General features: G+C 49.5%; 4 protein-coding genes across 16 annotated transcripts; 3 read left to right on the top strand and 1 right to left on the bottom strand.

Moving 5' to 3' along the window:
- Positions 1-1,819: 1,819 nt before the first annotated feature.
- Positions 1,820-3,939, top strand: SELENOM (selenoprotein M). 2 transcript variants are annotated; one of them, XR_010615516.1, is made up of 6 exons: positions 1,820-2,411; positions 2,489-2,524; positions 2,616-2,650; positions 3,079-3,157; positions 3,249-3,513; positions 3,707-3,939. XR_010615516.1 is itself a non-coding variant. In XM_065692409.1 (5 exons), exons 1-5 carry the CDS (start codon positions 2,172-2,174, stop codon positions 3,459-3,461), a joined length of 603 nt encoding a protein of 200 aa, XP_065548481.1. In that variant the 5' UTR covers positions 1,823-2,171; the 3' UTR covers positions 3,462-3,939. The 2 variants fall into 2 exon arrangements, 1 of the variants encoding a protein (XP_065548481.1); XM_065692409.1 differs by having other exon boundaries at positions 1,823-2,411; positions 3,249-3,939.
- Positions 3,940-4,445: 506 nt separating this feature from the next.
- On the bottom strand, positions 4,446-27,383 carry SMTN (smoothelin). 6 transcript variants are annotated; one of them, XM_065692402.1, is made up of 22 exons: positions 27,214-27,380; positions 22,171-22,331; positions 21,837-21,930; positions 21,661-21,739; positions 21,230-21,567; positions 19,520-19,622; positions 18,587-18,837; positions 18,413-18,476; positions 16,984-17,082; positions 16,144-16,497; positions 15,058-15,152; positions 12,885-13,001; positions 11,675-11,833; positions 11,509-11,584; positions 11,076-11,240; positions 10,466-10,528; positions 10,266-10,329; positions 9,772-9,942; positions 9,573-9,696; positions 9,349-9,500; positions 7,886-8,058; positions 5,240-5,330 (listed from the first exon to the last, which is right to left on the bottom strand). In XM_065692402.1, exons 1-21 carry the CDS (start codon positions 27,262-27,264, stop codon positions 7,914-7,916), a joined length of 2,925 nt encoding a protein of 974 aa, XP_065548474.1. In that variant the 5' UTR covers positions 27,265-27,380; the 3' UTR covers positions 5,240-5,330; positions 7,886-7,913. The 6 variants fall into 6 exon arrangements, with proteins under 6 accessions (XP_065548473.1, XP_065548477.1, XP_065548478.1 ...); XM_065692401.1 differs by lacking the exon at positions 7,886-8,058 and having other exon boundaries at positions 4,446-5,330; positions 27,214-27,381; XM_065692405.1 differs by lacking the exons at positions 7,886-8,058; positions 11,076-11,240 and having other exon boundaries at positions 4,446-5,330; positions 27,214-27,383.
- A 16,436-nt stretch (positions 27,384-43,819) lies between these two features.
- Positions 43,820-83,008, top strand: MORC2 (MORC family CW-type zinc finger 2). 4 transcript variants are annotated; one of them, XM_065692327.1, is made up of 26 exons: positions 43,820-44,119; positions 50,315-50,368; positions 52,365-52,399; positions 53,625-53,693; positions 60,357-60,447; positions 61,999-62,107; positions 63,367-63,526; positions 63,608-63,719; positions 65,420-65,545; positions 67,949-68,028; positions 69,783-69,865; positions 70,719-70,804; positions 72,881-73,021; positions 73,547-73,701; positions 73,842-73,970; positions 75,882-75,987; positions 76,253-76,385; positions 76,721-76,795; positions 76,940-77,326; positions 77,713-77,853; positions 77,945-77,999; positions 78,758-78,899; positions 79,244-79,435; positions 79,532-79,625; positions 80,847-81,035; positions 82,591-83,008. In XM_065692327.1, exons 1-26 carry the CDS (start codon positions 44,052-44,054, stop codon positions 82,675-82,677), a joined length of 3,099 nt encoding a protein of 1,032 aa, XP_065548399.1. In that variant the 5' UTR covers positions 43,820-44,051; the 3' UTR covers positions 82,678-83,008. The 4 variants fall into 4 exon arrangements, with proteins under 4 accessions (XP_065548399.1, XP_065548400.1, XP_065548401.1 ...); XM_065692328.1 differs by lacking the exon at positions 82,591-83,008 and adding an exon at positions 81,653-81,954 and having other exon boundaries at positions 43,822-44,119; XM_065692329.1 differs by lacking the exons at positions 79,532-79,625; positions 80,847-81,035; positions 82,591-83,008 and having other exon boundaries at positions 43,963-44,119; positions 78,758-78,852; positions 79,244-79,360.
- Positions 83,009-86,593: 3,585 nt separating this feature from the next.
- On the top strand, positions 86,594-108,153 carry MAJIN (membrane anchored junction protein). 4 transcript variants are annotated; one of them, XM_065692858.1, is made up of 11 exons: positions 86,594-86,846; positions 87,003-87,123; positions 92,600-92,645; positions 93,892-93,967; positions 94,964-95,089; positions 96,373-96,404; positions 97,204-97,313; positions 103,052-103,106; positions 105,883-105,964; positions 106,870-107,014; positions 107,861-108,153. In XM_065692858.1, the coding sequence occupies exons 2-11, from the start codon at positions 87,023-87,025 to the stop codon at positions 107,904-107,906; spliced, it is 819 nt and encodes a 272-aa protein (XP_065548930.1). In that variant the 5' UTR covers positions 86,594-86,846; positions 87,003-87,022; the 3' UTR covers positions 107,907-108,153. The 4 variants fall into 4 exon arrangements, with proteins under 4 accessions (XP_065548930.1, XP_065548933.1, XP_065548932.1 ...); XM_065692861.1 differs by having other exon boundaries at positions 105,904-105,964; XM_065692860.1 differs by lacking the exon at positions 105,883-105,964 and adding an exon at positions 106,393-106,465.
- The last annotated feature ends 13,708 nt before the right edge of the window (positions 108,154-121,861 follow it).

Here is a 121,861-nt window from a genome sequence, read left to right on the forward strand (position 1 = left end):
ACTTCCATACCATCAATACCAGCCTTCCGGAGCCACAAAGCCTGGGAAAGACCGGGGCACCATGTGGAAGAGGATATTGCTGGAGGACATGTCCCTGAGCCCTAGTGGGATGGACCCATGAGTGCTGAGGGAACTGGCTCCTGTCATTGCGAGGCCACTCTCAATAACCTGTGATCAACTGTGGCAACTGGGATAGGGCTGGAGGAAAACAAATGTCACTTCTGTCTTCAGGAAGGGCACAAAAAAGGACAAGGGAACTAGAGCCCAGTCAGCCTCATCTCCATTTCTGGAAAGGTGGTGGAACAGCAAGTTCTGGGAACCACTTCCAGGCACCTGGAGGAGTCAGAACGGCCTCACTGAAGGGATGTTCTGCTTGACTAACCTGCCCACCTTCTGTGATGAAGTGAGTGGCCCTGCAGATGAAGGGAAAGCAGTGGACATTGTCTACCCAGACTTCAGGAAGGTGTTTGACACTATCTTCCATCAGATCTTCCTAGAGAAGCTGTTGATGTACAGGCTGGATGAGCAAAGGTTGAGGTGGATTGAAAACTGGCTTGGTGGCTGGATGCAGAGGGTGGTGGTCAGCAGCACATGGTCTAGTTGGAGGCCAGTTAAGTAGTAATGCACCCCTGGGATCAGTACTGGGTCCAGTCCTGTTAAACATCTTCATTACCAGCCTGTATGGTGGAACAGAATGCACCCTCAGCAAGTCTGCAGATGACACCAGACTGGGAGGTTCATAAATGAGGGGATCATGCATCCATGCAGAGAGACCTGGACAAGCTGGAGAAATGGGCTGGCAGAAACCTTAAGAAGTTCAGCAAATGAGAGTGCAAAGTCGGGCCTCTGAGGAGGAACAACCCCAGGCACCAGGACATGCTGGGGGCCACCTGCCTGGAAACCAGTTCTGCAGAAAAGGCTTTGGAAAGATTATGTGGTGGAGACCACACTGACAATGAGTTCAGTGTGTTCTTGAGGCAAAGAAGGTGAATGATGGCTTCCTGGGCTGCATCAGGGGTGTTGTCAGCAGGTCAAGGGAGGTTGAGGAGGCACTGGTGAAGCCACCCCTGGAGTGCCGAGTCCACTGCTGGGCGACCAAGAGAAAGTCCAAGATACATGAGCATACTGGAGGGAGTCTAATGAAGGCCTTCAAAGATAATGAACTGGAGCAGTTATCACATGAGGAGAGGCTGGGAGACCTGAGACCGTCTGGCCTGGAGCAGAGAAAGCTCTAGGGAATCTCATCAATCTACATAAATACCTGAAGGCAAGAGGATGGAGCCTGGCTCTTCTCAGTGGTGCCCAGTGGCAGGACCAGAGGCACTGGCTTCAAACTAGACCATAGGAGGTTCCCTCTGCAGGTCAGGAAACACTTTTTTCCTGTGAGGTGACCAAGCCCTGGCACCTGCTGCTGAGGCAAGCTGTACAGTCTCCATCCCTGCAGAAACTCAACAGCCAACTGGTGACTGCCCTGCAGAAACTCAACAGCCAACTGGTGACTGCCCAACTGCCCAAGTGACCTTGGGCAACCAGCCTTGGGTGGGCTTGCTTGAGCAGAGGCTTGGACCCCAACAGCCTCCAACCTCAAGCAGCCACAGTAGGTGTGTGTGCATGCAGCTGGGTGTGTGTGTAGAGCTTCGGGTGCATGCACATGCTGCTACATTTGTGACTGCATGTGCTGGTGTGTTTCTGCCTGTTTGCAGCTGCATGTGCAGCTGCATCTATGTGCTGGTGGGTGGACTGTGTGTAGCTGTACATAGCTGTGCATGCAGCTGTGCATGTGTGCTCCCAGCTGTGTGTGCACAGCTGTGCGTATGTGTGCATACACAGCCAGCCATGCATGCACACCCCTTTGTGCTGCACATTGTGTGTCTGCAATTTCTGCATGTGCATACTGTGTTTGCACTCTATGTGTTGGGGTGCAGCTGTGCGTGCATCGAGAGTTTTTGATGTGCCTTTGTGGTGTGCAATGTGCACGTGTGCACATGGGTGTGTGGCTGCAGTGTGCACATCCAAGGTGCGGGTGTGTTTGTGATGTTGGGTGTGTGTAGGAGGTAGGGGTGTGCACAGTGTGGGTGTTTAGGAGGTGTTCGGGCGTATTTAGGGGGTGATGAGGAGCGTTTCCACGTGTTTAAGGTGTGTGTACCCGCGAGTATCCGCGCTGCGCATGCATGGTGCGCAGTTCCTCTCCGCCCGTGCAGCGCGTTGTCGTACTGCGGCTACTCGACGTGCGCGTGCTCGAGTCCGTCAGGGTGGGACCCCCCGTGCGCGCGGAGGCCTTGACGTGGCGCTGCAGGATGCTGCAGGCGCTGCGGCTGCTGCTGGTGTCGGTGCTGGCGGCGGGGCTCGGCCCAGGACCCCCCCGGCACCGAGGGGCTGAGCTGCGGGACTTGGCCCGGGGCAAGGTGGAGGTAAGCGCAGGGCTGGGCGGAGGGTGTGGGGACACCGTGGGACGCCGGCGGCGGTTACGGAGTGTCTCGTTCTCCAGACCTGCGGCGGGTGACGGCTGAATCGCCTGAGGGAGGTAGGTGCCGCCGGGCGGGGCTGGGGGATGGGGATGGGGTCCAGAGCCGCCCCACCGCTGAGCCGGGCCGTGCCGCCCTCTGTGCCCGCAGGTGAAGGCGTTCGTCACCCAGGACATTCCCCTCTAGTACCCGCCAGCCGAGCCGAGCAGCGATCGGTGCGGCTGCTGCCCGAAGCGGGCCTCTGCTGGCATGGGCGCTCCCATGGGATGGAGTGGGGTGGGACGGGATGGGATGGGGGTAAAGGATAGAACAGGACTAGACTGAGTGGGACAGACTGGAGGACAGGATGGGACGCAGTGGAGGACAGAATGAGGGGTGGGAAGGGGTGGGATGGAGGATGGGATTGTATAAGGGGTGGAGGGACAGGATGGTTAGGCAATGGGATGAGATACAATGGGACAGAATGGGGTGGGATGCAGTGGAGAATGTGATGGGATGGAATGGAAGATGGGATGTGAGGGAATAGGATGTGATGGAAAGCAGGATGGGATGGGGGGGCAGGAGGGCTGCATGGACCTGCCCAGTACTGTTGGCTCCTTAACATACCATCCAGCCATAACCTGGAGATGAAGCATCTGCCTGGTGCTGACCCTGAGCTTGTGCTCCTCAGCCACCGATACAAAGAGCTGGAGGTTAGTGGGCAGTGTGACACTTGCTGCCACAGCAGGGTTTGGGTGGATGGTGCCCCACAGGCACTGGGCTGCAACCCCTGCGTGTGTGCAGAGAATCCCCCTAAGCGACATGACCCGGGAGGAGATCAATCAGCTGGTGCAGGAGCTCGGCTTCTACCGCAAGGAGACACCTGATGCCCCTGTGCCTGAGGAGTTTCGGTTTGCACCTGCCAGGCCTCTGCCCACACTACCACCTCCCCCAGCTCCCACTGCTGATGGCAAGGCCCCACTCAAGCACAATGAGGGCGAACACCCAGACCTCTAGTGAAGGGTGCTGCAGCTGGGAGAAGTTCCTGCAGCCAGTCCCCAGTGTGCAGGTATAAGGACATCACTGCAGCTAGGGATGGTTCTGCAGGGTGGCAGAGGTGCTCCTGTTGTTACTTGGTGCTGTGTAGCCTCTGCGCCAAGGACTCCCTGGGCTGGCTGCCCCAGCCTTAATCAGGGGTTTCATGGGCACTGTGGCTCTCTCAGGGGTCCTGTGTACCTGTTGCTGCCCTCCTTCCCCTGCAGCCCAGCATTCCCAGACAGGCCCTCTCAGTGCCATGAGGTTTAGCTGACTCCTGGTGTTGGGCAGCGATATCCTACCTGCGTGGGACAGAATGAAACCCTCAGCAGAAAGTCCCAGGTGCTGAGGGTCGATGTGCTGAGTCCTGGAGGTGGAAAGCTGTCCCCAGTGAGGTTATGGCTTTATGTCCCAGCAAGGCTGTCTTGTATAGAGCCCCCAGTAAAGCCTTTGTGTACAATTGCCTGCACTGTGTCATCTTTCTAGGGAGGGCTCAGTGGGGTGCATCTTGCAGTGCTCTGTACTAGGTGCCAGGAGCTGGGTGCCCTGGAGGAAGGAGGGGGCAGCAGTGTCAGAGCAGTTTGCCGCTGGCAAGCTGACAAACCAACAAACCATCCAGTGGAATAGCCTTGCTGTTGCTGTGCCACTCCCTCCTCAGTGTGATGTATGGATGGGGCTTGGGATGAGCTGTTTTCATGCAGCACAGGGGAACAGGTACAAGCCCATGAGTGGATCCTGCAGTGCTGGAAACCAGCAGCTCTTGGTCAGGGTGGGATGCTGATGGTGTCACTGGGCTCTGGGCATCATCCCTGAGCAGGAGGGGTAGCATGTGCTCCCTGGGCTAGGTGAACAGGGGCCCCACGGGCAAAGAGTTCTGTTGCAGCAGGCTGCTGCAGCAGGCAGCAGTTTCGTGGTGGCACGAAACAGCAGTGTGGCTGCTAACAAGGACCCGAGGAAGAGGTGTCATCCTATAGAATAAACCTTTATTGCCTGGCTGGTTTTGGAAGGTGTCAACACAGGTGTAGAGACAGTGATGGAAGGGCGAGCAGTGCTGAGCACATGGTGCCCTGAGCTGGGGAGGAAAGCAAGGGCTGCTGTTCTGGCTTGCTCCTTGGGCTGCTTGCTCCCCTGGGACCCCTCAACCCCCCTGCCCACGCCCCAGCACATGGGTACTGCAGCCCCCCAGTGTAGAAGCATCCCAGGGTGCACGTGCATGGTGGGAAGCAGGGTTTCAGCACAGGGCCATGGAGCTGGCCACAGCAAGGTGGCACCAGGCAGGGCCTATGGTGGACAGAGGAACTTCCTCACAGGGGGCCAAGGAGAACCACTCTCAGCTGCGCTGTCTGCAGGATACACCGAGGTCAGGCCGTGCAGCCACTGATCACTGCCAGCCCCAAGCCTGAGGGTGCAGGAGTGCCTGAGCCTCCCTGGAGGCCCCAGGGGTGCTGCCCACAGGACAAACAATTCCTTGAGAACAAATAACTTAACACACTGGTGTGTGGGAAGCAAGCCAAGCTGCAGAGCATCCTGGCAGTGCCTGCCTTGCCCTGCCCACATGGTCAGCACACAGCTGCACAGGGCAGAGGGGGCTCTGGCAAGGCAGAGGCATAGGGGTGCCCTGTGGCAGAGCCCCTCCCCCCCACAGGCCTTCCTGGGGCAGGCAGATCCTTGAGAGCAGGGGGTGTCAGGCAGGACAGGCTCTAGCACTCTTTCTGCCGCATGCGCAACTCGTGGCGACGCAGGTGGTTGTAGAGGGACTGCACATAGGTGAAGACACACTTAGCATCCGGCTTCTTCCCCATGATCATCATGTCTTCCACATCCACCAGGGGCACGCAGTCCACCAGTGTCCTGTGGAAGTGCAGCACTCAGCATGGCTCTGGGTGGGCTGCCCCACAGCAGGGCCTGGAACAGGTGACCCACACCCCAGGGGCTGCTGGTGCTGGGCACTGCTGCCCTCAGCCCCACTCAGCTCCTGTCCACCCCTCTGTACCCACACTTCTGCTGCACCTGGCATTTTAAAAAACAAGAGGGACTGCCTGTGTGCTTGCCTGCACCCCTTGCACTCCTGGTGCCCTCTGCCCTGGCTCTTGCTGCTGATGGTCACCCCCTGCTCAGTCTGTGCCCACCCTCTTCCTCCTCCAGCTGATACTGGTGCGTTGTAAGAAGAGACCTACCTGCTTGTCTGTGCTGCCCCCCACCCAAAATCCCACTGGCTGGTCCAGGGAAAGCAGGATGGAGTTTCATCACATGCTGCCCATTGCTCCTCCAAGCCCTGGCCTTGCTCTCCTCCATTGTTTCAGCTCTACCAGCTTGGTCCCTCCCCCATCCTGGACTGGAGCCTGAGGGGCTGCCTATCCCAGGCACAGAACACCACCACCAGTGGGATGGGTACTGCCCAGCTTCAACCAGCTCAGCACTGCTCTGTCTACCACTTCGCAGGCCAGATTCCTGTGCAGTGCTGGGGTCTGTGCAGAGCATCAGTCTGTGCAGAGCATCTATAGCTGCCTCCCAATCCCCACAGCATCGGTCTGTGCAGAGCATCTATAGCTGCCTCCCAGTCCCCACAGCCTCCAAGCTCTGCCACAGTCCATCAGTCAGATGATAATCCTGCCCTCACTCTTCCTGCCTCACCACCATGGGCTGCCAGTATAGCTGGGGTAGTCATGATGAACAGGCAGGCACGGCATGGCCCGGCCCAGAGGGGAACTGGCCACCTCTGTTTTCTCCTTTCTGCTGTGTGGGCAAAGCAGCAACCCCGTCACTGCTGCCACCACCGCGGCCCTGCACCTCTGACCAGGCAGCTGGGCAGGCACCAGCACCTACCTGGGCACAGGCTACTGGAGCACCCCAATGTGCTGCTACTGCAAACAGCTGACATAGCCAGGGGTGCCCATGGCAGAGGCTATGCTGGTGGCTGCTTTGTGCAAAGGGGGAGCACCTACTGCTGCTAAGGCTAGCTCAGTTGGTCTGGCCCTGGGACCACCCTCCAGTGGGGGTACTGGGCTCTAAACCCCACACTGCCACCCACCACCACCCCCCTACCCAGGCTACTGTACCACCTGGTGGAATCCTCAGTCCCTCAGCACAAAATAATCCAGCAGGCACAGCTGAGGAGGGAGCCCCAGATGGTGCCAGCACCCTGGGGAGCACCAAGGCCAAGGACAGTCCCCAGCCCAGGGCTCTACTAGGACCCTGCTGCTGTGCCCCACTGCCCCAGCTTTCCCACAGGACCTCTGTTGTGCTGGAGTTGATGGGCTCCAAGCCCACAGCTTGGCTAGCACTGGTCCTACCTCCTGATGTGGTCTCAGGGGAGAACGTATGGGGTTGCGTGCACAGGGCCTTGGAAAAGCCCCCACCTAAGCTCCAGTGGCCCCCCCTACCTCCAGCCCTGGCTCAGGGGCGACAGCAAAGCAACCGCAGTGCAAGGAGCACAGCTCTGCCCTTATAAAGCCATTGTTTGGGATGTGGTGCGCCAGTGCTGCACACAGCCCAGGGGAGCAGCTGCTCCAGCACAGCTGGGATGCCCCTGAACAGGCACAAACACTGCAAGACGAGGCAGGACCCACGCTTTGAGTCACACTTTCCAGGCTTCCCACTCTTGCCCATATATGAGCAAGCAGCAGTGTGCAGGCCGGGCATCATGGCCCATGCCTGGCCCTGCACCCATGGGGCAGTCCCTGCACATCCTGGGCGGGTGGAAGGAGTCAGCATGTGGTAGCAGCAATGCTGGGGCACCTTGGTGGGGGTCTCCCACACCAGGCACCATTGATGCAGAGCACCCGGCCCGGCATCCCCAACAGCTAATGCCCTGCATCAGGCTTGGCCAGTGGGGAGGGAAGAGTCATGGTTAGAGTCAGGGGCAGTTTAGACTGGATATTAGGAACAATTTCTTCCCCAAGAGGGTGGTCAGGCATTGGAACAGGCTGCCCAGGGCAGTGCTAGAGGCACCATCCCTGGCAGTGTTCATAAACCATGTAGACGAGGCCCTTAATGATATTTAGTGGTGGCCTTGGCAGCACTGGGGTAAAGGTTGGACTCGATGATCTTAAAGGTCTTTTCCAACCTGGTTGAGTCTACAGCAGCTCTGTTCCCACTAGCACCCTCCCCATGGCTGGAGACCCAACAGGCCCCGAGGGTGACACGTGTCATGTTCTGTCCCATGTGTGTTCCCATCACCCTTTCCCCTCCCCAGTTCCCATGGGTGCTGTATTGTAGGGCTAGAGGCCAGCCAGCAGCCTCCATCCCTCTCTCCTGGCCAGAGTTTAGCTCTGCTGGCCAACACTGCCAGGACTTGCCCCTTGCCCATGGTCAGCCCCCAGCCTGTTCCCCAGCCCTGGTGGCCACTCCCTGGGCCAAGCCATGGCAGTGGGCGCAGGCAGGTATGTGGAGGGGAAGGTTCTCACCATCGCTCCCGGGGGGGGTGGAAATGGGCTACGACTTTTTGGTTTTTACCAGCCCCTTCTGGACCAGGCAGCGATAGAATTCCTGAATGTATGTGTACACACACTTCCAATCTGGCTCGCGCATCCGGACCATGTCCTCCACGTCCAGCAACTGTGGACAGTCCGCGTGCTTCCTGGGGGCAGGGAGAGAGAGGGGCAAGCCAGTGACCGCAGCCCAGTCGGGGAGGGGAGGGAGGAAGAGAGAAAACAAGAGACACAGATCAATGCAGTTCCCATCCCTCCCCCGGGCAGATGCTGCTCTGCTCCCACATGCTCTGGGGGTGCACAGTGCAGAGGCAGGAGGGCTCCAGGCACCGCTGCTCCAAGGCCATTCAGTGAGATTTGGGGGGGGGGGGTGGCACAAGCAAGGGATGGGGAAGGCAGGTGAGTGGCGTGGAGAGGCGTGAGGTCCAGAGATAAAGACAGATGGAGAAGAAGGAGGAGTGAGGTGTTCTGGTGCGCCAGGTGCTCGGGGAGCGGGTTCCAGAGCAGAGTGGCACTCTATATAGCCTCTATATAGTCATCCACTGGGAGGATGGGGGGGCAAGGCCAGCCCTCCTGTCCAGCTCCACTTGGAACCGCGCAGCACAGCCCTGGTGCAGGAAGCTCGGGAGAAGATGCTCACAAGAGCTGGAGGAGGAGGAAGGATGAGAGGCCACCTGGCTTCCAGGCTGGAGCAATCGATGGCTCTCTCAAGTCTACGCACTGGTTCCCCGATTAAGACAAAAAGTCTATTACCAGGAGCACTAAGAGTCAGGCACCTGGCCCTCTTCTCACTCCCCCGAATGGCATCATGGCACCCAAGGAGCTCACAGGAGGTCCCTCCCAGCTCACACCACAACGCCAGGCACTGGCCAGGATGGGACCCCCACCTGCCTGGCCCTGCCTCTGGGCAGGGTGCTGGAGTGGAGAAGTGGGTGGGAGAGAGACAGAAGGAAGGAGAGAGGGGCTGACTGCCAGCCCTTCAGCTGGACGAGCTCCCATCTCTCAGCACCCAGGAAAACCAGAAGCAAAAGTGGAAGGGAAGAGACTGGAGAAGCTGCAACAGTGTTTTGAGCCCCGATGACTGTGAAAGGAGGCACCTAGTATGGACAAACCCTGTTTTCCACTCCCCAGGGGCTGAGGTCCTACACTCAGCACCCTGGGATGGGATGTACTGCCTGTGGTTGGGTGGGCTGGGGGGACTGCTGCCCTGCTTTTGGGTGTTCTCTCCCACAGCCACTCTCACCATGCCAGACTGGGCTGTACTGACACTACTTTTCCCTCGGTGTCCAAACCTTGTTGCAGAACAAGGGGGAGCAATGCTAATGGGCACCCACCTCAAGCACCATCACGCCTGTCCACGTGCCCCCTCGCCCTGGGCAGCGAGCAGGAGCGCTGCCTGAGCCACCCCAAGCCCCCATGGTGGCACACAAGCTACATACTCTGCAGAGGAGAAGGCCACCTCAAAGTTGTGGCGACGGTTCTGGGGTGTCAGCTGACTGTAGTCAAATGCCTCAGGGAAGAAGTTGTGCACCAAGGCACAGAAGGCCATGCCATCACTCCAGCTGGATGAGAAGTTCTGGATGTCCACGTGCTGTGAGGGCAGGAGGGTTACTGAGGGGCAGAGTGACTAGCCCTGGAGATGGGGAGAGGAGGTGGTACTCACCTCATAGCCCCGGGTCTTGGCTCTGCACCAGTCCAGCAACATCTGCTTGATGCTGTTAGCATTCGGTACGCCAAAGCTGGAGGAGCGCTGCACCGCAGTGCGTCCCGCTATGGGGTTTGGTGAGCTGTGGTAGAAGATGCGGAGTGTTAACCACACAGTGCCCACCATCCTGGCCAGCCTGTCCCCTGCCCAGCCTCACCTCCCACCCTCCTTCTGCAGCTTCTCCATCATGGCCTTGCGAGCCTGTGAGGCTGATGTCTTGGGCAGACTCTGAGCTTTCATCAGCTCCTTCTTCTTCTCAGCCTGGCGCCGCTCCAGCGCAGCCAGGCTGCTCTGCCTGGAGGCACTCTCATCTTCACGGTCAAAGATGCTGGGGAAGAGATAGACGCAAAGATAAGGGGGCCACGGGCAGCCTGGGAAAGGGTAAATGGTGGCCCCAGCCCATTCCCAGCCCTGGTGCTTTGAAGGCCTCCACATCCCTGGGAAGGAAGAGGGGTGGCTCAAGGTCCACAGCTGGCAGACGCATCTCCATGTACATGGACCCATGGGGACCACTGGAGGAAGCAAGCATGCCCCAAGGACCAGGAAGCTTTGGGGGCACCCCAGCACAGGGACACTGCAAGCTTGACAGATAGGGTTTGTACAAGCAGACTGTTGACAGGGTCCACTTGGGGCTGAGACACTACCACTCACCTGCCAGTCTTCTTGGAAGAGGAGCTGTAGGATGACTTGGTTTGAACGAATGTGCTGTTGCCATCTGCAGAAAGAGAGAGGCCTTGGGCAAGAGCCAAGAGAAGCTCTGCATGCACCACAGGCAGGAATGGCTTGACAGCAGTAGCACCCATGGTTATACCCAGAGGATGCTGCAGGGAAAGGGCAGCAAAAGTTCTTACTATCCGATCTCTTCACGTAACTCGACTCCATGGTTGTGGTACGGGAGGTCTTGGTACCATCGCCTGCAAGAGAACAATGCAATGGTGAACCAGCTGGGGCCAGGTGCAGTGGCACCTACAGACACCCACTGCTGCCAAGCACCCTGGCATCCATGTAGTGCAACAGGGAGAAGTCTCAGGGGGCAAAGCCATGGCCAGGGCAAGTAAAGGAAGCACTGATGGCATATGCCCCCACAGGCAAAGCCCTGCAGCAACTGTTGGCTTGAGCCACTCAGGGACTGTGAGAGTAGATGTACAGGGTCCAGAAAACAGGTCTGAGATGCAGACAAGGCCCCTACCATGCTGACGGGCTGGAGGATTGGATAGGAAGTCACCAGAGCAGATTCCTTAAAGATCCCCAGGCAGCCAGAGCAAGCCAGAGGAGATGCAGTAAAACTCAGCCCTGACCCATAGTCCTGCTCCCAGTGCAGTCAAGGCAGACCCAGGACAAGCAGTGGGAGTGGCACACAGGAGCTGTGATGGCAGAGCACTAGACACTGCACAAGTCCCCAAGGGGCTGGCACACAGCGCTGGCTGTGCTGGGTGACCCCCACGCTCCCCCAGCCCGTACTAGACTGGACGAGCCGCTCGGTCTTCGTAACGGTGCTGCGTGCCGAGCCATCGGCTGACTGGGTGCTCTGCGTGGTGGTGGTCTCTGTGGTGTGCCCAGCCCTCCCTGCCATAGCCTGGCTCCTAGTCTCCTGCAGCCGCTGGTCCCGCTCCTTCTCTCGCTGGTCTGCAAATGCAGGTGGGAGATGGCATCAGCCACGAGAGGCAGGAGCACTGGGCACTGTCCCACCACACACCAGGGGTCCTGCTGGCCATTGCTGGTCCAGAACTGGCTTATGGGAAGGACAATGTCCTCAGCCTAGCTCAGCCAGGGGAGCAGCATAAGACCAAACATTCTCTCCTGCTTCACCACAGCCAGACAGCCCTGCACCAGGGTCCCGCCAGCTTCACCAGCAACGCCACCAACCCCTGTGGGAATCACCATCCCCATGTACCTCGCTTGCGCTGGCGCAGCTCCCGCATGGCATTTCGGATCAGTCGCCGCTCCTCAAAGTCTGTTGTCTGATCCAGCTGCAAAGGAGGTGGAGGTCAGCATCACCTCTCTGCCACCAGTTCAGGGTCTCCCCACCTTCCCCAGGAGCCCAGTGGTGGCAGAGGTACCATCTTATCCAGAACATCCTCATCCTCAATCCTGTTCAGTTCCTCAACGTTCAGTTTGCTTCTTCTCTCCAGCTCCCTCACTTGGGCCTTCTCCATGCCATTGGGCAGCTCTGACTCCAGCCTTGGTGCCTGGGGCTGCTCTACCATCTCTGGTTCCATCTGCAAGGACAGCACTGTGCAACTGAACCCCCGCAAGCTCGGTCACCCCCACTCCCTGCTGCTCAGGGTCCAAGTCCCTCATCACCCTGACACTCGCCCAGTGCCAAGGGCAGTGGGGACACTGGAGAAGACATGCCACATGCGGCGTACGAGCTCACAGCTGGTGGGATGCCGCAGCAGCCTGCGGTGACCAAGGCAGGCAGGAGAGCACAACACTGCTGACTGCAGCACCCCCTAGTCTGCGAGGGCCCAATCTGGCTGCCAAGACGTCTCCAAATATTCACCGTGCTCCATCACCACAGGCTGCCAGGGCCCTCCAGCCGACAGGGACTGCCTGGGTGCTCCAGGCTGGGCAGTGCCTGGTGCAGGCAAGGTGCTGGCAAGGCCAGTGTGGGCCATTAGCAGCACAAGGGATTTCCAGGGAATTAAAGGACTTAGCAGACAGAAAAGCTTTTGCAGAAGATCAAGAGCCTCCCCCGCATTCCTGCCTAGAATCTAGGACAGCCTGGCCCCCACCAGAGCAAAGCCAGAACGCCAAGTCCCTTTCAGCACGACCCCCTAGCAATGTGTGGCAGGCAGCAGGCCAGGCCCAGAATAGGGCATAGAGGCTGCAGAGAGGAGATGCCAGCATGGGGGGCTGAAGCAGCCCCAGCACTCACCTTGCCCCATCCTGCATCCTGCTGCCCCCGTCTGGCACCCAGCCCATGTCAAAGCCACTAGTGGGAAGTGACACTGGCTACACGCACCCATGCCACCACTTGTGCCCCGCCATTGCTGTGTGGGACAGAGCAAGACAGCTGCCTGCAGCCTGGCCGGAACGCTGACAATGCAGAGCAGGCAGATGCCATTTGTCCCCCACAGCAGCGAGCCCAAATGGTGGCAGGTCCCAGTGACATTACATTGCCTGTGCACCACAGCCACGGTCCCACCTTGTGCCAGGAGTGCTGCTTTGACTCCGTGCACCCACAGGGCTGCCGGAAGCCCTGTGGGCTGATGCCACTCCCCACCCCACCACTAGGCACTGCCATGGGGCAGGACTGCCCGCACTCACACCACTGTTGCTCCGGGAGAGATGCAGGGCTGATTGCTGGCGCGTGCTGGAGAAAGTGGGCGGATGGGCCACGGGGCCGCTGCGCTCCTCGGTGCCCTCAAAGTGGGTACAAGGGTCCTGTGCTTCCAGAAAGAGCATGCTGAGGTCCTCCCCAGGGGAATCCTGTGGCCCCAGCCACAGCACCAGCAGGTCGAGGCGGCAAGCCAGGCGCGCCAGCTCTGCCCACAGCTCCCAGTGCTCTTCCTCCAGTGACTGCAGCGCCAGCACCAGTGGCTGCACCCGCTGCAGCGCCTGCTCCAGCTGCCCCTCCACCACTCCCCGGAAAGCTCCCAGCTCCTGCCGCAGCTCAGCCAGCTCAGCCGCTCCAGCCTGCACCAGCCCCTCCAGGCTGACCCCCAGCATGGTAGCAGTGCTGGTGCTCAGCTGTCCTCTGCCCTTTATAGGGGCGCCAGGCGCTCCCCCCCAGCTGGAGGCTGGCCCGGCACAGCTCCGTGCCTGCTGGGCTATTCTTATCACGGCACCCAGGGGGTCCCGCGCAGGGGTGCTGAGGCAGGTGCCAGCACTTGGACATGCTTCCAGCCCTGAGACCAGGTGGTTTGGCAAGAGGGAATTTGACAAGTGCACTCCACCTGGGGCAGCTGCCAGGGCCCTTGACACCAGCCAGGGGTGGGGGGCTGTGGGGCACAACAAGTGGGGCAGAGCCCCCAGGCAGGGTCAACCCCAGACCATCATTCCGTTAGGTGCACTCCAGGGCCGTGGACCACCCATGCACCCTTCTGCCTGGGTGCCCTCCTACTCCTGGCCAGCATCACCCACAGAACAGTATCTCCAGTCCCAGGCTAGCACTGGTGACGGCCTTGGCTACCAACTGTGATGTCTGGGGACTTCCATCTCCTGTGCTGCCTGATGAACACCCCAGGAGGACCCCACCAGCGAATGGACATGCTGCAGCAGCACTGTCCCCAAATCCCCACAGCCCACCAGTCCCCTCCACCAAAACCCTACCTGGCAGGGCTGCCAGCACCGCTGTGGCTGCTGCCTCCACCTCCCTGCCCACTGGGAGCACACCTGTAGGCCGTGTCTCCTGCTGAGCAGCCAATGGGTCCCAAAGCCCCCACCCCACTGGGTAGCACAGCTAATACCTTAATGAGAAGTGACGGGCTGCTCAGGCCAAGCCTGTCCAAGCGCATTAGCACAGGCAGCCACCCATCCTGCAGGCAGCAGGACCCACTGGCTCATGCAGGCAGTACAAGACAGCAGCCCTGCCAGGTTACAGGCACTGCCTGCTTCACAGGGTGAGCCAGTTGTGCCATGGCCACCAGCAGTGCTGTGCCTGCAGAAGGAGCCAGCTGAGCTGGGTGCTCACAGGGCCAGCAGCAAGGTAGTGCTGCACTTGACATCCCAGCTCCTGCCAAGGCTGCGTGCACGAGTGCCTCGCATTACCCTAGATGGGCAGGAGCAGATAAAAGCACTTGAAGGGCTGTGTGTGCAGGGCTGCCTCCAGTGTGCACCCGGCTCCCCCCTCCCAGTACATGGGAAGAGGCCACATCCTGCTGTGCCCCAAATACAGAAGAGGGTTGGTTTGTTTTTTCCAGTCGCACCCAAGAATCCCTCCCAGGCCAGGGCTGCTGCTCCACTGTTGGGATTGCCAAGTTGGAGAAGGCAGGACCCCAGCCTGCAGCTCCAGGGTCGATCAGATACCCTTGGGAAGGCTTCACAGCCAAAGTCCATTTTCCAGAGGGAAGACAAGAAGGAAGGGTTGTGATGGGCTTTTCCCTGAGCTCCTGCACCGTAAAAGGTGTTTCAAATGGAAGGAGACCCACAAAAGGCCCCCATCCGACCTCCCCCACACCCTCAAGTGTTTGTACACACAGTGGCACAGTCCAGCATGCAGGGGGCTCCAATGCCGGGGGCTGGGCATCCACAGATTCCCAGCATCTCTTTGTTTAAAACAAAGAAAGAAAAAACAAATAGCAAAACCCCAACCTACACAAAACCCCACTTCCACCCCCTCCAAAAAATCCCACCCAAAGAAACAGCCAGAGGCTGCAGACTGCGCTGCCAGCACCAACCCACCTGCCCTGGTCATTGTTCCCCACCCCAGCCCAGGAGCCCCCAGGTCATGCCCAAGTGGGACATGGCCCCATGGCACTGAGCCCTTCTGGGCACTCACCTTGGTGACATTGCTGCTGACGTTGCAGATACTGCTGACACTGCTGGGGATGGTGGTGATGCGGATGGGGGTGCTCCGCAGCCCCAGGGTCACCTCTGCAAGGGGAGCAACAGGCACATGGGGTTTGCCCCAGCTTGGCAGGCTCAGCCCCGTATCCGAGAAGTGGCTCCAGCTGGACTGCTGGCCTGCTGCACGCATCCTGCCTCAATGATGGCACTGAGCTCTGCCAAAGGGGAAGGGCTCTGGGCACAGCCAAGGGATGGGGCAGCCAGAACCCCCTCAACACCCTGGCTCATCCCCCTCCCCAAGGGAGGGCACTTTCAGCAACATGCCATCTGGAGCCAAGACACCCCAGTGTGAGGGACTGCCCCAGGATAATTCTGAGCCAGTCACGTCTACAACCCGGCAGGGCTGGATCAGGGGCAGGGCATGAACAGTGCAGCACGGTGGGGATGGCGACTTGCAAGGCCAGATGGCTGCCCAGTACTGAGATAACATGAGCAGGCTGAGCATCCCTGCCAAGGGGTGCAGGCTGTCAAGCACACTTGTGCCACAGCCTCTGCTCTTCTGGCAGTGCTCATGCTCAGTCACCAGCACCCAAATGCCACTGTTGCTGCTGTTTTTCAGTGATCCCTAGCTAGTCCATCACTACCCACTCCTGCCCACCTGCATACTGTTTTCCACCTGCTCACTGGTGCCCACCACCCTGTCAGTGCCCATCTGCCCACTTGCATCCGTTTATTATCTGCACTGCCCAGCTGTGCACATCATGATGTCAGGAACACTCTCCCATGGTGCTCATGGCCCTGCCAACACCCACCTGCCTGCTGGTGCTCATTGCCCCCATGATGCCCGATCGGTGCCCACCTCTCCCAGTCCCACCTCCCTGAGTGATGCATACTTAGGCCCATCATCCTTACGGTACCAGTTTTCCCATCCCATCTTCACCACAGGTGCCCTCTGCCCCTGCCACCCATCTTCCACAGTCTTCTGACGGATGCCACACATCTGTGCTACCCATCATCCTCACCCCATCCCTGATGGCTGCCCCTGCCCTTGTCACCCAGCTTCCTGCACGATGCCCACCTGCCCGCTGGCTGCCAGGAGTGGCCAGGACGCGGGGTGTGAGGGGCTGCACACGCCCATCCTTGATCTCGATAGTGAAGTAGGTCTTCATGCCGTCGAGGCCGGGGCTGGGACCGGTGGTGACCGAGGCCGGGCACTGCTCTGCACCTCCTCCGCCGCAGCCCCGCGCGTTTTGAGAGGGCCCTGGCGTGGCCGTGCGGGGCCCCTGCTGCCATTGGCCGGGCCTGGCCCGTCCCCCCGCTCCCCCCGCCGCTACGGCGGCGCTGGGGGCCGGCCCCGCGCTGGCGGGGATGAAGCGCTGGGCGCGCTCCCGCACGGAGGCAGCCTGCAGCGGCGGCGCGGGGGGGGTTGGCTCTGCAGGGATGGGAGCGGGGGGTCACCGGGCGTGCAGCAACGCACGGGTGTCTCCACCACCCGTGATGCACTCTTCGACACCATGCACGTAAGCTGCCTGGGGCACCCTCCAGGAAACATGCGTACCCCTTGCCCTGGGGTGCCCCACCACCCCCCTCCGGTGCCCTGCCACGCACGAAGCACACAGTGCATGCTGCCCTCCAGAGACCCCACCACACATGCAACACTTTCGGATGCTGCCCCCCTGGGGTGGTTGCAGCCCCCTGAAGCTTCTGTGTCATCCTGTCCCCATCCACCCCCACTTCTGCTGGGGCCTGGCTGCTTGCGCACATGGGTGGGGAGGAATAAATGCTGGGCAGGGAGCAGGAAAGCACGAGAACAGTCATCCAGCATCCTGACACCATGAAGCTCTATGCCTGCCCAGGCTCCACGATGGACCTCCCACAACTGCGAAGCAAAGCAGAGGCAGCTGCTGTAGGAGCTTACCCGTGCGGCCAGGCAGGCGCAGGGAGGAGGATGTTTGCTCCCACTGGTGAGTGTTCAGCCGAGCTGGGGTCCCTGCCACATCCTGGGTTGGCACTGCCACTTTGGAAGGGACAAGCCAGATATGCAAGATTCAGGACAAGGGGAGCAGAGGGTGAACACAGGACAGGGTCCTCTTGCCATCCCTGCCTATCCCTCTGCCAAGTGCAGCACCCTGTGGATCCCTCCCTGTCACCCCGCACTCTCTGGAGCATAGTGCCGAACTCTGGCAGCACTCACAGGCTGCTGTGCACCCCAGGCAGCTGGCTGTGTGCTGCAGAACCAAGCCACACTGTGGAGCAGGGCAATCCAGAAACTGGGATACCCACACCCTATCAAGGGAGGAGTGGTACCTGGAGCCTTTGCCAAAACACTGCAATCACCCCTGCACCCACCAGGCACTGGCACAGCATAGCCAGCCCAGCCATCACTTCTGGAGAGTAGGAGTAGGTGGTATCCCAGTACCCACTGAGGAAGCCCCCGGGGTACAGGTAGGCACTGAACAGGCAGCACTCTGGCCTGTGATCAGAGTCACTGATGCCAAAGTCCTGCATAGGCAGGGACTCAGCCTTCCCCCAGCACCCAGGTTTGAGCCCCTAGTGAGGCAAAGGATGTCTGTGTCAGGTCCTGCAGGCTTCCCTCCACCCCAGGGCAGTGCCACACTGCAGCCCACCACCCCCAGCATCACCCCAGGGTTTTGCCTTCCCAGGAGCCAGCAGCTCCTTGCGGCTTCTTGGAGGAATAGGAACTCTGCCTGCAAGGGTGACTCTGAGGAGGATGACTGGACCCTGATCCTTGGGGGCAGAGAGCTGCTTTCTGGTTTTTTTTCCTGTTTCGTCCAGGCACAGCTCGGGGGAGTTTTCCCAGCAGTAGGGAGAGGGAAAGCTGCTGGCCCCATGACCTGTCAAGGCTGTGGGGAGGACCCAGATGGTGCTGGGTGTTGGCTGGACCAGTGAGTGCAGGCTTGGGGGGGGGGGGGGGAGGATTGTCAGGGCATGGCTCCTGGCCTTATTGGGTCAAAGAATGCAAAACGCTGGAGTTTGCTGCCAGCACAGATTCCCTTTCATGGCCCTGCTGCCGCCTGGCCTGGAGCTGGCGGACAGGTAAACAACCCATCCAGCAAACAGCCCGTCCAGCACCATGCTGGTGCAGGCACTGCCACTGCAAGCTGGGGGATAAACGACCCCTGGCTGCAGATTGCTCTTTGTTGGGCCACATACTGCCCTCACATTCCTGACCCAGACTGCATGGACTTAAGTCACATTCCCAGGGCTGACACCCTTCCTGGCTCCATTGGGATACATGTGCTGCAGGGCAGGGGGGCAAAGCACTGCCTAGCTGCAGGACTTAGGGCAGAACCCCAGTTCTCCCTTCCCCATGGGACTGCACTTACCCGATGACTGCTCCCTGCACCTCCCAGCTGGCCCTGGCACATGGCCATGCACCACGGTACCAAGCTGCAGGGAGAGAAACAGGCAGAGCAGTCAGCATACATCATCAAGCCTTCACCCACAGGACTGCTGGTCCCTGGCAGTGGTGGCCCCAGCCCGTGCTGCCGTGTCTGTACCTGACTGCCAGCACTGGGCTGGCTGGGGGGGAGCTGCTCCACCTGGTGGCTTTGCTGCTCACTGGGCTCCTGGGTAGTGGCAGGGCTGCCTGGGCTCCCGTCCTTCCAGGCTGCCTGGTGCCCATTGGGTTGGGCAGTGCCTGGGGAGCACAGCTGACCCCGCTTCAGGTCCTTGCCAGCATCTTTGATCTGTGGAACAGGCTCTGGGGCCAGCTGCAGCTCCAGGAGCACGAGGGTCCCCGAAACTGCAGCTGTGGGATACAGAAGAGGCTGTGCATGAGGGGAAGCCTGCCACTACCTGCAGAGCATTCCTGCTCCTTCAGCTACACCAGAGACCAGAGGAGGGCCACAAGGATGATCAGGGGACTGGAGCACCTCCCATATGAAGATAGGCTGAAGAAGTTGGGGCTGTTCAGCCTGGAGAAGAGAAGGCTGCATGGGGACCTAATAGCAGCCTACCAGTATCTGAAGGGGGCCTATAGGGATGCTGGGGAGGGACTCTTCGTCAGGGACTGTAGTGACAGTACAAGGGGTAATGGGTTTAAACTTAAACAGGGGAAGTTTAGATTGGATATAACGAGGAAATTCTTTCCTGTTAGGGTGGTGAGACACTGGAATGGGTTGCCCAGGGAGGTTGTGAGTGCTCCATCCCTGGCAGTGTTCAGGGCCAGGTTGGATGAAGCCTTGTGTGGGATGGTTTAGTGTGAGGTGTCCCTGCCCACAGCAGGGGGTTTAGAACTGGATGATCTTGAGGTTCTTTCCAACCCTGACTATTCTATGATTCTATGACCTGGCTTCCCGGCCTGCACCTTTGGGAGATGATGCGCCACCCTCTCCATCCTCCCACCCCTGCCCACGGCTCATCCTGGTGTTGCTCTGGCCCTGGACATGCACACAGATGGGGTTTTGCCACCAGCATTCATGGGAACTCACCCTGGGTGCTGGGTTTCTGAGAGTCTCCTGCCTGCCAGCTGCGTAGCTCCCGCATCCCAGCTGGGATGCATTCCTGGTTCACCATGTCATCTTGCTCACGGGCCTGGGGAGAGCAGAGGCTGAGAGCAGGGCCAGCCCCACTCCACTCTGACCAGATCATCCTATCCTATCCCTGCCACAGGCTGTGGCCTCTTCCCATGCTGTGCAGGCAGGGGCCTGGGTGCTGCCAGGGATGGACAAGCCATCTCCTGCACAGGGGTCACTGCAGGAGGCTGGCAGGAAGGCAAGCGTCCCCACGCCCTTCTGCCTCCACCAGGTAGGGAAGTGGATGCTGTGCCTACCAAAGGTGGGGGCCCAAACCCTGCACACCCTGGGGCTCCTAGCACTCCTCTGTGTGGGGCTGATGAGCACCAGGGCATGGAGCAAGGAGCTGGCTCTTGCGTCCCCCTGTGGCTCCTGCCAGAACTACACCAGTCTTGTCCAGCATGGATGCCAGGAGGTGGGAAAGAAAGGACAGCCCCTGCCCAGTACCCCCTGTCCCTTCCTGCCCTCAGCCCACACTCTGTGCGACAGGGAGCACGCAGTTTTACATCACCCTGTCTCTGCCTGCGGCACTGGCAGCGCTGGCAAACGACAGGATGCTCTTAGTGCAGGACCACACACAGGTTTACAAGGGTGTCCCTGACATACGCCTGAGCAGAGCCAGGGCATAGGGTGCCAGTCCTGCCCGTGGCAGAGCTTCTGGGATCCTTGTGGGCTCCAGGGAGGGGGTGGTGGAGAGGAACCCATACCCTGAGGGGGCACAGGGAAACCACAACCCCAACACAGGTGCCACCGCAGGGAAACGGCCTCAGGTTTGGAGTAATCAGCCAGCCAGAGGGACAACCATGCTGGCTGCTCAGGAGGTGTCCCAGCACAGCCAGACCTGGGGACAGCATGCCAGCACATCTGGATGGCAAGGCAGACAGTGCTGAAAGGTGGCACAGGCCCACATCCCCCATGCAGCCTTGTCCCACGGACGCATGGCAGGCAGAGCAGGAAGCTGGGCTCAACGGAGGCAGGTGCAGGGACCCATGGCTTCCCACTTGAATGTGGTTACATACACTGTTTCTCCCTTCACCACCCTCTCCCCTAAAGCGCAACACCGCATGACGTCTCTGCAGAGGCTTCCTACTGCCATGAGACCCGCAGACCCCTGAAGGGTCACCGCCACCATGCAGAAAACACAGGCTGCACCCATTACTTCCAGTCCTGCCTACCAGCTCATCCCTCCCCCATACAGAGAGCTCCACAATGGCTGGTGAGCCCCAGCCCAACAACGGCCAGTAGGAAAAACCCATATGGAAGGGTGCTGGGGGATCAAGGCTTCTGCCTGTGCCAGAAAACTCATGCAGGCAGGACGAGCAGTGCACCAGGCAGAGTATGGGTCCCCAGACCTCTTGCCTGCAGCACTTGTACCCAGGCTGCATCCTCAGGGAGGAGCCCAGGGGCACCCTATCACCAGCTCACCACTGCTGGGGGCACACTGACATAGCACAGCCCACCCGTGTCCCCATACCCCCAGAGACTCCACCTGCCCCAGTATTCCTGGGTGGGTGAACCCAGCATGCCCAGCAGCTTGTGTCCCAGGCAGGCTGACATAGGAACCCAAGGGATGGGCAGGCAGGTCTTCAGTGGTCCTGCTTCCCCAGCAGCACCATGCTCACTCACCGCTGAGCTGCTGGGCTCTTGGGCAGTGGGCTGCTCTGCAGCCCCTCCATGGGCACTCTCCTCCGGCCTGGCCAGCGCTGGTGGCTCTGCATCATCCTGCTGGCTGCTCTCCCTGCTCCTGGCTGTGTCCAAGGGCTCGGCACTGGCCTCACCACAGCTCTCCCCGCACCCTGCCAGGGCTGGCAGCTCGATGTCACCCCTCTGGCTGCTCTTCTCCCTCCCAGCCAGGGCTGCTGTTTCAGCATCATCCCTCCGACTGCTTTTCACATCCCCAGGCACAGTGCAGGACTCACTGCCGACCCTCTGGGTGCTCTGTGCTTTCCCAGCCAGGGTTGCAGCTGGGTAGCAGCAAAGGCAGTGTTTAGGAAGGAGCTGTCCATGTCATGGGCTTTCCAAGGTAGAGGCTCCATGACATGGGGATGATGCCTCACCTTCGATCTCCTCAGCCCGTAGCTTACGGATAGCAGCTCGGATCAGCTTGCGCTCCTCGTACTCACCTGCTGCCCGCAACTGCAGGAGGGAAAGACATGGGAGAGAAGTAGGGTCAGCCCCAGCACACACATGGACAGCCCTGGCACACGGATGCCCCCGACACACAGACACTCACCAGTTTTGTCAGCTCTTCCACATTGGTGATGGCTTCAAGCTGCCGGGACAAGGTGGCCAGGGCTGCCTGCTGCTCCTCCTCCAGGTGCCGGGACCTGTGTGGAATAACAGTGACTGGTGGGAGCAGCTGTGCATGTTCGAAGTAAGCCCCCTCACAGGCAGCCAGCAAACTGAGGCAGTGCCCCCCTGACACGCCAAGCCACTTAACACCGGCTGCTCCCACCCTAATGCCCATCCTAATCTGTCCAAACCACAGTGTCACTGGACACTGAAGCCACCATCCTCTGGGACAGAGGCAGGAGGCGAGTGGGAGCCTGGTCCCAGTCCAGACTCACCGTGGCCAGTTCTCCTTGTTGTCCTGCTGGTGGCTGCCACGCTCTGGGCGGAAGCGCTTCGATGCCAGAGCCTCTTCGTCGTGCTCCAGCTCCTGCCGCTGCAGTTCCCTGATGGCTGAGCGGATGCGGCGCCGCTCAGCCAGGTCCAGCGTTGCCTCCAGCTGGGTGTGACAGGTCCAGGCTCAGCACTGGCTCTCGCCGCCCTGGCTCAGCCATGGTGCCACCCACGCTGCCGCATCCATACAATGGGGCCATCTGTCTGGCTGGGCCCACACATGTGCTGCTGGCACTATTTGGCCCCAGGGGAAGTGGGGCAGGATGCTGGGACCGACTGTGGCAAGGAGGGGCTTCCAGGTGGGCATGTTAGGGGCAAGGAGACGGGGCATGTGGTGTAGATGCCCACTGGTAGTCCACACAGCCTCCGAGGGTGGGTTCTGTGCAGCCCTACCCCACATGCCACCAGCACAGGGACGAGCACTCCTATCCATGCCAGCCCCTCCAGCAGTAGGGGGAACACACAGCAGTCTGTTCCGCTCCCACTCCCGTGGCCCTCACAAGATGCTGGTTGGGGATGTCTTGGCACCGTACAGAGGAGGGGTTTCCCCGATCCCCCTACAGCCCTCTCCCCTACCCTCACTAGGGGATGGCAGGCAGCTCTTGGAGCCAAACCTGTGAGCAGAATCTGTCCCAAATCAAAGTCCAGTCCTTTGTACGTGGTAAGCATAGCCTCAACCTCACCACACCCCTTCCATGAAAATCTTATGCATGCTCCTTAGGCCACCAAAGACCACTCACCAGGACTTGGCAGGGGCACCCAGAGCCCCAGTCCTGCCACTGGCCCAAGTGCTTTGAGGGAGGCCATGCTGAAATGGGGGTGGAAGACTGGATCCACAAGGAAAGGCCAACCAGGGCAGGCACAGGCCCACTGTCCTCCCACTGTCCTGCTGTGAGACATCAGGACTGAGCCGGTGCCAAGAAACCAGGAGGCAATTTCCCTCAGAGCTCATTCAAAATAAACTCTGTGACCCACAGCAGCTGCTGCTGGGGTCAAGCCCTGGCATGCTGGGAGCAGCCATGGCTGCACCACAGGACAAGAGCATCAGTCGCCTTCCTTCCTCTTCCACAGGCCAATGCCAGGCCATGAATCCAAGCTCTTCAGGTTGTGCTGCAGCAGGAATCAGCACTGGTCCCTCAGCCAGACCCAGTCAGAGCAGTGCTGAGGCCCCCAAACTACTGCCCACACACAGAAACCCCCCTGCAGAGAGGCCCCAGCAAAGCCATAGCCATTCACGCTCCTTCTTTGGGGTCTGGGGACCAGGGGAGGATATTTCCGTCCCAGTGAAACCAGCAGGTATGGAGCTGTCACGTACCACCACAGTGGTAGCCAAAACTGTGTTCTTCCAGCCCCTACCAGTCTTGAGGCCCAGCCAGGAGCATTATCCTTCCCCAGCTGCGAAGACTACAGCAGGATGCTTCGCAGTTTGGACTGTCACCTCCAGGGCATCTCCCCTCAGCCAGCCTGGTGCTGAAGATGCACCTAACCCTGGCAACAGTCACTTGAAGCCAGGGTGCTCCCTCCCACTCTGGCAGCCCCTGCCACGCTGCCTCCCAGCACACTGCAGCTGCTTGTTGAATCCCATAGCAGCCAGATTATCCGCTTCTGGGCTGGAGCCTGCAGCACTTCATGCTCTCATCTGGAGCTGGCACCTCTGGTGGTGCAAGGGCAGGGAAGTGGCTGGGAAGAGCAGGAGCCACTGTGCTGCCAGGACACGGGAATGTCACGGAGGAAACCAGCCTCTCAGTCTACAGGGCCTCCCATTTCCTGTCTATGCCTGCCCTTCCTGGCCTTGGGGATGCTGCTGCAGGCAGACTGTTTGCAGGGACAAAGGCATCAAGATGCCATTCCCCCTGCAGCTCCAGCTGAAGCCAGGAAGCCCAGCTCTGCTGTTCACAAGGTGGCAGCAATGGGCTGGGGGAGTGATGGAGTATAGTCCAGGCCAAACCAAGGGGCTGGAGGTGCTGGGCCGGTGGCAAGCATAGCTTGCTGCAACCATGCAAAGGCCTTGAGGACAGAAAAACTCCTTTACCACATACCAAGAAGCCAAGCCCCTGGTCATTCCCTAGCTAAGGTGCTGGCTGTGTATGGCTCTGCCTCAGCAGCTGGGTCAGGGTGATAGGGAGAAACAGGAGTAGCTGCAGGAGCTAGGAGTGCTGGAATGGGAGGATGTAATAGAACACAAGTCCCATGCCCCCCAGAGCAGGGAGCATTCTGGCACCTGTGTGCTGTGTGACACCTGCCTGCTAGCTTCACGGTCAGCTCTGCCTGAGAGGCTCCAGCTGGCTTCTGACCTGCACCTGGGTCCTGGAAGGATTCTCGCAGGAAAAACAGTGGCAGGACAGGAGAAATAGACCTGTCTCCAGCCCACGTCAGCATGGAGCTGGGATGAGGCAAATGAGTGGCTTTTGAGGTTCCATAGCCAGCAGCAAGGAGGAATGTGGTGGAAACCACAGCTGGAGCCAAGGATGGGAAAGGGCTGAGGGGCCCTTCCCTGCCAGCACAGGCAGGCCCAGGGATTGGTACATGCCAGGGCCTCACCAGCCCTGCCCAGCCAGCAACAAATTAATGGTTATGAGCAAACGCCCACCTCGGCACACACACAAAGCAGCTTTGTAAAAAGGGTGCTGGCAATGCACTCTTGAGCTGCCTTCCTGATGATACCCAAGCACGGCAGTGTTGAGAGTCCCAGCACAGTAAGCAGCTCCTCAGGGAGTAGCCCTGCATCCACCCGGCTCCCCAGAGCAGCTCAGTACAGAGCACCTGGGAGGCTGGAGCCCAGCCACAAGGAAACTGTTCAGGGGATAGGATCTCAAGCACCTCCTGCAGCCCCAAGCTTTGCTGTCACCTTTGGAAGGAGCCATGGAGTGTAGCTGCCTCCCAGGCAGAGGAGAGCAGGAAGGACAGACAGGCAATGGGTACGTGGCAGGGACACAACACCCCTCGTGGCCACTGAAACCTTTCCTAAAGGCCACTGGCTTTTAGGAAGGGGACATTATGGCCACAACTTTTCTCCATTCTGTCCTGCCTCTGCCTGCAAGGGGATTTGCATCCTGCCTGTCTAATTAATCAGGCTGAGATCTGGAAGGACAGGGTGAGGGAAGCATTCCTCAGCGCTGGGCCAGCAGACCACAGCCTGGAGCTCAGCACAGCACCCAGCACTCAAATAACTCCCTCCTTCCAGACACCCAGCTAAAAGCCACCCTGAAGCAGCACCCACCACATCCCCTGCAGTTCTTTCTCTAGGTTCCTCAAGGCCTTGGTCACTTTCGTGCTGCATCATAGGTTCATCCCAACTGGCTTCCCCCCTTGACTGGCATACCAGCAGGCAGCTGCTGAGAGAAATGCATGGATGCCTATGGAAGGGAGATGGGGGTAGAGCTGGGCAGCTCCCAGCACAGAAACAATCCAAGTACGAGGGCTGCAGCGGCCTGCTTGCATTCCCCAGCCTCCTTCTTCTAGGGACTCCAGGGATGTAATACACTGCTGCCAAAGTCTCACTTGCTGGGAGACAGGAGGAGAGGAAGCAATCTGGAGCAGAGGGCTGGGAGGGGAGAGGAGAGGAGCAGGGAGGAAGCGGTGGGAGAGGCAGTTTTCCCTTATATGGACTAATCCTCCTCCAGCTGATCAGAGCCAAAACCTAACCAGAAAGAAAAATAATTCCATCCCCACTTCACGTCAGCTTGGAGCAGGCTTTCCCCAGCCCAGGCACAGGGAAACCTGAGCAGGGTGCTCTGGGGATGCAAAGCCCCATCATGTCAAAGACAAAATCCACCTCCTTAGGCTGGGTAGAACTCAGCCACCACAGACCTGACACCCATCCCATCACCACTCCTGGGGCTTCATTTCAGATCAGAGACCTCAGCTGGTACATGGCAGGGCCGGAGCACTGGTAGTATGGGGAGAAAGCCCAGATCACCCATCCCTGCTCCTCCAGGACCCCACGCTGGCCCCAACGGAGGGCAGTGGGCTCGAGCTCAGGAACAAGGGGTAGGGCTGCGCTTTGTCGCCCAGGGCAGGCTGAGCACGGTTCATCAGGAGGATCCGGCTGCCCCCGCCCGGGGCCCAGCGCAGTTCCCGCGGCACCCGGACCCTTCCCTGTTCCCGCAGACGCCCCTTCCCGGCTGACTCAGCTTCCTGCTGCCTCAGAGCCGGCCCGGGATCAGCCCCCAGAATACCTGGCAAGACCCCGGCCCTGAGCCCGCGGGGCCGGAGGGGACTGGCTGAGCTGCCCGAGGCGGGCAGCACGTTGTAAGAGATTCCCAGAACAGCCCTGGCTGAGCGGGTCAGAGCCCAGCGCCCAGAGTCCCACCTTCGGGCTCATCCCACTACGAGCCCACTTGGCTCCGGCAGCCGCGGGGCCAGAGATCAGCTCCAGTCCTTGCTCCCGAAGTAAGGGAAGTGCCTCGGACGTTGCTGCAGCAGCGGCTGCACAGGAGGCACTGCCCAGCCATGTGGACACAGGGCATGGGGAGCTCCTCCCGGCACCAAGCCAGGCCCGGGCACCAGAGGAGCAGATTCCCGGGACAGACGGCACTGGGAGGGTTGTGAGCAGGTAGTGGAGCCGGCAGCAGGAGACGTCTCAGGAGGAAACCGCCGGCCAAGGCGATGAAGCCAACAGACAGACGGTACAGCCGGAGCGCGGGTGCGAGCAAAGGGCCGAGCGCGGCCAGAGCTGCAGAGCCGGAGGCTCAGGAGTCTCCAGGGCAGGGTTAGGGTTAGGCTTGTGCTAGGAGCTCACCGGTGCCCAGGGCTCCAGCCCAGCTCGGGCTCCCCCCAGGTGCTGCTGGCCGGGATCCCCCAGCTGAGAGAAAGCGGCAACTCCACCACCCGCGGAGGCGCGGACAGGCCCAACGCTGCCGCTGAGCCACGGGAGCCAGCGCGACCGCCCATCCCCCACGGCGGGTCACCCAGCCGGGGCAGGCAGAGCGACCAACGGCTGCGGGCAGCGCGCGCCGTGCCCCGGCCCAGCAGCCGCTGGGACTCACCAGCTTCCGCAGCGCCCCCTCATCCATGCCGAGCAGGCTCTCCTGCGACATCTCACCGCCGCCGCGGACCGGCAGAGACAACAAAGAGCGCCCGAAACGGCACAACCCTGCACCGCACTACGGCCCCCTCCCGCCCGGCCCGCGCTCCCTACAGCACCACCCCCATCGGCTCTTCCCGCCGGGAGGGAGTCTCCGGACCAGTCACGCCCCGTCTGGCCACGCCTCTCCACGCGAGGCCACGCCCCCATTAGCCCCGCCCCAATCTGCCTTGAACTGCCGCTCCCTCCGCAGCGCGTGTCAGTGCCACCGCCCCTGCAGGGTGCTGGTGGCCTGCCCGTTACCGCCAGTGTGTCCCGGAGTCCCGCCTGTACGGTCGCCTGCTCCCGCTCCTGCCTCAGTCACTGTCCCTGTTGCTGCTCCCACTCCTGCCCCTGCTCCTGCTTCGGCCTTAGCCCCTGCCCTTGCCCTTTCCCCTGCCCCAGCCCACAGGAGAAGCTGCTGGTTTCTTCTCCTAAGGAACAAGGGATGGGACAAAAGGAAACGGCCTCAAGCTGCACCAGGGAAGGTTCAGACTGAATATTAGGAAGAATTTCTTCCCCAAAAGAGTCGTCAGGCATTGCAACAGGCTGCCCAGGGCACTGGTGGAGTCACGGTCCCTGCAAGTGTTCACACACTCTGTAGACAATGCCCTCAGTGCCATGGGTTAGTGGTGGCCTTGGCAGTGCTGGGGTAACAGCTGGACTTTATGATCTAAAAGTCTTTTCCAACCTGACTGATCATATGATTCTATGACGGCTCCTTCCCAAACAACTGCTAAAGCAAACCCCCTAAGCACCGTGCCTCTCAACAGGCCTTTCCTATCTCTCTGCCAGTCTCAGATGTGACACAATCTTCACTTGCTGGATGATTGCTGTGTGCCACATGTGCCACACAGAGATCTCCACTGCCTGCAGCTCTGCCCATTACACAGTCCCTCAGCTGAGGTTGTGCCTCGGGAGCTGGCACAGCTGTCCGGCAGCAGCTGGCAGCAGCATTCGTGCCTTTGGGGTGCGGGTGTCCCCACTGGCAACCTTGAGCTGGTTGTGGCACAGCTGGTTTGTTGGTTGCATGGCTGGCTGCACTGATGCTGGGTTTCCTGCACAGAAGACCCAGCTGCAGAAACACACTAAACGGTGCTGATAAAGCAGCCTTGGATGCACAGCTCTCAGCATGTGCAGTGGTATTTATCCTGCCCCTGCTCCTGCAGGTCTGCACCCCTCCTGGTTTCATTCACCTCAAGTAATGACCCAGCCTCATCCTTGCAGACACACCACAACGGGCTGGTGCAGCCTGGAGCCCACAGCCCTGCTTGGTTCCATGCACACTCCCTGGGACTCCCCACGGCAGTGAGGGGTGCCTGCTTCCAGCCAAGTGCAGCCTCGGAGAAAAAGACCTTCTTATTCCCATGGAAGTGGAGCAAGGAGAGATTTACAACCCTCTCAGTGAGCACACGGTGTCTGGTACCAGGCCTGGCTCTGGGAAGAGCAGGGTGGGCTGCCGGTGGGCTGCTGCCCAGCGCATCCAGAGTGGGCAGGGAGGATGTGATCCCCCCCGCTGCAGAAGCCATACAGCTGCCATGAGAGGGCGCAGGCGGTAGATTCCCCCTGCAGATGGGACAGTCACAAGTGCCTTGGGTTCCTTTTGGAAGTACTACACGCAATGCTAAATACCCGTGATGGAATTGTGCCAGCATGTTTCTGGGACTGGTCTGGTGCAGGGGCCGGGATTACCGGCCTGGCTCAAGGGTGGGACAATGCAGACCAGGGTAGGGACCTGGATGCAGCACCAGGCAAGGAGATTTCAGTATCTTTTGGGCCCATGGGCCTTCAGACCCAAGGCAGTGCAGGCCTGCACAGGCTGCTAGACCCTGGCAGTGGGGAGAGGAGAGTCCTGGGAGCACGCAGGAGCTTTCCCAGCCTTGCCCTTCCTCCCTTTGGAATAGCTGACACCCACAAACCTGTGTGTTCCCAACTCTTCCTTCACCCAACACTGTGTGACTGCTCCCCATGTCACACATCAGCTGTTCCTGGCTGGCCCTACCTCCCAGAGAAAGGCAGGGAGGGGGACCTGTCACTCAGCCCTGACTGACAACAGCAGCTGAACATGGCCATGGAAAAGAGGGAAGAGGAGGAGGATGGTTCTTTGCTTCATTGCACTGCTCTTTGCCAACGGCAAATAGCCTGATGTTGTCACTCATTTTCTGACACCAGGGAACTTCCCATGGAGCACCCTGCTATTACAGTTAGTAACACCACATCATGCTGGCCAAGTTTTGAGGCTCTCAGACGTGATTCCCTGGGCACCAGTGCCCAGCTCCCAGGCAAATGAGAAACTCTGACTCCGTGAGGTTGCAGCTCTCTATGCCTCCTCCTCTCCCTTCTGAAGATTCCACCCTTGGGTGTGATGTGCCAAGATCTTCCTGGACAACAGGTTCCTGGGCATCACATAGTTGGGTTAGTGCTGAGACTGGAATGAAGACAGGCCAGAGCAGCAGGACCTGGGGGTGGATGTAGGGCTGTCCAATCCCAAAAAAGTGGCAGCACCTGGGGGTGGGTGCACCCCACAGAGACATGGCAGGACAAGGGATGAGTAAAGAGCTGCCCCCCAGCTCTCCCCATGAGGTGTGGATGAAGGCTGGGCAGGACAAGGTGGGTGGCCAGAGAGGACACATAGGAGAATGTCTATGAAGAGATGGGACAAGCAGTACAGCTAGAGGTGGATGAGGACAGCATTACAGCAGCTCTGCTGTGGCCAGACCAGCCACAGGGACCATCTGCCTGCAAAGAACTGGTGTACTGGTGCCATTTGGTTAGGACAGGGCACTCATGGCAAAGCACATGTCCCCATTTCTCAGGTGTGATTCATGTCCTGCTGGGAGCCAGGGCAAGATCAGGTGTGATGGATTCCTCACATCCTGCTGCTGGGCAGCCTCCTGCCCTGGGGGTGCTGCATCACCCAGGATGTGATAGAACCATGTGATGAGGTCTCACTTCTGGGTCACCACAGTGCCTGTGGAGGAGCAATGATGTTGCAGGCACATGACTACAGTTGTACCTGTCTGGCACATAGGAGAACCAGCATGCAGAAAGCACACACTGTTCTCTATGAGCTAGAAGCAATTTACCCCACATGTGGCTCTCCAGGACTGGATCTCTATTGTGCCTCTATCTGCACACAAGGAAGTGAATGGACAGATTTGTCCATCTGTCTCCTGTCCCTAGCCTGTAAGCTCCTGCTGCCCACAAAGGTGTGGGCACCCTGGCCTAAGGCTGGGGGTGTGCGTCAGGCAGCTGTGACATGCTGAGCATTGGTGCACATCTCACATCTTGCTGTGACAGGGATCTGACTGCACTGGTGCCACACTGCAAACAGGAGTGGCCAGGTGCTCAGCCCTCCTGGGGCAAAACCCGTGCTCCCTGCAGGAGCCTCTTGCAGAGGAAGGATTCTGCACTGCATGTGCAGGTGCTAGATCAGCCAGCACATCCTCTCTGCTTGCACCATGCCACCCTGGTCTAGCTCATGTCCTGCTGTGGGGCTGCAGCACAGGCACTGAACTCCTGCCCCAGCATGGCCTTGGCTAGTAAGAGTTAAACTCCAGATGAATGAATCCATTGCTTGGATTTTTTTCCCTCTGCTCACCTTGTCCTGTGCAGAGTCCCCTGGGATCCTGTGAAGCAAGCACAGCCTGTTCCACCCCCTGCCCTGTAGAAGGAGCCAGCAAAGGACCCAGCAGCATGTATGGGCTCCTCTCCCAGGTGGTGTCGTGTGGCACCACTACCATCATGGCAGTCCTGTTGCAGTGCCTCTGACACTGCCTGGGGACCTCTTTGCCATGAATCCACCTTGCTTATGGCCCCAAGAGAGGGAAACATGATCAGTCCTCAGTGCTGCAGGAGCCCAGCAGTCCAGGGATGGACCATGGTGTTGCACAGCATCCTGGTATATAGGACATGGCTACAGGCAGGACACTGTCTGCCAGGAGCAGAAAATGCTTGGAGGCAGAGGCTGGAGTGAAGCCGTCATCTGCTCAGGACACTGCCCTTGAGGTTGTAGCCCACTCCTGGGCAGTGGGCCCAGGGGACTGGAGTGCTTAAGGACAGTCAGAATCTTGCTATCAGCATCTCCAGCACTGACAGGGCTGCCACCACTGTGAAGAAGAGTGGGCACCTCCATTTTCTGCTGTACTTGGGCACTTCCAGATGGATCTGCCCATGGCAACATGTGTGCCCAAGTTGAGCACATGGTCCCTGTCCTAGGTGCCCACAGGAGCACTCCATGGCCTCACTCCCTGCACTGCTGGCAGGGAGCTTGCTGCAGAGCTGCAACCCTGTGCAGCCAGTGCTGCTGGGATAGAGAACTTCACCCCCCAGCCATCCCAGACCCCCAAATGTTACTTGTCTGCCTTTCCTTCTTCTGAAGGGTTGTAACGCTTCCAAGGTATGGGGGCACTGACACACAGGGTCTCATCCTGCTGTGCTTTGCACCTAGAGCAGCTGTGGAAACCAGGACACATGGAGACCATAGCTCCTGGCCATCTCAAAAGCCCCACTTGGAGCTGGAGAGAAAGATCTCTGTGCTTTCAGACCAGAGAGAGGCTCTGTCTCAGCCCCAGAGCTGGGAGCTTGCATAAGGCCCTGGCTGCGTGTGCTGGAGAGGGAGACTGCTTCAGTATTTCCACGGGCAGGACATTCCTAAGAGGTGATCTGTTCTTCGCCAGCACCCTCCCCCCCACCCCTTGCCTTTCCAATTTCTTTGTTACACTGAACGAAGTTATTTTTCCCCCTTTTGGAACACCTCTAGAGCCCATAAATCACAATATTGAGATATGCTGTGGCCAAGAAAGGAAGGGTTTGGAAAAAGGATAGGGGTTCAGGAAAAATGCCACTCCTGGTAACCTACTCCTAAGAATCCCAACCTCCAGACACCATCAAACCCCTTCCAGAGGTTTCCAGAAGACTTCACAGCAGCCACCTTGCCTTTCCAAAGACCTTGCCTATCAGGGTTTTTGGCCATCAGGATGCTGAGGGGGAGCCATGGAATCAGTTTTTCAGACTGCCCTAAAATCTGGCTTCATGTAGAAGCTGTGTGTTAAGAACAGGGTGACTGTTCTTGCAGGAATGGATTTAGGGTAGGTCCTCAGAGTCTAGAGGAGAGACAAACAAGTGGCACCACTGTGCCATGGGCAGAGGTGGCCAGACCCCCTGGACTCCCCAGGTCCTCTTTGCAGCCTCGTGCCAAGGCAAACAGACCATTTATCCCAGAGCAGCAAATTGCCTTTGCAGAGGAAGATGCAGCACCAAGCCCAGGGCTACCCTGGGTTCTGCAGCCCCAGTGAGGGGCACAGTGTCTCCTCCAGGACTGAGAACAAACCTGCTCCTGCAAACAGCCCCAGAGGGGCTGCAGGCAGGTGAGAAGCCCAGGCCCCTTGTGCCTCACTGCTCAGTGGCTGCTCTGTTGTGGGCCTCCAACAGCATGGGAACAGCATCACAGTTGCCCGTGCCACATTGTTCCAAGCACTCTGTAAGTCATGTTGGTACTCAGTCCTGGTATTGCTAATGAGCCAAATCAGGCTATGACAAAAGGCTGCACCCAGTGGGTCATGTCCTGCCACCTGGTGTGAGGCTTGGCTGCGTGTCACATCTCCAGGCTTCTGACCCATGCTCCAGGACTATCATGTCCTTACCAACCAAGAGGCTGAGCCTTGCTCTGCTGCTTTCTGGTGACAGCTCTGGCTGCTTCAGCACCAGTCCCAGCCACAGGCCCTTCTGTATCGTTTGCCATGTGACCTGTTTTAAGACCAGTCTGTTTTGTGATTACATTGTCTCCTCATATTCACTTCAATCTCCCCTGGAACAGACATAAGGAATTAAGAAAATCTGGCAAAATATTTCTGAGTGTGTGTGTGCTTTTGGGGCTGCTCCTGCCCAGGACCATCCTTCCCCTCTCCTGTGCCTTAATGCTGCATCCTCTTGCACTACCCGAGTCTCGCAGGCTCCCTGTGAGGACACGTCTTGGCAAAACTGGACCTTCTGTGTGCAGAACATTGAATGTTTTCCTAGTTGTAATACATCTCATCAGTTACTGTTCTTTTCCATTATTTTTATAGTTGTTCATAGACTATTCTCCTATGCATAGCTGTCTTGACTACTAATATCCTTCTTCACCCCCTTCTTCTGCTCAAGCTCAAATATGAAAGCTGTAGGTTGGAGACCCTCTGTGCAGGGCATGAGAGTCTTATGGCTCTGTTTCCTCTTGTCTGGTCTAGACAGCTTATATAAGAAAGAACTGAACAGCTGCCTGGTAAGAAGTCTTCTCTACCCAGCTGTAACTTTGCCAAGTCTTGCACTGGACTCTTAATCCCTGTTGGTATGTCTAGTCTGCTGCAGGCAGGGTGAGTTATGTTGCATTAAGATGCCCTGTCCATGTACAAAAAGACTGCTAGCACACCATTTGGCATTTTGTATGTGGTCTCAAGTTCACTTTGGAGATAGAAGCTTCATTTATCCACTGCAAAGCTAGTACAAGCTGGTCCTTATCAAGCAAATTATTCCACCAGCACCCCATTGCTCTCCTGAATCCACGAGGTGCTTTCCTACCCTTTCCTTTTCTGTGGGTCATTCTTGCAAGACCCAACTTCAGTCATTAAATTGGGGTTATCTGTAGCTCCAGCACGTGCAGAGGTCACAAACCAGCACTGTACTCCTTGGGATTCAGTCACAGCTGACTGTTGCACTCCAATCCAACAGCAGATCCTATGCTTCAGTGATTGCCAAGCTCCTTCTCCAGTTACCTGGGATGCAAACAACTTGGACACAGACTAGGACCTGAGTTCTTCACTGCCACTACACCAGAGAGACTGTTACCTGCAAAGATGATTACAATAGATCTCCTTCAAAGAAGTTACTGGAGGTTACTGAAGTAATTTTTATCTTCCATCCAAAGCAAAGGAAAAGGAAGGATTTATCTGGCACTGCAAAGAGGAACAATGAACCTTACTGCAGGAATGCCAGCCTTCCTGGCATCAGGTACCTCACAGCACCCTCTAAGGCCAATGGACTCTTCCTAGGCATATTTCCAGATCTACCTATAAAAGGCACTGGGTATTTTATGTTAGTAGTTTTCAATGCTGCAGTTTGCTCTCTGTTGAGTTTTGCTACTTTGACATCCCCACAGACACCTCTTGAACACCAGCCATGCTTCCATACACATACAGCAAAACACACTGTATATAACCCAGCTAGAAATATGTGACCAACAGCTATTGCCTGCTACTACATGATTTCTTCACTCTGCTCATTGGTATGATGGCACATACAGAAATCTTACTATAACCTTTCACAAAACCTCTGACTTTTCTTGCAAGTTGTGCCCATATTTGGAGGGCCTTCTTGCTGTATCTTTTCTCTTGAAGAAGCTGCTCTGCCAGCCACCCAAAATGTGCCCCATTCTTGTTCCCACTCCTGCAGCTGTGATACAAGACAAAAACCAGCTGTCACAAAAAAAAGCTTCTCCTGATCCACTCACAGCATTTATCTTTCATTCTTAAACACGTACATGCCTTTGCCACCCTACAAATGAATAAAGTTGTTGTTACAAGTTTTTCTCTTCTCCCAGTACCAGTTAAAATGTTTTCTGGCCCCAGGTACACATGATAAAGTGAACCTAGCAGAATGCTTAAGGATATCAGCAACATTCACTGAGATCATAAAATGGATCAAAGTCTCAAGCTGATGTTACAAAAACTCCCTCACAATTCTTAAGATGCTCTATGGACCTTCCTAACCACCCTTGTAAATACAGTGGGTACTTACAGACTGGCCACTCAGAATGCTTCATGGAACAAATGCTGCCCTATACTTCATCTGGGTGCTGCTGAAAGCAAAAAAGTAGACAGCTAGTCCCGCCAACTACCACATGCAATAGGGGCACCACCACTCCAGGTCCCTGTGAAGGACATGACCTCTCAGTGGCAGCAGGGATCTCCAGCTGATCCAAAAATCACTAGCTATGAGTATGCAACAGCAGGCTGGGATGGTGGACTGTCAGCTGAGTGTGCTTCTCCATGCAGTGCTGCACACTATTGCTCCTATCCCTCAGTTGTCTGGCCTGCAGATCCTGCATCTTTCTCTTTGTTTCTGGGTAGTACCTGCTCAGATGTCCAGCTCCTATCAGTTACCAGCACTGCTAAAAACAAGCTGTCCTTTGCTTATCTGCATAACTAAGAGCTGGTGCCTGCTTGTTCTAAAACCCACAGCCTGGCAGCCTGACCTTAGCTCTGTCATGGGCTCAGGAATGGGAAGAGCAGGGCCAGCCCCTTGTGTCCTCTGATGGGAGCCCTGCCAAGTTGGAGCCCTCAACATCCTCAGCACAAGCTTGCACCCCGTTCTCTCTGGTGGATCTCTGGACCATGAAACCAGCATACAGCAGAGACCTGGGTGTAGAATAGGACACTTCTCCACAGCAGGAACCACCCAATGTGCCTGAAAGCCTTACAGGACTGCAAAACCAATGATACCTTTGCCAAACCAGAGGGAAGATGAACCTCTTCACAGGCTGCTCAGCTTTGGAGAGCCTCAAGGAGTTCTCAGGGACAAGCCCCAGATGTGGTACAGAGTCCACACTGCCTGTTTCACTCCATTCTGTGGGCTCCTCATGTTGCGTGGCTTCTGACATCGCATGGCCTCTATTGCAAGGGCATGTCGTTCCTGCCAAGTGCCCCCTTCTCTGCACAGCCAGTGTAGGTGGGTCAGGGAGGCTCTGCTTTTGCCCTGCCGTTGTCCCATCCTCTTCCAATGTGCACTTTTCCCGTTTTCCTTGTTTTCAGTGGAAAAGTCTATCAGACGAAACACTATTTTTCAGGATTAAACAAGGGTAAACTGTCTTCTCCCCCCACCTTTTCTATAACTGGATTGAGGCCTTAGTCATATGTAAACAGATGACAGAGTGGGGGGAAGCCCTCATCATACCCAGAGCTCTAACCATGTAATCTGCAAAGAATCAAATCTCTCTGAGTGGACGAAGTACTATCTTAGAGCAAAATATTTAGATTCTGTGGAATATTGGCCAATTACAATATTTTTCTTCAAACAAAACATTTACAAGAACACTGAAATAAATATTTGAGAACACAATCTACCAAAGCCGTGACTCATTCCTGACGCAAAAGTTTTCTCTTATTTTTCAGGCAGCTTCCACATTTCGGGTTTGGAGTTCGGATGGCTTCTGGTGGCACTGAGGTGCACTGACAGGTCTGGTTGCACATGTCCCTGCTGCCTGCAAGTGGCTGAGCTCCTCCTGGCAAGGATCACTTGGCTTGAGTCAAATATGTGCGAGTGCTACAGAGTCTGTTGTGAGGTCTGTAAGATGTGATACCTTGAACTGAAAAACACACTGCCAGCAGCAGACTGGGAAAATGCCTGTGGCCTTTCTCCCTGGGAAGTGGGAGGACAGGACACTATGACCCTCCTTCTTCCAGTCTTTTTGTATGAAGGACTCTGCAAAGGGATGTGGATACAGATGACATTCCTTAGAAGGTCTTTTCTGAGATTTAGATGAACTGTGATGTTAATTTGAGCTACACTGAGTGTAGACTTTGCCACAGAACTTGTTCAGTGGTGCTGGAGGTCACATCCCATCCCCCAGGCTGCAGTAGCAAGGCAAACCCACTCACATGGCCACAGTGGATTTATTATCCTGATGCTAACTCATCTGATCTGATGTGCACTGGGGCCAGCCAACCACATGCTTTGCTTTGCCCTCTATTTTGCCCCCATTTCCCCCTGACATATAAGCAACCTACCCCAGTTCTTTCCCCCTCCCATCGGCTCCCCAGCCAGCTCAAATTCTTATAACGTTGCACCTTCACTCAGCAATTCCAGCATGGGTGAGTCAGGCCACACTGCCATTAGGCACTCTCCATCCAGGAGAGGTCTGACAAAACCTCTCACCCCTTGGGTTGCTTCTTGCTCTGTTTGCACAGCCCCAGGGGAGGGCTGGACCCCCCCCCCCCCCCCCCCCCCCCCCCCCCCGTTAGCTTCTCCACTCTTTGCCATGCCCGACAGTCACCCCTCCATTTAACCTCAGGCTAGGCCAGCTATCTCTCAGCAACTCAGAGAAAGCTCTGGGGAGACCTTACAGAGTACTTGAAAGGGGCCTATAAGAAAGATGGGGAGAGACTTTTTAGCAGGACCTGTTGCGACAGGAGAAGGGGTGATGATTTTAAACTAAAAAAGAAGTCTCAGGCTGAACATGAGGAAGACATTTGTTATCATGAGGGTGGTAAAACACTGCTATAGGTTGCCCAGAGAGGTGGTGGATGCAACATCCCTGGAAACATTTCAGGCCAGGCTGGATGTGGTTCTGGGCAACCTTCTCTAGGTGAACATGTCTCTGCTCATTGCAGGGGGGTTGGACTCAATGAGCTTTGAAGGTCCCTTCCAACCCAAACTATTCTATGATTCTACGAAGTAGAATATGCGGGTATTTTCCTGTTTCAACTGCTGTCACAGCTGCTGCAGTATCTTAGCTGACTTTCAGCACATGCCAGAGACAGTCTCTTTTCACTGGCTTTCACATACCTACTATCCCACATGCCTGTAGGAAGTGTGCCACTACCACATTGTGTGAGCCTACAGATATTTTGCTCTTCCTTGTCAGGTCAGGTTAGGTGGGGAGAGGGGAAAGAAACAGTGTGGAAGAGACATACAGGCAAACCCATCCTTACAGAGCAAAGGTCTTTGTCTTTTTTAAATGCTTAGGCTCATGTAAGAATAGAACATATACTGTCCAGTTCATTAGTACAGGACAGTCAGAAACCCATGAAGAAGGGGATCCCAGGATGTACTGAACAAGCATAGTGACACTAATTGGGTTACAGGATCGCTGAGGACTGGCTAAACCGTCACAAGAAATGAGCCAACTGTGCTGATGAAACCTTTCCAGTGTTTCTTTCTCTTAATGAATATAACCATGCCTGGACGAAAGGTCTGAGTGACAAGAACAAATAACTTCAGAGTGAACTTGCTGGGAAAAAAAGCTATTGCCCCCACAGCTTCTTTTATTTTGATTTTTGCTTTCCTCCTGAGGACCTCCAGGCTTCCTGACAGTCCCTGATCAGGCTAGGGACAAGTCTACGGAGCTGTGTACTGACACAGTGCTGACCGACAGCTTTTTGCTAGTCTGTTTCTATGGCACTTTTGCTCTTCATACCACCTCTTGCCTTCATGTTTGCAATCCTCAGACTGACCACCTTTCAACTAATCATTACGTGCCAGAGAAGATGCACCTGTAAAGTCCCCCTCATTCTCCCCAAGGCAGCCAAGCCCATCTTCTTTAATGTCTATTTCATGTAGTGCAGAAGGGCAATCTGGAGTTCTGGTGCACTTTGTACCTGTCTGCATCTACAATCTGGGGAGATGAACACCTTCAGAGATGATATAAAACGTTTAACACAAGGTAGTGTTCACAGCACACACTAGAAGCAGCAGCTACCTATTGTCAGTCACCATTGAGAAATGTCTTAAATAGGAAGAACCTGTAGAGCCTTGATCCCTACTGAGCACTCCCCAGCCATATTCTGTACCAGATGTGGTCGTATGGGTGTTCATCTCTTCATTCTTATCACAGCTTAGTCTACTCAGATATTACTTCTAAGAGGCACCCACACGTAAGTTTTCCGTAAGTTTTTTCACTACAAGATCGTTTTTGGTTGTTGCAGCTTTGCCAAACTGAAATTATTTGAGCTGTCCATATTAGGCACATACATCAGGCTGGTTTAAAAAGATGCTCGGAACTGAATAAACCCAACAGGTGACATAGTCCACATATTTCAAATAAAGGAAAACTATTTACTCATGAAAAAAAATAATTCTGCAAGTTAGTCAACTTTTTAAGAAGTCTGCTCCCCTTCTCATGTTGGTAGAAGCCTCTAGAAATGTCTTGCAATCACAGCTTAGAAAGAAAGAAGCCTACAGGCTTGAGTCCTTTTCAGTATCCATGTGGAAAACCATCCAGCTAAGGCCAAACTCTGACAAATGATCGGTTCATGCCATTTGCAACTCTTGCAAGTCTGCCAGCTGAATTCTTTCAAGATGTCATCATCACTCTTCTTCTACTAGCTTCTTGTGGGCTCCTCTGCAGGTCATTCTCACAAAGACACATGGTATTTTCTGTCTTGGGCCAGAGGTGATGCAGTAATGCTATACTGACATTTTACATTTTTTTTTCATGTCTGTTAATTCCATTCTTTGCTTAGTTCATTAATTAAAGCTGGACTCAGGACAGGATGAGCATGACTGGTAGTGGAGGATTCTCACCACCCACCATTCTGCTGACAATTTCCTGCTTCTCACTTCAAGAGGTCTCCCTGCTCTCATCTATTCTTGTCCTTTCCACTCTCCTGTAAATTCATTTACGAACTCACTTCTGACAGTCACTGTCTCACTGAGACTGGTGCCCAGACTGAAATAATGAATTTAAATACATGGTGTGGTGGGACTCTCCCTAGAGACAAAGAAGCAAGAGGCTGACACCTGGCACTACAGGAAAGGTCTCTGAACTTTTATGCCTCCCATATACATTTAGGTGCTCACACTGGAACATCTTGGTCTGCGTATCTTGCAAGGACTGACTCAGTGACTGCTCATCATTAAATGGCTGTTCCAGAGAGAAGAATGGCAGGATTTAGATCGCCCAGCATAGGAGAAAATGGTACTTTCATCAGGAAATTGCTCTGCTGCTTGACATGAATGACAGGGAGACTGGACAGATGTAACTATTAACACAGAAACCGGACTACCTCAGGTCACATAAGGCAGAACTCCGTACTAGGAAAAGCCAGGGAAAACCACTTGTTTCTTCTACATTCTTGACTTCATGTACTGTGTTCCTGTATTGCATTGAGTTGATCCTGAGATTCAACTCATGCCCAAAACAAGGCAGAATGTTTTGATGAATAATGCAACCTTTCTCTGGGAGACAGGCACACTCCATTTAAAGAAGACCTTATGCTGTTTTGAGGGAGTAGTGTATTTCCTGGCAGGAAGTTTCAGACAGAGTCAGACGGAATCATGCAGCTGACCCAGTGTGTGGCACCACACAAAGGAATGCACCAAAAAACTGTGAGCTAACATGATGATTTCACAGCTCATTAATGGAAGGTACTTTGAAATCCCTTCTATAATTTCAGGATCCAAACCACTTTGGTTATCAGGGCCTGTAACTGCACCGTAACTTCTTAGAAGTATCTCAAAAAAGTGAACACTTAGAAAAAAGGACACTTTGGCAACTTCTGTCACAACATGTATGTAGGACCTTGTACTCAAAGAGCGTCAGACGCTATTTTTTCCTTCCAGAGTAAAGGAATGACCTGAGAATTACTGGTGTTCTCAGATTTATTTTTTACTGCCTGCAGTGGTTACGTCACTCCGCCAGTGAAAACCTCATTTCTACAATGCACAGGTTTGCATTTTTTTATGTGCATGAACACAGAATAAAGCCACAAAAAGTTAACTCGGGAAACCTCACAGGAGTGTGGAAAAGACACTTGGATACAGTCTTAGGTACACTTGTCTGGTGCAGAATATAGTACTCACCACTATGGCAACTCACCCATAAAACACTGGCTTGGAAGTCTAGTTTTGTAAAAATTATGGGAGACAAGGAGTAACTGTTGATTCAAGACCCACACAGGTGTTAGAAGCAGTTATCTCCAATTTTTAAAACAAAGGGCTATCTAAATAAACCATTCACCAACGTCAGCTATGGCCTAGGTTCCAATGGAAAGAGGCTGAGCAAAATACCACACCAGACTAAGGACCCAGCAAACACTCTACAGGACTGCATGGGAACTCTCACTCCCCAGCCTTGAAACACAAAATCTGACTAGTGTGGTGGGATCAAAAGACTAGTTTTACAAGGGGATTATTTCAGAGTATGAAACTCAGCCATGGGCTGAAGAGGAGTATAGTTTGCCTCAAGCTCCACAGGTACAGGCTGCACAAACCACCAACCTACAGGTCATTTATCTGGGAAGGTATGTGCTGCTTCCTACCACAACAAGAGCCCCTCAAGGGTGAGAAGTATTTAAGCAGACAGTCTTGTTCTGCTCATTTGTGGAAGCTGGCTGCAGAGATCCTGGTGCTTACAGCAACGCAGGAAAACGGTGCTGGCAGCAGATGGAGAAAAAAGGCAAGTTGCCTGTAATAATCCTTCCAACAGAGAGATCTATAACTTTACACAAGTATGGAGAGAGAGTTTCCAAGATGAAACACCTGCCCCAAAAGAGGGTAATGTGAATTTGTAGTGGGAAGACTTTCAACTTCCATCTCAAAAGCACTAAGGAACTCAACAATTTGCAGCAGCAGCACATTTGCACAGGCAAAAAGAGCATATGATCTCTCCATCCATTGACAGACAGGTTCCCACCAAAGAATAGCTCTGCTTTGGCTCAGGTAGAGTTGTGGTGTTATCCAAATGTTGTTTGCAGAAGGTAAATTAATTTTGGTATTCCTAGGCACAATATCTGGCAACTCAAGAGGGCAAATGAACAATCATACAATTCTTTCAAGACTTGGGCAAGAAAGACCCAAGAGCAGAAGTCAGAAACGTCTCTGAAACCTACTTCAGAACAGCTATTGAAAGTGTAAGAATTAAATATTCATTTCACTTTTGTACAAAAAAAAAAAAAAAAAGTGAAAAAGACCTGGAATTCAACACCATGGAATGGTGGGATGGAAAAGAGTAATTTTCTGTTTGGAACTGGCCAAATAAAATGGAACTACAATGTACTTGTCTTCTCCCAAGGGCCAGATGGAAAAGACTGGCATTCTGTCAGCAAGTCAGATCCCACAGTGTCCAACTGCTCCGTTCCAGACAGCTGCACTACTATGCTGATGCTGTCAACCTCTTCAATCTCAGGAAGCATATACTTGTTCCTTCCTGAAGGCAAAGTATGATGATGAGACACAGTTCCTGTTAGGCAAAAAGGAGATACCAGAGTGCCAAAGAGGGCAAGGCTGACAAGACACACAAGTTCAGGTTCATGTTCCTTAGGAACATGTATCTGGGTAGTTACTTTGCCTGTACACTGATGGGATTTATATTGCTTATGAACATGCGCTTCTGATACTGACTGCAAAATGATGAAATAAAAGCTGAGCACAAGAGATGATGATACAATCTTTAAGAGACTCATACGGATACTTTAAATTGCCATAAAGTAAATTACACTTAAACACAGTTGTTGGCAGTAGTTTTCCTAATTCTTTCATGCAGTTTTGATGTTCTGCTGTGCACAGCTTTTCAGAGATAAGGCCTAAAGAGTCACTGCATGCATGTTTGCAGTGACTTTTTGAAGACTACAAATACACACAGAGAGAGAAAGCCCTGTCAGCAGGAATAACACAACCTGTGGGCTCTAAGAAATCTTTAGACCTGCACAGGTTGAACTGAGGATGCACAGAACTAAATGCATTGCTAGGAAGTGAAGTTCTCAGGTCAAAGCTGCAGACTCATCAGCTCTGGTTTGCTGGGGACCCATCTCAAACAAACACACGGACTAGAAGGTATTGCAAACAAAATGGAAGGCAAGCAACTTAAAGACAAACTCGGATTTTAGCCATTCACGATTAATAGATCACTAAATTTAACTTTTCACTGCATAGCTTGCTTATACTGCACCAGTTTCTCCACAGACTGAACTCCTTCAGATTTTGGATCCTTAGTTTGGATTCCTATTATCTGAGACGCAGGAGATGCAGCCATCTTGTTTTACAGTCCATTACAGAAGGAGAATCTGTTATGCATTTTCACTGGGCAAATCAAGCGTTCAGCAAAGTACTCTTGGCCTTCAGGATTCCTGGGTTCAGCCTGTGGTTTGGAGGGGAACAAGCAAGGGAGCCCCATTTTGCTCAATCCCTTCGGATTTCAAAATGAATCAAAGGCATCAGATTGAAGCAATAATGAGTTTATCTACCCAATTAGCATGCTTTCTTAAGCACGGGCACATCCAGCAGCTTCTCCTTAAAGGCTTCCCAGAGCTTTCACCGGCTGTACTTGCTGCAGGCACCAGCCGCCCTCCCACGTCCATGCACGCTGCAGGTCAGAAGGCGATTTCAGCGGCTGGGTCTCTCCATCCGGCTGCGTCCCTCTGACGGAGTCACGGAGCCTTCTCCCGTACCGGGCGCCGCCCGAGAGCTCCGCTCAGCTGGATCTGGCGTGCGCCGAGCGCCGCCCGCCGCAGCGATATCCCCCACCTCAGAGGACGGCACCAGGCCAGGCACCGTTTCCCCCCACCCTGCTCCCTGCCGACCCATCGTTTCCGCGGGGTGTCCTCAGGACGCACGGGAGCGGAGCGGAGCAGCTCCCGCTGCAGGGCCCGGGCAGGCCGCAGAAGCACCCGTCCGCTCCCTCCCGCCACTCGCCGGCCTGCGCGCATCCGTCACGCGGCGGAAAAGAAGCTGCGGAGGCCCGCGCCATGACTCTCTCGTCACGTGCCGCTACCCCGCCAATGGGCAGTGAGCGCCTCGGCCCCGCCCCTCCGCGCGGGGGCGGCGGTGGGAGGCGGCGGCGGCGGTGAGGCGCGACTGGGATTGCCATCGCGGCGGAGACAAAGCGGGGCTGGGCGGGTGCGGCGCCCCGGCGCTGTAGCAGCATACGTCAGCCAGCAGGCGCGGCGCGGCGGGGGCCCGCCCTGCCCTGCCTTGCCGTGCGGTGCTGGCCGTCCGGCGGGGGCAGTGACCGGCGGCGGGGGGTGGCGGGCGGGGAGGCCTCGAGGCGCACGCGGCCCGGCCGCCGCCGCAATGGCCTTGGCTAATTACAGCAGCCTGAACCGGGCGCAGCTCACCTTCGAGTACCTGCACACCAACTCGTGAGTACCGGGGCGGGCCGCGGCCGCCGGGCAGGGCTGCCGTGGGGCGGGGCTGGGACCGCGCTGCCCGGCCCTCCCCCGGTGCCCGTGCCTGTGGGTGATTACGGGGGCGCCCGGCCGAGGCCCCGCTGCACAGCGCTGCCCGCCCTTTTCCCCGCTCGTCCCGGGCGCCTCGCGGGCTGTTCACGGCTCCGCTGCCGCGCACGGCGGGCGGGCCTGCGGATTTTGGGAGTAACAGTGGCTGGAGAGCACGGACCACTGGGGGTTCGCGGATGCCGCCTCGAGGGCAGCCGTAGTCCCAGGGACGTGCCCTTGCAGTGCAGGCGCTGCCATCCCTGCAGCAGCACATTTCATTCGTGCCTGAATCTTTTGTGCAGGTTTATTTCAAGCAGGAATATGATGCTCTTCTTGTGATGAGTTTTTTGAAGCTGCTGTGGCTTTCTCATGTCGCTGATGAATCCTCTGAACTAAAATCTTCTGAGAAGAGACAAAAGTTCTTTTTCAAAGGGCATTACATCAGGGTGCTTTTCTTGAAAATGGCAAGCACCGCCAGGAAGTGGTGTTTACCAGGGTTAAGCACTCATCTGAGACCTTCCTGTTGCACATAAGTTTTGTAGTGCCACATACAGAAGAGTTTAGAGAGCTTGTTCTGACTGAACTGCCTTGGAAGAACAATGTGGAACCACACTTGGCATTTCCTCATATTGATCAGCAGATCACCAGCGTAAGGTTGTCTTTTAACAATTCATGGAAGAGTTGACTCTTACTGTTATCATGAATAGAAGAAGAAATAAAGTGCAGGCTTAACTATTCATTTCCTTTGTATAAAGGTAAGCTTAGAATGGAGGACCACAGTGGTCTGCAGCAGTTTGAAGACTTCTGATTTATGGTCAACTTCATTGCGAAGTAGGTTTTGTTGGTAACTCAGGATACATCTGCAAGAGCAACTAAGATGAATCTCCTATGCCAAGAGCATTATGATACATTTCTTTTCAGGATCAGGAAGATAATGTTTTTTGCAGAGGAGAAGAAACCTAGTAACAGCCTGGTGTCACCCTTGGATCCATGTCCTGTGGCTTCGCTCTCTGGCTTGGCTGGTAGTGGTTACATGTGCAGTGAACAGTCTGGTCCCTGAAGACAGTGGACAAAACTGACTCATGTTCCTGGTGCTGTCACTGATTTGAGAAATTCTCATATCCAGCTGGAGGAAACAAGCATTTTTATTGATCAGAAGACCATATGGCAGAGCTCTCTCAGCAGCTTGTGTTTGCCTGCAGAACACCAGAAAGCTGTTCGTCTTCATAAGAAGTTAACGTTTGTGCTGCAGAAAAAGCTGATGTATTGCTGCCCCTAAGTACTAAATACTAAAGCTACTTCATGTTGGCACCATACTTCCTGTTCTGCTTATGCTGCTGGTCTCTTTCCAGTGTGCCACATGTCTGCATTGTATAACTGCATTACAGAATTGTTAGGAGGAGGTGGAAGCTAATGAGTGTGAACAAGCCAGAGCCAGGGCTTTTGGTCCATCATGAGAGAAGAGCCTCTTCAGATATGAGAATAAGCATGAGACAAATGCTTCGCTAAGAATGAGAGTGGAAAAACTTGAGTCATTATAAAAGCAAAAAAACCCCGAACCACTCAAACCAACCCATGACAAATAAACACCCCCCCCCCCCAGTCCCTCAAGAAAAAAAATGAGCAAAAACCCGCAAACCATGCAAAACCAACCTATGAGCAGCATAGGGCTTTTGATAATGGAGACTCCTGTCTTTCGGACTGCTCTCTCTTGCTAGGAAAACCATACCATCTCAGAAAAAAAATCATTTCAGTGCTAAAGGTGTTCTTATAGTCATAGAGGTAGAAGTTCCTTAAATTGTAGTTAAAAATCAGCCATCTGGCTGTTGAGGTGCAGAAGGAAGCCATGACTTCTCTTTCTTTTTCCTTTAAGACTTTAGAAAAAGTTTTAGTGTGTCTAACACAGAGTTCTCAGTCTGAAATGCTTTACAGAAGCCAGTTTATCTTGCCTCTGAACTTGAGGACTTGCAGCAGATCTTTTCAGTAGCTGTGTAATGCTTACATATCTGATGGCAAATTTACCAGCATGTATCTGAATCACTTCAGTTGCCATACTTTTTTTTTCTTCTTAACATGAATACAGCTGTGGTTTTCCAGGCACTTTTCTTGAGAAATAGTTGAGTAGAGACAGACTTTTAGCAGTGCCTGTAGTGGTAGGACAAGGGGTGATAGTTTTAAAATGAAAAAGGGGGATTTAGAATAGGTATAAGGAAAAATGTTTTATGATGAGGGTGGTGAAGCACTTCTAGTTTGCCTAGAAAGGTGGTAGGTGCCCTGTCTGTGGAAACATTCAGGGTCAAGTTAGACAAGGCTCTGAGCAATCTGGTCATATTGGAAGATGTCCCTGCTCAGTTCAGGGGGGGTTGAACTAGATGACCTTCCAACCCAAACTGTTCTGTGATTCTTCTATGTGAATATTCTTTTAGATCCTAGAATGAAAACTATGTGTGCAAAATTGCACATGCATCGTTTTTATGAGACAAGCCACCTGCTTGAGTTCACATTACTTTTCCTTAAAAGTAAATTCTTTAAGGTATTGCCAATGCCATTCATTAAGGTAATCATAGAAATGCATCTGAGCCCAGGCAACTTTGGTTTGCATATTTTTAATATCTGCAGTGCAGAAATGGTGGAGTTTGTTGAAAGTCGAGCAGCTGAAATTATCTTCTGAGAGTATGTAGGGTTTAGCTTGTAATTGAACTTCAGGGATGTTTTTTTTTCCTGTAGCTAGAATTGTCCCGTTGAATACAGCTTGAGTTGAAGAAATTCACTCGGATAGAAAGACTTCAAAATGACTACATGGTGCTCTTGATGAATATTAGTAATAACAGACCAACGTTCTCCCATTCCCCAAGCTCTGTCACTTCCTCCCTGTGTATTGTTTTCTGTTCTGGCCTGAAATCCAGTGCAATACTGAGAGAATAGTTCTTGGTCCTGATGCAGATGCCAGACTTAAATGTTGTCCTGGATGTGGCTTCTTTTCAGAACAAAAGTGAAGTCTTACATCTCTCATTAGTACTTGTCTGACTGTGCAGGTTTAGGAGTCCAGCTGGACTTAAACATCTTTTAAGCTTAAAGAGCTTATAAGCTTTTCTTCCCTTAGGATGTTAGGATAAACAGTTGTTGTAGAGGTGTTTGAAATTTATCATGTTCTACAGAGTCATCTGACTTGGCGTTTTGTAACCAACATTTCAATAAATTGGCAGCATTGGACTTCCCCATTGGGTTTCTTGTCAAGCCTGCACTCCTGCATGGAGCTGTCTTGAATGAAAACTGGAAGTTGTAGGGGAGTCCAAGCCAGTTTGTTTCTGCCACGATGAGTTGTTGCTGAGACTACAGATGTTGATAACACTCTCCCCCACTTCTGTGTGTCATTCAACAGCGTTATTTGTATGATCTGTAATGGATTTATTTCTCTGACTCATGGATGTTACTAATGCTTCTCATGAGGCCCACCTAGTTCACACTTAAGTGTTTCCGGGTCACGTGAAAGCTCTGATAGACTCAATTTTGCCAACAGCTTATCTCATGTTTTTTTAAACTTACGTTTCAAGTAAAATAATCCCAGGGTTTTGGGAGATAGGGGGAAAAATTGTCACCAGTTGATAATTTTGGACGTTAGGTATTTCAGGCACTTTTGGCTATAAGGCAAGTTAGTGGCTTTTGGTAAAGCTGAGTCACTTCATATGACTTTAATTAGGTATTGACAAGACAAATGTAAGTGTTGCAATTAATATACTGAATAGAAGATATTTATAGTGTATCTGAATTTTTTGTTAGCTGGAGAGAATTTCACTTGTTTGTACGAATGTTTGACTTTGCCTCTGTCAGCATGCGAGGTTCCAGTTTTGGTAGATGTTCAGTTGAGTATTGTGTGGAAATAATATTTTCTCTTGCCTCTCTTGTAATTTACTGCTATGTCTTCATATATTTCCAATTTTTCCAAAAATACTGTTCCAAAATCTTGTGCCAATATTTTTCTTTGGAAATCCCGATTTGTACCTTATCCACATCTTTTCCTTAGTTTGAAGCATTTTTTAAAATGTAGAGTAAAAAGAGGCATGGTGACTAGTGCTAAAGCATCCATTTGCTGATGGGCTTTTTCTGGCAGGGGCTACTTCCTAAATAAACTTCTGGGATGTTGATTTGTGGAACTGAATTTGTGTTTATGAACTCAAGGGAGCACTTAAAATCAATGCACAAGGGTTGTTTGACCCCAGCCGGCAACTAAGTACTAGGCAGGCGCTTGCTAATTCGTTCTATCCCCTGATAGGATGGGAAGGAGAATTGGAAAAGGTAAAGCCTATGGCTTGAGATAAGAACAGTTTAAGAATTGAAATAAAGTAAAATATAATAATAATGATGGTGAAGAAGAGAAGGGGGACAACGGAAAGAGGAGACTAAACCCCAAGAATGACAAGTGATGCACAATGCAGTTGCTCACCACCCACTGACCAATACCCAGCCAGACTGAGAAGCAGTCGGCCCCATTCAGCCCACTCCCCCCAGTTTCTATACTGGGCATGACATGCTGTGGTATGGAATATCCCTTTGCCTAGTTTGGGTCAGGTGTCCTATCTCTGCTTCCTCCCAGCTTCTTGTGCCCTTTGTCACTTGCAGAGCGTGAGAGAAAGAAGTCTTTGATCAGGGTAAGCATTACTTAGCAACAACTAAACCATCAGCATGTTATCAGCATTGTTCTCAGAATAAACACAGCCCTGTGCATCAGCTACAGGGAAGAAAACGCCATCCCAGCAGAATCCGGGACTACAGAAAATCCTGCTCAAAGGAAAGAATACAAGGGATGAGCTTCTGTGGAAGCTTTCTGATTTGGAAGATAGTCTTCAAAACACTATTCCCTTCTGTCTCCTGTTTCTGTGTAGGCGAGTGGGAGCTTGCAGAGGTGGAAGAGAACCATTCTAATGGTTCTGGTGATAACTTTGAAAGCGGATGTGTTTTACCTCTGACTTGAGCTGTGCTGTTTGGTTAGGTGTCATGACATTGAAGATGGATATCCAAGTTCATTTTGTGACTTTTAGTGTTACGGACAGCTATGTTTTATATGTGGGAAGTATCTATGCATTTGTTCTCTGAAAGCTGAAAATATGAATAAGTATCCCTTTATATTTTTGGTGACCTGTTGTCCTTTTTGTGTGGTAGTCAAACAGGTTTCATGCAAACTGAAACATTGATAAAAGCAGTTTCTGAGGGCTCTTGTCTTTTCATTAAACATCGTAGAGGAGCAACAAGTCCATCAACTCTTCCTCCAGACTTTGTAGCTGCTGTTAGTATGGGGGTTGACGTGGCTCATCTACATTTGAAATAATTGTTAAGTTTTGAAGATAGGTCACCAGGTTGGGTGTTCAGCAAAGGTACTGCATTAATGTTGGCAGACAATGTGTTGTAATGATTTTATTATCTCTTTAAGGTTTTCTCACCATGTGTCTTTCAAGGTTGAGGCACATAACTGATGGTTTTCAAATGGGTGCTGCTTATAAAAGGTGGCAGTTAAGAGGCTGGAAATTAAACATGGCTTTTGAGATTGTGCTGAAATGTTACCCAGCTAGATGATTTTAGTATTGAGTTTGGAAGGTGGTGTGGTACAGTGGTGCCAGAAGACTGTTGTTCTATGGATTAGAAGCAGTTGCAGCTATTGAAAGTCTCGCAGGATCTGGAAGCTTCTGCCTGTCAGAAATAACTTACACAAAGTGATATGTGCGTTGGGGAGATAGATCTTATGCATAACCCTCATCTGTCTGTCTTTTACATATAGGTAGTGTTTTGTTGCCATGAAGGGAATTAAATCCGTTACGGAATTATATGAATTGTTGACTTGTTCGTAGGCTGGTTCATAGGGTCAGCAATTTGTGTTTTGTCTGTTTACCATGCCATGTTCTTCAGACTGTAGTAAGCAGCAGTTTTTTGGATCAGCCTCTCCACGGGGCAGCCTGTCTGCTGTGTCTGTCTCTGGCAGGTGACAAAGTGGTCATTTCTAGTCTGCTGTCAGTCGTTGCTGTAGACATACAGTTGGATTTGATTAAAATGTAGTTGAGAGTCTCGTTTATTTAAAGGTTTCTCTAAGCGTCAGTGTTACCCTGCTGATTCTGTGTTTTGTTTCAGAACCACCCATGAGTTCTTGTTTGGTGCCCTTGCTGAACTTGTAGATAATGCCAGGTATGTACCTGAGACTGCCTAATTCCTAGCATAAAATTGGTAAAGACATAATCAACCTGTCTATTTGTCGATCTTGAGCAATTCCCACCTTTAGTAGATGCCACAAAAAATACCCAGAATTGAAGACTTTGCTGAGGCTTTGTATAGGTATTTCCTTTGGTCCTCTTATACCAAGGACCTCTGGTCTCTTCTCCTAAGGAGCAAGGGATAGGACAAACGGAAATGGTCTCAAGCTGCACCAGGGGAGGTTTAGACTGGAGATTAGGAAAAACTTCTTCTGCAAAAGGGTGATCAGGCATTTGCTTCCTAAAAAAGTTGAGTGAATCATAGGGCAACTCAGATTGGAAGGGAGGTTGCTAGAAGACACAGATAGATTTAAGGAAAAAATGAGCCTGCCTTTTTGTTTACAGAAACTGGTAAAAGGGTAGTTACTGGAGCTGGGATTCTTAAGTACTTAGATAATCCTGGACTCTTAATATCAAGTGTGGTGATAGGATGAAAATGACATCAGAAGCAGGATGCTGAAAAGTAGTGCAAGAACAGAGCAGTTGTGACATCTGAGACTTGGTATTTGGAAATAGCCGGTTTTGGACCATGTTTGCATTTGTGAATCCAGGCTATAGCTGTTTCCCAAGCCTTGCAAGCTTATCTCTTCATAAAGTAAAGGCTGAGACAGGCTAAGAAAGATAGGGCTGTTCAGCCTGGAGAAAAGAAGCTGCGTGGAGACCTCAGAGCAGCTTCCAGTGTTTGAAGGGGCCTACAAGGATGCTGGAGAGGGACTCTCCATCAGGGACTGTAGCAGTAGGACAAGGGGGAATGGGTTCAAACTCAAACAGGGGAGATTGAGATGAGCTCTTAGGCAGAAGTTCTTCCCTGTGAGGATGCTGAGGCTCTGGCACAGGGTGCCCAGAGAAGCTGTGGCTGCCCCATCCCTGGCAGTGTTCAAGGCCAGGTTGGACACGGGGACTTGGAGCAAGCTGCTCTAGTGGAAGGTGTCCCTGTCTGTGGCAGGAGGCTGGAGCTGGACGATCTTAAGGTTCTTTCCAACCCAAACCATTCTATCATTCTATTCTAGAAATATTCTGATGGAATTATGGAAATATTTTGAGATCATTTTCTATCAGTGTGTGAACTGTCGTTCTCTGTAGCTCTTAGTTTAAGGAGCTCAAACAGGAAGATTTTGGTGTAGGGAGTCAGCTGTGTGTGTGTTTGCACCATTGCTGGTTTACACTTCTGGTACAACATAGTTAAATATAGTGTCTGAAATTAATGGGTTATTTTCTCTCCAGCCTGGTTCTTCCTCTGTGAGAAGAGAGGTTGGCCTTCTTGGAAGGAGGTAGCTATACTTGGCTGTAGATATAAAGACAAGACAAAGTAACTTTGGCATTTGAGAAGTAGGGGTTTATTATGGTGTTACAACTGTGCTCTTCTGATCAGCAAACTAAGGGTATGTGATGGTCTACATGAAAAAAAATGCTTGGTTTTGGGAAGAGGACAGTAATGCTGCTTATGCTGCTTTTTAAATAGAGGAGGATGCACAGTGTATGAAGGGCTTTACTTAAATGATCTTGTAATGACACAGTTTCCTATGAGAACCGTGAATGTATTTAGATGGAGTTTTTTGTGGAGTTACAAAACTTTTCATAGCTTGACAGGAAAAATGAGGGTATTGTTTGTTTTGAACAGGAGGGAGCTCAGGCTTATTTGATCCCTCTCCCCCCACATGACTTTTGTTAAAATACTATCACTGTACAAATACAGTGATACTCTGCTGTAACTAGGCTTAGTTGTGTGACAGCTTATGCTGGAGTTTGGGTTCAAGAAGGCAAAAAGTGAAACTGTGTGTTTTCACTTATGTGTTACTGCTGACTGAGGGGCCTTTATGGACTTTGATCTGTGCAGCAAATACTCATTTTGGAAATTATTGCATGTGCCTGGATTTTAACTTTTTTCTGTTTGACATTTGAATGCCAATTGTGCTTTTATTGTTTTGTAGAGATGCAGATGCCACGAGAATAGACATTTATCCTGGTAAGTAATTCCTGCTGCTTCATTGCATGTCAACAGTGTGTTGTACCTGGTAGAATTGCAGTGAGCATGCTTATACCCAATACTGTGCTCAGTTTTGGGTGCCTCACTACAAGAGAGATCTTGAGGTGCTGAAGCAGGGCCAGAGAAGGGAAATGAAGCTGGTGAAGGGCCTGGAGCACAAGTGTGATGGGGAACGGCTGAGGGACCTGGGGGGTTCAGTCTGGAGAAGTCTCAGGGGGGACCTCATCGCTCCCTACAACTGCCTGACAGGAGGATGGAGCCAAGAAGGGGCTGGGCTCTGCTCCCAAGGAATGAGGAATGGGACAAGAGGAAACAGCCTCAAGCTGCACCAGGGCAGGAGATGAGGAACAATTCCTTCCCCGAAGGGTGCTCAGTCACTGGACAAGGCTGCCTAGGGCAGCCTGTGTCACCATCTACACATTTCTAAGAGACGGGTAGATGTTGTGCTTAGTGACCTGGTTTAGTAGTGGATTTGGCAATGGCAAGTTTATTGTTGGACTCAATGATATTAAGAGTCTTTTCCAACCTAAATAATTCTGATTCAGGATGATGGAGCTAGGCTTTTTTCAGTGATATCCAGTGATAGGACAAGGGGCAATGGGTGTAAACTGGAGCATAAGAAGTTCCACGTTAACATCAGGAAGAACTTCTTTACTGTAAGAGTGACAGAGCACTGGAACAGGTTGCCCGGGGGGTTGTGGAGTCTCCTACACTGGAGATATTCAAGGCCCGCCTGGACAAGTTCCTGTGTGATGTACTGTAGGTTACCCTGCTCTTGCAGGGGGGTTGGACTAGATGATCTTTTGAGGTCCCTTCCAACCCTTGGGATTCTGTGATTCTGTGATTCTACCATTTGTCCTGTGCCCCAGTGCCTGTTGTTTTTCAAAAACTGGTGCCTTCACAAGTGACTTGGGCAAGCACTTAGATCAGCCTTCACCTGAGGTCAGGTAAAGAGAGTAGCTGTTTATACTGGATGCTTAAGAAACCTGCTTTTACAATACACTCTCGTAGCATATGTGTACATACAGTTTAAAGTGCAGGAGGAGTTCTTAGTTATTGTGTAACAAAAATCCGCTGCTCTTTCTTACAGCTTAGCCGTGATGTATTCGTGCTTGTTGTGTTACTTTGGTCATTAACACTGATTCCATTTTATGGAACTTTTAACTTTTGCTCGTGGCAGTACTGAATAATTCTTCTCTTGCAGAGCAACGGGATGACCTACGAGGTGGATTCATGCTCTGCTTTTTGGATGATGGAACAGGAATGGATTCAAGTAAGTCGCAGGAAGTTAAAAGTTTCATTTTCAAGCTGAGACTTCATGTTACAGCTTAGGCTGAATTAATAGCATGGTTCTGTTGAAAGGGACATATTCCATGCCTGGGTACATGTTCCTGCTGCTGCACTAGCTCTTTCACACCGTATCACGTATCAAACTATTCACCTCTTCAGCTGCAGAAAACTAATCTGGCCAAAAGCAGATTGTTTTGCTGCATTATAGCATTAGTCAGCCTGGCCTGTGGTGTTCCAGCACACCAAAGTTGGCATTGGGGCCGGAGAGAGAATATGGTAGCCAGAAAAGGCAACAAGCACAGGCTTTGATGGGCATAAGCCTTATCTCTATTAGAGGCTGCCAAGTGGCTAATGTGTCTCAGCTCTTATAAGAAAGTGTACCATGAAAAAAATTTAAAGCTGTTGTAAGAATTAATGTAGATCTGAGTTGTATCTAGCTTTACTTGGGGAGCTCTTGTTCACTGATGCTAAAGCAAAGCAACACTGTCAACCCACTCCACCTGCTCTGTGTCTTGAAGACAGGTAAATCCTCCTGTGAGGAGCTCTCTACTGCCCGAAAAGTTGGGCTGAATTGGAAGGTATTTGAGAAGGTAGAGAAGATAAGTAAAGAAGTCTCGACTAACATTTTATTCTGATCCCTCAGTACTTTAAGATGTGCTTGTAATACTGGGGGTTAACTCCAGCCAGCAGCTAAGCACCACACAGCCCAGTGGGATGGGGGAGAGAACTGGAAAGTTAAAATAAGAAAAATCATGGGCTGGGATAAAGACAGTATAATAGGGAAAGCAAAAACTGTGTGTGCAAGCAAAGCAAAGTAAGGAATTCATTAATCATTTCCTGTTGGTTGGCAGGTGTTCAGCCTTCTCCAGGAAAGCAGGGGTCTGTCACGTGTAGCGGTTACTTGGGAAGAGAAAATGCCATCACTCTGAATGTCCCCCTTCCTCCTTCTCCTCTCCCAATTTTACTACTGAGCATGACATCCTGTGGTCTGCAATATCCCTTGGATCAGTTGGGGTCAGCTGTCCGCTCCCAACTCCTGGTGCAGGCCCAGCCCCCTTGCTCGTGGGGCAGTGCGAGGAGCAGAAAAGGCCTTGATGCTATGTAGGCACTGCTCAGCAGTAGCTAAACCAGCACTGTTTCCAGGGGGAATCCAAAACATAGCCACATCCAAGCTGCTATGGAGAAATTTAACTCTATCCCATCCAAAACAAGTACAGATATGAAGTATTTAATTTTGTTTATTAATGCTTATAAAAATACATTAGCATCTTTGATACACAGATTTGTGACCTGTGTGAAGGAATTTACTTTGAACCCCAGATACCTTCTGTGTACTCTGGAAAATAATTAAGGAACCTTAACAGGTCTTCTGAGAGTACTCTTCTGCCACCAGTGGAATTGAAGGAAGCAATTAAGCCTTAACTTAAGCAATTAAGCAATTAGCTTAGTACTTAATTAATTAACCTTAATTAGTACTTTTGAAAAAGCCCTTCTTAATTTTCAGTAGTCTGAGACATACTGTTTTGATGCACACTCTGGCTCTGGTGGTCACATCTTCATGGCTTCAATGCTGGGTGGTCATAGGAAGTTTGATACTTTTAAAAGTCACTTAACCAAGGGCAGCCAGCCAGGTAGGAACTCCATTTGCTGCACTGTTTGCCTGTTAACATGGACAGGAATGGCTGGAGAAAGACTGTTATTCTAACTCCCTGCATGGGCCTGTCTCTACACCTGACTATAGAGGCCTGAGTTTTAATTTCTAATAATGCAGGATCTACCAGTTTTAAAGACATCTTGAAGATTTCTTACCTGAAAGCTGATTTTAGGATATGTCAGCAGAAAACCTTTTACTGGACTTTTCTCTCTTCTTCTTGTGAAAATAGCATCAAAATCCACACAGACCTTCCTCCAGCAGAAATCATAGAGCTTGGGAGGAGTTTTATTTTTCCACATGATAATTTAAGTAAGGATTGTTTTTATTGTACATAAAGCTGACATGTTAAGAAGAATAACTATGTGACTTGTCTTAATCCTGTTCGAACCCACACTAGTATGGAAACTTCCTGAGTACACTGAAGGGGCAGCTTAGACGGCTGGATGAGGAGGATGAGTCAATAAACCTATGTATCTCTGGATGCTTTCACACAGAGGGAAGAGCTGAATGGCCCAAGTAAACTGTTGTTAACATGTTCTCTGTTATAGAATCATAGAATGGTTTGGGTTGGAAAGGACCTTAAGATCATCAAGTTCCAACCCCCCTGCCCATGGGCAGGGACACCTCCAGTCCCTTTGGTCTTGTCCTGTGTTGGTCAGGCCTAAATTTGTCTGGCAAGCTATGGAAACATAGAAGGGTGTAGTGAGGCAATAGCTCAAATTTGAGCGCTCTGCCCGATAGCTCCATTGCAAAGGCAAACGGCAGCTCCCCAAGTAAAATTAGTGAAAGGTATAAGTGTTCAGCATTTCTAAAAACTGTTTGTCAAGTGACTCCTACTATAGTTGCATTCAGAACTTGCTGCATTGGCTCTCTTAATGATCATGCTGGATTGGGTTGCCTGAAGGTCAGATTGGGTTGCCTGAAGGTCAAATTGCATTTGTCCTCAAGCTGCAAACACGCTCTAGAGTCATAAGTTATCAAAAGATCTGAGGATTCAGTGATGCCACAGTACACATCGCTTCTACAAAAGCATCATGTCTCACAGGGAGATACTGGGGTAGTAGTGCTGGTTGAAAAGTTTGGCTTTCTCATAAGGGACTAAATAGGATTTGATTAGAAAACAGGTCAGGATTTTTCGTATTGTCAGTGGCATCACTGCTGAGGATGCTTAGCTTGAGAATTTTACCTCCTGCTTGGGCTCTGAAGGTGCTGCATGAATCAGAATGTAGGTTGAATGAAGGTTGAAGAAGTATAGTGGCTAATTTAGGAAGTGATCTGTAATTGTACTCTTAAAAGATTGAAAAAAATAAGTCTTTAAGTTGCATTTTAGAATGAGAGCAGCCCAGTTTGGAGGGGACCTCAAAGATCATCTGTACATCATGGTACAACCTTTCATGGGAAGGGGAACCTAACACCCTGATGATTTCACACCCTGTCCCATCGCATCTTGAAAACCTCCAGCGATAGGGACTCCACCACATGGGGAGGTTGTTTCAGTGACTCATTATTCTTCCAGCACAACTTTTACCCATTGCCCTTTTCTTTTCCATGTGGCTCCTTGTGAAGGGAGAGCCTTCATCCTCTTTGCAGCTGCCCTGTAATACTAGGATAGTGTGATGTGTTTCCCTCTGTGAGACCTGTCTTCCAGAAAGAAGAGACCTAGCTCCTTCAGTCTTTTCTGATAGAACAGGTTCTCCAGCCCTTTGATAATCATCTCCTTTTTACCCTGTCTAGTCTGTCCACATCTTTCTTGAACTGAGGAGATCACAAGTGGAGAGTACTCCAGGTATGGCCTGACAAGCACATCTCTGTCTCTGTAGTAATGCCCATACAGATGCAGCCCAGGATCCCATTTGCCTTCATAGCTGCAGAGATACACTCCTGACTCATATTCAGTTTGCTGTCTGCCAGGACCCCCAGGTCCCTTTCACCAAGGATCACACAGATCCCAGCCTGTTCTGGGTTCTTTGGTTATTTCATTCCAGGTTCAGGACCTTGCCCTTCCCTCGAACTTCATGCAGTTCTTGCTTGCCAGCTCTTCCAGCCTGTCCAGGTCTTTCTAAGATGGCTCTCCCTTCTGATGTGTCCAACTCACCCACCATCACCAAACCTGATGAGGGTGCTTTCCATCCCGTCATCCAGATCCCTTATGAAGATGCTGAACAGCACTGATCCCTGGGTGACCCCACTTGTGACAGGCTGCCAGCTGGAGTAAAAATCATTGATGGTCACCCTCTGAGTGCAGCCTGTGGGCTAGTTCCCTGCCCATCCTCTATACCACCCATCCAGTCTGTGTCTTGCTAGTTTGTCCAGGAGAAGGCTGTGGGAACCAGCATCTAATGCTTTGCTAAAGCCCAGCTAAACAACATCCAGTGCCCTCCCCATGTGGGCAGAAAGTGGTGTCATCTTGTACCAGCCTCAGGTAGCTGACTGTCTTGTGTTTGTTATGGTGATGAAAGACCTCAGAGCTTCTCTTCCCCTTTCCTAGGGAAAGCTTGACTGGAAGTAATCTTGGTTTAGGCTGATTTCCCCCATGTAGTAAATTAGATACTTTGCTTCTGGGATATATTTTGAGGATGCTGTTGAGTCTGCTGCAAGTACTCCACCTAATGCAAATATAGCAGATGTGTTTATGGAGAAGGCAGGAAGGATAATTTTCTGTGCTTACATTGAGACCTTCTTTAGCGTATTCCAGTCTGGTGAATTTGGGAATATGAGAGGACTCTCCTCAAAGGGCAAGCCAGGTCTGACTTCAGTGGGTGCCTTGTGACTGATAGCGGAGGAGTGGAGGGGTACAGCTTGTGACTCATGGTAGGGGAGCAGGCAGCTTCCTGCAGGGGTGTCCGTGGTGGGTTGTGTCAGCAAACGTGTGCTGAACAGCCTGCCTGTTGTTCAGGAGGGTGCTCTGCAGCTGTTCTCGGAGGACCGGCAGTCAGAAACTAAACGACTCCTTCCCCCAGTTCTTCATCCCAGGCGTCTTATGTTTCTTAGGGGGAAGCTGTTTATCTGTGCCCTTGATTCCTTTTCTTGGGCTCTGAAGATCAATCTGCCATCTTGAGCAAATTCCTTCAGATTGTTTTTTCTCTCATGTTTGGCATAGGTCACCCCCCACTTTACGTTGCCAGGGAGTTTGTTTTAAATCTGGTAACTCTGAGACACGACAAAATGAAAACACTGTGACTAAAATAGCTGTGAGTGAAACTCCCTCTAGAGCCTTAACTCAAAGCTAAAAAAAATAATAATAAAATCACTTGTACCTTGATTCTTGGGAGGAGGTAAAGCCTAAACCTCTGCCAAAGACAGCAAACTTGAAGCAGAGAGAGATGCTTCCTCGCAGTCCCTCTGCTTGGCATCATCTTTGTCCCTCTGCCCAGAAACAGGAATCTTTATAGGGTGGTTTTCGACATCCAGCATTGAGTGATAAACCATATGATTACCTTTTCTGAGAGAGGAAATGCTTTGGACAATTATTCTTTACCCCTTCTAGGCTTCTCAGAGTTTTCTTAAAAATAGTCGTCGATGCAACTTTCAGTATAGCAAAAGGGTTCCAGTTTAACTTTTCTTCTTACAACATCCCCTATACCCCAACAGGCAGGCTTTCAAACTAACACAGTAGCAGCAATAATAATAATATAATCATCATCAATATTCTTACCCAGATCTCAAATCTGAGGTAATCTTATGTTTTCCTTGTTTGGCTAGAAAATGCTATTGTAGGCTGAAGGAAAGGAAGAGGTCCTCTCATCCAGTTAAAAGTTTGTTTTGATATGCTTGTGGATCTCCATTATGAACATCCTGCATTGAGGCAGTGGGGTGCTTGCACAGTTGTTACGTATTTTTGCCTTGTGATTTGTGACTTTAAGTCTGAAAGTCATTTCAACGGTGAATGGCATTCTGACACCCAGCTTGGTGAGTTCGTGTGCGACCAGTGGTGTTAGTACTACACATCTTACTGTAAAGACTCACTGTCAGTATTAGTGGACTTGGGCAAGCCTCTCGCATGCTTAAGTCCAGCTTGCTCAGCCTCTATGTAGCAGGCTGGTGGGGTGAGCTACACTCACAGCTTGTGTCCTGAGCTCCCTTGCAGCTTGTGTACACGTTTGAGGGTTGTAATTGTTGTTAACCTTCCTGTTAAGGCACTTGATGTTCCTTGTTCCTTGTCTCTGGAATTGCGTTTAATTTCTCCTGGCAAACTCTGCAGTGAAATGATTGTGATCTCTTGGGGGAAGGGAGAGGAATTGTTCTGTTAAATGTTAAAAGGCTTTATCCCTTGAACAATATAAAGGCTTGAACTAAAAATGAGAGACCCTCTCAGATGCAGATGCATCACATCCTTTCACTTAGGTCTCTGGTAATAAAGTACTCTGTTAATTGCTGCAGTACTTGCTCATCCTACCTTTTCCCCCACAGCTGCCCTTCTGCCAGCAGTCTGCTGTGAAAATCACCTTTTGTCTTATTAGTGCGTTAATTAATGATAGTGTTCAGCTCAACACCATGAAGAGAAGGTGATGTTTATCCCAAATTCAAGACCTTATTTTATAGCACTGACTTATGCTCTATTGGCAGTGGGTTTGAGTCTGTGGTATCAGCAGTACATGCAGCACAGCAGAGCTGCAGTGTCCCAGGCTATGTTTTGGTTTATGAGCGTGTTGATGATTGTGGTTGACACAACAGAACATCTTGTGGATTTTTTTGGTAAAAAGAAGTGTCTTTGTGCAGTTGGGACGGAGCATGCGGCTCATCTGGAACTTAAAACTCTTTTTGTCAGCATAATGGCATCTGCACAAAGCTTTTAATGATGTAAATGCCGTTGAGCAATGTGTATCTTACAGGGCTGTACGGCAGAGCTTCAGGATGACACTTTGGCTTCTGGCATTTTCCATGCTATAATCTTTCTGTGCTACTTACAGTGGTGAATGCATTTATGTAAAAGATGTGTGTCTGTTTGTATATTAAAATAAAACTTTTGTTGTTCCCTGTCTCTTGTTCTAGATGAAGCTGCCAGTGTTATTCAGTTTGGGAAATCAGCCAAGCGATCACCTGAGTCAACTCAAATCGGGCAGTATGGGAACGGCTTGAAATCGTAGGTATAACAAAAGCCAGCCTCCTGATATGGAGCTCAGGGCTGAGGTAGTAAATGGATTGTTTGCTTGGAGGTATATATCATCTTTTTTTTTTTTTTTCCCCCAGAAAAAAGAAGGCAGGTGAAATCTAAATCCTGGTACCATGGTTTGGGGGACAGGAGCTCTGACGTCTACTGTAATTTTTCAGTGGCTGAGAAGTCTGTCGAGAGTTGATGACAGTTTTTTGCCATTATGTTTGCATGATGCAGAGGATACAGATCAGAGCTGGTGGAAAAAAAATGGTAGAGCAGGAAACAAAACCTTAGTATGCCTGTGGGAGACAGTAAAATGGGAGCAAAATAGTCCTCTCACTAGGAAGGTTGTGGGCTGCTAGTCAGATGGACTTCAACCTTTTCTTTTTCTTCCTAAATCAAACAAATGCATAGAGAAGAAGGAGAGTAATGGAAGGAAAGAGAGGAGCAGTGGGATTAGGTGGCAGCCAAACAAAGGTGGGGAGGAAATCTTATTAGCTGGAGGGGATTTGCTAGGAAAGAGAAATGTTTCTGTGGTAAAGTGAAGTCTTTGGGAAAGCTGGAGGGCTTTTATGGCTTACTCTGGCTGTTCTGCTTTATACTGTTCTGTGTGGCTTGATTTTTTTTATATGTATCCTCCTGGGGAAATCTGTGGGACTCTGTAACGTGGGAGGAAAGAAGCAAAGGGGATGTAAGGGACCTTGATATCCCATTGATGTAGCTGCAGTGTGGGACAGATCCCAGATCCTGGCTGGGCACTTCCAGGACAGATCTCTGTCCTGTTCTTAACCTTGGGCAAAAGTATTACTATATTACAGGTGAGAAATGCAGACTGAAGCCTAAACATGCAAAAGGTGTGCTTTGGTATCACATCAGGCCAATCTGGAGAAAATTGAACTGACAGAACATTAATCCTTTTTTTGATGTAACTTCTTTGTTAAGGCTTTTTGGACAAGTTAGGGTAAAATAGAGAAGATGGGGAAGACACTGTTGGGGATAGGAGAGTGGGGAGGAAGATGGGACTGTCACTTTTGTGACAGCTAGATGCTAAGTTGCACTGGCTGAAGTGTCAGTGAGTCTTTTAAGTTAGACATAGGAAAAAATTGTCTGTCTCCCAGAAACTTGTTTGCTGCTGTTCATTCTGTGTGAAGTGAAATGAAGTGTGTCTTTGCTTTCTCACACTTCTGTTTGTCTATTTGCAGGATATTGTCACATCTCACTTTAGTCATCTTAGATTTTTTAAAAAAAGATATGTTTTTTTAAACTTCCTATCTAGGATGAGCCTGGGCATGCTATGTGTTTGCACTTCTGATTGTGACTCGTGTTAAGGGATTTGAAGCCTTATGAGAATGTTCAGATTAAGATGCCTTTTGAAAGGAGAGAGATTTAGAGGGAAGTGGTAGCTGCTGTTTAAGCCCTTCTTTTGCCTTACCTGGTTTAACATCTTGAACATAATAGGAAGAAAGTTCAGTAATGTGGTCTGCTTTCTAGAAAATGTTGTACATCAGGTGTAATATGCAGCCTGAAATCTGTCTGCAGGGGTTCCATGCGAATTGGGAAGGATTTTATCCTGTTCACAAAGAAAGACAACACCATGACTTGCCTTCTCTTGTCACGAACATTCCATGAGGAAGAAGGCATCGATGAGGTTTGCATTTACTTTGTTATAATGAACTAATGTGGTGAATGCTGTCTCAGCAGAACTTCTCCAGCTCCCACAGAAGTGTCTGTGTCAGTGTTGGCTGCCACTGGTTGGACCAGTGGTATGGTTTTCTCTTGGTGATAAACTTGTAGGGGTTCTGCAAAGTCATCAAAGGATTTTTCCTTTAGGTTTTCATTCCAAGAGTTCTCTAAACTACAGCAAGTTTGAAGGGCTTGTTTTAATCACTTAGTGTTGCTTATGCTGAGTTCAGGACATGCCTAGACTTCTTGCATTTTCCTTTCTCCACAAAATTTGAGTATGGAATGTATTTAAATTTATTGCTATGATCTGATTTTCTCTAGAGAATTAAAGGTGTGCTTGAATGAGCCCTACCCACGGACACAAACTCCAGACAGGTCTTTTCTTTTGGATTTTTTTTAAACAAAAAATCAGTGTGGTTCTACCTGTTGAAAACTTGTGTATCTTAATACATAATTCAGGCATTGTTGTTCTGTATCCAGACTCTTTAACATGGAACTATTTTTGTGCTCAAACACAAGTGTTTTCCATGCAAGACTGATAATGAAAGGTTGTAAATTTGTACTGGGATAGTATCTAAGAAAGTATTTTCCATTGTGATCATGGAGGGAGCTCTACAAAGAAGCTTTTGAGGGAGCAATGCTGGTTAGTGGCCAGCTGATAGCTGAGGCAAGTTGGGAACAGCGATGTAGTTCTCACTGTGGCTCTGGAATCAGAAATCTGTGCTTGATCTCAGTTCTGAAGTGAGATCAGGATTTGCTGTCCTTGATAGGCAGACCCAGGCTATAATTCCATCTGTGGTTTTGTTCTGAACAACAGAAAACACCAATAGCCTTACTTATAAATATAATAAAGAGTGAGATCTGGATGAATATGAGTGAAGGATATTTGAGTTCAAGAGAGGAGTACAGTACAGAAATTGAAATTTTTAAAAAAGCAAAATTTGGGGTGGTTGTTTTTTTTTTGGTTTTTTTGTTTTTTTTTTTTTTTGTAGTATTATGAAGGTCATTGCGAGAGGAGGGGAAAAAACACACTGAGTGTGTGAGTAGCCAGTACCATAGAGATTACTTGGAAATAGCTCAGTCTAAGACTAGATGTTGTAGGAGGGCAACTCAGAGGTTGGTAAAGAGAGGTCCTTGGGCATTCGTCAGACGGGGCAAGTCACTCGGTCATGGTCTGCAGACCGGAGTGGGTGAACTGTGCTCTTGATACAGTGCAATTTGCAGGTCATTGTCCCCCTGCCCACCTGGAATGCACGAAGCCGGGAGCCTGTGACTGACAACATGGAGAAATTTGCTATTGAGACAGAGCTAATTTACAAGTATTCCCCTTTCAAGTCAGAACAGGAAGTGATGGAGCAGTTTAATAAGATACGTGGTGAGAAAGGTATGTATGGACGGTGCTGGTCACACATAGGGTATTTGGGGTTTGGCTGGAATTCATCTTATCAACCTGTTACTTGCTCAGGCACCCTGGTGATAATCTTTAACCTCAAACTAATGGATAATGGAGAGCCAGAGCTGGATGTGACTTCTGACCCCCGAGACATTCAGATGGCAGAAACATCTCCAGAGGGAACGTAAGTGTGATGTTATAAGCCTTTGGGCTCTAATCATTTTATGTGTAGGGTTTAGCTATATACTGTGTGCATGTGCTTTTTAAAAGCTGCTCTTTCTGTGGTGAATTGGAGAGTTTAATAGATCTTTACTTTGTTCTTAGCAGTTTGGAGTTTATGTATGTAAATGGCCTGGAGGTGTTATGTTTGTGTGCTTGGGTGAATGCCTACTTTGTCTTGTCTCAGCTTAGTCAAAGCAGCAAACTCTGCGCTCTTTTTTAGGCACCTTAAAACAAAGGAGCCCTAAGCTATAGGTTCTATGCTCATCAAAGATGTTTTTATCAGAATGACAGCTGGTCGTGAGTCTGTGCTGCTTTCAAGCTCATGTTCAGTTTTGTAATTAAATGAACCCTGGCAAGATGTGAATACCGCACAGGTCAGCCTGTATGAGCGGATGGTAAAAGGGTAGCACTGATGGAGTGTATCAGCACATCATCCTGGGAGCATGAGCAGTTCCTGGATTTCCTGCAGAGGAGAAAGGAGGATGTGCTCAGAGGACAGTTGGAAGAGCATAGAGGGGTGTTTAGGGAAAGCTGCCTGAAAAGGAAAACATGAGCTCAGCTGAGCCAAATGCTTGATTAAATCCCAGGGCTCCATGGGCACACCTAGTGAACTTTACCTGTTTAATGAGATTACACACACACTGCTTCCCTGAAGTGCTTGAATTTCCCATAGAAATGCAGTTTCAAACACTGTAAACCTAGCTGTATGCATTAGTTTGATGTTACTGAGTGCTCAGGTGCAGCAAACTCCTTGGCAATCTGATGTGATTCTCAGTTTCTTTAATATGTGCTGGTGAGCTTTCATGATTAGTGCTGATCACTGGAAGAACTTGTTCTCTCTGACCTTGCGATAGCATTTATGTGTGTGATCAGTGCAGTTCTTGTCAGAGCATACTCCTGACTAACCGAAGGGTAAGAGAACATGCTAGCAAGTGGGGCACACACTTAGGGTTCAGTGGGCCAGTTTATAGGTTTGACCTTTATTATCCAGCTGTATTCAAAACATCCTTTTCAAGCTACAGTGATACATACATCAGTGTTTTGTAACAGTATTTAAAATGTACATCTCAATAGAAACTCTGTAGAAGACATGGGTAAAACAGTATTAAAAGAGAAGCCTAACTTAAGGCTGCTGCCTGGTAATTAAAATAGAAGGGCCTTGTCTTGTGCCTGGCTTTCTTGCTGAAGTTTGTCTCTTTGGTATGTTTTGAAGGAGAAGGCTATGAGCTGACATGCATGAGGTGCGAATCCTTCTTCAGGTGGTTAAAATACATTGGGGTAATGCAGAGCAGCGTGGGCACTTGGCTACTGGGTAGCATTTTGTTGTAAAATAAGAATCTTACAAGTTTTGTCATGGAGAAACTTGTTCATTTGGTTTGGATAGAGGACAAGGCTCTGTGACAGTAGTATGTGACATGGCTCTTACTTAGATGGTTGGGAATGAAGGGGAAAAACTGTGAAGGAAAGAGGAAGTGGAATGCAAACTGAAAGAGACTCCAGGATGAGCACTCTGACTAAAGGGACACTCATTACTCGGGGCTGAACTGATGCAGGCATCTTTGGGCTACATGGGCCAGACTGGGATAGTGTCTGCTGGTAGTTCTACAAGGAAGTGCTGAACAAACTGCTCAGTCTCTGTAAGCATCCATCCCTCTCTTGCAGAAAGCCCGAGCGCCGCTCCTTTCGTGCCTATGCTGCTGTGCTTTATATTGATCCCAGAATGAGAATCTTTATAAATGGACACAAAGTACAAACAAAACGACTTTCATGCTGCCTGTACAAGCCCAGGTGAGTATTGGACCCAGCATCTGCAGATGTGTAGGACTTCTTGGAGATTCCTTAGGGAAAGGGTTTAATATTTTGCTTTCTGGGTGTATCCTGCATAATTCCATGTTAAAGCCACAGAAACAGATCATATGGAAAAGGAGATAGATAGTGGAAAATTTAATATCTTGAGTAATTTGTGCAATTTGGCTCCCTTTCAGAGCAAACCAAGAAATGAAGATAGTTGTTCAAAATTACATATCCATACGAAACGGTTAGGTAGCTGTTTTTAAGGAAATAAATATGGTGTCTGTTAGAATTATTACTGAAAAGAAGTGAGACTAAGCACTTTGAAACAGTTGCTTTGAAAATTAACTTACATATGTAGCTGATAAAGGTTTGCATAGAGATTAGAAAATACTATTCCCTGTCTTCCTTTTAAGTTCCCGTATACAAAAAAGTTGAAAGCAAGAGAAGTGTGCTTCCAGTTGTCTTTAACAGGGACTAGAAAAGGATATAAGGATGGGAGGGGGAAGAAAAACATGTATTTAAGTCTCCTTGAGACAGTAGTCTTCTTCTGACCCTGGGAGCACACAGGCTGTATTCCAGATACTATAATATGTTTTGTCTTAATAAATTAGTAATAATTTTATAGAGTATTTGTGGATAGCTTTTCTGATAGCAGAAATATCAATTATTTCAATAGTATGGTGCACTATCGACTTGTTGTGTACTCATACTAACCACAATCTGATGTCATGATGGTTACCTGGAGAGCCTGGCCCATTTTCAACTTACAGCCATGGCCTGCTTGTCAGGCTTGTACTTCCTCAGCTTCTTTAGTGAAAATGTGTGAAATTATATGAGAAACTCGTGGATGAACAATGGCCCGCGGTTACACTGACTAGGATCAATGCTGATGCAGGTGTATCTAACAAATCTGCTTGTGCCATTTTTCATAGAATCATAGAATCATAGAATAGTTAGGGTTGGAAAGGACCTCAAGATCATCTAGTTCCAACCCCCCTGCCATGGACAGGGACACCTCACACTAAACCATCCCACACAAGGCTTCATCCAACCTGGCCTTGAACACCGCTAGGGATGGAGCACTTACAACCTCCCTGGGCAACCGATTCCAGTGTCTCACCACCCTAACAGGAAAGAATTTCCTCCTTATATCCAATTTAAACTTCCCCTGTTTAAGTTTTAACCCGTTACCCCTTGTCCTGTCACTACAGTCCCTGACAAAGAGTCCCTCCCCAGCATCCCTATAGGCCCCCTTCAGGTACTGGAAGGCTGCTATTAGGTCCCCACGCAGCCTTCTCTTCTCCAGGCTGAACAGCCCCAAATTCCTCAGCCTATCTTCATACGGGAGGTGCTCCAGTCCCCTAATCATCCTCGTGGCCCTCCTCTGGACTTGTTCCAGCAGTTCCATGTCCTTTGCAAACTCCTTGTAGATCTGCTTATGGTGGTAGGGCAATAAAAATCCCCAACACTGTAAAGGCATTTACATTTAAAATCCCCACTCCTGCAGCAGAATAGCAAAGGCTACAAAGAAGGCTTCCTGTAGAGCACAGTGTATGTCTTTCTGGTCTTGCGGCAATTATCGTACCCTTGTTTTTCCATTAAAAGTTATTTGGGATGGGATTTGCCTCTTGAAACATCCAGAACTTTGTGTCTTAAGGCAGTTTCAGTTCCTGCAGACTCTGATCATCCTTCTTGGTGTCATCTCCTCTTCCCCAATTATGTGTCTCTGCACAGAGGTGATGCATACTCACAAGCTTCTGCCTCTTCAATGCACTTGCCTTTCACTCTACAGTAGTCAGTCTGTGGTTTGCATTTGGCGCGTTATGATACGGGAAGGTGGAACAAGCCACTGTGACTCAAGCACGGTTTACAAGGCTGTGAGTCAGATGTGTAGTACACACAAATGTCGTGAAACCTTAGAACTGAAACTTGAAGCTCCATTCAGAGTGCCACTTAGGGTGTTTGAGCTACACTGTGTGATGGGCCCTGTCAGACTACATCTGTGAATGGCTGTTTTCAGGAGAAAGGGTTATTTATCTGTAATGTGAGGTTTTTTTGAGAAGCTTTCCACATATATATTTACTCTTCCACTTCCAAACAAGCTATTCCTTGAAACATTGGGATGTCCTCTGAGAATATGGACATATTTCACTTCCAATGGTTAATGCAGAAAAGGGAATTGTGTTTGCAGCTGCTGTTAAAGCATCTCTGATTTCAGAAGTTTTTGCCTAATTGCATCGAAAACCACTCAGTTCCTGATGTGTAAATCTCCTTCTCTATTGAATCTATTGAGAAGAGCAGAATAGGGTGTGGAGACTTTATTCTTTCATACAGTGATGAAATCTTGGTTTGACCTTACTGCTGAGTTTGCTGATTCATAAATTTCAATCATGACAGGATGTACAAATATACTTCAAACCGTTTCAAGACTCGTGCAGAGCAAGAGGTGAAGAAAGCAGAGCACATGGCGAGGATAGGTGAGTTTCGGGGGTATGCATGCATCCTGACTGTGCTGTAGCAACAGCCAGGAAGATAGTGCCGTTCTGGATATGACCTGCAATTGCTTGCTTCTGTGATCATTATGGTTGCTCAGGAGATTAGTTACTAGTGACTATTGATGACCCAGACATATTCCATGTAATGAAAGGAATGTACATTGATCCCTAAGATTACTTACTCTGGGAAATGCTTGTATAGAATAACTCTTTAAGTCACAGCTGTCTGCCCTTGCTCCATCTGAAGTCTGGCTAAGCTGCTGCCCTATTACCCTGCAATTCTGCTTCACCTTTTGTGTATCATTAGCTTTTGGTTCTATTTTCCTTCTGCTCTTTCCTTGTTGAGGCAGTTTTTCAAAAAGTAAGACTTTCATTCTGTCACTTCATATAAAGTGATTGGTCTGTGTGTACAAAGTTGAAAATGAACATGAGCCACTTCAGTGTGCGCTCCCAGCACAAAAGCCAACTGTGTGCTGGGCTGCATCAAAAGCATGACCAGCAGGTCGAAGGAGGTGATCCTGCCCCTCTACTCTGCTCTTGTGAGACTCCACATGCAGCACTGTGTGCAGTTCTGGTGTCCTCAACATAAGAAGATACGGAGCTGCTGGAGCAAGTCCGGAGGAGGCCACGAGGATGATCAGGGGCTGGAGCACCTCCCAAATGAAGGCAGGCTGAGAAAGTTGGGGCTGTTCAGCCTGTAGAAGAGAAGGCTGGGTGGAGGCTGTCACCAATCACCCCCTTACTGTCAATGAGCCTTAGCACAGGAGTTTCTGCTCCGTGATCTTGCCACGCAGCAAGGTGAGACTGACCTGCCTGTAGTTCCTCACATCTTGCTTTTTTTCCTTTTTAAAAAAGGGTGCTACTTGCCAGTCCATGTTTACCCCCGTGGACCTCGTAGCCTGTAGGATGGAGGAAGATCACTCTATCAACTAGTTGTACAGCTGTGAGCAAAACAAGCTTCTGACCTAAAAGGGCACAATGTGCTTTTGGATGGAGAGCGTGCAGATGCAAGGTATATGGTGCTGATATACCAAAGCACCTGGTGGCTCAATTTTAGAAAGGGATCTCCTCGCTGGAAATTAAATCTGTTGAATGAATCTTGCAATACCAGGGTGAAATGTACCTGTTGCCAGGAAGTCTGGGGGAGAAGTGGAAAGGGGAGTTTATTCTAAATGGTAAACTTCATGCAAACATCAAGTGAAGTGGTAGGTTTTCAGAGAACTCTGTGTCCTATTTTCTCTGTAGCTCAGATTTGTCTTTTTCCAGGCAAAATTTAGCAATTATCAAAGCTAAAAGCATTTTTACTACTAGTGCTCTCCCTTCATGTCTGCAAGAAGATTACGTCTTAGTAGCTCCTTTTCAAGCCTGAACTCAGTCTTCATTCTGTGACAGCCTTTTCTCTGCCTACATGCTTCCAAGCAGAGCAGACGGGGCCACATGCGTCCTTACTCTTTCCAAGTCCTCACTAACTCCCTCATGGATCCTTCCTTTAAACATGCTTTTGCAGAATTTAGCCTTTCAGTTTTGCTGGTTTGACTGTGACATCTAAGCAAGTTATAAGATGTCAGTGGTGCCCTCTCATAGGTTTTATTTTGTACCCTTTTGTGTTAGCCCTGTACCCTTGTACATGTCAGTCCAGCAAAGGCTCTCTGGAAGTCTGTCCCCTCAGGTGGATGCCTTAGTATATGCTGCATGTACTGAATGGTTGACATCATCCTTTTCCTTTTGTGTTTCAGCGGAGGAGAAGGCTCGGGAGGCGGAAAGTAAAGCCCGTGCCCTTGAGCTGCGCCTAGGTGGGGACCTCACACGGGAGTCCAGGGTAAGCCCTGTGCTTTGGCAGTGTGTGACATTTCAGGCACTGGGGACTGGCTCAGAGAGCAGCACTGGTGGGTAGCACCCGGTGTGTAGGTGATACAGGCAGTGACTTCAGTTGGTGAGCTGCTTGCAGCATTTGAGCAGCTCTGTAGGCTCATCGCCAGTGGATGTGCTTCAACATCTGTACATGCTTTCCAGACCAGGTGGCAAGTGTGCTGATGTTCTTCAATATATCCTGTGAGGGAAGGCAACCCGCAGCCCCCAGACACCTTCTTTGATGTCAGCCTCTGCAGAAGAGGCCAGGGGAAAGTAAGGTGTTTGAACAGGAGTAAAACTGGGTGCTTTTAGGCCATGCCCCTTCCATGCCTGTGTAACTGGCTCCAAAGATTTTGGAGAGGGGCTGTTTGCTTTCTCCTCATGGCCTGTGGCTCTTGACAGGGGCAAGGCTGAGACCCAGACCACCTCTGGGTGGGAAGAGAGCATGCAGGGATGCCTGGTGCTTCCCCAGGTGTCACCAGCTTGAAATCACTGTACTTCCTATAGGCATCCAATGGAAGTAGGAGTATCCAAGTACCCTGGCTGTTTCCCTGTGCCTCCATTACCCTCTGATTTCAGTTAGCTGAGATGTTTAGCTGCATTTTGACATTTTCTCCCAAGCAGCTCTGTAGCTGCTTAAACAAGCTAGGACTGAGCACTGCCCTAAATATAAAGACATGCTGATTGTCGCTCTCCACTGTTAGTGAATTCTTTATATTTAAAACATTTCTGAGATCTTCTTGAGGAGGACAAAAAAATCGTAAAATGTGCGAATGATGAATTTGACAGCAGCAGCTTTTCTGTACCACGCATGTTTGCAGATGATGCTACGCCAAGTCCAAAACTCAGCAATAACCATGCGCCGGGAGTCTGATGTCAAGAAGAGGATCAAGGATGCAAAGCAGAGGTGAGTACAGGGTGGTTCAGAGTTCTGGATTTCCCAGGCTGTTCACATCTCTCTTACTGTGTTTGTGTGGTAGAGGGAGCAGTTCAGCTCCAAGCTTAAATGTTTTTGGGCAACCTGTACGCTCTGGCTGTTAAACCAAGGGGACTGAGTTTGTTCTTCTGATTGATTCTGCTATTCCTCTCCTGCTGAAAGACGTCTTTATATTTGGCTTGTTTTCTGTAGATGTTTATATGGTTTTCACATCAGCTGTTTTCACTCTTTTGCTTTTTCATCTGCAGGTAAGATTCAGGGAGGCAATGAAACGTTGCAGTGAAATGGCTTTTAGACTTGTAGGAATGTTTTCTAAAAACTTTCTAACTTTCTGAGCTCTGTTACAGTCAGTGCTGTGAAATCCCAAGGCATTGTTCTCACTTAGCTCTGGTTGCAGTTGACTTTGCTGTTGATGTATTCACAAGAATATTCCACTTTTTTTATAAGTTGTTTTGTTGTTATGTGTTTTTTTTTTACAAAGTTGTCTTATGCATTTTGTAAATGAAGTTGTAACCAGATAAAAATGCTCTTCAGACAAATGCTGAGTGTGAGAAAGTTTGGGATTTGTATATGCCAAGTTTCTGTTCCCACCTGGTTGTTTTGCATGCTAGTTTTCATGGCTGCTTAGATCAGAGCTATCCTAGACTTGTTGCCAGAGATAGATCTATCACATCTAGCCCAACTTCTATTTTGTCAGTGTTCACAATAGCCCTTGGCAAAAGTTTACTGTTAAAATTACTGAAATCTGCTATTTCATGTGTTTTTCTAGTAACTTATTTTAAAGGAAGGTGTGTTACAGGGTACTTATACATCTGTGTGGGCAAAAAGATGGCTTTAAACAGAAAATGAATATGAATCTATTTCAGGGATTTATTTTGAAATTCTTGACCATTAAGATAGACTTACATCTTCTGTCTGCAGAATATTATTGTGCAGTGCTCATGCATGCACAGCTCAGGTTCTTTTAATACTTGATATTAGTAGGCAGTCAACAGATCAGTTTAAAGAATTCCACTATTTCAACTGATCCCTTAAGCAAAATTCCTGACTGGGATAAAGCACATAAGTGCTAAGAATTTGGTTACATGGTGGGGAGTTGGAAGTAAGACAGGTCGGAGGTGAGACGGATGTGTAGGACAGTGGTATAGCCTTGCAGTAGTTAAAAGTTTGAATCTCACATTTGGTGATACCTTCAGCCTGAAATGGAGGATCCTTATCATGAAAAATCTTAAGCATGGATTTCATGGAAGCTGTGAAACCTATTTAATTTAATTTGTTAAAGAGCTATAATAGTTCTGCTTGTGAGACCTGGGGATTTTGTTTTATTTGTAACACAAAGACGTCTTGAGGCTTTCTGCATCGCAGGAGACACAGTTCACACAGGAGATCCAGGTTCAGAAATCCCTATCTGCTCACAAACATATTTGAGGCCAACTTTTATTGATGTCATCTGCTGCATAGACAGTAGAAATCATGCAAATTCCTATCCTGTCATTTGTAGGAAAAAAAAAGCAGCTCTGCTTGGGTGGTCTCTTATTATCTTCCAGCTTTCAAACTTGGAGTGATGGCATTGGAAAACTTGCGATTACAAGAACTTTCCCAGAGTCTGAGTATCAAAATCTTAATTTCCATGCTTTATCTAGCATAGAGATGTACATCTGGAAAATATAAACAAAATCGCATTGGAGAGAACAGTCTGTACCTACCAGTACTTCTCTAAAGCTACTGTGTAACTCATCATTTTTTTGAACAAGCAGATCTGAAATAAAAAGCAGAATCCATTTTAGAAGTAGAAACCATATCCAAATAAATAAATTATCTAAGAAGATACTGTCCAGCCTAAGTTGGTGTCTGTATTGCAAAGGTTTTGTATTTTGTTCATTCACATTCAACAAGTGCTTGGTGTTTTTTAGCAGTAGCAGACTACAGGGGATGGGTGTTGGTAAACCCCTGATGCTCAGAGGTGCTAAATCACTTCTAATGACAGCAAAGAATTAGTTTTAGTGTCAACATTCCTGAGGCTTTTTTTTTTTTATTCTCTCTCAGGGCACTGAAGGAACCCAAAGAGCTGAATTTTGTCTTTGGTGTGAATATTGAGCAGCGCGAGTTGGATGGCATGTTCATTTATAACTGCAGTCGCCTGATAAAGATGTATGAGAAGGTGGGCCCACAGCTGGATGGTGGCATGTGAGTTCCTGGAGATTATTAGGCAATCCTTTTGCTTACGCTTTGCGAGTTCCTACATACAATTCAGGCCATGCAATAACCTTGTTCTGCATTAATTGTTCTTCCTGAGTGTGAGGCTTACTCATTGTGTCAGCATTTAGTTTGGATTCTGGCAAATAAATTACAGTTAATGTTGCCCAATATTTCCCTGATTTCTTGATAGAGAGTTGTCTACACAGATTTTGGTCTGACCTAAAGTGTCAGGCATTCGTGCTGACTGCCAGTGTTTGGGGCTGATAAATACTGGTAGCAATATTGCCTCATTCTAGGGACAGGGAGAACAGGCTTTGAAAGCAAATACAGATATTTGAGCCCACCTTTTTGTATGCTGGCTCCAATCTGATTTAGAAAGCTGATAAATTAAAGCCAGTACTGCTGCAGGAAGGGGTGGGTGGGTATGTGTATAACCTGCTGTTTTCAACACTGATAATCTGATAATTGATCTGATAATTGAATGATGTTAGTGACTGTGTCTTCCTCTTCCAGGGCATGTGGTGGAGTGGTGGGTGTGGTGGATGTGCCCTATTTGGTTCTGGAGCCAACCCATAATAAACAAGACTTTGCTGATGCCAAAGAGTATCGACACTTGCTGAAGGCCATGGGGGATCATTTGGCTCAGTACTGGAAGGATGTTGCTATAGGTAATGAAGCTTCACAGTTACCTGGGCTGGAAGGGGAAACTTTGGCTGGAGGGCAGCAAAGGGGGAGAGCAGCCAAGACTGCAGGTGGTGATTTCTGTGGTAATGGCTCCATATTGAGTGGAAATTTGTTTGTTTTCCAGCCCAGAAAGGTATCATCAAGTTCTGGGATGAATTTGGTTATTTGTCAGCAAACTGGAACCAGCCTCCATCTAGTGAACTGCGCTACAAACGCCGGAGAGCCATGGAGATACCTACCACGATTCAGTGTGGTACGTCTGGCCAGGCTGTGACTAGGAGGCTGCTCCTGCCTGGTGCATAGGGGAGAGACTGCTGGCTGCTGTTAGGGAGCAGCACCATGGGTAGGAGATGAGATTTGAGAACTGCTTTGCTATCATTACCCTCTTCTAGGGCTTCTCTTCTTCTGTGAGTTGCCATTGTCTGCATCTGATGGTCCACTTAGATGTCTTGGTATCAGGTTGCTTTCCTGCAGTTTATTAACCATGATGTTCTTCAGGTGCCCTTACAGAATGGGCAGGTATGGCCAGTAGCAGTGTTGAGAATCGGCTTAGAATGTCATATGAACTGGAACTGGCCAAAGCCACCCACCCCAACACTAGAATAAGATCTGAAACTTCCTGCAGTAGAAAGTGGCGAAGTAATTCGTATGCTGATGCAGAGGCTTGCTAACCGGTACTGGGTGTGAGGACAGAAGGGAGCTGTTTACAGTTGACTTTCAAACTCAGTGCAAGTTCACTTCTGTGCACCTCTGAACAGATTTGACTAAGCCCTTTCTCTGGTGTAAGGGAGGTTTCAACACAATGACTTTGTCTCTTAGTAGAGGGACACCAGAATCCCTTGACCTCATTTCCCCACAGGATTTTGGTATGAGAATGTAACAAGGAATATGAGGCCAGTCTTGTGGAATTACTTTGTTAGGCTCTCCTGCCTTAACAGTTTTCTCAGTCATTTCCAAGCCCCTCCCAAAGAGGAGGGGCTTTCCTGTCATTCTTCTGGTCTTCTGCTGTTGGCATCCTTCCAGAGACTCATTTAAGAATGTTTCCATTTTCTTGGCAAAACATTTTTCCTAAGGTGTTGATTTCCTGGTAGGCCAGCAAAGCTCTGACAATACTCTGGGAGCCAAATCTGTCTTCCAGGTTCACCTAAAACTTACTAGATACTGTATTGTTGTGGTTTAAGCCCGACTCTGGTAACTCAGAACCACACTTACTCCCTACATTCTTCCTCCCGCTGTTCCCAAAGGGATTGGGGAGGAGAATCAAAAGGATGTAACTCCCACGGGTTGAGATAAGAACAGTCCAGTAACTAAGGTATAACACAAACCCACTACTGCTACCACCAGTAATAATAATGATAAAGGAAATAACAAAGGGAGAGAATACAATTGCTCAGCACTGGCCAACCGATACTCAGCCTGACCTGAGCAGCAACCTGGGCCTCCCAGGTAACTCCTCCCATTTTCTTATACTGAGCATGATGTGCTGTGGGATGGAATACCCCTTTGGCTGGTTTGAGTCAGGTGTCCTGTCTCTGCTTCCTCCTGGCTTCCCATATCCCTCCTCATTGGCAGAGCATGAGAGACTGAAAAGTCCTTGATTGGAGTAAGCATTACTGAGTAACAACTAAAACATCGGTGTGTTATCAGCATTGTTCTCAGTCTAAAGTCAAAAACACAGCTCTGCACCAGCTACTAAGAAGGAATAAAATAACCGTTACAGCTGAACCCAGGACAGTATTTCTTTTAGTGAATAAATCTCTGACTTCTTTTGTGTTGTTATCAGCAAGAGCCTGACTTCTGAGGTGAGCAGTGATTTCAGGACTGGCTGTTCAGTTTGGTTTGTACATGCCGTCATTGCAGCAGTGAGTTTGAGGTCCTCTAGTATCAGTTGATCCCAGGCTTCATTAGATCCTTGTTATGGATGCCTTGTACAAAATTTGAGGTCTTCCAGCAAGCATTTTGTGAGCATGAAGCAAGAACTGGCTCAGTAGATCCGGTGCTTTTCTCACTTTTTTTTTTGTGGCCCCTTGTCTGACAGTCACTGGATACATGGTAATTGGGGTGGTCCCTGGGCATCAAATAGGGTTGAGAAGCACTACAGGAAAAAAAATTACCTTGTGGCTCAGGCTGTGTATTTCTAACTTGCGAAGTGTTTGTCTAACAGATGTGTGTCTGAAATGGCGAACGCTCCCCTTCCAGCTGAGTTCAGTGGAGAAGAATTACCCTGATAGCTGGGTCTGCTCCATGAACCCTGATCCTGAACAAGACAGGTAAGAATCAGTTAATATAAAGACTTTCCTCCAGTGTGCTTTATCTGCATATGTTTATTTTTTAGCAACTGTGCTTTTGATCCTGAAATTGTACATGTGTTTCCCAAGAAGAAAACTACTGGTTTTGAGATTGTGTGTCCTGCAGAAAGGAAGGCAGTTTTACTGCTGCCTTTGGGATGGGTTGTGGGGACAATCAATGCTGTATGAGTGAGACAGCACAGGTTACTGTCATTACTGAGATTGTCTTGCATTCCTGTCCTGCTAGATGTGAAGCTGCAGAGCAGAAGCAGAAGGTACCATTGGGAACTCTGAAGAAAGACGTGAAATCACCGGAAGAGAAGCAGAAACAACTGGCTGAGAAAATCCGCCAGGAGCAGGAAAAGCTGGAAGCTCTGCAGGTGAATCTGGAGGTCTCCAGCTAAGCACAGCATGCTTGAGGGACCTCCCAGTGCAAATCACTAGACAAACACCTTTGTCTCAGCCTCTAATGCCACCTGTGCTCCTTACTGGGGCAGGGGTGGTTTTAATAGCATAAAATAAGCATCTCAGCTTGCTAGGGAAATGGGAGGGACTGCTGGTATTTGGATGAAGTGATGTCTCTTGAAGGACACAGAACACACCTTCTAACAGTTCTTGATTTGAAGCTGAAGAAGTGTTTGCAGGGCTGGGCTAAGGCAGGCCCTGACAGCCTTTAAAGATGGGCCTTCCTGAGTTTTGGGGTTTTTTTTTATAGAAAACCACTCCAATTCGATCTCAAGCTGACTTAAAGAAACTGCCTCTGGATGTGACCACACGGCCTGCAGGGGAGGTAAATGTGATACCACTGTAGGATTTGTACTATCCTTAGCTATCCTTATTTTCTTACATCCTTATTTGTGCTGTCCTTAACTGCTCTGAAAAGCACTGATTGACTCTTGGTGTCTTTCTCTCTCTGTACCCTCATTTGTTTCAGAACACCCAGTCACCAACCCGACCTCAGCGCCCACGATCTCCTCCTTTACCTGATGTAATCAAGAATGCTCCCAGCAGGCCACCATCTTCACCTCTGACCAAGTCCACCATGCAGCTGAAAAAGAGCTCTTCAGCTTGGCCAAATGTCAGCACTCCCAAACTGGCAAGCATGCTCTCCAGGGAGGAGGCCAGCACTTCCAGGACACACCAGCATACTCTGACAGCTGGGAAGTCTAACAGCAATTTAAAAACTCATGCCAAACCAGGTACAACAACAAAGCCACCTTCTGCTGCCCTGCAGAATCCCAGAAGCTCACGTGAGACACCCAGTCCCAAATCTGCCAAGGTGCCAGCTGTAAAGAAATCTGCCACTGTCAAATACCCACAGGTGAGACTCAATGGGATGAACACTGTCAGGTCCTTACCTACTATTTCACATAGCCTGTCTTGCACTATTGCATGGGATTTGCACTGTAGTCCCTACACAAAGTAACGTTTACTTTACTCTTGGGTTAGGGTGCCATTCCACACCCCTTATGAAGACTCGTTTCATCTCTTTTCTGTTAGACCAGACTGTTTCCCCAGAAATGAAGGAATGTTGAGTGGCAGGGTGAGTGTTTTCATGATCACTTAGTACCTGCTAAAACCTGCTGGAAAAGCTAATGAACTACCAAATGAAATACTGGATTTTGAGGGCTTTCCTAACTTGGCTGAAAGAAGGATTTGGTTGGAAGCATGCTGGAATTATATCTTGAGCCTGTTCGCTTTATGCAGGCCTCCACCACTCGGAAGAGAATCTTGAACACCTCAGAGGATGAGTCTGAGGAGGAGGAGGAGCACAAGAAGGAGAAGACAAAACGGGGCAAATTTGTGGCTGTGAAAGAAGAGAAGAATTCCAGTGAGGTGGTGGTAGAGGTGAGAGTGTACTGGTTTCCCCAGCAGAAGGTATTTGTCAAGTGTTTATAATCTTGGTGGGAGGCAGCTAATCTGAGCTCTCTCCTCACAGCTTACAGACAGTGCTGGAGAAGAAGAGCTGGCAGAACTGAAGAAATCTCAGAAAGGTGAGAAATGAGCCCTTGAACTGCCTTCGGTATCTGCCACAGTGGAAAAGAACTGTTGCAGAACTAGACTCGCTAGTTAAACGTGATTTCATTAATGACCTTTTTAAAATAAGAATTAATGTAAATCTGGGTCCCAAACCCCAAGATGACTAACTGACATGAAACATTTTGGTCAGGACCCCCTTGATTAGAAAAGAGGCAACCGTAGCGTGGGAAGATCTGTAATCAGAGGCCTGCGTCACGTTAATGGGTGTGATGCTTGGCTGCATGCTGTAGACTGATGTCACCCTTCCTCACTGAATGGATCGTGGAGCTATGTTAGCTAGGAGATGCTGAGGACTGTATCTAGACCTGTTGCACTGCTTGTGAGGGAAGAAGGGCCAAGAGATCCCCAGGAAAGATGATAGCCAGGATGTATTGCACCTTCTGCCAGAGCAGGGCATTTCTTTAGCTTCTTCCTAAGGAGCTGTCTGCAAACCTGTGGCAAATTGGCCAGCATGGGCCTGGAAAGCCCATGTCAAATAGCCCAGAGTACAGAGGAAAACTTTTGTCTGAAAATGCCATATCTTGTATCTTAATGTTTCTAAGTAGGATTTGAACTGAGTGACAGTGGTGGTATGATTTGTGTACCGTTTGAAGGAATTGTCACAGGTTTAGGTTTGCTCTTCACTGAGAGCGGCTGTCTTCACTAGAGCTACTGCAAAATGTGCTCTCCAGCATCAAAATGCTTGCAGTCATCTTTACTATTGTCCTTGCAGATAAAGGGCTGCATGTGGAAGTGCGTGTGAACAAGGAGTGGTTCACAGGCCGTGTCACAGCTGTGGAGATGGGCAAGCATGCAGTACGCTGGAAGGTGAAGTTTGATTATGTTCCTACAGACACCACACCAAGGGATCGCTGGTAACTATCTCTAGCTGCTGGATTTTGGAGGCTTGCTTTGCTTTCAGGAGGAAGACCCCTTTTTACTTCCATAGATGCAGAAGACAGATATGTTACTGTCATGTCAGGGAGTGTATATGTGCTCAGGAGTGTCCAGCTGCTTCATAAGGAATGACCAGGGCAGACTCCATCCAGTCTGCCCATCATTTTAGTGTGATGTTACTGTGGAGGCAGCTGTTGTGTAATCTAGAGGTCTCAGAGTGAAGCTGGGTGCAGGTTCTGATGAAGCTGTTAACAGTGGTTCAGGTATGGTCAATGTAGAAAAAGATATTTGACTTTCCCTCACTGTTTTTTTTTTTTTTCAGGGTAGAGAAGGGCAGTGAGGATGTGAGGTTGATGAAGCCTCCCTCTCCTGAATACCAGGCTCCAGATACACAGCAGGAAGAGGAGGTCATTGTGGCAGAACCTTCTACCTCAGACTGTGTCAGAATTGAGCCAGACACCACCGGTCCCAGTAGTAGCCACGAAACAGTAGACTTACTAGTCCAGATCCTTCGGTGGGTTCACTGCAGTTCTGGTGAGCTGCTGCAGTCTGATTGCTTAAGTCGTGTAAACTCCAAATTCTGGCTTTGTGTTTTTCTTTTCCTGCCTAGAAATTGTTTGCGGTACTTCTTACCTCCCAATTTTCCTATCTCCAAGAAGGAGCTGAGTTCCATGAGCTCAGAAGGGTTGTTGGCGTTTCCCTTGGTGAGTTCAGTATATCTAGAAAAGTAAGTCTGGGGATTTTCCCCACACACATTCCATTCTTATGGCAAGCATCCATCCTGTTGATGCAAGATCACACTCTTCAGAAGATTGTTTGGGTCCTTCGCAGACTAATGCAGCTGAGAAAAGAATTAAACACTCTGAAACATGCCTGAGGTCTTTTGACAGTTATTCTCTGAGGACTTTTTAAATTACCATACATCTGTGTGGGAAAGCTGTTGGCTGCTCCTATCTGAACTTCTTGTCCATTGTGGCTAAGCTTTTAAAAAGTGAGGCCAAGTTAGATGTTTGTAGAAACAGGATGTAGTCAGACCTGTTTGTTTTGCCCCCAGCCTTATAAATCCAACTTAATTGGCAGTATTCTTAAAAATGGGAGAGAACACAGAAGCCAACCTACTCACATTCCTCAAGGGAAGCAGGCTGACTGCCTGTGGGGCCGCTGTGCATCTTGAGGCTTTTGGTGCAACCTCCATTTATTTTGGCAAGGAACAGATGGGGGCTGAGCGTACACCAGGATCCCTGTGCTGGTGTTGGAAGGTCCAGTGCAGGCAGAAATGCAGAGAAATGGTAGTGGCTTCTCTGACTTCTTTCTTCTCTGACATACTACAAAGGGAGATCTTTTCAGGAGGCATCTGTAGGTTACAAAATCCACCTACAGGTGACTAAACAACAAAAGCCACTGCTTATTTGGCAGTCTTCACAGTGCTATACTCCCTCATTCACAGTCTGTCTTCCTCTTTTCTGTTAATTCAGGCCTGTGCTTGTTACTGGTGCTTCTGCTTTCACAAGGCATATTGGTCCTGTCAGGAGTTTTCTGCATGTGTAAATGTTCCTACCTCGCAGTAATAAACTGTGTTGTCTGGGCGATCTATACGAAGGAACTTGCAATGAACAGAGGCTGTCAGATCTTTCACAGCATACCTGTGGGTTTAGGCTTTTAAATACATACTGCATCCTTAATCTGAATTCAGGCAGCTTTTGTTGAGGTTCTGGTCTTTGAGGAACATGAAAACCCTTGTGACTGTTGTGCTGCCTCTAGTAGGCAAATCAGAAATGGAAATGTAAGTGTGGGAACACCATGTGAAGAGCTGGTGGTGTTCGGTCATGGGATGCAGGTAGCTGGACTCTTCCACAAGCTGTGGATTTTCTTGCCGCTTGGTGCTTTTTCTTGACATATCATCTGATGTGTTTTGTTTTCTACAGAAAGAATACTTCAGACAGTACGAGGTTGGTCTGCAGAACCTGTGCAATTCATATCAGACACGCGCTGATGCCCGGGCCAAAGCCTGTGAAGAAAACCTCCGCAACTCAGAGAGAAAGCTGAAGGAAACAGAGGAGAAACTGCAGAAGCTGAGGACTAACATTGTGGCCCTTCTGCAGAAAGTGCAGGAGGTAGGTCAGGAAGGGGTGTGAAACCAAAAAACCCCATGAATAGCAACCTTCTCAAGACCCAGGCCCCTCCATGCACTTGAGCTGTTTCAGTCCAGCATTAATGGGCTTCACCTTTCTCAATTGGGTGCAACTTGGGCTTAGATCATGAGAAGCAGCTGAGAGTACAGCTCCTCTCGTTGTCCACCTTTTGGGTTCCAGGCATCCTGATGAGTGTTCATTTTCATAGATGCATTTTTCATGGCATGTATATAGTGCACAATCTCTATTTGTTCTTTGCTTTTTGCTAGGAAATTTGGGGCTGCAGGAGAATTTCCCTGGGCACAGGCCATGTTCTGCAAGGAATTTCTGCCCAGATCAGCTTAGTAAATCTGTTGCTTGAGTGCGCTGTTTGAGCATCAAGTGCTGACTGATTTCCGGGCATTGTCCGTCAGGCTGTGACAAGGAAAGGTGGTGGTGCTTTCACAGCAGATGTCAGCAGCTGAAGAGGGCTGGAAGTTGGGGTGTAAAAGCTGACCAGGACAGATGTTGCAGAGGATGCTGTACTGGTGTCTTGTCTGTTCTTACGCTGCTCTTCAAGATGCACTTCTCACTGGTATTTCTTGTGCCTTTGGTTTCAGGACATTGATATTAATACAGATGATGAACTGGATGCATATATCGAGGACTTGATTACAAAAGGAGATTGAGAAGCCCAGTACAAGTCCTAGAGAAGTGCAGAGGAGCTGGTTGCTGCGATGGGATTCTTGCAGTGGAGGACTATAGTAGCTGATGAGAGAGGGTTTTTAGACAGTACCTGTGTTGGTGTACAACTTGTGACTTGACGCAAAAAAGACATTTGTGCTGTTGGCAGGCAGATGTTTAACATTGTAGTGCTCTGGATCTCTTCCTTTTGCTTATAAATATTTATTTTTAAAAGAAATAGGAACTGTGCCTGATATGATGGGAGGGTTGCTGTGTGGTTTTTAGTGAGGTAAAAGCATGAGTACCCTTTTGCATCTGGGGTATATTCATATGCTATACCTGGAAGACTAGAGCATCCTGCCTAGCAAGGCAATTTAGAATCTGGCAGCAACCTAAAAATAAGCTCTGGGCTATGGAAAAGGAGGCCAGGATTTGGACTTCAGAGATGCTGAACTTGGACTAGAGGAAGTCAAATCAGTAATTTGAGCTGCATGGAGGAGGTCAAAGTACAGCCCCTGCGTGAACATGAGTGGAGGGGATAAAAGCCCAGTGGTTCTGAAGGGGTTAGGAGTAGGGGATTAGCACTTGGCAGTGCCATGAAATTCCCAAATATGAGTTCTCCATAAGCAGATGGAATTGTCACCATGCTAATAGTCAGAGGATGAGGAGCCTTTTATAAGAGGATGGCCTCCTAAGCTGCTCACAGTGGGTTGTGATCATCAAAAGGAGAAGGCTGGAGTTTACATTCTTTTCTAGCAGTCAGCTTATTGCACGCTTACTGCTGCTGTTTCTCTGAGACGTAATTGCAACGGCAGAAGAACTCCTCAACCAGCTGAAAATAGAGTGACCCTCTATTCTGTTGTCACTCCCTCAGGTCTGTGTTGCTTTGATCAACTTGCTCGTCCAGGTAATTTTATTGGGAGTGCTGGAATGTGGTGCCTGTGGAGGCCTGCACCACTAAGTCCCATTTGGGTCTGGGTCAGCAGCCAAGGCAATGCCTTTCCCTCGTTCTCCCAGCTGAAGGCTACACTACAGCTCCAAGCAGATCATGTGTGGTGACCATGGTGACTCAGTTTGAGTTCAGTGCCTGGGCATCTGCTCAGCTTGGCCAGGGCAAGAAGTCCGTGACCTTGGTGCTCAGAAAACTGAAATCCCTAGAACTTGGCAGTTTGAAGGAAGAGTGTGACCAAGAGGTGCCCAGCTTCAGGAACATCAAATGAAATGGACCATTGGCGTTCTTTTGACGGCTGAATGTGTAATAGATGTTTTGCAATAAAAAAGTCCAAACTAAACGTGCTGCCCAGAAAATCTTAAGCACTAATGGCTTATAGTCCTGGAGAACTCTCAAGTTATACATACTACAGGAAAGAGAAGGCTTTTGCTTATTACTTGAATTCCAGGTCTTTGCAACAGCCTGCAGTGAAACTGACTGCTTCGATTCAGGATCTGGGCCTGGATATCCTAGTATGGATTAATGTAAGGAGGATCCTCCCACCCCCATACACCTTGAACTAAGGGGCAGCATTCCTTCAATGCAGGAGCAAGCGTCACTGGTTGTCTTGATTTCCTTGCACATGCTGGAGGTTTTGTTCATTGTGGTGGCATGCGGGTGCTTCAGGTGAATGATCCTTCTGTAGAAGCTGAGGTTTATATTAAGGTGAAGGAAGAAAGCTCTGTCCTCTGCAGGTGGCCAGCATAAATTCTGCTTTATAAGATTCTGGTTTTATATTTTAAATTCTGATTTTAATTCTGGTTTAAGAACCAGATTTTATTAAAATACAGTTCAGTTGGTGCAAGCTTCAGCCTGGAACACCCAGAGTATATACTGTTGTGGGACAAAGAACTCTTGCACATTTCTTGAGCTTCCCAACACAGCTCCACCCCCAGCTTCTGCTCTCGGGTGTTATTCGGGTTTTTTCCTCTGTTCTATGGAAACTTCTCATTCCCTTATTATCATTATTATAAATGTATTATTTATTATTTTATGGCATTTCCATTCTTTGCTCCTGTCCTGGGTATTTATGCTGAGTTACTTTTCTTCTCTGGGTTTCCTTCCACTGGTACGCTTGATGTGTCCTCTCCAAAGGTCCATTTTGCGAGGAAAAGCCAAGAGCTTCTTAGTGCCAGCTGAAAAAAAGTTGCTCATTCTCAAAGGGTCCCTGATGGCCCCTGCAGGAGCTTCTGTTGGGTTTGCTTTTCTTTTGACCTTATTAAGTAGACTTGTGTGTAACATCAGATTTTAGTAATGCCTTAAAAACACATAGGAACGAAATGACCTCTGGAGGTCATCTAAATAACCTGCTCCAAATGAAGTGTACTCAAAAGCTGTATCATGTTGTTCAGGGCCTTTTCCAGTTGAATCACAGAATCCCAGACTGGTTTGGATTGGAAGGGACCTTAAAGCTCATCCAGTTCCAAGTCCTGCCACGGGCAGGGACACCTTCCACTGGAGCAGCTTGTTCCAAGCCCTGTCCAGCCTGGCCTTGAGCACTGCCAGGGATGGGGCAGCCACAGCTTCTCTGGGCACCCTGTGCCAGTGCCTCAGCACCCTCACAGGGATGAACTTCTGCCTGAGAGCTCATCTCAATCTCCCATGTTTGTGCGCACTGTTAGTCATCCATTCTGGAAATTCCTTCTGCGGCTATCACCCACACACACTGTGGCACACATTTCTGCTGCTGAGGTTGCTAATTTAATGTATTTAATAAGGAGGCAGTAAAATTACTTTTTTAACATGAACTTTTGTTTCCCATGATGATTATTGCTCCAGGCCAACTTTGCCACAGCTTCATGCGTAGCCCAGGGGGGCTCCTGCCAGTGGGACCACAATAGTCCTTGCTTGCTTCCCTTGCTGATGTGCGAGCCTGACCTTGGAATGCGAGGTCTGTCCATGATCCTCCACAGATTCACCCAGTTCCTCTTGCAGGGTGGGACAGGAACACCTGAGCTCATGGCCATTGATGCTCTCCCAGTGTGAAGGACACTGTCCTGCCTGCGTGTCTTTGAAGATCATGTGTTGCTGCTGCTCCTTGAAACCACATCACCAGTGTCAGATCTGGCATTCAGTATAATGGCAGCAGGATCAACATTTCCTTTTGTTTCTTGTTCTGCAAGTCATTCCTGCAGCCTGGGGCAAGGCCTGGTGGGGCTTTGGAGTGCCAATTGCTCTCAGCCACCTTGCAGGGCTCATTTCCCTCATGCAGTGGGATACACTTTGTCTCCTTCTACCATTATCTTGCTCAAAAGGCACAGCAAGCTGCTCTGCCAAGAAATTCTTTCTGCTCTGCAGGCCCCAGGGTAAGGAGAGTACCTTAGGAGAGTACCAGTTATCTTGAAATCCCTCTTAGCAGCATCTGAATTTGTAGTGGTCTCAGAGTCCTGGTCACACATGGCCTGCCTTGGCCAGAGCCTGCTGTGTGGGATGAGACCAGATGCACAACTCTCGGATCATCTTATTCTTCCCTTTCTTATTAGCAAAGCTTCAGCTTCACAGTGGGAACAGAAAAGACCCTCCTCTAAGCCTGCATTGGAAGGGAGGCTCCAAGAAAGCACTTCAGCACCCTTTAGGAGTCCTGCAGGACTCTGGGCACCTGCCACATTAGTAGAATGAGAGATGAGGTTCATGGGGGACCTCTGGGAGCCCAGGTTGCATATCCAGTGGTCAGTGTGAGAGGAAACCCAGTGCTTTGGGCCATTCCAGCCCTAATGCTCTCTCCCTCTTTTGCTGCCCACTGATGAGCAGAATAAGTTATCAATTCACTGTCCCCTTGTCCTGCACCATGCCCCAGGAGAGGGTAGGGGATGGGCATGGGGATATTAAGGCACTTCTGAGGCTCTGGCTGTTACTTGAACACACTGAGCAAGGCATCTGAACAGGGAGGGCTGTGTTGAGTTGTGTAAGTACAGCAGGATGGTGCCATGGAGCCCATTGCTCTCATTGGGAAGAAGGAACCTGACTCCCAGTGTCATGGGCAGCTTGTCCTGGAAGAAAAAACAGCCCAGAAGCTTTGGCTTGGAAGAAAAGAGGATGGGCATCAGGCCAGGGTGTTTGTGCAGTGCACACAGCCCATGGCCCTTGCCTTCCCTGTCTCTTCTGAGAAGCCTGTGATGATGCTACTGAGCTGCTGTGTGCAGGGCTGCTGTGCCTGGGGCCAGGAGCCCCCGTAATGGGCTGGGCTCTGCAAAAGCTGCCGAGAAGCTGCACTGAGAAGCCAGGCTGGGGCCAGTGCCCCCACTCTCGCTCCTGCTGCCTCCGTCCCTGTCTCAGGGTGTCTGGCTTTGGTTTCTGCTTGCCAAGCAAGGCACGGGCAGCCGTGCTGTGCGCGTCTGCTGGCTTGGCGCCCTGCAGTGTGGATTTGGCACGAGTCCATTCCCATCCTGCTTCCCTTGCGCCGTGCTCAGCCAGAGGCTGGACTGCGACGGGGAGCCGTGTGGTGGAACCTATCGAGCGAGGGCACTGTCACCGGCCGTTCATGTCGCCTGCAGCCGCCCCCTGGTCCGGCACCGCCGCTGGGACCCCAGTCCACAGGCGGGCACCGGCCCCTCGTGCTGCTGGGCTCGGCTCGGTTCCGGCTGGGCTGCTGCCCGGCTCGGCTCGGTTTGGCTGAACTCGGCTGAGCTCGGTTCGGCCCGGTTGAACTCGGCTCGGCTGAACTCGGCTCGGCTCGGCTGAACTCGGCTCGGCTCGGCTAAACTCGGCTCGGCTGAACTCGGCTCGGCTCCGGAGGCAAGGACAGTCGGCGGTCGCGGCGGGGCCTGTGGCCGTGCCGGGGCCCGTGGCCGTGCCGGGGCCCGTCCACTTCAGCGGCGGCGCGCACTGACAGAGAGGGCAGGGGAGCTGAGGCGGTGGCGGCATCTCCCCTCTCGCCTGCCGGGGCGCTAGGCCGGCGTCCGCAACGGGTCCCGGCCTTCTCCCAGCACCCGGGGGGTCCTTCCTCTCCCCCACAGCTTGGCGTCGGTCACGGACAACGGCACGGTACTGCCTTGGGGCAGCCCCGGGAGCGAGAGGCCCGTGAAGCTCCAGGGCCGCCGGGAGCACCGTTCAGAGCAGCGCGGCTGCAGGCTGCGCGGCGTCAGCTCGATCCTGTCCGCTGCTCGTGCTGCTGACACCCGGTTCCACCGAACCGCACGGTCCGGTGATGTTCCCGGCAGGCGGGAGGTGCTGCAGGAGGGGTGTTCGCTCTGCACGTTTCCTCTAGGGCAACAGCTGCTTTCATCTTTTGTTGTGTGACAGGAGAGAGGTGGTGAAGATTTGGTAATTTCCTGTTGACTCTCCTCCTTCCCTAGGCTGGCATTCAGGGAGGAAGATGCCATTGAAACCATTTACCTGTCCGTTACCTGAAACAAGGTTTCTTCACGCAGGCAGGCGTGTGTACAAGTTTAAAATCCGATATGGCCACTTCAGCAGGTGAGCATGGTAAAGCTGCCAAAGCAACCTGCAGTCTGATGGCAGCATGTAGCAGCGAGTTAAGATCAAACCCTAAATTCAGATCTCGGGAGCTCCTCATTTCCTGCCTGCTTTCACAGACACTGAAAGTAGTCACTTAAAAGCTGCTCCTGCACTTTCCCATGCTGGGTATTGGCCTGAGAGTGTAAATTGAGCTGTAAAAATGCTCTCATTTCACTGCCTTATGTGGAGTTTGTGCTGCAGTAGGAGAAGGGGCTGCTTTTCCTGACAGTATTTTGAATTTTCTAAGTGTTTAAGTGAGAAGCTCCCCAGCCTTTGCAGTTATTCAACCCCTACACCCCACACAGTCACTCAGTCACTGCCCCACAGTGGGATGAGAGAGAGGATCCTGGAAGATAAAAGTAAGAAAACCCATGGGTTGATATAATGACAATTTAATAAGTAAAGCAAAGGCATGTGCACAAGCAAAGCAAAATGAGGCATTCATTCACTGCTTCCACCGGCAGGCAGGTGTTTAGAGCCATCTCCAGGCGACATCACTCTTAACTGTTATTTGGGAAGACAAATGCCGTAACACAGCTGAATGTCTCCCTTTCCTCCTTCTCCCCTCCCAGTTTTACTGCTGAGCATGACGTCCATCCTGTGGTCTGGCATATACCTGGGGTCAGCTGGGGTCAGCTGTCGCAGCCTTGTCCCCTCCCAACTCCTTGTGCAGCTCCACTGAACTCACACAGATAGCCAGTATGAGGAGCAGAACAGGCCTTGTTGTTGTGTATGCACTGCTCAGCAGTACCTAAACCATCCCTGTGTTATTAACACTGCTGCCAGCAGGAATCCAGAACATAGCCACATCCAAGCTACTATGGAGAAAATTAACAGTGAATCCTAGTCAGAAGCAGCACCGCCTTGGAGAGTATGGACTTGTTTCTTGGGCTGTCTGCTTTTAGCAATGTGCCTTTCGCTGGCCTTGTAATCTGGCGCTCAAATGTGGATGCTCCTTTGGAAGCTCTCTGTGGCTGTTGGCAGATGTCTGTTGTGTTCTCAGGAATTTTTCTCTCAAGGTTCCCTTTCCGCTGCCTCCTTCATATGTGTTTGTGATGAACCTGTCTTGTTTTGAAACAAGAGCGAGCCTCTCCTGCAGGCAGAGGGGCTGAGCAGGATTTTCAGGATAACTGCTCCTCTCAGTTTCTAGAGGCACTGTAGTGAGAAGTGAAGGGAGGGTATTTTGGTCTGTGGTACTTCTGGCATGTAAGAAAAAGGAAGGAAAACTGCCTTTGGTGTGCTGGGGACAATGAATTGGAGGGTTGTGGGAGGTAACATTTGTGTGGTAAGCCTCAAATAGGAAGTTGGGGTTAGTAGCCAGCAAAGTAACTAAAGCACAAGATGGGAAAGATGTAAAACATGTAAAGAGGGTAATCTTTTACAGGTAAAAAGGCTATCCCTGAGGAATCTGTTTGAGTGTGCTCGTCAGACACAGAGATGAAGGGCAGGTGCTTTGCAAGTGGGCAAAACCTTGACCAGCTCACTAAAAGAGTTCTGGAGTTTTAATTTGAGAGAGGACTCAGAATCCTGGACATTGTGATCTGTAATCACAGAAGTTTGAGCTGTTCTGACAGCATCATGGCGAAAAGGCTGTCTCTAGACGTGAAGCTACATGAAATCTCTTGCTACGCTTGTCTCCTTTTTCCTTTGTGGAAGTAGGCTGGGTCTTTGAAATGCTGTTGCATTACTTTATTTTGGGATGAAGTAGAACACCATTGTTTCTTAGCTTTGCTTGTTAGCATTTTTCCTGGAACAGTGTCACATACAGGAGGATTAACCTTCCTCCTTGTTTTGTTCTCTTGTTCACTTTGGAAAGGAAGATGTGTTGTCTGTCTTGTGGTGTTGTGTGGTGTTCAGAAGATACTTGAAATGTTGCTCTTGTCTGTAACTAAGCTCTTTCCCTCAGTGTAATCCCTTTGGAAGGCTCCGCTAGTAGTGTGCGGATGTTTCTGAAGAGCCTGTGGGTGTTTGATCTGGTGGTCAAGAGAGTGCTGCCTTTGTCTGAGTGAGTCTGTCTTTACCCCTGCATGTCTCGTGTGCATTGCAATTCATTGGCAGGAGGTGAGACTTTTGAAGGACCTTTTGTGTTTCACATTAATTTCTGGAATTGGCAGTGAGCTTGTCAAGTCTGTCTTCATGTCTTCATGTCAACATGGTCCAGTATAGCAAAAGCAACTCCTTGTACAGCAAAACTTGTGAAACTTCCTCACTGTGTCATGGCTGTGGTGAGTGGGGGTGCTTATTCAGAGCATCTGGATTCACTCCCAGCTCCTAAGAGAGAGTGAAGGAGAAAGTCCTGACTGCATATATACACAGAATCCCAAGGGTTGGAAGGGACCTCAAAAGATCATCTAGTCCAACCCCCCTGCAAGAGCAGGGTAACCTACAGTACATCACACAGGAACTTGTCCAGGCGGGCCTTGAATATCTCCAGTGTAGGAGACTCCACAACCCCCCTGGGCAACCTGTTCCAGTGCTCTGTCACTCTTACAGTAAAGAAGTTCTTCCTGATGTTAACGTGGAACTTCCTATGCTCCAGTTTACACCCATTGCCCCTTGTCCTATCACTGGATATCACTGAAAAAAGCCTAGCTCCATCATCCTGACACCTACCCTTTACATATTTGTAAACATTGATGAGGTCACCCCTCAGTCTCCTCTTCTCCAAGCTAAAGAGACCCAGCTCCCTCAGCCTCTCCTCATAAGGGAGATGTTCCACTCCCTTAATCATCTTTGTGGCTCTGCGCTGGACTCCTTCAAGCAATTCCCTGTCCTTCTTGAACAGAGGGGCCCAGAACTGGACACAATATTCCAGATGCGGCCTCACCAAGGCTGAGTAGAGGGGGAGGAGAACCTCTCTTGACCTACTAACCACTCCCTTTCTAATGCACCCTAAGATGCCATTTGCCTTCTTGGCCACAAGAGCACATTGCTGGCTCATGGTCATCCTCCTATCCACCAGGACCCCCAGGTCCCTTTCCCCTTCGCTACTTTCCAGCAGGTCAACCCCCAACCTGTACTGGTACATGGGGTTGTTCTTCCCCAGATGCAAGACTCTACACTTGCCCTTGTTAAATTTCATCAAGTTTCTCCCCGCCCAACTCTCCAGCCTGTCCAGGTCTCGCTGAATGGCAGCACAGTCCTCTGGTGTGTCAGCCACTCCTCCCAGTTTTGTGTCATCAGCAAACTTGCTGAGGGTGCACTCAGTTCCCTCATCCAGGTCATTGATGAAAATATTAAACAGCACCGGTCCCAGCACCGACCCCTGAGGGACTCCACTAGTCACAGACCTCCAGCTAGATTCTGCGCCATTGACCACAACTCTCTGCCTTCTTCCTTTCAACCAGTTCTCAATCCACCTCACTACTTAATCGTCAAGCCCACACTTCTTTAGCTTATCTATGAGGATGCTGTGGGAGACAGTATCAAATGCCTTACTGAAATCAAGAAAAACTACATCTACCGCTCTACCATCATCCCTCCACCTAGTCACTTCCTCATAGAAGGCTATAAGGTTGGTCATACATGACTTCCCCCTCATAAAACCATGTTGGCTGTTCTTAATGACCCCCTCATCCTTGATATGCCTAGTGATGGAGTCAAGAATAAGTTGTTCCATCACCTTTCCAGGGATGGAGGTAAGGCTGACCGGTCTATAATTACCCGGGTCCTCCTTCTTGCCCTTCTTATAGATTGGTGTGACCTTTGCCATCCGCCAATCCTCAGGCACCTCGCCCGTTTCCCACGACTTACCAAAGATGATGGAAAGTGGCCTAGCAATGACCTCCGCCAGCTCCCTCAGCACCCGTGGGTGCATTCCATCCGGACCCATCGATTTACAGATGTCCAGATTGCATAGCTGATCCCTAACCCAATCCTCATCTACCAAAGCAAACTCCTCCTTTGTCCTGACTCCTTCTGGGGCTATAGAAATCCGGGGCCCTCCGGGAGAGTCTGCAGGAGTAAAGACAGAGGCAAAGAAGGCATTCAGCACCTCTGCCTTCTTTATATCCTCTGTCTCCAGGGCACCCACTTCGTTCAGCAGTGGGCCTATATTTCCTCTTGTGTTAGTTTTATTTGCTATGTATTTGAAGAAGCCCTTCCATAGCCTTATGTCCAAAGCAATGCTATCAGTCTGCCTGCAGATTTGGGAAGTGAAACTCCTTTTGCCTGCAATAAGATGATGACTAATCTGAGGCCAGGTTCCCAAAAGAACATTGACAGAGTCACAAGAGCTGATCATAATGCTGATCATCTACACATGCATATTGCTAGAGCGAGGTCAATTTCACTGAAGGTCTCCTGAATTCCCAGAAAAAAACAGGAAACGATGAAGGTTCTTCCCTTCTTCAAAGATGAGACTGTTTCTGCGTCTCTACACTCCAGCTTAAAACTCACCCCCTCTTCCCCAGCCCCGCAACGCAAGCAATGAATGGCCTGCAGTCAGATGGCAGGCCTGACATCCTTGTCAGCAGACCCTGAATGGATGTTCTTCCCATGCTCTTCATCATTACAACGTGCCTTCTTGAATCATAGTTCTGTTTTCCTGCTGATCCATGAAGACTTTGTGACCACAGCATAAGTCTTGGGTGGGTGATACCTGTCCTGCTGTAGTGCGCTGCAGGAAAGGAATGTAATTCCTTTCATTAACTTATGCCGTAGCAGGCAAGGAGAGAGACTTTCTGAAGAGGAAGGAAAGCTCTCATCTCTGACCAAGTTCTGGCTGGGGACCCTAAATGTGGAGGATATGAGAATGGCTGCTTACTAAGCCATGTACCAGAGAATGCTTGCTTACTAAGCCGTGTACCAGAGAATGCTTGCATGGCGTAATTGCTTGCACTCCACTTATTTGCTTATTTCCAAGTGACATTTGTGTGATTTCTTTACTTTCTAATGTGTTTGGATTTTCTGTAAGACTTTCTCCTTCTGCATTTTATTGTTGGCTAACACCTCACAGCAAACAACTTCTGAGAAGCTGACCTACGAAGGATGTAACTAATATTTGGGAACACAGTTTGTTGCAGGCAGTACACAACTCCTAGCATCCAATGCTGTGAAGGCCTGTTCCTCTGCCGGTTTGCACCGTGGGGGTGATTAAGAGGCATGTCCTGCCAGTTCCTACTTGTGGTCCCTTGAGCAGAAGGGCATCGTGATAGGCTGGAAGACAGAGGTGCTGGTTTGAGGGCACCTTGTCAGAAAACAACCCTAGAGGTTACTGAGAATTGATTGGAAAGATCTGGTCTCCCACAAAATACAAATGGGCACAAAATTCACAAGAAAAGTCCTTGTGGAATAGTGGAGAAGGAATTAATCTGCTCACTGAGTATTTTCTCTGTGCAATGAGAATGATGTTTTTTGTTGTTTAAACTTTACAACAAAGATAGCTCTGTTTCTTTTTGATTGGGGTGGGACTAACTCTCTGTTTGTTTCACAGTACTCCTGATTTCAACAACATGGAAAGTGCTGTCAAGGAGTTAGAGGTAGGAAATGAAGCAGGTTCACAGAAACTGAGCTGAAAGTTCAGCTGAGCAAATCTTTTGTTTGTTATTTGACTGAGGACATTTTGTAAGATGCAGTGCTTTGAGTGAGAGTGATGGGGAACCTCTCTGGAGAGTATAATGGTAAAAAAGTGATAAAAATGAAAACTGTCCTCCACAGGCAGCGTTAGCATAGAAGACAATTGAAATATCTCAAAGAAGCTAGACTGTTAGCATTAGACAAATGAAAATGCCTATTTGTTGAGTGAGTTGCCCCCATTCCTCTCTGATTCCTGTTCAGATTAATCCTGCAGTAGCACTCGCCCATGGTTTTGCTCTCAGTCCCAGACCTGACTACTGCTTTTAAGTTCTCAGACTTGACTAGTTGTCAACACCCCCTGGTTTTCCAGGAGCTGTGTCAGTACTGGTGAGCTAGCTTGACAGAGACTGATCTAATGCTCAGTTGCACATGCTTTCCTCCTGATTGTGGAGCTACTGGAATCAGTGGTGGCTCTTTTAATGGTGCCATTACTTTGCGACCAAGCTTGGTGACAACTGTTACTGTCATCTTCCTGAGACGGAAGGCCCTGCCCTTCCTGAGGAAACGAGCAACTCTATTGCCTGCTTAAAAGCGCTCCTGTTACTTCATTAAAAAAAGTCTTCACAGTACAGTAATAGCATTACAAATATTATTGAAGAAAATGTGTGGGTTTAACTGATACAGGAAATCAATGGTTTGGGTTTTGGTGGGGTTTTTTTCATTTTTGAAAAGTACTGAAAGGTATTACCAGAAAAAGTTTCCCATTTTTGAAGCAGGGTTTTGTTGGGGCAGAATTACAGTTCCTGTTCATCGAATTGGGTCAATATCCAGAAAAAGGGGAATATGTTTATATTTTAAAACAGGTCAATACTGCATGTGTTTTCCTGGTAAAAAGAGAATTCTTAAATTGTAAACTTGTAAATTGTAAAACTTGTTAAATTGAAAAGCACACCTCCACCCTCTGTAGTAATGGTTGTGTTAATTCAAGATTAAGACATTCACTCACTTTGATTTTGATGAGCCTGTTAGTGCAGTTCATTTTAAGGTGATGGGCGAAGAAGGGGATGAGGAAAAGCAAAATATCTAGAACCTGCTGTTCCATGATTTGTGCAAATTAATTTTAAATTTTTCCCAAGCCTCAAAACTGTACTTGATGGTGGAATTGTGGCTGTACTCTTAATATTCTTCACTTTTTTTTGGCCTCTCCAGGAAGCAATTCGAGTAATCCTTGGAAATCTTGATGATTTGCATCCATTTTCTACAGACCACTTCACTATTTTCCCATGTATCCTTTTTTACCTACTCGTCAAAGAAATGACGTGTGTCTGTGGGGCATTGCTGAATTTAATGTTCATGTCCAAAAGCATGCAGGTCTTTAGCTGGAGTACAACCGCTTTGAACTTTGAAGCATTATGTTAGCTGAAGATCCTCCTCAGTTTTTGCCTTTACCAGAGGTACCAGTGGTTTCAGAAAGTCAGTAAAATGTAAGATGCTCCTCACAGGCTCGGTAGGAGAGAAGACTGCAGTAGTTTTCTTGCAAGGTACATTGGGATTAAATTACATCCATGAGCCTCTGAGGATCGATTGTACCTGCAAAGGTGTCCTCAGTCTGTAAAGGAAGAAGTTAGCTTGAACCTGAGAGACTAGGATAATATTCCCATGAAGTCTTGCGTTGCCTAAAGGGATGTTGAATATAAAAGTTGTTTCTTGGGTGGGAGTGAATGTGAATATATGCTTACGTACCCACACAGGTGACTGAGAGGAGCAAAAGTCACCTCACAGAGTGAGTTGTACTAGAAGTAGTTAAGCTGAGAGCTGGAAGACTTAAAGCAGGCTTTTGAACACACAAATCCTGCAGGATTGTCACTCAGTTATCTGGGTCACCTCTTCAATGTAGTCTTTGAAGTCTAGGCGTGAAAGTGAAACAAATGTCCTCCACCCAGTATTCACCGTATTTTATTCTTCCCACTTACTCCTTTAGGACCAGCCACCAGCTTTTTTCTTTCTCCTCTAAACCTTGCAGTGGTGATACCTGCTGTCAAAAGACAGGAGTGTAAAAGCTTTGTGCCATAGCACAGCATCAGCATGTAGAAGCTAGTTTTTGAATATTCTCACATGCAGGTTTTGTTGTTACAAATTTCATTTTGACAATTTGTATCTGCTCCCTCATACATGTGTTCAGTATGGTCTGACTTTAGAAGCTTTACAAGAGGACATTGTCAGAACTCCTGCTCCTTTGAAATGTTAGTGCTATGTTCTTAAGTCTTATCATCATTCTCAGATTTGAGTAAATGGGAGAGAGTATCGAAGATGAGATTTAAACATGAGAATGTCCATCTTGTGCCTTATCCCTACATTTGCACTATGTATCTAGAACTGAACTCATATTGGCAAAACGTACCTTGTGGTAAGTCTGTATGGGTATGTTTGCATAATTTCTGGAACCATCTATGATCTTTGTCTTTTCCCTTTCCCTTTCCGTTCCTCTACTGTGCCTTTGAATTAGAGGGAGCAAAGCTGTGTGCAGTATGGCTGTAGTATGGATTTGAAACAGAGCAGACCAGTGTGTATTGCTTTTCTAAAACTTCCTGAATCTCTTTACCTTTTCTGTCACTGCTCACTCTTCAGCTAGTATTTCTATGAAGCAGTGTCCAGTGGTTCCCAACCTTCATTCTTTAATGTCAGTGGCTGGGCTGGGGCCAGCACATGTCTATGGAACACTTTTTTCTTCCTTGGGGTTGATTACTTCTGTTGACATTGAACTTCACACTCTTTGTTTCTGTTTTCCCAATGAAAGAATGTATTTTTCTAAATAATGATAGTAATAATGGGAATAATGTTTTCTGTAAAATTAGCAAATGCTGTCACCTCCCTAGTGTCTTGTTTTCCAGTTTTCTATGAATTTCCTGAACAGCCTCAGGCCCCAGCTGACACCTCTGTGGGACTCTACATTTAACCTCCTCTGTTGTGAAAACTGAGTGTTTATTCTTACTATTTCCTGTTCTGGTTATTGGTCCCTGGAAAAAGCTGCTGTTTTTTCTTACGACTGCTTAGTAGATATTCTTGTCCCCTTTATAAAATGGACAAGTCATTTCTTAGTCTCACCTATTTGCTTGTGTGTAGCATCCACTACCAAAAAGACCTTGTTTGGATTTAAAAACTTCTAAACATGGAGAATTCACTCCCTTCCCTGTACACCTTGCCCCAGTGTTTAACTGCCCTTTCCACATAGCTATGCAATGCTTCTATTCTACAGTTATGCACAGCATAATGTGCTGTTACTTTCGGGCACTGAAACATGTATGGATCCTATGCATCAAAGTGGAGTGACCAATATTCTGTGGAGTCTATGCTTCAGCTGTCCTTGCATCTTCCACCTGCCGCACAGAACACAGGTGCTAACAGTTTTTCAGTACCTTCTGCTCTTCTGAAGACTCCTTGGACTTCTTCAAGAAAAGCAGCTTTCCCCATCCCATCAACATGTGGTATTCATAGCCAGGAATTCTAGTTCTGAAAGAGCTGTATTTGCAGTTTTTCAATGTCACCATCTCGTATACTAAGTCCAGTATAATTTCTAAGTAGTTTGTCTTGTTCTCAGAAAGTGGGGTGCAATGCAAAGATGTCCTTTTAAGATGGTTAAAGAATGTCCAGCCTAAATATTCACCAAATTTTGTAATATTTCTGTTACAGGTAAAGAAGTAAACAAGGGCAGTGATGAGCTTGTAAGTCGTGTGTGTGGTTTTGTCCTGTGGTTTGTTTGTCTTTTAAGTTATATTCTGAATAGCTTGGAGGAACATGATATAATATATAAGCAATGCTGTGGTTCTCCTGTTTCTAGGTGTCAGGCAGGCAATGTTAGGTGGCACTGAATTCTCACCTAGAACCATCCGAGTTGAGAGCAATCTTTCTGTCAGTTCCATCAGAGTCTGAATGAAGGACCCAAGAGTCCTGTTGGCTGCAGCTAAATGTGTTTTCTGCAAGTCTGAGCTGAGCTGTCAAATGGTTTCTTTCAGAGTCTGTGAGAGTCTATAGAAGAATTAAATAGTTTCCTGTGTGCTGCCTGTGTCAGAAGCAACAATGTTAAGCTTATTTGGAAATTTTTTGTTTAGTGAGGGCTCAGAGTAGGCTTGTTTTCAATATGGGAAGTGTCTGGAGATGGAGTGAGTTAGTGAAGGCGTTCTGTCCAAAATGCCCAAACAAAAATCCCCCTCACCCTCCTGGCACTGCATTCCTGCTGATTATATCCTAGGCCCTCTTCTGAAGATGGAGCAGAAGGGATGTCCTGGGGAGCAGTATTTCCTGTTTAACACCATTGAGCATAATTCTCTGGATGGCCTCTCAGTGCTTATCTTCTGTTTGAATAAGGTTGCTCACTTTTTATTCTGGACTAATTTTTTGTTTTTCACTGTATGAACATGAACAATTTTGCAAAACATGAATGTGTATTAACTCTGAGTTCTGTTCTAAAATAGAAAAGTCAACATCAAATTTTACCAATGCCAATTTTGCAATGTTTTGAAGGTGAAGAGAAGAAATGAAGTGTCAGAAAGTACTGCAGGGCAAGCATCAGTGAATGGGAGAAGAGTGGAAGTCCAAGCAGAGACCTCATGCCCACAGTCAGGTATCGACAGGTCAGTTAACTACAAAATAGTCTTCCAGGGCACATATCAGTATTTTTAATGTCTCATGTACCTTTCTCATATTTCACTCCTGTGTAATCCTTTGCCCCATTTTTCTTCTTCCTTCTCTTCCATAGGTGACAGGCTCTAAGCAGCATTGCCCATACTTGCAGAAAAGTTGTCCTATGTTTTCAGGCTCCCATGCTGTTAACTAGAGGTCTCCCTGTTTATCTCCTTTGTCTTAACTTTATCTATAGAATCACAGTGGGATGAGAACTCGGCAGCTGGCTTGCAAACCTAAGCCAGGGATGACAAGGAAAGAACTGCCAACAGTTTTCTAGCTGCAACCCAGCCTGTTCCTCTGAGTGGGCTGATGGATGCTGCCTCTCAGCTTGAGGCTGAGATCTCTATCTGTTGATTTCACAGACTCATTGAGGTTGGATGGGACCTTTGATATCATCAAATCCAAGCCCTCCTGCTCGAGCAGGGTCATCCAGAGCAAATTGCCCAGGACGTGTCCCTTTGGGTTTTGTGCAGACTTCAAGGGTGGAGACACCACAACTTCTGTGGGCACCTGGCTGCAGTGCTTGACCACAGCTGCAGTCACAAAGGGAGCCCAGTCTGGGCAGAGCACACAGACTGGCCTCAGCAGCCCTGAGCAGAGGGGAAGGGTCACCTCCCTTGAGCTGTTGGCAAAACTCTTCCTAGTGCAGCTGTAGATGCTGTTAGCCTCCTTCAGCATGAGGGTGCAATGTTGGCTTATGCTGGATAACTTCAAGCTTGGTCCTTGATTGCGGAAGATCAACGGACAGCACGCTGATTAATGTAATCAGAAACTGACGTTTATTCACTTCAGAGCACTGCCTCTTATAGCTTCCAAGCTTGGTCATGCGCTTAAGCTTTACAATGATTGGTTTCTACACATAATGCAAAGACAGCTGATTAGTTCCTTCTTCAGCATCCGGGAGTTGTTTCCCTCCTGCAGAACTTTCACATACGTGGCCACAACTTTGCCCTGAGGTAACCTGTGAACTAGGCCTTTAGTCGTTATTACAACCTCTAACCAATGGCTCACTCACATGCCCATTGTTTGTTAAAAAGCTCTCAACACTTGGTTGCCTCTTTGAGGTAGGCCCATTATTAGTTACAGTCTAGCAGGCTTCTTTCTTTCATAGAGTGTAACTTTTAAAAACAGGAAATTCCTCTGTTCACAAGTGTGTGGCAGAGAATCCCAGATCCAACACTGTGATCAGAAGTGTTTGTTCTCACCTTTCCACTTCCACAGCCAAGTCAAATCATCTCACAGAATCACAGAATCACAGAATCCCAAGGGTTGGAAGGGACCTCAAAAGATCATCTAGTCCAACCCCCCTGCAAGAGCAGGGTAACCTACAGTACATCACACAGGAACTTGTCCAGGCGGGCCTTGAATATCTCCAGTGTAGGAGACTCCACAACCCCCCTGGGCAACCTGTTCCAGTGCTCTGTCACTCTTACAGTAAAGAAGTTCTTCCTGATGTTAACGTGGAACTTCCTATGCTCCAGTTTACACCCATTGCCCCTTGTCCTATCACTGGATATCACTGAAAAAAGCCTAGCTCCATCATCCTGACACCTACCCTTTACATATTTGTAAACATTGATGAGGTCACCCCTCAGTCTCCTCTTCTCCAAGCTAAAGAGACCCAGCTCCCTCAGCCTCTCCTCATAAGGGAGATGTTCCACTCCCTTAATCATCTTTGTGGCTCTGCGCTGGACTCCTTCAAGCAATTCCCTGTCCTTCTTGAACAGAGGGGCCCAGAACTGGACACAATATTCCAGATGCGGCCTCACCAAGGCTGAGTAGAGGGGGAGGAGAACCTCTCTTGACCTACTAACCACTCCCTTTCTAATGCACCCTAAGATGCCATTTGCCTTCTTGGCCACAAGAGCACATTGCTGGCTCATGGTCATCCTCCTATCCACCAGGACCCCCAGGTCCCTTTCCCCTTCGCTACTTTCCAGCAGGTCAACCCCCAACCTGTACTGGTACATGGGGTTGTTCTTCCCCAGATGCAAGACTCTACACTTGCCCTTGTTAAATTTCATCAAGTTTCTCCCCGCCCAACTCTCCAGCCTGTCCAGGTCTCGCTGAATGGCAGCACAGTCCTCTGGTGTGTCAGCCACTCCTCCCAGTTTTGTGTCATCAGCAAACTTGCTGAGGGTGCACTCAGTTCCCTCATCCAGGTCATTGATGAAAATATTAAACAGCACCGGTCCCAGCACCGACCCCTGAGGAACTCCACTAGTCACAGACCTCCAGCTAGATTCTGCGCCATTGACCACAACTCTCTGCCTTCTTCCTTTCAACCAGTTCTCGATCCACCTCACTACTTGATCGTCAAGCCCACACTTCTTTAGCTTATCTATGAGGATGCTGTGGGAGACAGTATCAAATGCCTTACTGAAATCAAGAAAAACTACATCTACCGCTCTACCATCATCCCTCCACCTAGTCACTTCCTCATAGAAGGCTATAAGGTTGGTCATACATGACTTCCCCCTCATAAAACCATGTTGGCTGTTCTTAATGACCCCCTCATCCTTGATATGCCTAGTGATGGAGTCAAGAATAAGTTGTTCCATCATCTTTCCAGGGATGGAGGTAAGGCTGACCGGTCTATAATTACCCGGGTCCTCCTTCTTGCCCTTCTTATAGATTGGTGTGACCTTTGCCATCCGCCAATCCTCAGGCACCTCGCCCGTTTCCCACGACTTACCAAAGATGATGGAAAGTGGCCTAGCAATGACCTCCGCCAGCTCCCTCAGCACCCGTGGGTGCATTCCATCCGGACCCATCGATTTACAGATGTCCAGATTGCATAGCTGATCCCTAACCCAATCCTCATCTACCAAAGCAAACTCCTCCTTTGTCCTGACTCCTTCTGGGGCTATAGAAATCCGGGGCCCTCGGGGAGAGTCTGCAGGAGTAAAGACAGAGGCAAAGAAGGCATTCAGCACCTCTGCCTTCTTTATATCCTCTGTCTCCAAGGTACCCACTTCGTTCAGCAGTGGGCCTATATTGCCTCTTGTGTTAGTTTTATTTGCTATGTATTTGAAGAAGCCCTTTCTATTGTCTTTAACCCGACTAGCAAGACTGAGTTCCAAGGAGGCCTTAGCTGTCCTAATTGCCTCCCTACATCCTCTAACAACTGTCCTATATTCCTCCCAAGCGGCCAGCCCCTCCTTACATAATCCATAGATTCTCCTTTTCCACTTGAGTTTGCCCAGCAGCTCCTTGTTTAACCACGCCGGTCTCCTAGATCCCTTACTTGATTTCCTACTCATTGGGACGCTCCGATCCTGAGCTTGGAAGAAGCGGTCCTTGAATGCTAACCAACTATCTTGAGCCCCTTTACCGCCTAGTACACTTTCCCATGAGACTTCCCTTAGCAGTTGACTGAAGAGGCCAAAGTTGGCCCTTCGGAAATCCAGAACTGTGGCTTTGCTAGATATTCTATTCCTCCCACACAGGATCCTAAACTCCACCATCTCATGGTCACTGCAGCCAAGGCTGCCATTGACCGTCACCACTTCGACCAAACCCTCCTTGTTGGCGAGTACTAAATCTAGCAGCGCTGCTCTCCTAGTTGGTACGTCCACCATTTGCATTAAGAAATTATCATCAATGCACTCGAGGAACCTCCTAGACTGTGAATGACTGGCTGTGTGAGTCTTCCAGCAAATATCGGGGTAGTTAAAGTCCCCCACGACGACTAAGGCATGTAGTTGCGAGGCTACTTCCAGTTGCCTGTAGAAAGCCTCATCAACTCCTTCATCCTGATCAGGAGGTCTGTAATAGACCCCCACAACTGTATCACCCGTGCCAGTCTGCCCCTTGATTCGTACCCACAGACATTCCACTTGCTCCTCATCCGACCCCGGACAGAACTCAATACATTCTAGTTGCTCTCTCACGTAAAGAGCCACTCCACCACCTCGCTTCGCTGACCTATCTTTCCTAAAAAGGACATAGCCATCCATGACCACATTCCAGTCATGTGAACTGTCCCACCATGTCTCTGTAATTGCCACTAGATCATAACCTTTAGCCCGCACACAGACTTCTAACTCCTCCTGTTTATTCCCCATGCTGCATGCATTGGTGTACAGGCATTTCAGGGAGCCAGTCCTAGTACCCTTTTTCCCCTGCGGGACAAAGTCTAAAAAGCTATCCTTTCCCACAAGTGAAACAAGAGATTGATCGTCCTCCTTAGCCCACCGTCCTTCAATCCCTAGCATGTTCCTCTTGGGCTTGTCCCCAACAGGCCCAGTTAAATCCCCTCCCCCCTTCATAACTAGTTTAAAGCCCTGTCAATAAGCCCTGCTAACTCCTGCCCCAAAACCCTTTTTCTTCTCTGGGACTGGTGTATCCCGCCTGTCACCAGCAAACCAGGTGTCCCATACAGCAGCCCGTGACTGAAAAACCCAAACCCCTGCCTTTGGCACCAGTCACGTAGCCATACATTAACCTGCAGAGTCTTCTTATATATCCCTTCACCCTCGCTTGCAACAGGTATGGAGGCAAACACCACTTGCGCTCCAGACCCTTTAACCAGCCGTCCCAGGGCCCTGAAGTCTCTCTTCATTGCCCTTACGTTCCTCGTAATAATTTCGTCACTGCCAACCTGAAAAACCAGCAGCGGATAGTAGTCAGACGGCTGCACCAGTTCAGAGAGTTTCTTTTTAACATCTCTAATCCGAGCCCCAGGCAGGCAGCAGACCTCCCTGTGGGGTGGATCCGGTCGACAAATGGGCCCTTCTGTTCCCCTCAGAAGGGAGTCACCCACCACAATTACTCTTCTTTTCTTCTTGGTTGGGGAAGTTCTGAGGCATGGGGGTGAGTGACTAGCCCTGGGTGACTCACTAGATAAATTTGCCTCACCATCTCCATTCACCTGGCCCTGAATTTCCAAGACCTCGTATCTGTTATTCAAGGGCAATTGGGAGGGAGGAAGGGATTGTGAGGGTTTTCGCTTACCTCTCCGAGGAGGAACCTCCCTCCATCCATCCTTGTCCATTAAGCTCTCTCCTTCTGTCTGATGGTAGGAGGGAAGGGGATCCATAGCTTGTTGAACCACTTCCCTCTGCCTTTGCCTTAGGGTGTGGTTCCACCAATCTATTTCACTTTCACACTCTCTAATGGCTCTCAACCTTTCTACCTCCTCCCTCAGTTCAGCCACCTGCCTTGGATTTTCTGGGAGTGCTGTTGAGTGCTGAGCTCTGAGAATCTCCCCAGTGATACTGATCAGCTCAAAGAGCACTATTGGTGTGTGAAGCCAGGATTTGTTTTCCCCATGTGCATCACTTTGTACCTCTCTGTACAGTTTCCTCTGCTATTTTATTGCTCTCTGACTGCATCTTGTAGGGTCTTTCTGTGATTCTTTGCTACCTGCCCTTCTCTTTGTGAGGATTTGCAAGCTTTCTCACTCACTGCTCATCCGTTTCTATGTCATATAACAGTTCTTCTCCTCTTCAAGTGTTCATTAGTTTTACTGGAAAAGCAGAAAGCCTAATATGAGAACAAGTGCATGTTTTCATTTTTTAAGTGAGACTTTGAAACATGAGCACAGGTATTGATTAAGGGTACCTTGTTGGCTAGAGGTACTAAAATCCTGATACCTAATGAAATACTTGGAGTAACCATTTACAAGTTTGCTTCCTTTTTGTGACTTTTTGTAAACTCAGTTCTTATCTGGCTTTTTTTTTAGGACTGGAGCTGAGTGTGTTCACCATATGAGTAAAGCAAAACATGGATTTGAAAAGGTAGGCTATACAGTATTCAGGAAGAGCCAGCAGCTTCTTAGATTCTTAGAATCTTCTTAGATTCTTAAAGGGGCAAGAATAAAGATGCCTTCAGGTATTTCTTCTTGCCTTTTCATGTGCATCAAGACATTTGAGATTCCTGCTCAACAAACTTAGCCATGAGTTTTACAGGGAGATGGAACAAGCTTTTCTGACTGTCCAGCTACAAACTCTAGGGGTGAGCTTAGCTTCTCAGCTTCTCATAGGTGGACCTGAAGATGCCCTGCCTTGTCTTCACAACTCCAGTCCTCCTTTACCTCAGATGCCCCTTTGTGCAGAACTCCATGAAGGGCTAGCGGTGGGTGCTAACACGTTCACACTGCTTCAGTGTGAGTATTTGTCACTCCCCACCCGTGTCCTTTCATTAGGCTAGATGGCCTTGCAGGCATCTCCCTCTTCTGGAAACAGTGTCATGACTTTTCTCACCATGTCATCAGAAGGCAGACTTACAATGGGATTGTTCTAGAGGGATTGGCAGTTGCTTTCTAAACCCACTGTTCTCCCAAGGCTTTGTTAGGAGAGAAGAGTCTGTTTTAGCCCTCAGGCTGGAAGGCTACTCTGACCAAGCTGCTGTTAGGCAAACCTGTTAGGTAACAGGGTTTTCCTTAACACCGCTGTTTTCCTCCTCCTGGCTGTTGCCCATTCTCCCAAATGTCCCAGTGCATTTCATCCATTTTTTGGATACTGATAGTCATTCTAAATTTAGTTCAAATCCCTGCCACACTATCGCCTTCCTGGCCTCTTCTCCTCTCCAGCTCTTAGGAGAGTGTCTTTTCCCAGAAGACAAACTCATTCCTCTTGGAATTGTCCACAAAGGAAGCTGTCGTGGTTTAAGCCCAGCTGGTAACTCAGAACCACGCAGCCGCTCACTCACTCCCCTCCCTGCCTTCCTCCCTCTGCTCCCAGAGGGATGGGGGGGAGAATCAAAAGGATGAAACTCCCATGGGTTGAGATAAGAACAGTCCAGTAACTAAGGTATAACACAAACCACTACTGCTACCACCAATAATAATAATGGTAAGGGAAATAACAAAGGAAGAGAATACAGCCACTCACCATCCACCAACTGATACCCAGCCCAGCCTGAGCAGTGATCTTCTTGGTAACTGCCCCCAGTTTATACAGTGGGCATGACGTGCTCTGGCATGGAATACCCCTGTGGGTATTTCGGGTCAGGTGTCCTGTCTCTGCTTCCTTTCGGCTTCCCCTCCTCCCTGGCAGAGCACGGGGCTCAGAAAGTCCTTGGTCAGAGTAAACATTACTTAGCAACAACTAAAACCATTGGTGTTATCAGCATTGTTCCCAGGCTGAAAGTCAAAAACACAGCACTGCACCAGCTGCTAAGGAGGAGAAAAATGACTGCTACTGCTGAAGCCAGGACAGAAGCCCCAAGTGTTCTTTCAGAAGAGGGATTTTTATGGCTTTCTTACATTTTCAAGACAGGAAGGAGACTGCTTGGTACTCTCTCAGGAGCATTCAGTAGAGAAGAACTTCTTTAAAATGAGCAGACTAATTTTTCTCTAAAACCTGTATCACTTCCCCCCTCCCACTCCTTCCCACCCCTCAGCTTATCTTTGCAGGATTAGTGACAGGTCTTTACACAATGCCCTTCCTGGCTTCTTTCCTCAGGTGCTCCGTACACCCTCTTGGTGGGGTAAGGGTCATCCTCTGAAATGTTTTTTTATTCCCTGCTTTGTGCTAACCACTGTCCCCAGAATGCTCCTTGTATAGTGGTTGGATTTCACAAACTAATATTATAGTCCTTAAAAGCTGGAGCTCCAGATTAGCATGTTGGATCCTGAGGAATAATGTGGTAGGTGGCAGACATCACTGTGACCTCGTACTGTGTGAACTAATATGAAAGGACATGTCCTGAGCTCTTTCCAGGTAAACTGGAACTGTGATGAATGAATCACCAGTTCAGGTGAGACAAACCTTGTCCAGAACACATGCTTGTCCCTGAAATTTGCACTGGTTAGGGCAGTGAGAGGGATGGATATCCAGATGTCAAAACTGTTGTGTTTATGAATAGCTGACCAGATGTCATGAACAATGCATGAAATCATGGGCAAAGGATATTCCTTCATATGCATTTTTTTTTTAGGCTATCAGACAGGTACTCCTGTGATGTGCTTCCCAGTTGGTTGCTTTCCGTTTGGTTTCTTCTGGTTTTCAGAACAAGAAAGAAGATTAGGTTTAGGAAAAAACACATCAGTCGTTCCTGTAGTTTCTCAGGATTCTTCTGATCATTCCTCCAGGCTCTTGTTCAGTTTAGCAGCAGTGTATTACTTTGGATCAAAATCCACCTGGTGTTTTAGAGTGCAACTTTTAGAAGGGTCTTATAAAACAAGAAGGAAATCTGTCTACTCGGTACATGTAGGATTGACTTTACAGCACTGGTTCAGGAAATGGAAGTGCTGCAGCCACATGGGTGTTCAATAAATTGCATTTTCGGCTCTCATCCATCTTCTCAGCCTTCTAGGGCTATGATTTTGACAGTAGGCTGTCTGGTTGGGATGGCTGGAGTTGAGCCTGCGTGTCTTTCCACTTACCAAGTGCCCAGTGGAAGCCAAAGAAAGAATGAAAGACAGAGAGAGCCAAAAGATGTGCAGCCTGTCACTGCAGATAATTTTCCTAACTTAGTTAATGCTCTGAGACTTAACTGAAAAGATCTCAGTAGTGCAAGAGAAACACCATTGAGGAGGGGATGTATTCTGTTATCTTCTCTCTATGACAGTTATTTCTCCCTGTCTTAAAGAAGGTTCCATGCTGGTGGTGGTGTTTGTGGTCCTTCGTATTGATGATCACCTTCCTAATGGGTAATTCCTAGTTCACCTCTTGCTTCTGGCATTTCACTTTTGTCCCTTCCCTGTTTCTCCGTTTCCTATGACTGTGTGTTAGTAGGGCTAATGTCTGGGAGCTTGTATTGTCCAGTGGCTGTTACTTCCCGCAGCACCTCTGTTTATGTGTTTTCAGATCTTTGTCTATGCCATAGCTGCTGTTACTCTTTCCCTGTCTGCTGTACTGGTCTACTCAGTGAATTACAGCTAATGTTAGACCTGTGAATGTCCTGAGGAGGGAAGGTAGAAATGTATTAGTGAATAAAGTCCTCATAGTAGCAGGAAAAAGTATCATGAAACAAGAGTATAGACCTTGCCTTTTAGTTCTTAAAGCAAGAAACAAATAAAAATCTCCTGTACAATGAAATTTTACATTGTGTAACAGTTCCTGGGTTCCTTCCTTTCAGAATTCCTCAATAGAAATTGAGCGTGAGTTTAGTCCAGCATCTCTTACCATGGACTACAACCAAGTGAATTTCTGTAAGTAAGGAATTCCCAGATTGTTTCATTCACATTGGTCATATCAAATCAAAAGCTGCAAGGATTACATCATTACTAGTTTTCCTTTAAGAATCGTGCTTGGTGTTTTCTAGCAGGTGAGAGTGGGAATTAGAATGACCATAAAGCTGTAGGTCACCCATGATTTTGACTGAGGTTGTCTTCCCCCATCACAAATTCCCACCCATATAGCTGGGCTGCACAGCTTTTAGAGCTGGGCTGTCAAATGAGAGCTCATCTCCAAGTCAGCCTGCTTTGAGATTGCTTTGAAACCTGCCAGGCATTATGTTGGTCAGTCTGGAGATACCTTTCAGCCTCAGCATCTGCTGTTGGGTGCAGGGAGTGTGCAGGGAGCGAGCTTGTGTTCTTGCTGCTGTTTCTTACAGGGGGACCTGTTGTGCCTAACCGTGAACAAAGGAGAGCAACCGGTCAGGCTGAGGGTGCAGGACAGCTACTGCAGCAAATAGACCGAATGGTAAACAAAGGAGACACGGAGTTGGAAGGAAGAGGTCTCTCAGGGTTCTGGAGAAGGTACTAATACTGTGGCTGTGAGCAGATGCAGGCCGGCTGTGTCCGAGACTGTGTTGGAGACTATGCCTGACTTTGGCAGTTCAGATGATTCTGCCTTATCTTGAAGAATGGATCCCTCTTCCCTGTGGTTATACCAAAGTCTCCCAAGGCAAAGGAACGTGCAGGGGTGTCCTTTTGTCTTGTGGTAAAGTGCAACATCCCCAGTAAATATTCCTCTTCTGAGCTTTTTGGGGACTTTTTTGAGCTTTCTGACTCTTCTGAGTCTTTGGGGAAAAAGAAAACCCTCACATGAGTATTACTGACCACAGCCACAGCCCCCATACAATGTGGCTTTTATCAGATGAGGAGTGCCATCTCCAGCCCCATTTCTAAAGGACTTAAATGCTTCCCCTTCTAACAGGGCCTTCCCAGGGTGGATCTTCAGCCCCGTTAAGTACAACCTTTATTTGGCCACTTAACAACTGTGGCCTATGTAACTTTGACTCCCAGGCACCATTTTAAACCAAAATTAAAGTAACCATGCAGACAGTTGCTGGGCATTGCTGACTGAAGATTGCTCTAAAGCTTTTGAAGTTGTATCCCCCAAGAGTGGTCTGTTCACTGAGCAGTGAAAGTTGAATAGTGGCAGGAACTGTTTGGGAGTTGAATTAGTTGTGGGAGAAATGAAAGCTCTTGTGAATTGAAATGTGTGCCATTAACTGCTGAGACTCCACTGTTACAGCACAAGTTAGTTTTTATGTTTCCTCTATTCTTTCAATTTTTCTCTGTACTGTTTTGTGCTAGAGTTGTGTCTTTTGTGTGGACGTTGTTAAAATACTTAATGTGTTATCTTTGTTGTTTCCCCAGCATAATCTTGACACCACTGCAGCATCTTTTTGGTGGAAAGAACTGACCTGGAATCACTAAGTTGTGGAAAAGTAAACTTGCAGCGTGACTGTTGGGTGGGATTGTTTCCTGTGTTGTTCAGCTTTTCACATTACTTGTCTCAGCTTTGCAATGCTTTAAATGAAGTTCTACCTTTTTTAATTTTCAAATTAACATACTGGAGATGTTGGGTTAAAGTGTCTTTTTCTTCACAACCTGGAGTGTTCTGGGAAAAGAGCAACATGCTTTAAGATTCTTATCCTTGAGTGTCATAAATTGGGAATTTTGCAATTAAAAATTCTGTGAGATTCTAATAAAAATCAACTAGCATCACCCTGGGACTGTGTGGTATTTGAATCAGTCTCATGCAGGCAGAAAATGCCCTTTCCCTCCCAGAAGAAGCAGAGGTTCCTGGTATCAGATGGACTCTTGTACTATGCTTCACACCATTAAAAAAATGAAAATTGGTGAAAATATTTTTGATTATGTTCTTACCACCACACTACAAGTTGTGTAATTATTTATGCCTTCAATAAGTAGTGGGGCTGGGAGTTGAGATTTCAATTGAGATGCTCAGGCAGCTTTTTGCCATCACGCCAGTGCATTTGCAACAAACATCACTTTTCAGCCATCTCCTGAGCTAAGGCACCATAAGCATGTTACATGCACAGTGCTGGGCTCACACCTAACACCAAGTAGTTGTTACTTTGCCAGTACTCTATGTAGTACCTGAGAACACCCTCAGAAGGAGCATGTCCAGGCAGACAGACTTTCTCCTTGCAGGAGAAGACCAGGCACTGCACAGGATAGGTGCTCTCAGCTTCTCTTGCCTGCAAGAAGACTGGGAGAATTCCAGCTGTGAGCAGGCACCTCTTGCCCCAGGCAGAGGCTGACCACAAGTGACCTGTTCAGATGCAGGACAGTGCAGTGGGTCTGTCTGAGAGGATGGTTGAACCTCTTCTGCACATGAACCTGAGGAGGGAACTGTGATAAGAGATGGAAGGCCCTAAAAATGAGAACAGAAATGCCTGAGAAAAATGGAGAAAAAGAAATACATTGTTGAGGGGAGAGGAGAAAAATGCAGGAAGTCCCTTTGCTTCCATGTTTCCCGTGTCAGCAGCAGTGTCAGGGTGTCTGAGGGCTGTCTACCTACACAGCTCTGTGGCTCCCGCTCAGCTTGACTTGCAGCTCTTCTCCCCAGAGCCTTCTCCAGAGCAGAGCTGCTCCAGCCCTCGAAGCATCTCCGTGGCCCTTCTGTAGGCTCACTCCAACAGGCCCACACCCTTCTTATGCTGGGGACCCCCAAAGCTAAACACATTACCACTGGAGCGGAGGGGGAGAATTGCCTCCTTCAAGCTGCTGCTCACACCTCTTTTGCTGCAGTCCAGCACAGGCTTGGCTTTGTGGGCTGCATTGTACACTGCCGGTTCATGGTAAGCCTCTGCACCCCCAACACCCCGAGTACCTCTCAGCCTGCTCTCGACACAGCCCGGTTTCAAGCAGAGCAGCTGCAGCTCGCACAGCAACCGCGGCCTGTCACGTAACCCCCACCTTAAATAGGGACGTTGCCAGGGCAACGAAGAGATACAAGCCTCCCCCCGCCCCACCCCCGGGAGTTGGCAGCTCTTGCGAGAGCCGCCGCAAGGCGTTGGCGTTGTCAGGGCAACTGCGGGAGGTTTAAAGGCGCGGTAACGGAACGGTTGGTCCAGTGCCGAGGGCATCGGCTCGGAGGCGGCGCGGCCCGGCCCGGCCCGGCTCGGCTCGGCTCGGCTTGGCTCGGCTCGGCTCACCTCACCTCACAGCGGCAGCCCCGGCCTGTCAGCAGGCTACCAGAGCTGGCTACCAGAGCGCGGCGGGGCAGCGGTGCCGAAGGGCTCCGGAGGCGAGTTCGGTCAGTGGACATCACGCTCTAGAGCGGCTGAGCGGCGGCATCCACCCGGCAGAGATCCGCGTCCTCTGTACCCGCCAGAACGGCTGCCTCTTTGCCTGTTGCTGGGTGTCCTCCAGCACAGGGGAAGTCTGACAGAGCTGAGCCAGGGGCTCCAGAGGTAACAAGAAACAACAGGGGAAAACTGTCCAAGAGTTCGAGTTAGAAGTGACATTCAAAGCTCATCCAGTCCAACCCCAGCAATGAGCAGGGACATCTTCACCTGGAGCAGGCTCCCAGAGCCCCTGTCCAGCCTGGCCTGGAAGGTCTCCAGGGATGGTGCATCCACCCCCTCTCTGGGCAGCCTGTGCCAGTGCCTCACCACCCTCAGGGTAAAACATTTCTTCCTTACGTCCAAACTAGATCTTTTGGTTTCAGACCATCATCCCTTGTCCTGCCACAACATGCCCTGCTAAAAAGATTTTCCCCATCTTTCTTACAGACCCCCTCAAAGTATTGAAAGACCACAATAAGGTCTTCTCCAGGCTGAACAGCCCCAACTCAGCCTTTCCTCACAGCACAGGTACTCCATCATTTCTGTGTTCTTCTTGACCTGCACCAAGAGGTTCCTGTTGTCTTGTGCTGGGGAATCCAGAGCTGGACGTAGCACTCCTGGTAGGGTTCCACCAGAGCAGAGGGGCAGAATCATCTCCCTCCACCTGCTGGCCATGCTGCTTTTGATAACTGAAGGGATTTAAGGTGTGTTGCTCTAAGAAAGTGACATGGCTGACAGCACAGCTGAGGTACCTCTACATCCATGCACACAGCATGGGCAACACCAGGGGGAGCTGGAAGCCAGCTAGTGTTGCTAGAAAGCTGTGATTTTGTTGCCATTACTTAAACTTGGTGGGACGAACCCCATGAGTGGAATGCAGCCATCAGTGGCTTCGGGCTGGTGAGAAGGGATGGAGGAAAGGGTGGGGGGGGAGAGGTTGCCCTATATGTCAAAGAATGTGTAGGCTATGAAAAGCTGTCTCTTCAGAGTGGCCATGAGCAGGTTGAAAGCTTATGGGTGAGAACTACAGACTGAAGCGACAAAGGGAACCTTGTGGTTGGTGTTTCCCTTGTCCACTGGATCAAGGGAAGCCTGTTGATGAGGCCTTCTTACTCCATTTACAGGAAGCACTCACAGGCTCTCATCCTGCTGGGAAGCATCTCAACAGCCCTCTCAATGTCTGTTGGAAAAGTAGCACGGTGAGCTGTAGGCAATCCAGGGGACTCCTGCAGAGCGTTGAGGAGAACTTCTTAAGCCCTACCAGAGGTGATGCATTACTAGACCTGATGGTCACAAACACCATCAGTGACGTCACAACTGGAGACAGTCTGGGCTGCAGTGATCATGCGCTGGTAGAGTTCACAGTCCTGAGGGATATGGGTCAGGCAAAGAGGAGAGTAGATGCCTCATTTTAGGAAAGGAAACTTGCTTCTGTGCAAGGAGTTAGTCAACAGGACCCCCTGGAAAACTGCCCTCAGGGGCAAGGGGGCAGGGTAGAGCTGGCAGAGTTTTACAGATGCTTTCCACAGCGCAAGAGCTCTTGATCCCCAGGTGTAAGAAATCAGGAAATGAAGGCATGAGACCAACAGGGACGCATCAAGAAGGGCTTCTACAGGTAATTCAGTCAGAACAGGAAGGTCAAAGAAAGTGTAACCCCCTCGATGAACATGACTGGCAAATGGGTAACAATGGGTGAAGAGAAGGCTGAGGTACTCAACAGCTTTTTTGTCTTGGTCTTCACTGACTTCTCCTCCTATGGTGTAAGAGTATAGAGATTGGACAGAAAACACTGCCCCTTGTGTTCCAGCCAGTCCTCAGAGCTCAGAGGGGCTGCAGGCACTGGGATTCATTTCTGATTATCAACAATTGAACATGATCCATCCAGTTGAGTTCAATCAGAACTGTCACAATTATGGATTCACAAATAGTGAGGTTTATTGAAGCACAGAAATACAGATTTGGAATTGCTATTAAGTTCACTTCCTGCACTGGCACTAAAACCCAATGATTAATTCAGCTCATACGGAGGACAAAAAAAATGCAATTGCTAATTCATTCAGTTTAGGTCCACCCACCCAAGTATTTTCCAGCATAGCTGGAGATGCAAATCTTGCCAAAGAGGTGTCCCTACTTTGTAGAGGAGAGAGGAGCAAGGCCATAACCTTTTCTGCAGGTGGGGTTGTATTCTCATCCTCTGCCATGGAGGAGCTGGAATGCCAAATTTATACTTTTGAGAGAAGTGGAGGTGAGACTAGTCAAGTTACATGTTGCTGTTGTCAGGGATGGGAGGGGCAATCACTTTCTAACTTTGGTGTATTTATTTTATGTAAATGAGGGACAAGGTTTACCTTCAGTCAGGCTGCTCAAGGGTTGTAGGTATTACAAGGGTGGAACAGAGCCCTAAAATATCACTCTCTCTTCCACCCTACTGAGGCAGCATTAGGGGCATCAGGATTAAGGCCATTAACCCCAAACACAGCCCATCACCCCATCATGGTTTTGCACCAAACCTCAGCAATCCCTTCACCTCATGGCCTCATTTCTACACATCCCACGTCATCCACTCCAGCGGAAACTTGACTCAGGTACCTTCCCTGGAGGAGTCTGGGGCCGCTACCTGGGATCTTAGGTTGTCAAAGAAGATCTCAAAAGACTCTGGGAGAAGCCTTGGAGGAGTCTTGGGTGAATCCCAGGGGAAGAGATCCTCTTTGCAGAGAAAAATCTCCACTCGGGAATTTTTCTTGGAAGAGTCTGGGGCTGTTACCTGTGATCTCAGATTCCTAAGAAATAGGCTAAATGATTCTGAAAAGTGTTTTGCAACGGAGCCACGAGCATGCTGGAGGAGAGACCTTCAGGGAAAAGAGGAAGTACATCTCGGGTATCTTCCCTGGAGGAGTCTGGGGCTGCTACCTGGGAGCTAAAATTCCTAAAGAACAGGCTGAATGATTCCAGGAAATACTATGCAGGAGAGGCAGGACCATCCTGGAGGAGAGATCTTCAACCAAAAGATGAAGCACATCTCAAGAACTTTCCCTTGAGGAGCGTGGGGCTGACACCCAGGGTCTCAGATTCCTGAATATGCTGAATGATTCCGGGAAATACCATGCAGAAGAGCCAGGACCATTCTGGAGGAGAGATCTTAAAGAAAAAGAGGAAGCACATCTCATGTATCTTCCCTGGAGGAGTCTGGGGCTGCTACCTGGGATCTCAGTTTCTTAGAGAAGATCTCAAAAGATTCTGGGAGATGCCTTGGAGGAGTCTTGGGTGAATTACAGGGAAGAGATCCTCTTTGAAGAGAGGAAACTTCACTCAGGTACCTTCCCTGCAGGAGTCAGGGGCTGTTACCTGGGAACTCGCTTTGTTAAAACGTAGGCTACCTGAGCCTGGGAATTGCTTTGCAATAGAGCCAGGAGCTCCCTGCACGAGAGATCTTTAAGCAAAAGAGGAAATAGATCTCAGGCACCTTCCCTGGAGGAGTCTGGGGCTGCTACCTGGGATCTCAGCTTCTTAGAGATCTCAAAAGACTCTGGGAGATGCCTTGGAGGAGTCTTGGGTGAATCCCAGGAGAAAGATCCTCTTTGAAGAGAGGAAACTTGACTCAGGTACCTTCCCTGGAGGAGTCCAGGACTGTTACCTGGGAACTCGCTTTGTTAAAACGTAGGCTACCTGAGCCTGGGAATTGCTTTGCAATAGAGCCAGGAGCTCCCTGCACGAGAGATCTTTAAGCAAAAGAGGAAATACATCACGGGTATCTTCCCTGGAGGAGTCTGGGGTTGCTATCTGGCATCTGAGATTGCTAAAGAAGATCTGAAAAGAATCTGGGAGTTGCCTTGGGGGAGTCTTGGGTGAATCCCAGGGAAGAGATCCTCTTTGAAGAGAGGAAACTTGACTCAGGTACCTTCCCTGGAGGAGTCTGGGGCTGCTACCTGGGATCTTAGGTTGTCAAAGAAGATCTCAAAAGACTCTGGGAGAAGACTTGGACGTGTCTTGGGTGAATCCCAGGGAAGAGATCCACTCTGAAAAGAGGAAACCTGACTCAGGTACCTTCCCTGGAGGAGTCTGGGGCTGCTACCTGGGATCTTAGGTTGTCAAAGAAGATCTCAAAAGACTCTGGGAGAAGCCTTGGAGGAGTCTTGGGTGAATCCCAGGGGAAGAGATCCTCTTTGCAGAGAAAAATCTCCACTCGGGAATTTTTCTTGGAAGAGTCTGGGGCTGTTACCTGTCATCTCAGATTCCTAAGAAATAGGCTAAATGATTCTGAAAAGTGTTTTGCAACAGAGCCACGAGCATGCTGGAGGAGAGACCTTCAGGGAAAAGAGGAAGTACATCTCGGGTATCTTCCCTGGAGGAGTCTGGGGCTGCTACCTGGGAGCTAAAATTCCTAAAGAACAGGCTGAATGATTCCAGGAAATACTATGCAGGAGAGGCAGGACCATCCTGGAGGAGAGATCTTCAACCAAAAGATGAAGCACATCTCAAGAACTTTCCCATGAGGAGCGTGGGGCTGACACCCAGGGTCTCAGATTCCTGAATATGCTGAATGATTCCGGGAAATACCATGCAGAAGAGCCAGGACCATCCTGAAGGAGAGATCTTAAAGAAAAAGAGGAAGCACATCTCATGTATCTTCCCTGGAGGAGTCTGGGGCTCCTACCTGTCATCTCAGATTCCTGAAGAATAGGGTGAGCCATTCCAGGAAATACTATGCTGGAGATCCCGTAGTATCCTGGAAGAGAGGTCTTCAGCAACAAAAGGAAGCACATCCCAGGTATCTTCCCTGGAGGAGTGTGGGGCTGCAACTCCTGATCTCCGACTCTAAAAGAATGGACTAAATGACTCTGGGAAATGCTTTGAAATAGAGCCAGGAGCATCCTGGAGAAGAGGTCTTTCAGCAAAAGAGGAAATACCTCTCTGCTATCTTCCCTGGAGGAGTCTGGGGCTGCTACCTGGGATCTCAGCTTCTTAGAGAAGATCTCAAAAGACTCTGGGAGATGCCTTGGAGGAGTCTTGGGTGAATCCCAGGAGAAAGATCCTCTTTGAAGAGAGGAAACTTGACTCAGGTACCTTCCCTGGAGGAGTCCAGGACTGTTACCTGGGAACTCGCTTTGTTAAAACGTAGGCTACCTGAGCCTGGGAATTGCTTTGCAATAGAGCCAGGAGCTCCCTGCACGAGAGATCTATAAGCAAAAGAGGAAATAGATCTCAGGCACCTTCCCTGGAGGAGTCTGGGGCTGCTACCTGGGATCTCAGCTTCTTAGAGAAGATCTCAAAAGACTCTGGGAGATGCCTTGGAGGAGTCTTGGGTGAATCCCAGGGAAGAGATCCTCTCTGAAGAGAGGAAACTTGACTCAGGTACCTTCCCTGGAGGAGTCTGGGGCCGCTACCTGGGATCTTAGGTTGTCAAAGAAGATCTCAAAAGACTCTGGGAGAAGCCTTGGAGGAGTCTTGGGTGAATCCCAGGGGAAGAGATCCTCTTTGCAGAGAAAAATCTCCACTCGGGAATTTTTCTTGGAAGAGTCTGGGGCTGTTACCTGTCATCTCAGATTCCTGAAGAATAGGGTGAGTCATTCCAGGAAATACTATGCTGGAGATCCCGTAGTATCCTGGAAGAGAGGTCCTCAGCAACAAAAGGAAGCACATCCCAGGTATCTTCCCTGGACGAGTGTGGGGCTGCAACCTCTGATCTCCGACTCCAAAAGAATGGACTAAATGACTCTGGGAAATGCTTTGAAATAGAGCCAGGAGCATCCTGGAGAAGAGGTCTTTCAGCAAAAGAGGAAATACCTCTCTGCTATCTTTCCTGGAGGAGTCTGGGGCTGCTACCTGGGATCTCAGCTTCTTAGAGAAGATCTCAAAAGACTCCGGGAGATGCCTTGGAGGAGTCTTGGGTGAATCCCAGGAGAAAGATCCTCTTTGAAGAGAGGAAACTTGACTCAGGTACCTTCCCTGGAGGAGTCTGGGGTTGCTATCTGGCATCTGAGATTGCTAAAGAAGATCTGAAAAGACTCTGGGAGTTGCCTTGTAGGAGTCTTGGGTGAATCCCAGGGAAGAGATCCTCTTTGAAGAGAGGAAACTTGACTCAGGTACCTTCCCTGGAGGAGTCTGGGGCAGCTACCTGGGATCTTAGGTTGTCAAAGAAGATCTCAAAAGACTCTGGGAGAAGACTTGGACGTGTCTTGGGTGAATCCCAGGAGAGAGATCCACTCTGAAAAGAGGAAACCTGACTCAGGTACCTTCCCTGGAGGAGTCTGGGGCTGCTACCTGGGATCTTAGGTTGTCAAAGAAGATCTCAAAAGACTCTGGGAGAAGCCTTGGAGGAGTCTTGGGTGAATCCCAGGGGAAGAGATCCTCTTTGCAGAGAAAAATCTCCACTCGGGAATTTTTCTTGGAAGAGTCTGGGGCTGTTACCTGTCATCTCAGATTCCTAAGAAATAGGCTAAATGATTCTGAAAAGTGTTTTGCAACAGAGCCACGAGCATGCTGGAGGAGAGACCTTCAGGGAAAAGAGGAAGTACATCTCGGGTATCTTCCCTGGAGGAGTCTGGGGCTGCTACCTGGGAGCTAAAATTCCTAAAGAACAGGCTGAATGATTCCAGGAAATACTATGCAGGAGAGGCAGGACCATCCTGGAGGAGAGATCTTCAACCAAAAGATGAAGCACATCTCAAGAACTTTCCCATGAGGAGCGTGGGGCTGACACCCAGGGTCTCAGATTCCTGAATATGCTGAATGATTCCGGGAAATACCATGCAGAAGAGCCAGGACCATCCTGAAGGAGAGATCTTAAAGAAAAAGAGGAAGCACATCTCATGTATCTTCCCTGGAGGAGTCTGGGGCTCCTACCTGTCATCTCAGATTCCTGAAGAATAGGGTGAGCCATTCCAGGAAATACTATGCTGGAGATCCCGTAGTATCCTGGAAGAGAGGTCTTCAGCAACAAAAGGAAGCACATCCCAGGTATCTTCCCTGGAGGAGTGTGGGGCTGCAACTCCTGATCTCCGACTCTAAAAGAATGGACTAAATGACTCTGGGAAATGCTTTGAAATAGAGCCAGGAGCATCCTGGAGAAGAGGTCTTTCAGCAAAAGAGGAAATACCTCTCTGCTATCTTCCCTGGAGGAGTCTGGGGCTGCTACCTGGGATCTCAGCTTCTTAGAGAAGATCTCAAAAGACTCTGGGAGATGCCTTGGAGGAGTCTTGGGTGAATCCCAGGAGAAAGATCCTCTTTGAAGAGAGGAAACTTGACTCAGGTACCTTCCCTGGAGGAGTCCAGGACTGTTACCTGGGAACTCGCTTTGTTAAAACGTAGGCTACCTGAGCCTGGGAATTGCTTTGCAATAGAGCCAGGAGCTCCCTGCACGAGAGATCTATAAGCAAAAGAGGAAATAGATCTCAGGCACCTTCCCTGGAGGAGTCTGGGGCTGCTACCTGGGATCTCAGCTTCTTAGAGAAGATCTCAAAAGACTCTGGGAGATGCCTTGGAGGAGTCTTGGGTGAATCCCAGGGAAGAGATCCTCTCTGAAGAGAGGAAACTTGACTCAGGTACCTTCCCTGGAGGAGTCTGGGGCCGCTACCTGGGATCTTAGGTTGTCAAAGAAGATCTCAAAAGACTCTGGGAGAAGCCTTGGAGGAGTCTTGGGTGAATCCCAGGGGAAGAGATCCTCTTTGCAGAGAAAAATCTCCACTCGGGAATTTTTCTTGGAAGAGTCTGGGGCTGTTACCTGTCATCTCAGATTCCTGAAGAATAGGGTGAGTCATTCCAGGAAATACTATGCTGGAGATCCCGTAGTATCCTGGAAGAGAGGTCCTCAGCAACAAAAGGAAGCACATCCCAGGTATCTTCCCTGGACGAGTGTGGGGCTGCAACCTCTGATCTCCGACTCCAAAAGAATGGACTAAATGACTCTGGGAAATGCTTTGAAATAGAGCCAGGAGCATCCTGGAGAAGAGGTCTTTCAGCAAAAGAGGAAATACCTCTCTGCTATCTTTCCTGGAGGAGTCTGGGGCTGCTACCTGGGATCTCAGCTTCTTAGAGAAGATCTCAAAAGACTCCGGGAGATGCCTTGGAGGAGTCTTGGGTGAATCCCAGGAGAAAGATCCTCTTTGAAGAGAGGAAACTTGACTCAGGTACCTTCCCTGGAGGAGTCTGGGGTTGCTATCTGGCATCTGAGATTGCTAAAGAAGATCTGAAAAGACTCTGGGAGTTGCCTTGTAGGAGTCTTGGGTGAATCCCAGGGAAGAGATCCTCTTTGAAGAGAGGAAACTTGACTCAGGTACCTTCCCTGGAGGAGTCTGGGGCAGCTACCTGGGATCTTAGGTTGTCAAAGAAGATCTCAAAAGACTCTGGGAGAAGACTTGGACGTGTCTTGGGTGAATCCCAGGAGAGAGATCCACTCTGAAAAGAGGAAACCTGACTCAGGTACCTTCCCTGGAGGAGTCTGGGGCTGCTACCTGGGATCTTAGGTTGTCAAAGAAGATCTCAAAAGACTCTGGGAGAAGCCTTGGAGGAGTCTTGGGTGAATCCCAGGGGAAGAGATCCTCTTTGCAGAGAAAAATCTCCACTCGGGAATTTTTCTTGGAAGAGTCTGGGGCTGTTACCTGTCATCTCAGATTCCTAAGAAATAGGCTAAATGATTCTGAAAAGTGTTTTGCAACAGAGCCACGAGCATGCTGGAGGAGAGACCTTCAGGGAAAAGAGGAAGTACATCTCGGGTATCTTCCCTGGAGGAGTCTGGGGCTGCTACCTGGGAGCTAAAATTCCTAAAGAACAGGCTGAATGATTCCAGGAAATACTATGCAGGAGAGGCAGGACCATCCTGGAGGAGAGATCTTCAACCAAAAGATGAAGCACATCTCAAGAACTTTCCCTTGAGGAGCGTGGGGCTGACACCCAGGGTCTCAGATTCCTGAATATGCTGAATGATTCCGGGAAATACCATGCAGAAGAGCCAGGACCATCCTGGAGGAGAGATCTTAAAGAAAAAGACGAAGCACATCTCATGTATCTTCCTTGGAGGAGTCTGGGGCTGCTACCTGTCATCTCAGATTCCTGAAGAATAGGGTGAGCCATTCCAGGAAATACTATGCTGGAGATCCCGTAGTATCCAGGAAGAGAGGTCTTCAGCAACAAAAGGAAGCACATCCCAGGTACCTGCCCGGGAGGAGTGTGGGGCTGCAACCTCTGATCTCCGACTCCAAAAGAATGGACTAAATGACTCTGGGAAATGCTTTGAAATAGAGCCAGGAGCATCCTGGAGAAGAGGTCTTTCAGCAAAAGAGGAAATACCTCTCTGCTATCTTCCCTGGAGGAGTCTGGGGCTGCTACCTGGGATCTCAGCTTCTTAGAGAAGATCTCAAAAGACTCTGGGAGATGCCTTGGAGGAGTCTTGGGTGAATTCCAGGGAAGAGATCCTCTTTGAAGAGAGGAAACATGACTCAGGTACCTTCCCTGGAGGAGTCCAGGACTGTTACCTGGGAACTCGCTTTGTTAAAACGTAGGCTACCTGAGCCTGGGAATTGCTTTGCAATAGAGCCAGGAGCTCCCTGCACGAGAGATCTTTAAGCAAAAGAGGAAACACATCACGGGTATCTTCCCTGGAGGAGTCTGGGGTTGCTATCTGGCATCTGAGATTGCTAAAGAAGATCTGAAAAGACTCTGGGAGTTGCCTTGGAGGAGTCTTGGGTGAATCCCAGGGAAGAGATCCTCTTTGAAGAGAGGAAACTTGACTCAGGTACCTTCCCTGGAGGAGTCTGGGGCTGCTACCTGGGATCTTAGGTTGTCAAAGAAGATCTCAAAAGACTCTGGGAGAAGCCTTGGAGGAGTCTTGGGTGAATCCCAGGGGAAGAGATCCTCTTTGCAGAGAAAAATCTCCACTCGGGAATTTTTCTTGGAAGAGTCTGGGGCTGTTACCTATGATCTCAGATTCCTAAGAAATAGGCTAAATGATTCTGAAAAGTGTTTTGCAACAGAGCCACGAGCATGCTGGAGGAGAGACCTTCAGGGAAAAGAGGAAGTACATCTCGGGTATCTTCCCTGGAGGAGTCTGGGGCTGTTACCTGTCATCTCAGATTCCTGAAGAATAGGCTAAATGATTCTGAAAAGTGTTTTGCAACAGAGCCACGAGCATGATGGAGGAGAGACCTTCAGGGAAAAGAGGAAGTACATCTCGGGTATCTTCCCTGGAGGAGTCTGGGGCTGCTACCTGGGAGCTAAAATTCCTAAAGAACAGGCTGAATGATTCCAGGAAATACTATGCAGGAGAGGCAGGACCATCCTGGAGGAGAGATCTTCAACCAAAAGATGAAGCACATCTCAAGAACTTTCCCTTGAGGAGCGTGGGGCTGACACCCAGGGTCTCAGATTCCTGAATATGCTGAATGATTCCGGGAAATACCATGCAGAAGAGCCAGGACCATCCTGGAGGAGAGATCTTAAAGAAAAAGAGGAAGCACATCTCATGTATCTTCCTTGGAGGAGTCTGGGGCTGCTACCTGTCATCTCAGATTCCTGAAGAATAGGGTGAGCCATTCCAGGAAATACTATGCTGGAGATCCCGTAGTATCCAGGAAGAGAGGTCTTCAGCGACAAAAGGAAGCACATCCCAGGTACCTGCCCGGGAGGAGTGTGGGGCTGCAACCCCTGATCTCCGACTCTAAAAGAATGGACTAAATGACTCTGGGAAATGCTTTGAAATAGAGCCAGGAGCATCCTGGAGAAGAGGTCTTTCAGCAAAAGAGGAAATACCTCTCTGCTATCTTCCCTGGAGGAGTCTGGGGCTGCTACCTGGGATCTCAGCTTCTTAGAGAAGATCTCAAAAGACTCTGGGAGATGCCTTGGAGGAGTCTTGGGTGAATCCCAGGAGAAAGATCCTCTTTGAAGAGAGGAAACTTGACTCAGGTACCTTCCCTGGAGGAGTCCAGGACTGTTACCTGGGAACTCGCTTTGTTAAAACGTAGGCTACCTGAGCCTGGGAATTGCTTTGCAATAGAGCCAGGAGCTCCCTGCACGAGAGATCTTTAAGCAAAAGAGGAAATAGATCTCAGGCACCTTCCCTGGAGGAGTCTGGGGCTGCTACCTGGGATCTCAGCTTCTTAGAGAAGATCTCAAAAGACTCTGGGAGATGCCTTGGAGGAGTCTTGGGTGAATCCCAGGGAAGAGATCCTCTTTGAAGAGAGGAAACTTGACTCAGGTACCTTCCCTGGAGGAGTCTGGGGCTGCTACCTGGGATCTTAGGTTGTCAAAGAAGATCTCAAAAGACTCTGGGAGAAGCCTTGGAGGAGTCTTGGGTGAATCCCAGGGGAAGAGATCCTCTTTGCAGAGAAAAATCTCCACTCGGGAATTTTTCTTGGAAGAGTCTGGGGCTGTTACCTGTGATCTCAGATTCCTAAGAAATAGGCTAAATGATTCTGAAAAGTGTTTTGCAACAGAGCCACGAGCATGCTGGAGGAGAGACCTTCAGGGAAAAGAGGAAGTACATCTCGGGTATCTTCCCTGGAGGAGTCTGGGGCTGCTACCTGGGAGCTAAAATTCCTAAAGAACAGGCTGAATGATTCCAGGAAATACTATGCAGGAGAGGCAGGACCATCCTGGAGGAGAGATCTTCAACCAAAAGATGAAGCACATCTCAAGAACTTTCCCTTGAGGAGCGTGGGGCTGACACCCAGGGTCTCAGATTCCTGAATATGCTGAATGATTCCGGGAAATACCATGCAGAAGAGCCAGGACCATCCTGAAGGAGAGATCTTAAAGAAAAAGAGGAAGCACATCTCATGTATCTTCCCTGGAGGAGTCTGGGGCTCCTACCTGTCATCTCAGATTCCTGAAGAATAGGGTGAGCCATTCCAGGAAATACTATGCTGGAGATCCCGTAGTATCCTGGAAGAGAGGTCTTCAGCAACAAAAGGAAGCACATCCCAGGTATCTTCCCTGGAGGAGTGTGGGGCTGCAACCTCTGATCTCCGACTCCAAAAGAATGGACTAAATGACTCTGGGAAATGCTTTGAAATAGAGCCAGGAGCATCCTGGAGAAGAGGTCTTTCAGCAAAAGAGGAAATACCTCTCT

Source organism: Lathamus discolor, chromosome 12, assembly GCF_037157495.1.
Source record: "Lathamus discolor isolate bLatDis1 chromosome 12, bLatDis1.hap1, whole genome shotgun sequence".
NCBI lineage: Eukaryota > Metazoa > Chordata > Aves > Psittaciformes > Psittacidae > Lathamus > Lathamus discolor.

Excerpts from the sequence above, each read along its gene's own strand:
- SMTN (XM_065692401.1), bottom strand. The coding sequence starts at position 27,264 with ATGTCGCAGGAGAGCCTGCTCGGCATGGATGAGGGGGCGCTGCGGAAG. Across the intron at positions 18,477-18,586 it reads AGCCCAGTGCTGGCAGTCAG|CTTGGTACCGTGGTGCATGG; the intron begins GTACAGACACGG and ends CTCTCCCTGCAG. Across the intron at positions 9,697-9,771 it reads CTGCAGAAGGAGGGTGGGAG|CTCACCAAACCCCATAGCGG; the intron begins GTGAGGCTGGGC and ends CTTCTACCACAG.
- MORC2 (XM_065692327.1), top strand. The coding sequence starts at position 44,052 with ATGGCCTTGGCTAATTACAGCAGCCTGAACCGGGCGCAGCTCACCTTC. Across the intron at positions 70,805-72,880 it reads ATCAAGGATGCAAAGCAGAG|GGCACTGAAGGAACCCAAAG; the intron begins GTGAGTACAGGG and ends ATTCTCTCTCAG. Across the intron at positions 78,900-79,243 it reads ACCACACCAAGGGATCGCTG|GGTAGAGAAGGGCAGTGAGG; the intron begins GTAACTATCTCT and ends TTTTTTTTTCAG.
- MAJIN (XM_065692858.1), top strand. The coding sequence starts at position 87,023 with ATGCCATTGAAACCATTTACCTGTCCGTTACCTGAAACAAGGTTTCTT. Across the intron at positions 93,968-94,963 it reads CCACTTCACTATTTTCCCAT|ATTTGAGTAAATGGGAGAGA; the intron begins GTATCCTTTTTT and ends CATCATTCTCAG. Across the intron at positions 105,965-106,869 it reads GATGATCACCTTCCTAATGG|GGGGACCTGTTGTGCCTAAC; the intron begins GTAATTCCTAGT and ends TGTTTCTTACAG.